This window comes from Lepisosteus oculatus, chromosome 16 (genome assembly GCF_040954835.1).
Source record: "Lepisosteus oculatus isolate fLepOcu1 chromosome 16, fLepOcu1.hap2, whole genome shotgun sequence".
Lineage (NCBI taxonomy): Eukaryota > Metazoa > Chordata > Actinopteri > Semionotiformes > Lepisosteidae > Lepisosteus > Lepisosteus oculatus.
This window is the reverse complement of record NC_090711.1, coordinates 18,013,936-18,155,003: the sequence shown is the minus strand read 5'-3', so window position 1 is coordinate 18,155,003 and position 141,068 is coordinate 18,013,936. Positions and strand designations below refer to the sequence as shown.

The 141,068-nt window shown below is 52.9% G+C and overlaps 21 non-coding genes and 2 pseudogenes across 21 annotated transcripts; all 23 read right to left on the bottom strand.

Annotated features, from left to right (window-relative positions):
- Window positions 1-11,180: 11,180 nt before the first annotated feature.
- LOC138223409 (U2 spliceosomal RNA) lies at window positions 11,181-11,362 on the bottom strand. The gene has a single exon (XR_011181850.1). It is a non-coding gene; the product is annotated as a U2 spliceosomal RNA (small nuclear RNA).
- Window positions 11,363-17,257: 5,895 nt separating this feature from the next.
- Window positions 17,258-17,450, bottom strand: LOC138223389 (U2 spliceosomal RNA). The gene has a single exon (XR_011181834.1). It is a non-coding gene; the product is annotated as a U2 spliceosomal RNA (small nuclear RNA).
- Window positions 17,451-20,802: 3,352 nt separating this feature from the next.
- LOC138223395 (U2 spliceosomal RNA) lies at window positions 20,803-20,997 on the bottom strand. The gene has a single exon (XR_011181839.1). It is a non-coding gene; the product is annotated as a U2 spliceosomal RNA (small nuclear RNA).
- Window positions 20,998-27,502: 6,505 nt separating this feature from the next.
- Window positions 27,503-27,704, bottom strand: LOC138223437 (U2 spliceosomal RNA; annotated as a pseudogene).
- A 3,217-nt stretch (window positions 27,705-30,921) lies between these two features.
- LOC138223419 (U2 spliceosomal RNA) lies at window positions 30,922-31,111 on the bottom strand. The gene has a single exon (XR_011181857.1). It is a non-coding gene; the product is annotated as a U2 spliceosomal RNA (small nuclear RNA).
- A 5,929-nt stretch (window positions 31,112-37,040) lies between these two features.
- On the bottom strand, window positions 37,041-37,230 carry LOC138223392 (U2 spliceosomal RNA). The gene has a single exon (XR_011181837.1). It is a non-coding gene; the product is annotated as a U2 spliceosomal RNA (small nuclear RNA).
- Window positions 37,231-43,524: 6,294 nt separating this feature from the next.
- Window positions 43,525-43,718, bottom strand: LOC138223396 (U2 spliceosomal RNA). The gene has a single exon (XR_011181840.1). It is a non-coding gene; the product is annotated as a U2 spliceosomal RNA (small nuclear RNA).
- Window positions 43,719-47,184: 3,466 nt separating this feature from the next.
- On the bottom strand, window positions 47,185-47,372 carry LOC138223439 (U2 spliceosomal RNA). Its single transcript, XR_011181869.1, has one exon. It is a non-coding gene; the product is annotated as a U2 spliceosomal RNA (small nuclear RNA).
- A 6,634-nt stretch (window positions 47,373-54,006) lies between these two features.
- Window positions 54,007-54,205, bottom strand: LOC138223458 (U2 spliceosomal RNA). The gene has a single exon (XR_011181887.1). It is a non-coding gene; the product is annotated as a U2 spliceosomal RNA (small nuclear RNA).
- Window positions 54,206-60,838: 6,633 nt separating this feature from the next.
- On the bottom strand, window positions 60,839-61,038 carry LOC138223442 (U2 spliceosomal RNA). The gene has a single exon (XR_011181871.1). It is a non-coding gene; the product is annotated as a U2 spliceosomal RNA (small nuclear RNA).
- Window positions 61,039-66,908: 5,870 nt separating this feature from the next.
- On the bottom strand, window positions 66,909-67,104 carry LOC138223405 (U2 spliceosomal RNA). Its single transcript, XR_011181846.1, has one exon. It is a non-coding gene; the product is annotated as a U2 spliceosomal RNA (small nuclear RNA).
- Window positions 67,105-70,582: 3,478 nt separating this feature from the next.
- LOC138223453 (U2 spliceosomal RNA) lies at window positions 70,583-70,772 on the bottom strand. Its single transcript, XR_011181882.1, has one exon. It is a non-coding gene; the product is annotated as a U2 spliceosomal RNA (small nuclear RNA).
- Window positions 70,773-77,423: 6,651 nt separating this feature from the next.
- Window positions 77,424-77,626, bottom strand: LOC138223413 (U2 spliceosomal RNA; annotated as a pseudogene).
- A 3,234-nt stretch (window positions 77,627-80,860) lies between these two features.
- On the bottom strand, window positions 80,861-81,051 carry LOC138223455 (U2 spliceosomal RNA). Its single transcript, XR_011181884.1, has one exon. It is a non-coding gene; the product is annotated as a U2 spliceosomal RNA (small nuclear RNA).
- Window positions 81,052-87,690: 6,639 nt separating this feature from the next.
- LOC138223390 (U2 spliceosomal RNA) lies at window positions 87,691-87,883 on the bottom strand. The gene has a single exon (XR_011181835.1). It is a non-coding gene; the product is annotated as a U2 spliceosomal RNA (small nuclear RNA).
- Window positions 87,884-91,339: 3,456 nt separating this feature from the next.
- On the bottom strand, window positions 91,340-91,532 carry LOC138223402 (U2 spliceosomal RNA). Its single transcript, XR_011181843.1, has one exon. It is a non-coding gene; the product is annotated as a U2 spliceosomal RNA (small nuclear RNA).
- A 6,624-nt stretch (window positions 91,533-98,156) lies between these two features.
- Window positions 98,157-98,340, bottom strand: LOC138223388 (U2 spliceosomal RNA). The gene has a single exon (XR_011181833.1). It is a non-coding gene; the product is annotated as a U2 spliceosomal RNA (small nuclear RNA).
- A 6,096-nt stretch (window positions 98,341-104,436) lies between these two features.
- LOC138223435 (U2 spliceosomal RNA) lies at window positions 104,437-104,631 on the bottom strand. Its single transcript, XR_011181867.1, has one exon. It is a non-coding gene; the product is annotated as a U2 spliceosomal RNA (small nuclear RNA).
- A 5,937-nt stretch (window positions 104,632-110,568) lies between these two features.
- LOC138223451 (U2 spliceosomal RNA) lies at window positions 110,569-110,764 on the bottom strand. Its single transcript, XR_011181880.1, has one exon. It is a non-coding gene; the product is annotated as a U2 spliceosomal RNA (small nuclear RNA).
- Window positions 110,765-117,384: 6,620 nt separating this feature from the next.
- Window positions 117,385-117,572, bottom strand: LOC138223433 (U2 spliceosomal RNA). Its single transcript, XR_011181865.1, has one exon. It is a non-coding gene; the product is annotated as a U2 spliceosomal RNA (small nuclear RNA).
- A 6,037-nt stretch (window positions 117,573-123,609) lies between these two features.
- On the bottom strand, window positions 123,610-123,797 carry LOC138223416 (U2 spliceosomal RNA). The gene has a single exon (XR_011181854.1). It is a non-coding gene; the product is annotated as a U2 spliceosomal RNA (small nuclear RNA).
- Window positions 123,798-130,268: 6,471 nt separating this feature from the next.
- LOC138223448 (U2 spliceosomal RNA) lies at window positions 130,269-130,457 on the bottom strand. The gene has a single exon (XR_011181877.1). It is a non-coding gene; the product is annotated as a U2 spliceosomal RNA (small nuclear RNA).
- Window positions 130,458-137,097: 6,640 nt separating this feature from the next.
- On the bottom strand, window positions 137,098-137,287 carry LOC138223454 (U2 spliceosomal RNA). Its single transcript, XR_011181883.1, has one exon. It is a non-coding gene; the product is annotated as a U2 spliceosomal RNA (small nuclear RNA).
- Window positions 137,288-141,068: the final 3,781 nt, after the last annotated feature.

The following is a 141,068-nucleotide window of genomic DNA, read 5'->3' as shown; positions in this document are numbered from 1 at the left end:
TCCTCCTCCTGAGGTCCGCCAGGATCCTCTCCTCCAGCTCCCTCGCTCCCCACTCGATGTTGTGCCGGATGAGATTGTTCCTCGCGTCCCACAGGCCTTTCTTTGTGAGGGACAGCAGCAGCCACATCAGGAACTGCGTCCCCCTGTCCAGTCCGGTAGGTGCCAGCCCCAGAAGAATATACTGGTAGCTGAGCACCGCATTCGTTTCCAGGAGTTGCATTATGTTGTCCATTCTGCCCCACACCGCCTTGGCGAAGGGGCAGCTCCAGAAAACGTGCTCCTGAGTCTCCTCGACGAAACACGTGTCCCGGGGGCAATGCGGATTCCTGGAAATCGAGTGTCTGTAGAGGACCTCTCTGGTAGCCAGTCTCTTGTGAACGGCCATCCAGTTGAGGTCCTTCAGTTCGTTGTCCAGTTCTTTCGGCTGCGTTCTTTCCCAGACTTGTCTGGGAACTCGCAGCCTTTCGTTGGCGACCAGGTGCCCCCTCACCTCTTTGTACAGAGCTCTGTGGTTGGTGCAGAGCTCTGGCTGTCTCGTGGCCTCGTACCTCCTGCTCCACTTGACAGCGTGGGTGTAGAACTCCGGTCGCCTCTCTGCCTTGGGCCCAGTGTTTGACCACTGGACCAAGTGCCTCATCGGGATGGAGAGCCACAGCCTGACAAAGTACTGGTACTTGTGGCCGATGGGCTCCCGCAGCGCCCGACAGAGGTTGCAGAAGAAGATGCAGTCGAGTTTCAGGGGGAAATGTGGGACATCTCGACCCCCTTCCTCGACCGGCTGACACATCCGGTTTCTGGTGATGGACTCGTACCTGCCGCCCCAGACGAAGCCGAAGATCATCCCTTGCAGCGCTCGTCTGAGTCTGGCCGGCAGCGGGTACACCACCGCCAGGTAAACCAAAGCCGGCAGGACGTCTGCTTTCAACACCGTCACTTTCCCTGTGTAGGACAGCGACCGCGTTTTCCACAGACCCAGCTTCGCGTTCACCTTGGCGATCCTCTCAGTCCAGTTGTTGGTCTCGTTGTCCTGGCTCTGGAAGGAAACCCCCAGTATTCTGAGGGGCTCCGTGCAGAGCTCGAGACCCTCCGGCGCCGTCGTCCTGTGCTTCCAGGGCCCGAAGAACTTCAGTTTGCTCTTTCGGCGGTTGAGCTTCGACCCCGAGGCTCTGGAGTATTGCTCCATGACCTGCAGGGCCCTCCTCAACCCCCTGTCCGACCTCAGGAACAGCGTCGTGTCGTCGGCGTACTGGGAGATCTTCAGGGTTTCCCCCGCGCCTCCCGGTATCTCCAGGCCGTCGATGACGGGGTCCCGTCTCACCGCCTCTGCTAGGGGCTCTGTGAAGAGAACATAGAGAAGGGGTGAAAGGGGGCAGCCCTGTCGTACTCCGGATTCCTGGGGAATGAAATCCCCCAGGTTTCCGTTCACGTTCACTCTGCTGCCCACGTCAGAGTACAGAATCTGAATCCAGCGGCTGAAACTCTCTCCGAAACCGAAGCGTTCCAGCACCCTGAACAGATAGCTATGGTTCACTCTGTCGAAGGCTTTCTCCTGGTCCAGGCTGACCACCATCATGGGCACGTTCCGGTCCTCGGCCCAGGCGATGGCGTCTCTGGTCAGCTGGAGGTTCCAGCTGACGGATCGCCCCTCCACCCCACACGTCTGGTCGCTGTGGATGATGTGGGGGAGGGCGGTTCTCAGTCTGCCGGTCAGGAGCTTGGACAGGATCTTTACGTCCATGCAGAGCATCGTGATCGGCCTCCAGTTTTTGAGGTCGGCGGCGTCTCCTCCCTTGAAGAGCAGGGAGATGACGCCCTCCCTCATGGTGTCTCCGAGTTTCCCCCGGCGGAAGATCTCCTGCGCCACTTCCACCAGATCTGCCGCCAGGGTGTCCCAGAAGCAGGTGTAGAATTCCTTGGGGAGTCCGTCCGGCCCCGGCACCTTGCCATTCTCCATGGACAAGAGCGCCGCCTTCAGCTCCTCGGCCGTGATCGGACCCTCCAAGTCCTCCCTCACCTCCTCCGGTACTCGTGCCGTCAGCCCCTCCAGAAAAGCATCGCCTGCCTCCACCTCCGTCTGCTTCTCTGAAAAAAGCTCCGTGTAGAAAGCGGTGGCCGCCTCTACTTTGTCGCTCTCGTCCAGCACTTCCTCTCCATCTCCCCGTCTCAGGCTGTGGATCACCCTCTTTTTCTGGGCTCCCCGGACCTGGTTGAAGAAATAGGAGGAACAGGTTTCATTATTTTCGTAATGCTCCCTCTGTGCTTTGACGAGGAAAGCCTTGGCTTTCTCCGTGTGCAGTCTGCGGAGCCTCTCCTTCAGGTCCCGTGCCCGGGCTGAATTGAAGGCTCCTCCCCCGTTAGCCGAGCTGTACTCCTCCTCGAGTTGCCTCTGGAGTCGTGCAGCTTCCTTCCTCTCCCTGGCCGCCTTCCGTCTGCAGTACGTCTGTGCCAGGGTTCGGGTCCTGTCCTTCACCGACTCCCACCATTCCACCACGGAGCTGTAGCCGTCTCTCAGGTCTCCCCAGCTCGCGTAGTCTTTCCGGAACAGTGCCCTGAAGTCGTCTTCCTCCAGTATCTCCCGGTTCAGCTTCCAGTACCCACGACCGAATGCCGGCAGGCTGGTGTTAGCCACCACCGTCAAGCGCTCGTGGTCGGAATACCACGCCGGGGACACCGTCGCCGACTCCAGGGAGCAGGTCGTGTGCACGAAGATGTAGTCCAGGCGGCTGCACACTCCCCGGGAGTTCTTCCAGGTCGGTCCGGCGTCGTTCGGGCGGCACCGTCTGAAGCCGTCTACTAGGGAGAACTGCTTGAGTAGCGACTCCAGCTCTGCCGAGCTAGCGTCGCTCCCCTTCTCCCGGTCGACGTTGAAGTCCCCGCCGAGCACCACCTGTCTGTTAGTGGTGCAGCAGCTGGCCAGGTCAGCAAACACTTCCTTCCGGATAGAGGGTTCCGTCGGAGCATAGACGTTAATCGCTCTCAACTTCTGCCCCCTCCAGTCGATGTCTGCGACCAGGATCCGGCCCTGCACCACCGAGAAGGAGGAAACCAGCGTCATCTCTGGGTTCCCGAGGAGGATTCCCACTCCGGAAGAGTGGACCCCTCCTACGCTCCAGCATGATTCTCCCTTCGTCCATTCCCTGGTGAATGTCAGCTTGTCGCTTTCATCCTTCAGGTGGACCTCCTGTAAGAAACAAACTGAGAAAGACTTTGAGGCCAGATCATGAAAGACTCCCCGTCTTTTCACTGGGTCTCTCAGCCCTCTCACGTTAGTTGTCAAGAAGGTTAGTTTCACAGTCATGGTTAAACTAGTGAAAAGTAAACCTCCTCTCTGTACTTACAGTAGGAACTTGGGAGTCTACATCTGGGCACTGTTTAGCCTAGATGTAACTCCTCTCGTTCGGGTCCTGGGGGGAATATACTGGGCTCCCTCCAGGTTTCGCTGGGGACTGAAAGGAAAACATGCTGGACAGGTCCAGCCCTACCATCAGTCCGGGCTCCAGGGCGGCTTCAAAATAATCCTCGTCGTCCTCGAGGATACTCTCAGCCACCGCTTCGGGGAGGCTCCTTTCTTCCCTCTCTCGGGGGGTTTCGGGGGCCTCCAGTTTCTCCTGGGCCTCGGGGGAAGGGGGCTCCAGTTCCTGGGCTGCCTCTTCCTTTTGTCCCTGGGCCTCGGGGGAGGGGGTTACCTCTTCCTGGGCTGCCTCCTCCTTTTGTCCCTGGGCCTCGGGGGAGGGGGTTGCCTCTTCCAGGGCTGCCTCCTCCTTTTGTCCGTGGGACTCGGGGGAGGGGGGTTCCGTTTCCTGGGCCTCGGGGGGGAGGGTTTCCATTTCCTGGAGCGCCTCCTCCGGTTGTTCCTGGGCCTGGAGGGAAGAAAGTTCCGTTTCCTCTAGGACGAGGAAACGGTTTTCCCTTACCACTCTCTTCTTCTGTCCTTCCGAAGGTGGGTCCGTCCTGGGTCTCTTCTCCCGCTTGCGCTTTCCCTTTTTGCTGGGAGTTATCCAGGTCCCTTCCTCCGGTCGGCCATCTTGTCCCTCTTCCTGGCGGCCATCTTGTGGCACCGATGCGGCTGGGGGTGTGGCCTCGGCAGTTTCGGGTCTCAGCGGGGGAGGTGCGGGTTCTTTGTTCTCAGCCCTCTCCCTTTGTCTGGAGACCGGTTTCTGCCTGCCGGATAAGAACTGATAAGAACAGATTTTTTTTTTTTTCTTATAAAATATACTTTATTCTGAAAAAAAAAACACATCTCAAAAGGAAAACATCTCATACAATAACACTCCACAAGTTAGAACAACGGCGGAACGGCGGTGATTGTCCGTTTTCAATCCTTGCAAGGGTGGGCGGATTTGCGCTATTATGAGTGTCCCTCCAAACCCTACCACTTGCTGTAACCCATTAATCCCTGTACAGGGTCCATAGGCCTTTCCAGCGCTCCTTTGCCGTGGGGAAACCCCATTTAGCAACGTCGCGCTTCATCCTCCTCCTGAGGTCCGCCAGGATCCTCTCCTCCAGCTCCCTCGCTCCCCACTTGTTGTTGTGCCGGATAAGATTGTTCCTCGCGTCCCACAGGCCTTTCTTTGTGAGGGACAGCAGCAGCCACATCAGGAACTGCGTCCCCCTGTCCAGTCCGGTAGGTGCCAGCCCCAGCAGGATGTACTGGTAGCTGAGCACCGCATTCGTTTCCAGGAGTTGCATTATGTTGTCCATTCTGCCCCACACCGCCTTGGCGAAGGGGCAGCTCCAGAACACGTGCTCCTGAGTCTCCTCGACGAAACACGTGTCCCGGGGGCAATGCGGATTCCTGGAAATCGAGTGTCTGTAGAGGACCTCTCTGGTAGCCAGTCTCTTGTGAACGGCCATCCAGTTGAGGTCCTTCAGTTCGTTGTCCAGTTCTTTCGGCTGCGTTCTTTCCCAGACTTGTCTGGGAACTCGCAGCCTTTCGTTGGCGACCAGGTGCCCCCTCACCTCTTTGTACAGAGCTCTGTGGTTGGTGCAGAGCTCTGGCTGTCTCGTGGCCTCGTACCTCCTGCTCCACTTGACAGCGTGGGTGTAGAACTCCGGTCGCCTCTCTGCCTTGGGCCCAGTGTTTGACCACTGGACCAAGTGCCTCATCGGGATGGAGAGCCACAGCCTGACAAAGTACTGGTACTTGTGGCCGATGGGCTCCCGCAGCGCCCGACAGAGGTTGCAGAAGAAGATGCAGTCGAGTTTCAGGGGGAAATGTGGGACATCTCGACCCCCTTCCTCGACCGGTTGACACATCCGGTTTCTGGTGATGGACTCGTACCTGCCGCCCCAGACGAAGCCGAAGATCATCCCTTGCAGCGCTCGTCTGAGTCTGGCCGGCAGCGGGTACACCACCGCCAGGTAAACCAAAGCCGGCAGGACGTCTGCTTTCAACACCGTCACTTTCCCTGTGTAGGACAGCGACCGCGTTTTCCACAGACCCAGCTTCGCGTTCACCTTGGCGATCCTCTCAGTCCAGTTGTTGGTCTCGTTGTCCTGGCTCTGGAAGGAAACCCCCAGTATTCTGAGGGGCTCCGGGCAGAGCTCGAGACCCTCCGGCGCCGTCGTCCTGTGCTTCCAGGGCCCGAAGAACTTCAGTTTGCTCTTTCGGCGGTTGAGCTTCGACCCCGAGGCTCTGGAGTATTGCTCCATGACCTGCAGGGCCCTCCTCAACCCCCTGTCCGACCTCAGGAACAGCGTCGTGTCGTCGGCGTACTGGGAGATCTTCAGGGTTTCCCCCGCGCCTCCCGGTATCTCCAGGCCGTCGATGACGGGGTCCCGTCTCACCGCCTCTGCTAAGGGCTCTGTGAAGAGAACATAGAGAAGGGGTGAAAGGGGGCAGCCCTGTCGTACTCCGGATTCCTGGGGAATGAAATCCCCCAGGTTTCCGTTCACGTTCACTCTGCTGCCCACGTCAGAGTACAGAATCTGAATCCAGCGGCTGAAACTCTCTCCGAAACCGAAGCGTTCCAGCACCCTGAACAGATAGCTGTGGTTCACTCTGTCGAAGGCTTTCTCCTGGTCCAGGCTGACCACCATCATGGGCACGTTCCGGTCCTCGGCCCAGGCGATGGCGTCTCTGGTCAGCTGGAGGTTCCAGCTGACGGATCGCCCCTCCACCCCACACGTCTGGTCGCTGTGGATGATGTGGGGGAGGGCGGTTCTCAGTCTGCCGGTCAGGAGCTTGGACAGGATCTTTACGTCCACGCAGAGCATCGTGATCGGCCTCCAGTTTTTGAGGTCGGCGGCGTCTCCGCCCTTGAAGAGCAGGGAGATGACGCCCTCCCTCATGGTGTCTCCGAGTTTCCCCCGGCGGAAGATCTCCTGCGCCACTTCCACCAGATCTGCCGCCAGGGTGTCCCAGAAGCAGGTGTAGAATTCCTTGGGGAGTCCGTCCGGCCCCGGCACCTTGCCATTCTCCATGGACAAGAGTGCCGCCTTCAGCTCCTCGGCCGTGATTGGACCCTCCAAGTCCTCCCTCACCTCCTCCGGTACTCGTGCCGTCAGCCCCTCCAGAAAAGCATCGCCTGCCTCCACCTCCGTCTGCTTCTCTGAAAAGAGCTCCGTGTAGAAAGCGGTGGCCGCCTCTACTTTGTCGCTCTCGTCCAGCACTTCCTCTCCATCTCCCCGTCTCAGGCTGTGGATCACCCTCTTTTTCTGGGCTCCCCGGACCTGGTTGAAGAAATAGGAGGAACAGGTTTCATTATTTTCGTAATGCTCCCTCTGTGCTTTGACGAGGAAAGCCTTGGCTTTCTCCGTGTGCAGTCTGCGGAGCCTCTCCTTCAGGTCCCGTGCCCGGGCTGAATTGAAGGCTCCTCCCCCGTTAGCCGAGCTGTACTCCTCCTCGAGTTGCCTCTGGAGTCGTGCAGCTTCCTTCCTCTCCCTGGCCGCCTTCCGTCTGCAGTACGTCTGCGCCAGGGTTCGGGTCCTGTCCTTCACCGACTCCCACCATTCCACCACGGAGCTGTAGCCGTCTCTCAGGTCTCCCCAGCTCGCGTAGTCTTTCCGGAACAGTGCCCTGAAGTCGTCTTCCTCCAGTATCTCCCGGTTCAGCTTCCAGTACCCACGACCGAATGCCGGCAGGCTGGTGTTAGCCACCACCGTCAAGCGCTCGTGGTCGGAATACCACGCCGGGGACACCGTCGCCGACTCCAGGGAGCAGGTCGTGTGCACGAAGATGTAGTCCAGGCGGCTGCACACTCCCCGGGAGTTCTTCCAGGTCGGTCCGGCGTCGTTCGGGCGGCACCGTCTGAAGCCGTCTACTAGGGAGAACTGCTTGAGTAGCGACTCCAGCTCTGCCGAGCTAGCGTCGCTCCCCTTCTCCCGGTCGACGTTGAAGTCCCCGCCGAGCACCACCTGTCTGTTAGTGGTGCAGCAGCTGGCCAGGTCAGCAAACACTTCCTTCCGGATAGAGGGTTCCGTCGGAGCATAGACGTTAATCGCTCTCAACTTCTGCCCCCTCCAGTCGATGTCTGCGACCAGGATCCGGCCCTGCACCACCGAGAAGGAGGAAACCAGCGTCATCTCTGGGTTCCCGAGGAGGATTCCCACTCCGGAAGAGTGGACCCCTCCTACGCTCCAGCATGATTCTCCCTTCGTCCATTCCCTGGTGAATGTCAGCTTGTCGCTTTCATCCTTCAGGTGGACCTCCTGTAAGAAACAAACTGAGAAAGACTTTGAGGCCAGATCATGAAAGACTCCCCGTCTTTTCACTGGGTCTCTCAGCCCTCTCACGTTAGTTGTCAAGAAGGTTAGTTTCACAGTCATGGTTAAACTAGTGAAAAGTAAACCTCCTCTCTGTACTTACAGTATAAACTTGGGAGTCTACATCTGGGCACTGTTTAGCCTAGATGTAACTCCTCTCGTTCGGGTCCTGGGGGGAATATACTGGGCTCCCTCCGGGTTTCGCTGGGGACTGAAGAGAAAACATGCTGGACAGGTCCAGCCCTACCATCAGTCCGGGCTCCAGGGCGGCTTCAAAATAATCCTCGTCGTCCTCGAGGATACTCTCAGCCACCGCTTCGGGGAGGCTCCTTTCTTCCCTCTCTCGGGGGGTTTCGGGGGCCTCCAGTTTCTCCTGGGCCTCGGGGGAAGGGGGCTCCAGTTCCTGGGCTGCCTCTTCCTTTTGTCCCTGGGCCTCGGGGGAGGGGGTTACCTCTTCCTGGGCTGCCTCCTCCTTTTGTCCCTGGGCCTCGGGGGAGGGGGTTGCCTCTTCCAGGGCTGCCTCCTCCTTTTGTCCGTGGGACTCGGGGGAGGGGGGTTCCGTTTCCTGGGCCTCGGGGGGGAGGGTTTCCATTTCCTGGAGCGCCTCCTCCGGTTGTTCCTGGGCCTGGAGGGAAGAAAGTTCCGTTTCCTCTAGGACGAGGAAACGGTTTTCCCTTACCACTCTCTTCTTCTGTCCTTCCGAAGGTGGGTCCGTCCTGGGTCTCTTCTCCCGCTTGCGCTTTCCCTTTTTGCTGGGAGTTATCCAGGTCCCTTCCTCCGGTCGGCCATCTTGTCCCTCTTCCTGGCGGCCATCTTGTGGCACCGATGCGGCTGGGGGTGTGGCCTCGGCAGTTTCGGGTCTCAGCGGGGGAGGTGCGGGTTCTTTGTTCTCAGCCCTCTCCCTTTGTCTGGAGACCGGTTTCTGCCTGCCGGCTTCCACCACCTGCGCAAACGAAGGTTTGCTTACCTTGCATTGGCGAAGGAGGTGTCCCTCGGCGCCGCATCCGTCACACTTTTTGGCTGCCCGGCAGGTTTTTGCCAGGTGCCCGTCCTCATTGCAGTTGTGACATCTGACGATGTCACATGTATTTGTCTTGTGGCCGGACCGTCTGCATTTGCTGCAGAAATCCGGCATCCTGGGGTAGTAGAGGTACCCCCTGTCGGCTCCGATGTTGAAGCGAGCCGGGGGGTGCTGGAAACCGTCAACGCCCTCTGGGTCCTCCTTCAGGAGGACTCGGTACTGGCGTTTGCCGTACCAGACGCCTTCGTCCCTGACCTCTGTCGGTTTCCCCACTACGGTTACATACCTCCCTAGGTACGCTGTTACCCGCTCCGCAGGCACGTAGGGATTGTACGTGCAAACCGTAATGGTCCTCTGGTTCGTCTTCCTCATAGGCTCCGGCCTGAAATCAGAGAAACCAGGGTGCTTACCTTTCTCCCTGACCAGTCTCGTTGCCTTTTCATACGCCGCGTCCGTGGCCATGTAGGCCTCCATGTATCTCTCTGCCTTGTTGTCCTGGAGGCAGTAGAGATCGCCGGCAACCAACTGCAAGATCCCTCGCAGGAAGGTCACGAAAAAGGCCTTAGCAGTCGGCATCGGCTCCGTCTTCTTTGTCCAGTGGAACCGGATCAAAGTTCTCTTGTCCGCCATCTCTGAGGGAGAAAAAAGGGAACAAAAGGGAAAAAAAAAAGGAGGGAAAGAGAGAGAGCAAAAGGAGCAGCGAGGGAGCCCTGGCCTTTGTCCTTGTGGGCAAAGCCCAGCGAGGTGCAGGCGCAGGAGGAGAGAGAGAGAGGAGAGCGGAAAGTGCTTCCGGGTCTCAAGGAAGAAAGCAAGCACCGCGGGCAGGCCACGTGTACCTGCTCCCAGCCAAGAGGCCAAGGAGGCAGAGAGAGAGAGGGAGAGCGAGAGAGAGAGGGAGCGGATAGCGCTTCCGAGTCTCGAGGTGGAAAGCAAGCACCGCGGGCAGGCCACGTGTACCTACTCCCAGCCAAGAGGCCAAGGAGGCAGAGAGAGAGAGGGAGAGCGAGAGAGAGAGGGAGCGGATAGCGCTTCCGAGTCTCGAGGTGGAAAGCAAGCACCGCGGGCAGGCCACGTGTACCTACTCCCAGCCAAGAGGCCAAGGAGGCAGAGAGAGAGGGAGAGAGAGAGATAGAGGGAGCGGATAGCGCTTCCGAGTCTCGAGATGGAAAGCAAGCACCGCGGGCAGGCCACGTGTACCTACTCCCAGCCAAGAGGCCAAGGAGGCAGAGAGAGAGGGAGAGAGAGAGAGAGAGAGCGAGAGAGAGAGGGAGCGGATAGCGCTTCCGAGTCTCGAGGAAGAAAGCAAGCACCGCGGGCAGGCCACGTGTACCCACTTCCAGCCAAGAGGCCAAGGAGGCGGAGCAAGAGAAAGGGGGAGGGGAGAGGAGAGGAGAGAGCAGAGAGAGAGAACGTTGATGCCGGATTCCACCCGGCTCAGCTGCTGCTTGGCCTTAACCCCCTAGGCTCAACCTAGAGCGATACCAGCTCAAGCACTCTTCAGAATCTTCGATCGCCTTCTAGACCTCTGGCAAGACAAGAACTGCGGGCATGCCACTTGAACTTGATCTTAGCCAAAAGGCCGAGAAGCGATGCCCACAAAGGCGCGGAGCGACGCGCGGGCGTTCCGCTGGCGCACAGTGGCGCAGGCCGACTCCTCTGGAGCCCGGGACCCGCGCAGCTGCCGGCCTCCCTGCAGCCCGAGGCCTCAAAGCGGGACTCTGCTCCCCCTCTCTCTTGCCTGCCTGGCTGCCTTCCTGCCAGTCCCGGGCGGGGGCCCTGCTCTTTGATCTTCTGTCAACGGCCCGACAACGACCGCAGCCGCAGGGGGCGCCAGCCGCCCGGCCTCCTTAGCTTAGGCCCCTCCCACCGGCAGCAGCTGTGCCCAACCGGCTGCAAGCGAAAGCCGAGCGCCAGCACCTGCGGGCAGAGGCAAGGGGCAGCTCTCTCTCCGGAGGGAGGGACTGGGACGCGAGCGCACGCACGCACGCACGCGCCTGCCTGCCTGCCTGCCTGCCGAAAAAAAAGAGAGAAAAGGTGGATATACTAAGTTTTTTGGAGGGAAAACGCCCAGCTGTCGAAAGGGGCCCGCCTGCAGGGACGGGGACGGACACACACACGCAAGCAAGCAAGCAAGCAAGCAAGCAAGCAAGCAAGCCACGCCTGCCTCCCTGGGAAAAGGCTGAAAAACCTAAGTTTTTTGGAGGGAAAACGCACGGCAGCCGAAAAGGGGGCCGGCCTGCTTGCCCAGAGAGTCGAGACGCGGGAAAGCGCACAGAGGGAGCACGGGAACGGAGAGGGCGAGAGAGAGGCGGACACAGAGACACACAGATGGACGAGGGACGAGAGACGAGAGACGAGAGACGAGAGACGAGACCCAAGAAGAAGGAGCTCCAGTCCGCTTCGCTCGCTCGCTCGCTCGCTAGCTAGCTACGTCTGTCTTTTCACCGCTGAGAGAAGGTGGTGCACCGCTCCCGGAGGCGCTGCAATACCGGGCCGATGCGTGGAGAGGACGGAGCAAGCTCCTGATCCAGCTCCCTGTTCCAAAAATCCGTTTAATATGTGGTCCCCCGATGGGGGACGTATCAGATATTAAACTGATAAGAACAGATTTTTTTTTTTTTTTATTATAAAAGAGTACAAAAAACACTGTCACTTTATACTACCCGCCAATGTCCTCACACCCATGTGATTAAACCCTTCCACCTTTCTTTCGATGCTGCGAACCCCCATCTGATGATGTCCCATCTGATCCTTCGGATTATATCCGTCTTCACCCGTCTGTGGATGCCGGCGACCGACACCTCCACCCCGTGCCTGATCAGTTCAGTACGGGCATTCCACACGAAGATTTTCGTGATGCTGATCAGGAGCCACAGGAGGAAGCTCGAATTCCAGTTGCGGGAACCGGGTACGCCCTTCATCACTGTGCGCAGTGACAGCGAGCCATCCAGACCAACCTGTGCGAAAAGCCGTTTGCTCGAACTCCAGACTCTCTGCACAAACCCGCACTCCCAAAAGACGTGACTCACGGTCTCTTCCCCTGTACAGCCATGTCTTGGGCACTGACTCTGTTTCGCCAGGCCATGAGCATGCATCACTGCCCTCACCGCCATACGACCCCACACTCCAAGCCAGTTTAGATCCTTGAGCTTATTGTCCAGGCCCTTGGGTTGGGCCTGCTGCCAGATCTCTCTTGACACACCCGGAATCGCTGGCCGCTCTGACGTCAGGATGATTTTATACATTAGTCGGGGATTCAGCGTTGTCGTGCCTTCTTTGACCTCCGGGTGCGCCCGCAGCCACCGCACTGCGTGACGGTAGTGCGGTGGGAGTCGCTCTGCCTTTGGGGTCCTGTTGTTCCAAACGGTCAAATGACGCATGCTCGCCGTGAGCCATAGGCTCACGAATCGACTGCACAGGTGGGGCGGGTTTTCGTGCAGGATCACGCACAGGCTGGCCGTAAACGCACAGTCCAGTTTTACTGGAAAATCCACGATCCCCCTACCACCATCTTCTATAGGCCTGCACATATCTGGTCTTTTTATGCGCTCATAGGTTTGACCCCACACGAACCCGAAAATAAGTCTGGTCAGCTCCTTCCGTTTTCCGACAGGTAGGGGGTACACTACCGCCAGATGAAGCAGAAGGGGCAGGATCTCAACCTTCAGCACCAGCGCCTTCCCGATCCATGTCAAGGACCGCTTCTGCCAAAGGCCCAGTTTCTGACTCACTTTCCGGAACCTGGCCTCCCAGTTCAGGGTGGGGTGGTCCGAGTTGTGAAAAAGGACCCCCAGGATTTTCATCGGCCCTGTCGTCCTCGTTAAGCCACCCAAGGTCTTTGGTTCACACAACCAGGTCCCGAACAGCTTCACCAGGCTTTTGGCACGGTTCAAACGGGCGCCGGTGCCTCTAGAAAAATCCTCCACAATGGCCAGAGCTCTTCCCAAGCTATTTTCAGAGCTCAGGAAGAGCGTGACGTCATCCGCGTAGGCGGCGATCTTGACCGCCTGCCCCCCGCCACCTGGCACTTGAATGCCTTGTACTCCGGGGTCTTTCCGTAGCTCGTCCAGCAACAGTTCCAGGAAAATGACGTACAACAGGGGAGAAAGCGGACAGCCTTGTCGCACACCACAGCTTACAGGGATGCTCCTTCCTACTACGCCGTTGACACATACCCGGGATTTGGCACCATTATATAGCGCCTTGACCCACTTGACGAATGTCTCCGGTAGGCCTTTCTTGCGCAAGAGTGCCCACAAGATCTCATGATGGACCCGGTCGAAAGCCTTGGTCTGATCCAGACTCACCAGCATGAGTGGCAGGCCTCTGTCCTCCACCCAAGCGATGACATCTCGGGTCAGCTGGAGGTTCCAGCTGATCTTGCGTCCTGCCACGCTGCATGTCTGGTCGGCCCGAACCATCACTGGCATTACCGTTCTCAGGCGGCCTCCCAACACCCTGGCCAAGATCTTGTAGTCAGTGCACAGGAGCTGGATAGGCCGCCAATTTCCCAGGTCCGCCCTGTCTCCTCCTTTGTAGAGCAAGGAGACGATGCCGGTCTGCATACTAGAACCCAGGCTGCCCTTATCCAGGGCCTCGTTGAAAACCGGCACCAGGAAAGGCTCCAGCTGTTCCCAAAAGGTGTGGTAAAAGTCAGTCGGCAGGCCATCAGCGCCAGGGACAGTGCCCTTCTTCAGGCCGAGCATTGCGGTCTTGATTTCTGCCCCTGACACCGGCCCGACCAGTGTAGAGGGGTCCTCTACCACCTTCTCCACACCTTCCAGAAGCCTATCCCTAATGCTGGGGTCCGTCTCCTTCTCCGCGAACAGGGTTGAGTAAAATCTTGTGGCACACTCCAGCATCCCGGGTATGTCCGTGGTTACAGTCCCGTCTTCCTTCCGAATAGCTTCAAAGAGCTTCCGCTCTTGTTTTTGCCGCACCGCCCCAAAGAATTGGGGCGAGCAGCGTTCGTCTCCTTCCCGCCAGACTCCCTGAAGCCTAAAAAGGAAGTCTCTGGCTCTCTGTAACCACTTATCTCTAAGCAGGCCTCTGACTTGTGCGATTCTCTCGCCGTTGAAGGCGCCCCCCTGGTTCAGCTGCTCGTACAGTGCCTCCAGCTCGTCTTGCAGTCTGGTACACTGGCGGTCCTCCAGGCTCCGCCGGATACAACAGTACCTCCTGGTGACCGAAGCGATGGTGTCTTTGCAGGCCTCCCACCAGTGTACCGCCGAACTAAAGAGTTCCCTCCTCTTCTCAAAGTCCTTCAGCACTGTCACCATCTTCTCTCGGTATCTCGCCTCTTGTAGAACCTGTTGGTTCAGTTTCCAGTAGCCAGCCCGGAAACCGGGGTCCTCAATACCGAAAGAGACTGAGAGCAGCTGGTGGTCCGAGAACCAAGTAGGGGTCACCTGCCTGCTTAGAATCCTCCACTTTGCAGTAGAAAGGACATAGTCCAGGCGTCTGAAAATTCCCTTTCCATCATCCCAGGTGTGGTGTGCAGTGTTGGCAAACCCGTCCCGCAGGCTGAAGTCCGCAATTAAGGACCTCAACAGGTGAACTCCCTCGCCATGCGAATCCCCCAGGTCGATGTTGAAATCACCGCCCACGATCAGCTCTCTGTTGGTATACAGCAGGGGCTCCAAATCTCTCAAGAAGGAGCCCTGCTGACGTCTGTCTGCTGGGACGTACACACTGATAAGTCTAATCTTGATGTTTTTCCAGTTCCCGTCCACTACCAGCAGACGTCCTGGGATCACCGAGCTGACCGTGTGAGCGGTGAACCCTGGCGAACCACACAGGATGCCGACGCCAGAGGAGTTCACCCCTCCGACGCTCCACCAAGAAGGACCCTTCCTCCACTCCTTCGAGAAAGTCCTGACGTCGTCAAGGCCCTTTAGGTGGACTTCCTGGACAAAACACAGATCCAAGTTCCTGCGGGACAGGTACTTAAAGACTGCCGCTCTCTTCTCCCGTGCCCTCAAACCCCTCACGTTAGCAGTTGCTACCGTGAAGGTCATGGTGGATCTGGGGGGGCGTCACTCTCCATACCTATTTCGGGGCCGGGCTCGGATGAGCTCTCCGCCCCTGATGTACTGCCGCTGTCAGATGTTTCCAAGAACTGTCGGGGCGTCCAAGGGCTCGCGTCCGACTCCTGCACAGGAGTGGGCGTGTTGGGCACACCGCCAGTGTACGGGCTGACGTCTGCCAGTGCAGCCAACGGCACTGAGAAGGCAGCCCGGCCAGGTCCATCCCCTTGTCCTGGGGGAAGAGATTCTACGATGCTCTCGGGCTCCGAGTCGCTTGTCTCCGACTGAGGCTCCTCCTCCTCCATCCTCTCGGGTTCTGACGTCTCTTCCTGCAGCTCTTCCAGCTCTGCTCTTTCCGCCGTCTTTTTCTTCTTCTCCTGAGTCGCCTTCTTCGCCTTCCCGTCCCGCTGCCGCTTCTGCTTCTTCATCCCCGAGGGCGCAAGGACCGTCATCCTCTCCTCCTCTGGTGGCACCATCACCACCAAAGTTTCGGCCGCCCTCGGGCTCTTCACCACGTCCGCCCAACTTGGGCCGGCACCTCCTGCCTCCCTTGATGTTCCCGGCCGTACGTCTGTCTCCGTCTCCAGTCCTCCTGTCTTCCCCTGTCCGGCCTCCAACTGTTGCCTTCCTCCTTTCCTCGCTTTCCTCCCGGAAAGCTCCCCCTCTTCTCTTGGGTCATCCTCCACCTGTTCTTCCCCCGCCAGAGCTGCCCCCTCATACAAGGCTCTGTTATAGTCGGCATCTCTACGGTTGCACTGGCGGTACAGATGCCCCGTAGCACCACACAGCGAGCACTCCTTCATTGGGCACCGCTGCGTTGTGTGGTCCCGGCTGTGACACTTCATACACTCCGTGGTCTTGCAAGCCTCTTCACGATGCCCATACTCCCGACATTTGCGGCAAAAATCTGGCTGGTTCCAGTAAAATAGGTACCCCCTACCTGAACCGATTGCGAAGGTGGCCGGTGGGTGGGCGAAGCCATCCACGGACCTGGGCTCCTTTCGCAATTCGACTTCGTATTTTCGTCTCCCCGCCCATACGGTCTTCCGATCCCGAATCGTCACAGGCCTGCTCACCACGTCCACATACCGCCGCAAAAAGGTGGTAACATCGGCGTCGGGGATGAACGGGTTAAACATGTGGACTATCACCCACCTCTTGTTGTTTCCTTGCAGTCCGGTGCACTCATACTCACGGAGCTTCCCCTCTTGTTGGGCTTGCAGTACCTTTCTCACCGTGTTCTGGTGAATCCTGGCGTCCATGAAGGTGGTGTCCATGTACCGCTGTACCCGGTTCCCCTGCAAACATAGGATCTCCTCCACTGAAACTCCCAGATCCCTGAAAAGGACATCCTCTTCAAAGGCCTCTCTCCCAGGCATCTCCGTCTCCGCTCTCCAGTAAAAGCGGATGGTCCACTTCAGGTTGGGATCCCCGCCAGCCCTCCTCGCCATCCCGGGGTCCGCAGCCATCGTGAGCGCAGCCTTTCGGCTGCCGAAGCAGCCTACTCACCCCAAGTGAAACAAACAAACGTAGAAAAGGCAGTCCACAATCCAAAAGGTAGTCCAAAATCCGGTCCGGGGTCCAAAATCCAAGTAGTCCTTCCGCACTCCAAATGTGGTGTTCTTTGTCCCTCCTCTTTCCTCGACCTTAGGCAAAAGGCCGAGAAGCGATGCCCACAAAGGCGCGCAGCGACGCGCGGGCGTTCCGCTGGCGCACAGTGGCGCAGGCCGACTCCTCTGGAGCCCGGGACCCGCGCAGCTGCCGGCCTCCCTGCAGCCCGAGGCCTCAAAGCGGGACTCTGCTCCCCCTCTCTCTTGCCTGCCTGGCTGCCTTCCTGCCAGTCCCGGGCGGGGGCCCTGCTCTTTGATCTTCTGTCAACGGCCCGACAACGACCGCAGCCGCAGGGGGCACCAGCCGCCCGGCCTCCTTAGCTTAGGCCCCTCCCACCGGCAGCAGCTGTGCCCAACCGGCTGCAAGCGAAAGCCGAGCGCCAGCACCTGCGGGCAGAGGCAAGGGGCAGCTCTCTCTCCGGAGGGAGGGACTGGGACGCGAGCGCACGCACGCGCCTGCCTGCCTGCCTGCCTGCCGAAAAAAAAGAAAGAAAAGGTGGATATACTAAGTTTTTGGGAGGGAAAACGCCCAGCTGTCGAAAGGGGCCCGCCTGCAGGGACGGGGACGGACACACACACGCAAGCAAGCAAGCAAGCAAGCAAGCAAGCAAGCCACGCCTGCCTCCCTGGGAAAAGGCTGAAAAACCTAAGTTTTTTGGAGGGAAAACGCACGGCAGCCGAAAAGGGGGCCGGCCTGCTTGCCCAGAGAGTCGAGACGCGGGAAAGCGCACAGAGGGAGCACGGGAACGGAGAGGGCGAGAGAGAGGCGGACACAGAGACACACAGATGGACGAGGGACGAGAGACGAGACCCGAGAAGAAGGAGCTCCAGTCCGCTTCGCTCGCTTGCTCGCTCGCTCGCTAGCTAGCTACGTCTGTCTTTTCACCGCTGAGAGGAGGTGGTGCACCGCTCCCGGAGGCGCTGCAATACCGGGCCGATGCGTGGAGAGGACGGAGCAAGCTCCTGATCCAGCTCCCTGTTCCAAAAATCCGTTTAATATGTGGTCCCCCGATGGGGGACGTATCAGATATTAAACTGATAAGAACAGATTTTTTTTTTTTTTTTTTATTGCAAAATTACAAAAGAAATTCCAAAAAACTCCAAATATACACAAAAACACATCATAAACTCAAATACACATTAGTCATAGTAACAACTTAAGTCATATCAACCCACAATTCTGTTAAACACAAAAAATTCCATTCAACAGTCAACTAACAAAAACTTCTGAATACTAACAACATTTCTCATACAATTTTCAACAAATTATTACACAGCAAAATCCCTACAACACAAATCTATTTAACTCTATTACACAATCTCAAACCCCACTAATCTCCATACTCCCGCCCCTTATGCAAATTAAACCAAACCCCCATCCCCACACTTGCAATACATCCATTCCCTTAACCCCATTATATACAGTCTGCATCCCATCACAATTTACAAAAACATAATGAAACAGTTCCCCACCAACATCTCATTTACGTTCCCACCCCTTATATTAATTCTCTACACAAAACCAGCTCTCCTCTCAATATCACACACCTCCCATCACACCCACTTAAAAACAGAACATATTCCATTAAACCAAAAACATACATAGAACCGACCCACCCTAAATACAACTAAGCACAGTCATCATCTGAAACACTACTCTCACTTTCCCTTTTACGCAACATTTTAGCAAATGTAACAGAAGCATCTTTACACTCCGCTTTAACTTTCCCCGACACCCGTAGCCCTTTAAACATTCTTTTTTCCCGAAACGCGTATTCAAAAAGAAGCTGTGGAAACTCCTTTTCCATATACCGTGACACAGCCATCACCCGTTTCCTATCCAAAGCCTCAAAAAGGCTTTCCCACATATCCCTATCCACTACCCCTCGAAACCCCTTTCTATTTTTCCTCAAAGGCCATTTAAGATGAATACAACCTTTCCTTTCTTCCCTCCACTGCTTCCACTCAATATCTTCATCCCAATAATCCGTCCTACGCCCCAAACCCTCTACTAACTCTCCCTCTCCCATCAGCACCTCCCCCTTTGGGACATCGTCCTCCTCCTTCTCAGAATCAATATCAACAGTTAGAACAGCGAAGGGGTTTGCGCTCTCCACTGCCTGCCCACCCACTTCCTCCTTTTGCCTAACAACACCCTTCCCTTTACCCTTCCCCCTCTGAACCACTGACCAATCGATACCCTCACCCCCCTCCGACACTTGACCAGCCCCACTTGGATCGTCGTCCTCCACCTCCTCAGGATCACCAGCCGCCACTTTCTTCCTACGAGAGACTCCCCTCTCCGCCACTTGGCCTGTCCCGCTTGAGTCGTCGTCACCCTTCACCTCCTCAGGATCCCGATCCGCCACCCTCTTCCGACTAGGAATTCCTGGAACAGACATCCCCTGTCTCCCCGAAGGCCCCTCATCACCCATTTCAATGTCAGGCACACTCTCCGCCCACGACACCCTTCCTGATTCCTCGACCAACTCCTCCACCATCTCGGCGACCTCCTCCGGACCCTCTCCCTGCTTAGGGGCCACCGAAACTCCATCCTTCTCCGCCACACCTCCAGCCTCCACCATAGACTCCTTCTCCGCAGACCTCTGTTCTCCTGGAGCCGCTCCCGTCCTCCTTGCAAAAGACTCTCCAGCAGTCGACCGAGCCCGGGCTGCACCTGCATAGCTCCTTGACCTTTGGAAACAGTTCTTATACACATGGCTGGCTTCACCACACAAATTACAAGATAAGGGCTTAGTACACTTCTCTGCCTTGTGCCCTATTTCCCCACACCTTCTGCAACAAATAACAGTGCATTCCGCTGCCACGTGACCCTCCGCTGCACAGTTCCGACATACAAAAGGCTGCCCAGGGTAATTCAGGTGACCTCCATTCGAACCGATCATAAAAAAAGCGGGTGGGTGAACATACCCACCTTTCTCAGACGCAATAGTCCTTAAGCGCACCATGTACCTTCTTTTCCCCGTCCAGAAGTTCCTAGAGTCCATAACCTTTACACCATTCCCTTGAATGTCCACAAATCTTCTCAAAAAACATACCAGCTCAGACTCTGGCACATATGGATTATGCATATGCACAGTCAAAGGCCTTAGTTCTCTGGCAAACAATGGCTCTATAACAAAATTAACAAAGGCCAAGTTCTCCTTCTGAGCTTGAAGAACATTCCATTTCTCCATACAAACTTTCTCAGAAATAAAAGAAACATCAAAAATACCTTTCCCAGGAAAATCTTGATAGCAAAAAACATCCGGAACCTCCACGCCCAAAGCTTGGAACAGCACAATGTCCGAAAACTCCTCTCTCTTCATCCTTTCGGTTCCCGGTCTCTCCTTCCATACGAAACGAACGGAATTCCGCATCCGTCCCTCTCTGCCCAGCCACTCTCCGCCTGCCGAAGCCGCAACTCCGCCAATCGCCTCCATCGCTCCGTCCTCTCCCCTCCGGTTGACTCTGCCTCCAACAGCTGCCTCCACCGTCGCCTCCTCCGCCGCCTTCCCGACCCTCTGACTAAGACCTCGGAACTGCGGTCAAGCCACTTGAACCTTGATCTTAGCCAAAAGGCCGAGAAGCGATGCCCACAAAGGCGCGCAGCGACGCGCGGGCGTTCCGCTGGCGCACAGTGGCGCAGGCCGACTCCTCTGGAGCCCGGGACCCGCGCAGCTGCCGGCCTCCCTGCAGCCCGAGGCCTCAAAGCGGGACTCTGCTCCCCCTCTCTCTTGCCTGCCTGGCTGCCTTCCTGCCAGTCCCGGGCGGGGGCCCTGCTCTTTGATCTTCTGTCAACGGCCCGACAACGACCGCAGCCGCAGGGGGCGCCAGCCGCCCGGCCTCCTTAGCTTAGGCCCCTCCCACCGGCAGCAGCTGTGCCCAACCGGCTGCAAGCGAAAGCCGAGCGCCAGCACCTGCAGGCAGAGGCAAGGGCCAGCTCTCTCTCCGGAGGGAGGGACTGGGACGCGAGCGCACGCACGCGCCTGCCTGCCTGCCTGCCGAAAAAAAAGAAAGAAAAGGTGGATATACTAAGTTTTTGGGAGGGAAAACGCCCAGCTGTCGAAAGGGGCCCGCCTGCAGGGACGGGGACGGACACACACACGCAAGCAAGCAAGCAAGCAAGCAAGCAAGCAAGCAAGCAAGCAAGCAAGCCACGCCTGCCTCCCTGGGAAAAGGCTGAAAAACCTAAGTTTTTTGGAGGGAAAACGCACGGCAGCCGAAAAGGGGGCCGGCCTGCTTGCCCAGAGAGTCGAGACGCGGGAAAGCGCACAGAGGGAGCACGGGAACGGAGAGGGCGAGAGAGAGGCGGACACAGAGACACACAGATGGACGAGGGACGAGAGACGAGACCCGAGAAGAAGGAGCTCCAGTCCGCTTCGCTCGCTTGCTCGCTCGCTCGCTAGCTAGCTACGTCTGTCTTTTCACCGCTGAGAGGAGGTGGTGCACCGCTCCCGGAGGCGCTGCAATACCGGGCCGATGCGTGGAGAGGACGGAGCAAGCTCCTGATCCAGCTCCCTGTTCCAAAAATCCGTTTAATATGTGGTCCCCCGATGGGGGACGTATCAGATATTAAACTGATAAGAACAGATTTTTTTTTTTGTTTTTAAATATATTTTATTACAAAGGACATCACAAACAACCATAATCAAACCATAATCACAACGACAACACTGTACATAACAGAAAAACAAAACCCTGAAACAGAACAAAAAGCAAAAACCCTAAACACTCCTCATTACCATAACCCCACCCCTTATTCTAATGAACACACACCCTCTAAGAAACAAAAACTCTCTCAAAAAACTCGGAATCATCCTTTCTACTCTAAATATCTACTAGAGATTTCCACTTTTCCTTAACCGCATGATAGCTCCAATTTCTCAAGTCGGCTGCTATCATGCATTTGACGTCCCACATTACTTTGTCCCAAACTCCCCTCACACTCCGCAACACACCTTTTTTAACTAGGACATTTCTGGCAGCCCATAATTCTAACTTAACGCAACTGATCAGAAACCATAAAACAAAAACAGTCTTCTTTGTCCTCCCCCTCCCCCCGACGCCATACATTAAGGTCGCTAGATTGATTTTAAAACTAGACTCTAGCGTTCCTAAAAAAGGCGCACACTTCCCCCACACGCTCTGTGCAAAAGGACAAAACCAAAACACAATGTCGATCGTCTCAACAGCTTTGCAGCCCGCTCGCGGGCATCCGGCCTGCCTGGTGAGCTTGTGCTTGTACAAGACATCCCGCACCGGGAGCCTTTTCCACGCCGCCAGCCAGTTCAGGTCCAGCATGTCAAGTCGTAGGCCTTTGGGCTGTACTCTCTTCCAGATCTTTGTGGCGACACCCCCGACGATAGTGGCTTCCCCCTGCTCCATTACTGCGCGGTACAACGCCCTGTGGTCCGCCAGAGGAGGATCTCCCCCGGCCAGATGATTTCTCACCCAGGCTACCGCGTGCCTGTAATGCCACGGTAAGTCCTCCCCGTGCGGGACGTCGTTCCTCCAGCCTGTAAGGTGCCGCATACTGCTGGCAAGCCAGAACCCTGCAAAAAACTGAGAGCAGTGCGCCACTGGTTGACCCAAAGTAGCGCATAACCCCGACACATACAGGCAATTCAGTTTGACGGGGATGTTTGGAACCCCCCTACCTCCCTTCTCGATTGGACGGTACATATCGATGCGCTTGATGTACTCATATTTCTTGTTCCATAAGAAATCAAAGGTGACTTTAACAAGATATCTATTGTATCTTGCAGGCATTGGGAAGACATAGGCGAGATGAATCAGTGAAGGTAAGACTTCTGTTTTCAATATTACGACCTTCTCCATGAAAGTTAAATGACTATCGCTCCATCGCTGCAGTCTCACCCTTGTGACTTCTAAAGTCTGCAGCCAGTTGTGATGCACCATCCCCTGGTCTTGAAAAGAGATGCCCAACACTTTCAAGGGGCCCTCACAAAAGTCCAGCCCACATATCCCTCCCTCCCTCTCTCTCCATGACCCGAAAAACTTGACCTTACTCTTCTGCTTGTTCAGTCTGGCCCCTGACACCTTAGCAAATTCCTCAAAAAGGACCAGAGCTTTATGCAGGCCATGGTCAGAGGTCAGTATCAGCGTAACGTCGTCCGCATACGCAGACAACTTGACACGCTCTCCGCCACTCCCAGGCACTAACAGCCCGTCCACCTCTGGGGACATGTTCACCATCCTCACAAACGGTTCCATGTAGAGGATGAACAGCAACGGGGACAAGGGGCAACCTTGCCTCACTCCTGAGTTTTGCTTCACGATCTTCCCAGTGAAGCCATTGACCACGACTCTGCTGCCCACCTGTGTATACAAAGTCCTCAGCCAGCCAATAAAAGTGTGTCCGAAGCCCATTCGTTCCATCACCTGCCACAGAAACGCATGCGATACCTTGTCAAACGCCTTCTCCAGGTCTAGGTTGGCTAAAACTAGTGGCAGGTTTCTTTGTTCAGACCATGCAACTGCATCCCTAATGAGCTGCAGAGACCAACTGATCCTTCTCCCTTTCACGCCACAAGTTTGATCTTTGCCTACCACAGACCCTATTACCTCCTTCAACCGATTGACCAGTACCTTGGCGATAAGCTTATAATCGGCACACAACATAGTGAGTGGCCTCCAATTCCCCAAGTCTGTTGTCTGTCCTTTCTTAAATAATAAGGTCAGGACCCCCTCACACATTGAGTCCCCTAATCTCCTCTTAGTGACGACCTCTATTGTTATTTGGAGCATTATAGGCCCTAGTATGTCCCAAAAAGCCTTATAGAATTCTGCAGGCAAGCCGTCTAAGCCTGGTGCCTTCCTGTTTTTCAACCCTGCCAACGCTCCTTTAAGTTCTTCTATACTGATAGGCCTTTCCAAAAAAAGCCTGCCACTCTCCGGCACCCGTGCAGTGATGCACTCCAACACAGCGGACCCCGATGCTTCTCCTACAAGTTCTCCCGAGAAGAGTTCTTTATAGTATGCATGGACCGCCTTCAGCATGCCATCAGTGTCTTCCACTATCTTATCGGCACTAACGCGGACCCCACTCATACTTCTCCTGTTCTGAAGTTTTCTCACCTGCCGGAACAGAGAAGAGGCGCATGTCCGTTGCTGCAACAAGGAATCGATCCGGGCCTTAAACAGAAAGCTTCTAGCTCTTTGCTGGTGATAAGTTTTCAACCTGGCCCTGACAGCTGCTATTCCCTCCATGTCAACTTCCACCCCCTCATTAAGCTGAGAATAGAGGTTATGCAATTCCTGTTGCAGGATCCTCCCCTCCTTTACTTCACTCCTCCGGCAATTTAGACTATACTCCTTAGTGAACTTTCTGATCCGTTTCTTCACTACCTCCCACCAGTCCAGAGCCGAAATATGGCTCCTCTTTGCGCCCCACCACTCATTCAGCTTGGATGCCATACATTTAAGGTACGGCTCCTCACTCAATACCCCCACATTCATTCGCCAAAAGCCCCTGCCATACAATCTGTGCTGAAGACGCAATTCAACCTCGACGATGGTGTGGTCGGAGCACCACGTTGGCTGGACAGCAGCTCTCTCCACTGTCACTTCCCTTGAGGCGAAAAAGTAATCTAGGCGTCTTGCAACTCCTGCTGAGTTCCTCCAAGTCATCGCCACTGCTCCGGGTGCAACTCGGGAAAAGCAATCCACCAAGTTAAAACGCGTCAAAAGCCCTCGCAGCTGTCTCCCCCCCGCATCCTCCCGGCTGCTGAGGTCCACATTGAAATCTCCACCTATGACGAGGGTTTTGTTTGTGGCACAAAGCGGGTAGAGCTCTTTAAAGAAATCTGCCCTCAAGGAGCCTACTGCAGGGGCATACACTGAAACAAACCTAAAATTATCATTACCAAAACTCACATCCACACACAAGGCCCTCCCAGGCACTATTACGTTGCACTCTTCCACACTCATTTCACGATTACCAAATAAAATCCCCACACCCGACGAGTGGACCCCTCCCACACTCCACCGAGACCCCCCCTTGTCCCAGTCCCTCGTAAAAGCCACAACGTCCTCGCCGTTCTTCAGGTGCACTTCCTGCAAAAAGCACACATCAAAACTTAGGCTTTTCAAGGAAAGAAACACTGCTGTTCTCTTCACCCTGTCTCTCAGCCCCCTCACATTGAGAGTAGCTAGCTTCATCTCAGATGCTGGTTAGGACCTTCCTTCCCATTTCCTGATGATCTTCATGGCCGCGATGTACACATCCCTAACCTCCGACTCCTTCTGCCCATACACGTACAATCCAGTGACCTTCCTAGTTTTCCCGTCACTTTCGATCTTAACCCCCGGGAAGGACCTCAAAACATTTTTAAGCCCCCCGGCTCGATTAGGAAACTTTATGCTCCCCTCCATCCATTCACACCGTTTCAGGAAACTGGAAGATGCGTCGAGATATTTCACTATTCCGCCATCTCTTTTGAATGCACCGGCCGCAAAGGCCGCCTTTGCCAAGCCGTCCTTGTTTCGCCACTTCCTCTCAATGTCCTGCAAAAGAATCTTTTTAGGGACGATTTCCGAGTGTGTCTCCCCATACAGCTCAAAACGCCGGATCTCACTCCCTTCGCGCACGCAGCCGAAACGAATGTCCCTCTGCGATATCTGCTGTTCCTCGAAATCGGCGGGCCATATAACCTTATCGCTCCTCTCGTCCCATTTGCAGAGTTCTACAAAGTCTCGGGGAAGTTCGGAGTCCAGCCAGAGGCCTCCCCCCTCTCCTCGTCTTTGGACTGCACCGGCCTGTGCGTCTTGGGTGAGTACATTACCGCTTCCGTCAACAGTGCATTCAGTTTCGGGGACAAAAGGTGTTCCAGTGGATTCTGAGGAGCCGCTGCCACCAAGCTCCTCATGCTCCACGTCCTGGATCTCTCCTTCCTCTTCCTCCACCCGGCACAGGAAGGGGGCTGAAGCCTCAGGCACCTGTCTGCCACCCGGGGCCAGTTCCTCTGGATCCCTGCCCGCTTTTTTTGCAAAAAGCTCATCGGATCCGGCAGCCTTCCTCTTGACTGACTTTTTGGAGGAAGAAACCCCATCTTCCTCCTCCTCCTCCACTCTATCCCCCCAGTTCCTTGGTGGGGCTATGCCCTCCATCTCACTCACCGCGTCCTTTAAGAAAGGTAGCCCGGGTGTATCATAGCTGATGGCATCTCCGGAGTGGCCCGTTTCCATCTCCTCATTTGCCATCTGCTCCTCACTGTCTCCTGGGACACCTTCCTCAGCTGCCTCCTGTTCCGCTGGTGGATCTTCTGCCGAGCTTCCCAGCACGCCCGTGTCAACTGCCTCGCTCCCGGAGTCCCTCTGGCCTGCAGACACAGCTTCCTCATCCTTCCGTGGCCTGCTTATGGCTGCGGAATAGCTCCTAGCCTTTATAGGGCACTCCCTATAGGCATGCCCCGGCTTTCCACATAAATTGCACTTAATGTCCTCTGTGCAAGCGGACCCAACATGCCCGATACCTCCGCACCTTCTGCATATCTGCACTCTACAGTTCAGAGCTATATGGCCCTCTTGTCCACAGCGCCTGCACGTGAGGGGCTGGCCCGGATAGAACAAGTACCCATTGCTCGAACCGATTGTAAAGGAAGCTGGCGGGTGGAGTAAACCGTCGCTTGCCTGCGTACTAAACCGGAATCGGACTCGGTACCGTCTTTTCCCACTCCAGTATTTCTTTCTGTCCAGCAATTTGACTCCCTCATCCTGCACATCCACAAAGCGCTTGAGGAAGCTCACAATGTCCTCCTCCGCCATGTAAGGGTTGAATACATGCACTGTTAAAGGCCTCAGTTCTCGTGCAAATAAAGGTTCAATGTAAAACCGTTTAAGTGGCTCTTCATTTCTGTGCTCACTAGCAAGTGACCAAACCTCATTGCATTTAGTGTCAGTGATTAAAGTGAGGTCAAATACCTTCTTCCCGGGAAAGTCTTGTAGGCAGTAAGTGTCCTCCGGGTGCACTCCCAAGGTCTTCTCCATCACCACTTCCTCAAAAGTATCTCTGTAGATCAACTCCTGGGCTTCTTCCTCCTCCCTCAAAACGAACCGGATCGTGTTCCTCAGCCTCGCCTCTCTGGTGCTCGATCTTCTCTCCATCCTTCCGAAATGGCCGGATCCTCCTCCGCCACGTAGAAAAAAAGAAAAATGCTCCCGCCTAGCCTGTAGACAGGTCCGGGGAAAAAAGCCCCCTCACCTTCTCTCCTTCTGACTGTTCCTACAGCCGCGGTCAAGCCACGTACTGTGATCGCAGCCAAAAGGCCGAGAAGCGATGCCCACAAAGGCGCGCAGCGACGCGCGGGCGTTCCGCTGGCGCACAGTGGCGCAGGCCGACTCCTCTGGAGCCCGGGACCCGCGCAGCTGCCGGCCTCCCTGCAGCCCGAGGCCTCAAAGCGGGACTCTGCTCCCCCTCTCTCTTGCCTGCCTGGCTGCCTTCCTGCCAGTCCCGGGCGGGGGCCCTGCTCTTTGATCTTCTGTCAACGGCCCGACAACGACCGCAGCCGCAGGGGGCGCCAGCCGCCCGGCCTCCTTAGCTTAGGCCCCTCCCACCGGCAGCAGCTGTGCCCAACCGGCTGCAAGCGAAAGCCGAGCGCCAGCACCTGCGGGCAGAGGCAAGGGGCAGCTCTCTCTCCGGAGGGAGGGACTGGGACGCGAGCGCACGCACGCGCCTGCCTGCCTGCCTGCCTGCCGAAAAAAAAGAAAGAAAAGGTGGATATACTAAGTTTTTGGGAGGGAAAACGCCCAGCTGTCGAAAGGGGCCCGCCTGCAGGGACGGGGACGGACACACACACGCAAGCAAGCAAGCAAGCAAGCAAGCAAGCAAGCAAGCCACGCCTGCCTCCCTGGGAAAAGGCTGAAAAACCTAAGTTTTTTGGAGGGAAAACGCACGGCAGCCGAAAAGGGGGCCGGCCTGCTTGCCCAGAGAGTCGAGACGCGGGAAAGCGCACAGAGGGAGCACGGGAACGGAGAGGGCGAGAGAGAGGCGGACACAGAGACACACAGATGGACGAGGGACGAGAGACGAGACCCGAGAAGAAGGAGCTCCAGTCCGCTTCGCTCGCTTGCTCGCTCGCTCGCTAGCTAGCTACGTCTGTCTTTTCACCGCTGAGAGGAGGTGGTGCACCGCTCCCGGAGGCGCTGCAATACCGGGCCGATGCGTGGAGAGGACGGAGCAAGCTCCTGATCCAGCTCCCTGTTCCAAAAATCCGTTTAATATGTGGTCCCCCGATGGGGGACGTATCAGATATTAAACTGATAAGAACAGATTTTTTTTTTTTTTTTTTTTTTTTTTTATTATCAAAATGCAAAAAAAATTCCAAAATCACAGAAATTCAAAGATCCAAAATCCAAAAAAAAACATTACACATCAAAATCAACCATCACTCTTCTCAAACCCCACATTAACCTATCCCCTCCCCTTATGCAAATCGCTAATACATCCCCAAACTCAATTCCGCTAGTCCCATAAACTCAAAAATCCAAAATCCCCCCAAAAAAAACTATTACACAACAAAATCAACCATCACTCTTCTCAAAACCCCACATTAACTTATCCCCTCCCCTTATACAAATCGATACTACATCCCCAGACTCAATTCACCTCCTCAAAATCATTCATTTCTGAATCTTCCGATATGTCACTCAGACTTTCATCTTCAAACATCGTATCACAGAATTCACGGAAAGGACCATTGCAATCCGTTTTCGGTTTCCCCAGCACACGAAACCCAATAAATTCCTTGTCCTGAATTGCATACTCAAATCGGAATTGCTTATATTTTGTCTCCACATGACGAGTCACAGCCATCATTCGCTTTTTGTACATACTCTGCCCAAAATCTCCTGACAGCTTAACATTTGTACATTTCTCCACTTTAAACCCCTTCCTCTTCCCTTCCTGTGGCCAAGTAGAGTAGATACGCCTCTCTCTTTCCTTCCACCACTGATTCCACTCCTTCTCAAGTTCTGCATCCTGAATACTTATTTCACAATCAGTTTCCCCCTTCTTTTCGTCAACCTTCAAACTCTCTACCACTTCCTCCCCTCCCGTCTGCTCCCCTTCCCTACTCTCCCCAAAATTCCCATCCTCTAACGATTCCCCAACCACCTCTAATACACTTCCCTCTGCTGGCTCCTCTACCGGTAAACCTGCAAAGGAGTTCGTACACTCCACTGCTTGCTGGCCCAACCCAGTCTTTCTCTTTGCACGCCCTTTCCCTTTACCCACGCCCCGATTCCCCCTTTGTATTGCTAACCAATCACTACCCTCATCCCCTTCAAACATTTGACCAGTCCAAACTTTCCGGCTTGCATCTTCATCCTCCGTCTCCTCTGGGTCACTGGCCGCCATCCTTTTCTGTTGAGGGACATTGGGAACCGAAAACTTCCGGCTCCCTGAAGGCCCCTCGTCGCCATCCCCCTCAATCTCAGGTGTTCTCTCCGCCCAAGACCGGCCTCCTGGACCCTCTGCCAGTCCCTTCACCATCTCAATAACCTTTTTTAATCCCTCTTCCCCTGGCATATCAGAAGTGCCTGTGGCCTTCGAAGCATGCACTGTCACCTCCATTTCTTCAGTCACTCGAGCTCCTGGTGCCACCCCATTAGGCGCTGATCCAACGTCCGGCCGAGAAATTCCAAAAACTCCTTCCTTCTCCGCCACACCTCCAGCCGCCACCATAAACTCCTTCTCCGCAGACCTCTGTTCTCCTGGAGCCGCTCCCGTCCTCCTTGCAAAAGACTCTCCAGCAGTCGATCGAGCCCGGGCTGCACCTGCATAGCTCCTAGACCTTTGAAAACAGTTCTTATACACATGGCTGGCTTCACCACACAAATTACAAGATAAGGGCTTGGCACACTTCTCTGCCCTGTGCCCTATTTCCCCACACCTTCTGCAACAAATAACAGTGCATTCAGCTGCCACGTGACCCTCCACTGCACAGTTCCGACATACAAAAGGCTGCCCAGGGTAATTCAGGTGACCTCCATTCGAACCAATCATAAAGAAAGCTGGTGGGTGAACATACCCACCTTTCTCAGATGCAATAGTCCTTAAGCGCACCATGTACCTCCTTTTCCCCGTCCAGAAATTCCTAGAGTCCATAACCTTTACACCATTCCCTTGAATGTCCACAAATCTTCTCAAAAAACATACCAGCTCAGACTCTGGCATATACGGATTATGCATATGCACAGTCAAAGGCCTTAGTTCTCTGGCAAACAATGGCTCTATAACAAAATTAACAAAGGGCAAGTTCTCCTTCTGAGCTTGAAGAACATTCCATTTCTCCATACAAACTTTCTCCGAAATAAAAGAAACATCAAAAATACCTTTCCCAGGAAAATCTTGATAGCAAAAAACATCCGGAACCTCCACGCCCAAAGCTTGGATCAGCACAATGTCCGAAAACTCCTCTCTCTTCATCCTTTCGGTTCCCGGTCTCTCCTTCCATACGAAACGAACGGAATTCCGCATCCGTCCCTCTCTGCCCAGCCACTCTACGCCTGCCGAAGCCGCAACTCCGCCAATCGCCTCCATCGCTCCGTCCTCTCCCCTCCGGTTGACTCTGCCTCCAACAGCTGCCTCCACCGTCGCCTCCTCCGCCGCCTTCCCGACCCCCTGGACTAAGACCTTGGAACTGCGGGCTTGCCGGCTTGAACCTTGATCTTAGCCAAAAGGCCGAGAAGCGATGCCCACAAAGGCGCGCAGCGACGCGCGGGCGTTCCGCTGGCGCACAGTGGCGCAGGCCGACTCCTCTGGAGCCCGGGACCCGCGCAGCTGCCGGCCTCCCTGCAGCCCGAGGCCTCAAAGCGGGACTCTGCTCCCCCTCTCTCTTGCCTGCCTGGCTGCCTTCCTGCCAGTCCCGGGCGGGGGCCCTGCTCTTTGATCTTCTGTCAACGGCCCGACAACGACCGCAGCCGCAGGGGGCGCCAGCCGCCCGGCCTCCTTAGCTTAGGCCCCTCCCACCGGCAGCAGCTGTGCCCAACCGGCTGCAAGCGAAAGCCGAGCGCCAGCACCTGCGGGCAGAGGCAAGGGGCAGCTCTCTCTCCGGAGGGAGGGACTGGGACGCGAGCGCACGCACGCGCCTGCCTGCCTGCCTGCCTGCCGAAAAAAAAGAAAGAAAAGGTGGATATACTAAGTTTTTGGGAGGGAAAACGCCCAGCTGTCGAAAGGGGCCCGCCTGCAGGGACGGGGACGGACACACACACGCAAGCAAGCAAGCAAGCAAGCAAGCAAGCAAGCAAGCAAGCCACGCCTGCCTCCCTGGGAAAAGGCTGAAAAACCTAAGTTTTTTGGAGGGAAAACGCACGGCAGCCGAAAAGGGGGCCGGCCTGCTTGCCCAGAGAGTCGAGACGCGGGAAAGCGCACAGAGGGAGCACGGGAACGGAGAGGGCGAGAGAGAGGCGGACACAGAGACACACAGATGGACGAGGGACGAGAGACGAGACCCGAGAAGAAGGAGCTCCAGTCCGCTTCGCTCGCTTGCTCGCTCGCTCGCTAGCTAGCTACGTCTGTCTTTTCACCGCTGAGAGGAGGTGGTGCACCGCTCCCGGAGGCGCTGCAATACCGGGCCGATGCGTGGAGAGGACGGAGCAAGCTCCTGATCCAGCTCCCTGTTCCAAAAATCCGTTTAATATGTGGTCCCCCGATGGGGGACGTATCAGATATTAAACTGATAAGAACAGATTTTTTTTTTTTTTTTTTTTTTTATTAGAAAAACAGTACAAAAAATTAGACTCACGGTTCCCTACCCACCACCTTTAACACCACGTGATTAAGTCCTTCCAACGCTCTTTTGCGGCTGCGAATCCCCAGCGCATTACGTCCCATCGGATTCTTCGGACCACATCCGCTTTCACTTTCTTCACGATGCCTGCGATGGTCACCTCCATGCCACTCCTGATCAGCTCAGTCCGTGCTTCCCACACGTAGATCTTCGTGAGGCTGATCAGGAGCCACAGCAGGAAGCTGGCATTCCAATTCCGGGAACCGGGCACTCCACGCATCACCATCCGCAGAGACAATGGGGCATCCAGACTTACCTGTGCGTATAGGTGTCTGCTGGTCCTCCACACCCTCTGCACGAACCCGCACTCCCAAAACACATGGTTCACGGTCTCTTCACCCGTGCAGCCTTGTCTCGGGCACTGGCTCTGCCGAGACAGTCCATGCGCATGCATGACAGACCTGACCGCCATCCGACCCCACACGCCGAGCCAATTCAAGTCTTTCATCCTGTTATCCAGGCCCTTGGGTTGGGCCTGCTGCCAGATTTCTCTGGGCACACCCAGGATCGCTGGCCTTTCTGTTGTCAAGATTGTCTTGTACATGAGCCTGTGGCTCAGCGCAGTTGTTCCTTCTTTAACCTCTGGGTGTGCCCGCAGCCACCGCACTGCGTGGTGGTAGTGCGGTGGGAGTCGCTCCGCCTTCGGGGTCGTGTTGCTCCAGACGGTCAGGTGTCGCATGCTCGTCGAGAGCCAGAGGCTCACAAACCGGCCACACAGGTGGGGCGGGTTGTCGTGCAGGATAACGCACAGGCCGGCGACGAAGACACAGTCCAGCTTCACCGGGAAGTCTGGAATCCCTCTGCCACCGTCCGTAATGGGTCTGCACATGTCCACTCTTCGAATACGCTCGTACGAGTGCCCCCAAACGAAACCAAAAACTGTCCTCACCAGGTCCTTTCTTCTTCCTGCTGGTAGGGGGTATACCACTGCCAGGTGGAGCAATAGGGGCAGGATCTCTACCTTCAGCACCAGCGCCTTCCCTATCCAGGTCAAAGACCGCTTCTGCCAAAGGCCCAGCTTTTGGTTGATCCTTCGGAACCTGGCCTCCCAGTTCAAGCCCGCAGGGTCCACGTTGTGGAAAAGGACCCCCAAGACTTTCACCGGGCCCGTCGTCCTCGTCAGTCCTCCAAACGTCCTTGGTTCACATGGCCAGGTCCCGAACAGTTTAACCAGGCTTTTGGCATGGTTCAGTCGGGCGCCAGTGCCTCTGGAAAAGACCTCCACGATGTCCAATGCCCTCCCCAGGCTTCTTTCAGAGCCTAGGAAGAGCGTGATGTCATCCGCATACGCGGCAATCTTGGCTTCCTGCCCTCCTCCACCTGGCACTCGAATCCCTTCCACTCCAGGGTCCTTCCTCAACTGGTCAAGCAGGAGCTCGATGTAAATGACGTACAGCAGGGGGGAGAGAGGACAGCCCTGTCGCACACCACACCTAACGGGGATGCTCCTCCCCACTGCTCCATTAATGCATACCCGGGATATTGCGCCGTTATACAGAGTCCTGATCCACCTGACAAAACTGTCAGGCAGACCCTTCTTCCGTAAAAGTGCCCACAGGATCCCATGGTGGACCCGGTCAAAAGCCTTCGCCTGGTCTAAGCTCACCAGCATGAGCGGCAGGCCCCTGTCCTCCACCCAGGAGATGACGTCTCGGATCAGCTGCAGCGTCCAGCTGATCTTTCTTCCTGCCACGCCACATGTCTGGTCAGCCTTGACCAGCTCCGGCATTACGGTTCTCAGGCGGCCGCCCAGCACCCTGGCCAAGATCTTGTAATCCGTGCACAGGATCTGGATCGGCCTCCAGTTGCCCAGGTCCGCCTTGTCTCCTCCCTTGAAGATCAAAGAGACGACTCCGGTCTTCATAGAGAGGCCCAAACCACCGTCGTTCAGGACCTCATTAAAGACCTGCACCAGGAAAGGCTCCAGTTGTCTCCAGAAGGTGCGGTAAAACTCGGTCGGTAGGCCATCCACGCCAGGGACAGTGCCTTTCTTCAAGCCCAGCATTGCCGCTCGGACCTCTGCCCCCGACACTGGCCCGACCAGTGCGGATGGGTCTTCAACCGCCTTCTCCACACCCTCCAAGAGCCTATCCTTAGTGCTCGAGTCGATCTCCTTCTCAGAAAACAAGGCTTCGTAGAATCCTGTGGCGCACCTCAACATCCCGGGTATATCCGTGGCTGCAGTCCCGTCTTCACGCCGGATGTTTTCGAAAAGACTGCGCTCTTGCTGTCTTCTCACGGCGCTGAAGAACTGGGCCGAGCATCGTTCTTCTCCTTCCCTCCAGACTCCCTGCAACCTGAAAAGGAAGTCCTTTGCTCGCTGCAGCCACTTATCCTTAAGCAGGCCTCTGACGTATGCAATTCTTTCGCCGTCGAAGGCGCCCCCCTGGTTCAGCTGGCTGTACAGTGCCTCAAGCTCCTCCTGGAGTTGGGTACACTGGCGTTCCTCCAATCTTCGCCGGATCCAACAATACCTTTTGGTGACCGTTGCGATGATAAGCTTACAGGATTCCCACCAGTGTACCGCAGAACTGAAGAGTTCTCTCTTCTTCTCGAGGTCTTTAAGCACTGCCTCCATCTTCCTTTGATATCTCGCCTCAAGTAGGACTTGCTTGTTTAGCTTCCAGTACCCAGCCTGGAAGCCTGGGTCCTCAACACCAAAGGAAACTGCCAGCAACTGATGGTCTGAAAACCAGGTGGGGGTCACCTGCCTGCTTAGGATTTTCCATTTCACAGTGGAGAGGATATAATCAAGACGTCTGAAAATCCCTCTTCCGTTGTCCCAGGTGTGGTGTGCAACGTTATCAAACCCGTCTCGCAATCTGAAATCCGTGATCAAGGACCTCAGTAGGTGAACTCCCTCGCCGTGCGAGTCTCCTAAATCAACATTGAAGTCGCCGCCCATGATCAGCTCCCTGTTGGTGTATAGCAAGGGCTCCAGATCTCTCAAAAAGGAGCCCTGCTGGCGTCTGTCTGCTGGGGCGTACACTCCGATTAATCTGACCCTTGTCCCCTTCCAGGTGCCATCCACCACCAGCAGACGTCCGGGGATCACTGAGCTGACCGTCTGGGCGGCGAAGCTCGGTGAACCACATAGGATGCCCACACCGGCAGAGTTCACCCCTCCGACGCTCCACCACGAAGGACCCTTCCTCCACGCCTTCTGGAGGGTCCTCACGTCGTCGAGGTCCTTGAGGTGGACTTCTTGAAGAAAACACAGATCCAGATTCTTTTGAGACAGGTATGAAAAAACCGCCGTCCGCTTGTCCGTCTTCCGCAAACCCCTCACATTGGCCGTTGCCACCACGAGGGTCATGGTGGGTCCAAGAGGGGTTTGTCACTCTCCATCTCCTCTCCCTGACTGGACTCAGGTGAGCTTGCTGCCCCTGCTGTACTTCCGGAGGTTTCACTATCCGTGGTGTCCATAAGGGGGAGCGACCCCAGGGGGCTGAACGGGAACGCCTGTTCGGGGGTAAGCACGCCGGGCTGGCAGTCGACTATCGGACTGCCGTCGTCCGTCACGTCCTGAGCCACCGAATAGGCGTGGCAGGGTACTGGTCCGGCTCCCTGCCCAGGAGGCAGAGAGCCCTCGGTGTCTTCGGGCTCTGAGTCGCTCGAAGTCGACCGGAGTGTCTCTTCCTCCATCTTCTCCATGTCTACCATCTCCTCCTGATTTTCTCCCTCATCTCCTCCTTCATCCGTCTTCTTCTTCTTTTCCTGGGTCCCCTTCTTCCTTCTCCCAGCCCGTAAGCGCTTCTGCTTATTCGGCCCTAGGGTGGTGAGAGTTGTTGCCCCCACCTCCTCTCCCACCAGTCCCGACACTGCAGGTGTTACTTCCTCCACTGTGGGTCGTGTCCCCTTCACCACATCTGCCCAGGAGGTGCGGCCCACCTCCCGTGAAGTTCCCGGTCGTGCCTCTTCTTCTCCCGTTTGTCCTCCATCTTGCCTCCCTTCCTCCTCCTGTCTCTTCTCCCGTTGCTTCCCCCCTTTCTCGTTGGCCTTGTCGCCCTCCGGTTGATCCTCCTCCTCCCCACCCTCCTCTGGGCGCTGTACCCAGGTTTGGAGTTCCCTCTCCAGGTCCCTGCCCCTCTGATTACACTGCCGGAAAAGGTGTCCTGTGTTCCCACACAGGGAGCACTCCTTCACCGGGCAGGCCCGTGTGCAGTGGCCCGTGCGGTGACACTTCCCACACTCTCCGACAGTGCACGTCGCCTCGCGGTGACCAAAACCTCGGCACTTCCTGCAAAAGTCTGGTTGATCCCAGTAAAAAAGGTATCCCCTAAATGCTCCAATGGCGAAAGTGCCCGGGGGGTGGGCGAAACCGTCCCGTGACCTGTCATCTCTCCGTAATTCGACCTCATATTTAAGTTTCCCGGTCCAAACCGTACGAGTGTCACTAACGACATCTGGGCCTTTCAGCACCTCCACATAACGACGCAGGAAGGTCGTCACATCCCGGTACGACACGAAAGGGTCGAACATGTGGATGACCACCCGTCTTCTACTATCTCCCTGCAAGCCCCCGCACTCGTACTCACGCATTTTTCCCTCCGCCTTTGCTTGTGCATACCTCTCCGCTGCCCTCCTATGAAGCTCGGCGGTCCTGAAGGTGACATCCATAAATTTCTGTGCCCGGTTCCCCTGTAAGCATAAGATCTCACTTGCCTTGAATCCGAGAATGCCAAACAGTACCTCATCTTCAAAGGGCTCTCTTCCCTGAGGCTCCGTCTCCGCCCTCCAGTGAAAGCGGACGGTCCAACGAACGCTGGGGTTCATCCCGGCCTTCCTCGCCTCCCCGGGATCCGCAGCCATGATGAAAAAGCAGCCTTTCGGCTGCCAAGCAGCCCTCGCTCCAAAAAAAAACCCAAGTGAAAAGCACAATCCGAAGTCCAAAATCCAAAGGCAATCCAAAAAGCAGTCCGGGGTCCAAAACGCAGAAATCCAACCGTGTCCTTGTAGAAATTGATGTCCACTCGATCTCCTCTCTCCCTCGACCTCTGACCTTAGCCAAAAGGCCGAGAAGCGATGCCCACAAAGGCGCGCAGCGACGCGCGGGCGTTCCGCTGGCGCACAGTGGCGCAGGCCGACTCCTCTGGAGCCCGGGACCCGCGCAGCTGCCGGCCTCCCTGCAGCCCGAGGCCTCAAAGCGGGACTCTGCTCCCCCTCTCTCTTGCCTGCCTGGCTGCCTTCCTGCCAGTCCCGGGCGGGGGCCCTGCTCTTTGATCTTCTGTCAACGGCCCGACAACGACCGCAGCCGCAGGGGGCGCCAGCCGCCCGGCCTCCTTAGCTTAGGCCCCTCCCACCGGCAGCAGCTGTGCCCAACCGGCTGCAAGCGAAAGCCGAGCGCCAGCACCTGCGGGCAGAGGCAAGGGGCAGCTCTCTCTCCGGAGGGAGGGACTGGGACGCGAGCGCACGCACGCGCCTGCCTGCCTGCCTGCCTGCCGAAAAAAAAGAAAGAAAAGGTGGATATACTAAGTTTTTGGGAGGGAAAACGCCCAGCTGTCGAAAGGGGCCCGCCTGCAGGGACGGGGACGGACACACACACGCAAGCAAGCAAGCAAGCAAGCAAGCAAGCAAGCAAGCCACGCCTGCCTCCCTGGGAAAAGGCTGAAAAACCTAAGTTTTTTGGAGGGAAAACGCACGGCAGCCGAAAAGGGGGCCGGCCTGCTTGCCCAGAGAGTCGAGACGCGGGAAAGCGCACAGAGGGAGCACGGGAACGGAGAGGGCGAGAGAGAGGCGGACACAGAGACACACAGATGGACGAGGGACGAGAGACGAGACCCGAGAAGAAGGAGCTCCAGTCCGCTTCGCTCGCTTGCTCGCTCGCTCGCTAGCTAGCTACGTCTGTCTTTTCACCGCTGAGAGGAGGTGGTGCACCGCTCCCGGAGGCGCTGCAATACCGGGCCGATGCGTGGAGAGGACGGAGCAAGCTCCTGATCCAGCTCCCTGTTCCAAAAATCCGTTTAATATGTGGTCCCCCGATGGGGGACGTATCAGATATTAAACTGATAAGAACAGATTTTTTTTTTTTTTTTATTACAAAAATAACAAAATCTCAAACTATCTACAGAAAGGAAGAACTAATGGCAACAATGCAACACAAAGCAAAACCAACGGTACCAAAGAAACAAAACAAAATCACAGTTAACCAAATCAAGACATACAATGTACCAGTAACCCCTTCCACCTTTCTTTTGCGGCGTGGAGTCCTCTTTTACGGATGTCTAAGATGATTTCACATTTCACTCGGTACAACAGTCGATTATACAACCCCGTCACACTTAGTTGAACCCCATTTTTGACCAGGCCATTCCGCGCCTTCCACAGTTCCAGTTTCACATGACTCATGAGCACCCACAATACCCAAATCGTCTCCCGGGGATACACGTCTGTCTTTAAACCGTATAAAACCACATTCAAAGTAAGTGCAAAATTCAGAGCAATCATACCAAACAATAAGCTGCATTTTGCCCACACTCTCCCCGCATACACACAGTCCCAAAAAACATGGCGAATGGACTCCAAATGGTTACACGTCGCCCTCGGACAGTGCATCTGCAAAGTCAGTTTGTGGCGATGCAAGACCTCTCGCACAGGGAGCCGCCGCCATGCGATGAACCAGTTCAGATCCATCAGGTCGTGCTGTAAGCCTCTGGGCTGAATCCTGCTCCACACGTCCTTGGGCAGCCCCCCGACCAGGTCCACTGTGCTGCTGGCCATCACCGTCCCGTACAAGGCCCTGTGGTCGGACAACACCCTGCCTTCCAGCCCCTGCGCATACTTGCCGATCCACCGGTAGGCCTGACGATAATGCCAGGGCATGTCATCTCCATGGGGCGCCTTGTTGTCCCACTCAAAAACCCCCCTCAACCTTCCCGCCAACCAAAACCGAACAAAATAAACCCCCACATGTTCCACAGGCTTCTTCGAGGCTGCACACAATGAGGAAACAAAAAAACAGGACAATTTAGTGGGCAAAGATGGAACCCCCCTTCCTCCCTCCTCAATAGGTCGACACATATCCACACGCCCGATGTATTCGTATTTTTTGCCCCACATAAACCAGAAAACCTCCCTCGTCAAATATCGGTTGAGCCTCAAAGGCATGGGGTAAACTGAGGCCAAGTACCCTAAGAGCGCCAGCACCTCGATCTTAATGATAAGGGCCTTCCCCACGTAAGTCAGACCCTTATTCTTCCAGCTCCCCAAACGTAACCGTGCCTTCTCCAGCTTCTCGAGCCAGTTGTAATTGGCCGCGTCTCCCTCTTTAAAATGCACACCCAAGATTTTCAAGGGGCCCCTGCACACTTGTAGTCCCCCCACTCCATCCTGTCGATCTCTCCATCTGCCAAAGAATTTAATGTGGCTCTTCCCTCTGTTCAATTTGGCCCCGGAGGCCTTGGCAAAAACCACCAGATGGTTTAGCGCCCCCTGCAGGTCCACATCGGAAGCCATGAATAGAGTGACATCATCAGCATATAGGGCAATTCTAGCCCTCTCCCCACCACTCCCAGGCACCAAGACACCCTCTATTTTTGGGTCAGCACACACCAACCGGGCATAGGCCTCGATATACAACACAAAAAGCAGTGGAGAGAGAGGGCACCCCTGTCTCACTCCCGCATCCTGCCACACCATACCTCCGACGTGCCCGTTGAGCAAAATTTTGCTCCCCACCTCCCTATACAAAAGCCGGACCCAACCAATAAAACGAGGACCGAACCCCATACGGTCCATTACCCGCCATAAAAAACCGCGAGACACCCTGTCAAAGGCCTTTTCCAAATCGAGGCTGACTAGCATAAAAGGGACATCTCTCTGCCCCGACCAGGCAATAACATCCCTCACCAGTTGCAAGGGCCAGCTAATCCTCCGCCCTCGGACCCCACAGGTCTGTTCTTTTCCCACAACTGCTGGGAGCACCTGTTTCAGCCTGTTCACCAAAGCCTTCGCCAGAATCTTATAATCGGCGCACAGCAATGTCAAGGGTCTCCAATTTCTCAAGTCCGTAGCCTCTCCCTTTTTATACAGAAGTATTAATAGGCCCGTCCTCATAGAGGTTCCCAGGTAACCTACTTCCAGGGCCTCATTTAAGACTAAAAGCAAGATGTCCTTCAACTCTTCCCAGAAGACAGAATAAAATTCTACAGGCAAGCCGTCCATACCAGGCACCTTACCCTTTTTCAGGCCACGCATTGCTACTGCCAGTTCTCTTACTGTAAAGGCCCCTTCCAAGCCTGCCCGTTCCTCATCCGTGAGCGCAGACACCACCGACCTTAAAACATGCTCCACGGCTGCGACTTCCGTTTCCTGCTTTGAAAACAGCTCCTGATAAAAGTCCGTTGCGACACGCAACATACCATCCCTATCAGTCACTATTTTGCCCTGTCCATCCCGCAACCCTTCCACCACTCTCTTACACTGCCTTTCCTTCATACTCCGGAATTGAAAGGAGGAGCATGTTTCTTTAAACTGCAGATTGTCTATGTGAGCTTTAAAAAGATATCTCCGAGCCCTGGTTTCATAAAAGCTCCTCAACTGCTCCTTTTGCCTATTGATGTCCTCAAAGTCCACGGCCCTACCTTTATTACAGTTCTCATATAATAAAGTCAGGCGCTCCTGTAGCAATCGCCCCTCCTTCTTTTCCTGCACCTGCCTCTCCGTGCAATAGGCCCTAGTGACCCGTTGGATCCGTCTTTTGACCATATCCCACCATCTTAACAGAGAAGACTGCTCACTCCTTTCCACCCACAACTTCTCCAATTCCCGTTTTATCAAGGTTCTATAAGCTGCCTCTTCTAAAACCTCGGTGTTCAACCTCCAACACCCCTTTCCAAACTTGGAGCCTGAGCCAGCTATTTCGACCCTTACCAGGTCATGGTCAGAATGCCAAAAGGGTGAGATAGATGCACTCTCTACCACCAGCCCCCGGGAGGAAAAGACATAGTCCAACCTCCTGGACTGCCCCCTCGAATTTCTCCAAGTGGGGCCCGCCTTCCCTTTTGTGGCTCTAGCGACACAGTCCACCAAACCATACTGCCCCAACATTCTGTGTATGAACCTAACGTCAGGGTGATCCTTATCTGCCAAGTCGAGATTAAAATCGCCACCTATGATCACCTTCCTGTTAGTCAGACAAAAAGGGGCCAAGTTTGCAAGAAAAGTAGTTCTTTGTGAGGCGACAGCAGGAGCGTACACACCTAAAAACCGAAAACTACACTCACCCATACATACATCCACGCTCATTAGCCTACCGGCCACGCCCACCTCACACCCTTCCACCACCAACTCATGAGTCCCAAACAAGACCCCAACCCCCGAAGAGTGGACTCCGCCCACACTCCATCTAGAAGGGCCTTTGACCCATTCGTTTGCAAAGGATGCCACGTCTCTACTGTCCTTTAGATGCACTTCCTGCAAAAAGCACACCGTGAAATCCTGAGACTTCAAGAAACTAAAAACTGACGTCCTCTTTGCCCTATCTCGCAACCCCCTTACATTGATTGAAAGAACTTTCGCCATAGAGATTTCAGCAAAAACCTTTCTGAGCCCACTTTCGCACTAGACAAGAGAACCGCAAATACACTTCTCTAATATCTCTCTCATCCGCACCACACACCAGTAAGCCACTCAATCTCTCCCTCGACTTTTCTGGTTCCACTCTCACATTCTTATACCTTCGCAACATCTCAGCAATTCCCCCCATCTCAGAAGGAAACACGACGGTCCCATGCACTAATTTACATAAATTCAAAAACTCCCTCGGCACCACCAACTTTGCCCGCAACATGTCCCGTTTCTTAACCCTTTTCTGTTCGAAATTGAATTCGTCCTTCTCAATGGCTTCTTTCCACTCCCTCAGCAAATCTTCCAGTTGATACCTCTTCCTTCGCACTTCCGCATTGTCTTCAGCGTAGACGTGGAATGTTGACAGTTCACCCCAAACACCCACCGGCTTCAATCTTATTCCGGTCTTCTCGAAGACAGACCCATCGAAAAATTCGGGCCATGTTACCGAGTCCGTTTCCATGTCCCACCTACAAAGTCTCACAAACTTGGAAGGTATTCCTGCCTCAACCCAAACTTCCTCAGGCGTTTTACCCACCAAGCTGCAGTCTCCCTCTTGCACACTTACAGGCGCTTCGTCCACGCTCAGCACCGGCCCTGGAGAACAGGAAGACGCCGCCAGCACATCCTGGAAATTAGGCATGGCGATCACAAGCTCTTTGCGTATAACCGCACCAACGGGCACTAAACTATCCGGCTCCGATTCCAGTTCCATCTCTTCTGTACTCCGCCCTGCCTTCCTGCTAGAGACCTCTTCCGGCTCCAAATTCTTCCTTTTCGCCTTGTGCTTTGTCAAAACCTGCTCTGTCTCCGCTTCGTCCACCTTCTCAGCCCAGCTGATTCCCCCAACCGCCGCCTTCATCACTTCCAGCCCAACCGGGCCTCCTGCCTCTACGTCTTGCACTCCACTTAAGGTAAGTTCAGACTCTAGCGATGTTTCAGCAACCACCTCTGTCTGAGCCTCCCCCTTTCCAGCCCCTGCACAAGCCTCCGTCTCCATGCTGCCCACCTCCTCCAAAACTCCTTGACGACTAGCTTCAGGAGCACGTGAAGCTGAACCTGCGTCCCGCACTACTGCTGCGAAACTCTTCTTCCTCTGGGCGCAATCCCTGAACATGTGCCCCACACCCCCACACAGATTACATTTAACGCCTGCAGTGCATTGCGCAGCCAAGTGCCCCACACCCTCGCAGTTCCGGCACACCACCTCACGGCAGTCGACCACATTATGTCCCGGCTGTCCACAACGCCGACACACAGCGGGCTGTCCGTAGTAATAACAATACCCTCTGTTAGAGCCTAACAGAAAGGATGCTGGGGGGTGCAAAAGGCCATCGGGAGCCTTAACATCAGACCGAAACCTCACCCTGTAGCGCCATTTCCCTGTCCAGTACTTCTTCCTGTCAATTATCCTCTCTCCCACGCCTTGTATGTCCACAAAACGCTTCAGATAACAAACGATATCCTCCTCTGGCATATATGGGTTAAACATGGCTACAGTTAAGGTCTTCAACTCCCGGGCAAACAGAGGTTCGATAATGTAGTCAGAAAAAGGCTCCACATTCTGTTTTCTATTAGCCGTGCTCCAAACCCTCCGAACTAAATCCTCAGAAATAAGCGATAAGTCAAAGGTCTTCTTACCCGGGAAGTCCTGCAAACAATAGACGTCCTCGGGTCGCAACTGTAGAGCAGTCTGCATAACCTCTTCCTCGAAGACATCCCGGGAGTCCAAATCCCTCTTCGCTCCTCCGTCCCGCAGCACGAACCGCACAGCATACCGAAATCTTCCCTCACGCAGTCTTGCAGCTCCTTCCATTGCAGCAAAAAAAAACCTGGCCGGAAAGCTCCGCCAAAAAAGGAAATCCGGGAAAAAACCCCTGGCGCCGATCCCTCCTCTCTCTTGACTGTTCCTCCAGCCGCGGGCCTGCCACGTACTGGAATCGCAGCCAAAAGGCCGAGAAGCGATGCCCACAAAGGCGCGGAGCGACGCGCGGGCGTTCCGCTGGCGCACAGTGGCGCAGGCCGACTCCTCTGGAGCCCGGGACCCGCGCAGCTGCCGGCCTCCCTGCAGCCAGAGGCCTCAAAGCGGGACTCTGCTCCCCCTCTCTCTTGCCTGCCTGGCTGCCTTCCTGCCAGTCCCGGGCGGGGGCCCTGCTCTTTGATCTTCTGTCAACGGCCCGACAACGACCGCAGCCGCAGGGGGCGCCAGCCGCCCGGCCTCCTTAGCTTAGGCCCCTCCCACCGGCAGCAGCTGTGCCCAACCGGCTGCAAGCGAAAGCCGAGCGCCAGCACCTGCGGGCAGAGGCAAGGGGCAGCTCTCTCTCCGGAGGGAGGGACGGGGACGGGGACGCGCGCCTGCCTGCCTGCCTGAAAAAAAGAAAGAAAAGGTGGATATACTAAGTTTTTTGGAGGAAAAACGCCCAGCTGTCGAAAGGGGCCCGCCTGCGGGGACGGGGACGGACACAAGCAAGCAAGCAAGCAAGCAAGCAAGCAAGCAAGCAAGCAAGCAAGCAAGCAAGCCACGCCTGCCTCCCTGGGAAAAGGCTGAAAAACCTAAGTTTTTTGGAGGGAAAACGCACGGGAGCCGAAAAGGGGGCCGGCCTGCTTGCCCAGAGAGTCGAGACGCGGGAAAGCGCACAGAGGGAGCACGGGAACCGAGAGGGCGAGAGAGAGACGGACACAGAGACACACAGATGGACGAGGGACGAGGGACGAGACCCGAGAAGAAGGAGCTCCAGTCCACTTCGCTCGCTAGCTACGTCTGTCTTTTCACCGCTGAGAGAAGGTGGTGCACCGCTCCCGGAGGCGCTGCAATACCGGGCCGATGCGTGGAGAGGACGGAGCAAGCTCCTGATCCAGCTCCCTGTTCCAAAAATCCGTTTAATATGTGGTCCCCCGATGGGGGACGTATCAGATATTAAACTGATAAGAACAGATTTTTTTTTTTTTTTTTTTATTGCAAAATTACAAAAGAAATTCCAAAAACTCCAAAGAACAAAACACAATCCCCAAATACACAATAATCACAATAACAACCAAAGTCATCTCAACCCATAATCCTGTTAAACACAAAATTCCATTCAATAGTTGACTAACAAAACCTTCTAAATGCTAACAACCCTTCCCACTCAATTCTCAACAATTAATTACACAGCAAAATCAATACACAACAAAATCTGTACATCCCCATATCATAGCTCAGAACCCCAATTATTACCATAATCCCACCCATTATGCAAATTAAACCAAAACCCCCTTCCCAAATTTACAATTCATACATTTCCACAATCCTTGAATTAACTCCCAGCACCACCCGTCACAAACTAGTCCCCTCCCAAACCACCCATTACATAAACCCACGTTTCAAACAAGTCAAACACATACAAAAAATCAAACAATCCAAAACTCATATAAAAAACAAAACAATTTCTTGTTATACTAATACAAATCCCATTCTTTCCCCTTTTTTCGACTAACAAAAACTTCTGAATACTAACAACACTTCCCATTCAATTTTCAACAAATCACTACACAGCAAAATCTCTACAAAACACAAATCTACTTAAATCTATTACACAATCTCAAACCCCACTAATCTCCCTACTCCCGCCCCTTATGCAAATCAATCAAACCCTCATCCCCAAACTTACAATACATTCATTTCCTTACCTCCATTAAATACAATCTGTATCCCATCACAATTAAACACATTCATCATCTGAAACACTACTCTCACTATTCCCTTTACACAACATTTTAATAAATGAAACAGCAGCATCATTACACATCGCTTTACCTTTTCCCGACACACGTAGCCCTCTAACCATTCTTTTTCCCGGAACCGAGTATTCAAAAAGAAGCTGTGGAAACTTCTTTTCCATATACCGTGACACAGCCATCACCCGTTTCCTATCCAAAGGCAACAAAAGATCTTCAAACATATTCCTATCCACCGCTTTTCTATTTTTCCCCAAAGGCCATTCAAAATGAATACGTCTCTTCCTCTCCTCCCTCCACTGCTTCCACTCAATGTCTCCATCCCAAAAATCCATCTCTCCCCCCCCCATCCGCACCTCCCCCTTTAATACATCACCCTCCACCTTCTCAGAATCAATATCAACAGTTAGAACAGCGAAGGGGTTTGCACTCTCCACTGCCTGCCCACCCACTTCCACCTCTTGCCTAACAACACCCTTCCCTTTCCCTTTCCCCTTCTGAACCACTGACCAATCAATACCCTCGCCCCCCTCCGACACTTGACCAGGTCCACTTGGATCGTCGTCCTCCACCTCCTCAGGATCACCAGCCGCCACTTTCTTCCTGCGAGAGACTCCCCTCTCCGCCACTTGGCCTGTCCCGCTTGAGTCATCGTCACCCTTCACCTCCTCAGGATCCCGATCCGCCACCCTCTTCCGACTAGGAATTCCTGAAACAGACATCCCCCGGCTCCCCGAAGGCCCCTCATCACCATCCATTTCAATGTCAGGCACACTCTCCGCCCACGACACCCTTCCTGATTCCTCGACCAACTCCTCCACCATCTCGGCGACCTCCTCCGGACCCTCTCCCTGCTTAGGGGCCACCGAAACTCCATCCTTCTCCGCCACACCTCCAGCCTCCACCATAGACTCCTTCTCCGCAGACCTCTGTTCTCCTGGAGCCGCTCCCGTCCTCCTTGCAAAAGACTCTCCAGCAGTCGACCGAGCCCGGGCTGCACCTGCATAGCTCCTTGACCTTTGGAAACAGTTCTTATACACATGGCTGGCTTCACCACACAAATTACAAGATAAGGGCTTGGTACACTTCTCTGCCTTGTGCCCTCTTTCCCCACACCTTCTGCAACATATAACAGTGCATTCAGCTGCCACGTGACCCTCCGCTGCACAGTTCCGACATACAAAAGGCTGCCCAGGGTAATTCAGGTGACCTCCATTCGAACCGATCATAAAGAAAGCTGGTGGGTGAACATACCCACCTTTCTCAGACGCAATAGTCCTTAAGCGCACCATGTACCTTCTTTTCCCCGTCCAGAAGTTCCTAGAGTCCATAACCTTTACACCATTCCCTTGAATGTCCACAAATCTTCTCAAAAAACATACCAGCTCAGACTCTGGCACATATGGATTATGCATATGCACAGTCAAAGGCCTTAGTTCTCTGACAAACAATGGCTCTATAACAAAATTAACAAAGGGCAAGTTCTCCTTCTGAGCTTGAAGAACATTCCATTTCTCCATACAAACTTTCTCAGAAATAAAAGAAACATCAAAAATACCTTTCCCAGGAAAATCTTGATAGCAAAAAACATCCGGAACCTCCACGCCCAAAGCTTGGATCAGCACAATGTCTGAAAACTCCTCTCTCTTCATCCTTTCGGTTCCCGGTCTCTCCTTCCATACGAAACGAACGGAATTCCGCATCCGTCCCTCTCTGCCCAGCCACTCTCCGCCTGCCGAAGCCGCAACTCCGCCAATCGCCTCCATCACTCCGTCCTCTCCCCTCCGGTTGACTCTGCCTCCAACAGCTGCCTCCACCGTCGCCTCCTCCGCCGCCTTCCCGACCCTCTGACTAAGACCTCGGAACTGCGGTCAAGCCACTTGAACCTTGATCTTAGCCAAAAGGCCGAGAAGCGATGCCCACAAAGGCGCGGAGCGACGCGCGGGCGTTCCGCTGGCGCACAGTGGCGCAGGCCGACTCCTCTGGAGCCCGGGACCCGCGCAGCTGCCGGCCTCCCTGCAGCCAGAGGCCTCAAAGCGGGACTCTGCTCCCCCTCTCTCTTGCCTGCCTGGCTGCCTTCCTGCCAGTCCCGGGCGGGGGCCCTGCTCTTTGATCTTCTGTCAACGGCCCGACAACGACCGCAGCCGCAGGGGGCGCCAGCCGCCCGGCCTCCTTAGCTTAGGCCCCTCCCACCGGCAGCAGCTGTGCCCAACCGGCTGCAAGCGAAAGCCGAGCGCCAGCACCTGCGGGCAGAGGCAAGGGGCAGCTCTCTCTCCGGAGGGAGGGACGGGGACGGGGACGCGCGCCTGCCTGCCTGCCTGAAAAAAAGAAAGAAAAGGTGGATATACTAAGTTTTTTGGAGGAAAAACGCCCAGCTGTCGAAAGGGGCCCGCCTGCGGGGACGGGGACGGACACAAGCAAGCAAGCAAGCAAGCAAGCAAGCAAGCAAGCAAGCAAGCAAGCCACGCCTGCCTCCCTGGGAAAAGGCTGAAAAACCTAAGTTTTTTGGAGGGAAAACGCACGGGAGCCGAAAAGGGGGCCGGCCTGCTTGCCCAGAGAGTCGAGACGCGGGAAAGCGCACAGAGGGAGCACGGGAACCGAGAGGGCGAGAGAGAGACGGACACAGAGACACACAGATGGACGAGGGACGAGGGACGAGACCCGAGAAGAAGGAGCTCCAGTCCACTTCGCTCGCTAGCTACGTCTGTCTTTTCACCGCTGAGAGAAGGTGGTGCACCGCTCCCGGAGGCGCTGCAATACCGGGCCGATGCGTGGAGAGGACGGAGCAAGCTCCTGATCCAGCTCCCTGTTCCAAAAATCCGTTTAATATGTGGTCCCCCGATGGGGGACGTATCAGATATTAAACTGATAAGAACAGATTTTTTTTTTTTTTTTTTATTATACAAAATACAAAATAAAACACCAGAACTACAAATACATAAGTCCAAAAACACAATCAAAAACAAAAAACAATTACACAGCTAAATCAAAGGTATCATAATCTCATCCCTTATATAGACACAACCCACCCCAATACAATTCCCTTGCTCAAAAACAAACCCATAATTAACATGAAGCAGATATGCGTACATAAAATAAACAACTTACTTGAAAAACACAGTACATGATTTCCAACCCCAACCCTATTTACCATAATCCCGCCCCTTATGCAAATTACCTTCCACCCCCAAATTCACCCAACAGTCTTATTTACAAATTACAGGAACATTAAAGGACCTAGACTATTTCCAATCCCAGATATCCACTATGGATTTCCATTTCTCCTTTGCGGCATGAAAACCCCATCTTTTTATGTCCCCTTCTACCAACCCTCTCAAATTCCATAAAAGCCTTCTATATAACCCATCTACTGTACAAACAATTCCCCTCTTGACTAACAAATTCCTGGAATTCCATAACTCAAACTTAATTAAACTAACTAGCAACCATAACACAAAGCTCTTAGCGTTTGCCCCACCTCCCACCTTCAACCCATATAACACAACTGCAGGAAGTACACAGAAAGTGGAGGACAGGCTACTAAACAAAGTTTCACATTTGTTCCAGGTCCGCTGAGCAAAATTACAGTCCCAAAACACGTGGCTGATCGACTCCACCGCATGACACCCGGCTCTAGGACACTCCTGCTGCTTTGTCAGCTTATGTTTGAACAAAACCTCACGAACTGCCAAACGACCCCAAGCGGATAGCCAGTTCAAATCCATTAGATGGTGCTGTAGCCCTCTGGGCTGGACTCGCCGCCAGACCACGTTGGGGACGCCACCTACGAGGCTGGCCTCTTCAGCTTGAGTTACTGCAGAATAGAGCCGTCTGTGGTTAAGCAGGACCTGGTGATCTTTAAGCTCAGGGTGCTGTTGCAGCCAGTGTGTCGCATGCCGATAGTGCCATGGCAGATCGTTCCCATGAGGCAAACTGTTGGACCACTGAGCCAGGGCGCGCACGTGGCTAGATAGCCAGAACCTGACAAAATACTGAAAGGGATGTGAGACTGGGGAATGCAGAGCTATACACAGGCCAGACACATATATACAGTTTAGCTTTACAGGGAAGTTGGGAACTCCCCGTCCGCCTTCTTCCACTGGGCGATACATATCGACTCTGCGCACATACTCATATTTTCCCCCCCACATGAACATAAAAACCTCCCTTACCAGATATCTGTTGAAGCGCGCAGGCATGGGATACACCGATGCTAGATAAACCAGCACAGGCAGAAACACCACTTTCAGGATCAGGACTTTACCTACAAAGGACAGCTGCTTGTTCTTCCAGTGCGTCAGCTGCAGCCTAGCCTTCTCCAGCCTCTGGGACCAATTGCACCAAGCAGCATCCTGTGCCGTGAATAACACCCCTAGAATCTTAAGGGGCCCTTGACAGATGTCCAATCCATGCGCTGGTCCCAGCTGTTCTTTCCAAGGCCCGAAGAACTTGATCTGACTTTTCCCCCTGTTTAGCTTTGCACCTGACGCGAGGGAGAAGTTCTCGAAGACGTCCAAGGCCGCCTGTAGGCTAAGGTAAGAGCTGAGAAATAAGGTAACATCGTCAGCATATAATGCCACCTTAACTCTTTTTCCTCCACTCCCAGGTACGAGGATCCCGTCAATGGATGGCTCCTTCTGGACTGCCCGCGCATAAGGTTCCATATATAGTGCAAAAAGTAATGGGGACAGGGGGCAGCCCTGACGCACACCAGACTCTTGGAGAACCAGTCCTCCCAGGTGCCCGTTCACCAGAACTCTACTGCCAACCTGTGAGTACAGTATTTTTAACCAGCCCAGCATGACAGGGCCGAATCCCATCTTCTCCATCACTTGCCAGACAAAGGTGTGTGAGACATTGTCAAAAGCTTTTTCTAGGTCCAAGCTGGCGATCAGCAACGGGACGTTCCTGTTCTCGGACCACGCTATCACATCCCGTACTAGTTGGAGGGTCCAGCTGGCACGCCGACCTCGAACCCCGCAGGTTTGGTCCCAACCGATCACATGAGCTAGGACCCCCTTCAAGCGGTTTACCAGCACTTTAGCGATCAGCTTATAGTCCACGCACAACATCTGCAGCGGCCTCCAGTTCTTAAGGTCCTTTGCAGGTCCTTTTTTATACAACAGTGTGAGGATTCCCTCCCTCATAGACTCACACATAGCCTTCCTACGAAAGATTTCCTCCGTCACCTGAAGTAAGATTGGCCCTAAGATATCCCAGAACGTCCGATAAAATTCGGCTGGTAGTCCGTCTTTACCTGGTACCTTACCAGCCTTCATGCCGAGCAGAGCGTCGCCAAGTTCCTGCAAGCTTATAGGAGCCTCCAACTGTTCTTGGGCTTTGACAGGAACCTGCGCTGTAATACCGCTCAGCAGCTTTGCACCCATGGCCTCGTCCACCGTCTTTAGGGAAAAAAGACATTGGTAAAAGTGCCTCACCACTTCCAGCATCTCCTCACTACTAGTAACTATTTTCCCCTCCGAGGTCTGAATGCCAGTCATCACACTGCGCTTCTGTCTCTGACGAATTTGCCGGAAGAAAAAACTGGAACATGTTTCGTGAGATTGTATGAACTGCACGTGGGCTCTGAACAGGTAACTCCTTGCCTTTTGCTCGTGATAAGTGCGCAGTTCAGCTTTAGCTGCTGCAATATCTTCAGGGCACACTGACATATCCTTATTACACTGGGAAAACAAGGTGTTTAATCTTTCCTGCAGCGCCCTGCCCTTCTGCCGCTCACGCTTGAGCCTTGCTCTGCCATAAATTCTGGTCTCCTTTCTAATTTTCTTTTTTAAGCGTTCCCACCAATCAATCAGGGGAGTCCCCAGATTCCTCTCCTTCCACCATGTTTGCAATTTGTACCTCATTACCTTGACATATTCGTCTTCTCTTAGGTTCTCCGTATTTAACTTCCACACCCCACGCCCAAACTGGTTCCTTAAATGTGGAAAATGGGCCTCTACTAGGGCATGGTCAGAAAAACCTACCGGCAGCACCACCACCTTCTCCACAGGTACGTCCAGTGAGGCGAATACATAATCAAGGCGCTTCACAGTACCTTGAGCGTTCCTCCACGTGGCCTCTGCTTTCTCCTTTCGGATCCGGTAGGCGCAGTCGTAAAGTCCAAACTGTGCTAGAAGAAGATTGAGCTGCTTTGCCCCTGGATCCCTCTTATCTTGGAGGTCCACGTTAAAGTCTCCTCCCATGATGATCCATTTGTTGGTAAGGCAAACAGGATAAAGTTCCTTAAAGAAATCTGCCCGTAAAGCCATCATTGCCGGGGCATACACACACACACACCGAAAGCAATTCTCACCCGAACAAATATCCAAATATAAGGCTCTCCCAGGCACTACATTCACACATTTCTCCACTATAAAATTGCGATTGCCAAATAAAACTCCAACTCCCGAGGAGTGGACACCTCCGATATTCCATCTAGAGTCTCCTCTGTCCCACTCACGAGTGAACTGTATGACGTCTCTTTCATCTTTTAGATGGACTTCCTGCACCAAACAAATGTCAAAAACCATGGTTTTCAGGTAAGAAAAAAAGGCCGTCCTCTTTACTAAGTTCCTTAAACCCCGAATATTTAAAGTTAATATTTTCAACATTAGGGGGCAGTAAAAAGGCTCATCAGCTCTATGTAGGCTTGACGCACTGACGCCTCCCTTTGTCCCTGCAAATATAGTTTATCTATTTTACCTCCTGATCGCGTACAGCCAACTGTCACTCCTTCCTGCAACCTCAGCACACGTCGGAAGTTTGACGGCCGGGGCGGGTACTGCACGTTTCCGTTCTTCCAGGCACAGGCCTCCAAAAACTGCAGCGGGGCCTCCAGAGTCTTCAGCACTTTGTCAGGGCGCCTTTCCACCCCCACCTCGTACATCTCCTTCAGTTCTCCCTTGTCCCTTATCCATTTCTTTACAAAGTCACCCAACAACATCTTCTTGTTGGTCGCATCTATCTGGTTGCGGCCCTTTACTTCGAGGGTTGAAATCTCCTCACCAGAGTGCTCACAACGCACGACAATCCCTGCCGGAGATAGCCCTTGCTCATTGAAGGTCCTAGGCCAGACTATTTTGCTGGCCTTTTCGTCCCATTTACAGAACTTCTTGAACCTCATAGGTACCTCAGCGAATATAAAGACATCTCGTTCTTCTCTCTGCAGGGCGACGCGTGGCTGCATGTGTTCTTCTGAGGCTTCTGCCGAGGTCGGGGTCATCTCCGTTTCTGGAATGACAAAGCCTGAGGACATACCCGACTCTGCCGTAAGGGGGGGGTCACCCACACCACTTACCTCGCCCTCCGACCCTAGTGGAGTAGATTCGGCCTGGGCCACCGAATCTGTGGCCATCGACTCAAGGTATTCCATGGGATCTACACCCGATTTCTTCACCAAGGGCGGCACATCATTTTCCGCCTTTCTTTTCACAACTTTCCTGGCCTGGACGGTGTCCATGGCCTCCTCTTCATCCACTCTGTCCCCCCAGTCTGACCCTACTTCCTCCGCAGAGGGCAGGCTTGATTCCTCAGCCAACGCTCTTATATGCTCTAGCGCGGCGAGCGAGACCCCACCTTCCTCCTCTGCGCTCCCCAGGACCTCCTCAGCACTCACCGGAGCCTCCGTCTCTTCTTCGCCGCTGCGATCTTCTGCTGAGGTAAGTGCTGTTGCCGTCTGCCTGTGGTCCGTTACCTCCTGCCCTTGATCCACACCCTCAGGTTCCATCACCTCCTCGCCAGCGTCAGGGACCAGCGACGCCGGTGCCGGGCCCTCTGCTGCATCTTCTGCCTGGTGAACTGAGGTAACACTTGCTGCCGATGTGCCACCCGCCACGGCTGCGAAACTCATACCTTTCTTTGGGCACGCCCTGTAAATGTGCCCAGAGACCCCGCACAGATTACATTTCGGCTCAGCCCTGCACATGAAGGTGCTGTGCCCCACAGTATCACACCTTCGACAGACCTCCACATCACAGTCAGCAGCATAATGGCCCTTCTGCCTGCATCGTCTACACGCCAAGGGTTGATCAGGGTAGTACAGATAACCTGTATAAGTTCCAATTGAGAAGTTAGCAGGAGGGTGCAAGAGCCCATCTTCAGCACTAGGGTCCGCTCTGAAACGCACCAGAAATTTCCTTTTCCCGTTCCAGACTCTCTTCCTATCCATCTCCTTGATACCCGTGCCCTGAACGTCAACAAATCTTTTAAGAAAATTAACAATGTCTGCGTCTGGGGTAAAAGGGTTGTTCATATGGACCCATATGGGTCTCGCCTCCCGTGCAAACAAAGGTTCAAGGAAAAAATGAACAAAAGGTTCCTCCAGTCTGCGAGCAGTCAAAACAGACCAAACTTTCGTGCACTGTTCAGCAGAGTAAAGTGACAAATCAAAAATCTTTTTACCTGGAAAGTCCTGGAGGCAATAGATCTCTTCAGGCTGTAAGGACAAATGCTTGAAAAGGACTTCATCCTCGAAAGCATCCCTCTTGGCAAAATCCTTGTCAGAAGCCTCCACTCGCAGCACAAAACGCACAGTATGCCTTGGTCTTGCATTCTTGCTTGAAGTCCTCTCCATCTTGTGTAGAGTGGCCGGAATCCTATCCGCCACAAAGAAAAAATCGCCGTCGCCTGGAAAAAGCCGCGCCGTCCACCCCTTCCCGCCTTTGACTCAGAGCCCAAGCCGCGGTCAGGCCACGCACTCAGGATCTTCGCCAAAAGGCCGAGAAGCGATGCCCACAAAGGCGCGGAGCGACGCGCGGGCGTTCCGCTGGCGCACAGTGGCGCAGGCCGACTCCTCTGGAGCCCGGGACCCGCGCAGCTGCCGGCCTCCCTGCAGCCAGAGGCCTCAAAGCGGGACTCTGCTCCCCCTCTCTCTTGCCTGCCTGGCTGCCTTCCTGCCAGTCCCGGGCGGGGGCCCTGCTCTTTGATCTTCTGTCAACGGCCCGACAACGACCGCAGCCGCAGGGGGCGCCAGCCGCCCGGCCTCCTTAGCTTAGGCCCCTCCCACCGGCAGCAGCTGTGCCCAACCGGCTGCAAGCGAAAGCCGAGCGCCAGCACCTGCGGGCAGAGGCAAGGGGCAGCTCTCTCTCCGGAGGGAGGGACGGGGACGGGGACGCGCGCCTGCCTGCCTGCCTGAAAAAAAGAAAGAAAAGGTGGATATACTAAGTTTTTTGGAGGGAAAACGCCCAGCTGTCGAAAGGGGCCCGCCTGCGGGGACGGGGACGGACACAAGCAAGCAAGCAAGCAAGCAAGCAAGCAAGCAAGCAAGCAAGCAAGCAAGCAAGCCACGCCTGCCTCCCTGGGAAAAGGCTGAAAAACCTAAGTTTTTTGGAGGGAAAACGCACGGGAGCCGAAAAGGGGGCCGGCCTGCTTGCCCAGAGAGTCGAGACGCGGGAAAGCGCACAGAGGGAGCACGGGAACCGAGAGGGCGAGAGAGAGACGGACACAGAGACACACAGATGGACGAGGGACGAGGGACGAGACCCGAGAAGAAGGAGCTCCAGTCCACTTCGCTCGCTAGCTACGTCTGTCTTTTCACCGCTGAGAGAAGGTGGTGCACCGCTCCCGGAGGCGCTGCAATACCGGGCCGATGCGTGGAGAGGACGGAGCAAGCTCCTGATCCAGCTCCCTGTTCCAAAAATCCGTTTAATATGTGGTCCCCCGATGGGGGACGTATCAGATATTAAACTGATAAGAACAGATTTTTTTTTTTTTTTTTTTTTTTATTATACAAAATACAAAATAAAACACCAAAAACTACAAATACATAAGTCCAAAAACACAATCAAAAACAAAAAACAATTACACAGCTAAATCAAAGATATCATAATCTCATCCCTTATATAGACACAACCCACCCCAATACAATTCCCCTGCTCAAAAACAAACCCACAATTAACATGAAGCAGATATGCGTACATAAAATAAACAACTTACTTGAAAAACACAGTACATGATTTCCAACCCCAACCCTATTTACCATAATCCCGCCCCTTATGCAAATTACCTTCCACCCCCAAATTCACCCAACAGTCTTATTTACAAATTACAGGAACATTAAAGGACCTAGACTATTTCCAATCCCAGATATCCACTATGGATTTCCATTTCTCCTTTGCGGCATGAAAACCCCATCTTTTTATGTCCCCTTCTACCAACCCTCTCAAATTCCATAAAAGCCTTCTATATAACCCATCTACTGTACAAACAATTCCCCTCTTGACTAACAAATTCCTGGAATTCCATAACTCAAACTTAATTAAACTAACTAGCAACCATAACACAAAGCTCTTAGCGTTTGCCCCACCTCCCACCTTCAACCCATATAACACAACTGCAGGAAGTACACAGAAAGTGGAGGACAGGCTACTAAACAAAGTTTCACATTTGTTCCAGGTCCGCTGAGCAAAATTACAGTCCCAAAACACGTGGCTGATCGACTCCACCGCATGACACCCGGCTCTAGGACACTCCTGCTGCTTTGTCAGCTTATGTTTGAACAAAACCTCACGAACTGCCAAACGACCCCAAGCGGATAGCCAGTTCAAATCCATTAGATGGTGCTGTAGCCCTCTGGGCTGGACTCGCCGCCAGACCACGTTGGGGACGCCACCTACGAGGCTGGCCTCTTCAGCTTGAGTTACTGCAGAATAGAGCCGTCTGTGGTTAAGCAGGACCTGGTGATCTTTAAGCTCAGGGTGCTGTTTCAGCCAGTGTGTCGCATGCCGATAGTGCCATGGCAGATCGTTCCCATGAGGCAAACTGTTGGACCACTGAGCCAGGGCGCGCACGTGGCTAGATAGCCAGAACCTGACAAAATACTGAAAGGGATGTGAGACTGGGGAATGCAGAGCTATACACAGGCCAGACACATATATACAGTTTAGCTTTACAGGGAAGTTGGGAACTCCCCGTCCGCCTTCTTCCACTGGGCGATACATATCGACTCTGCGCACATACTCATATTTTCCCCCCCACATGAACATAAAAACCTCCCTTACCAGATATCTGTTGAAGCGCGCAGGCATGGGATACACCGATGCTAGATAAACCAGCACAGGCAGAAACACCACTTTCAGGATCAGGACTTTACCTACAAAGGACAGCTGCTTGTTCTTCCAGTGCGTCAGCTGCAGCCTAGCCTTCTCCAGCCTCTGGGACCAATTGCACCAAGCAGCATCCTGTGCCGTGAATAACACCCCTAGAATCTTAAGGGGCCCTTGACAGATGTCCAATCCATGCGCTGGTCCCAGCTGTTCTTTCCAAGGCCCGAAGAACTTGATCTGACTTTTCCCCCTGTTTAGCTTTGCACCTGACGCGAGGGAGAAGTTCTCGAAGACGTCCAAGGCCGCCTGTAGGCTAAGGTAAGAGCTGAGAAATAAGGTAACATCGTCAGCATATAATGCCACCTTAACTCTTTTTCCTCCACTCCCAGGTACGAGGATCCCGTCAATGGATGGCTCCTTCTGGACTGCCCGCGCATAAGGTTCCATATATAGTGCAAAAAGTAATGGGGACAGGGGGCAGCCCTGACGCACACCAGACTCTTGGAGAACCAGTCCTCCCAGGTGCCCGTTCACCAGAACTCTACTGCCAACCTGTGAGTACAGTATTTTTAACCAGCCCAGCATGACAGGGCCGAATCCCATCTTCTCCATCACTTGCCAGACAAAGGTGTGTGAGACATTGTCAAAAGCTTTTTCTAGGTCCAAGCTGGCGATCAGCAACGGGACGTTCCTGTTCTCGGACCACGCTATCACATCCCGTACTAGTTGGAGGGTCCAGCTGGCACGCCGACCTCGAACCCCGCAGGTTTGGTCCCAACCGATCACATGAGCTAGGACCCCCTTCAAGCGGTTTACCAGCACTTTAGCGATCAGCTTATAGTCCACGCACAACATCTGCAGCGGCCTCCAGTTCTTAAGGTCCTTTGCAGGTCCTTTTTTATACAACAGTGTGAGGATTCCCTCCCTCATAGACTCACACATAGCCTTCCTACGAAAGATTTCCTCCGTCACCTGAAGTAAGATTGGCCCTAAGATATCCCAGAACGTCCGATAAAATTCGGCTGGTAGTCCGTCTTTACCTGGTACCTTACCAGCCTTCATGCCGAGCAGAGCGTCGCCAAGTTCCTGCAAGCTTATAGGAGCCTCCAACTGTTCTTGGGCTTTGACAGGAACCTGCGCTGTAATACCGCTCAGCAGCTTTGCACCCATGGCCTCGTCCACCGTCTTTAGGGAAAAAAGACATTGGTAAAAGTGCCTCACCACTTCCAGCATCTCCTCACTACTAGTAACTATTTTCCCCTCCGAAGTCTGAATGCCAGTCATCACACTGCGCTTCTGTCTCTGACGAATTTGCCGGAAGAAAAAACTGGAACATGTTTCGTGAGATTGTATGAACTGCACGTGGGCTCTGAACAGGTAACTCCTTGCCTTTTGCTCGTGATAAGTGCGCAGTTCAGCTTTAGCTGCTGCAATATCTTCAGGGCACACTGACATATCCTTATTACACTGGGAAAACAAGGTGTTTAATCTTTGCTGCAGCGCCCTGCCCTTCTGCCGCTCACGCTTGAGCCTTGCTCTGCCATAAATTCTGGTCTCCTTTCTAATTTTCTTTTTTAAGTGTTCCCACCAATCAATCAGGGGAGTCCCCAGATTCCTCTCCTTCCACCATGTTTGCAATTTGTACCTCATTACCTTGACATATTCGTCTTCTCTTAGGTTCTCCGTATTTAACTTCCACACCCCACGCCCAAACTGGTTCCTTAAATGTGGAAAATGGGCCTCTACTAGGGCATGGTCAGAAAAACCTACCGGCAGCACCACCACCTTCTCCACAGGTACGTCCAGTGAGGCGAATACATAATCAAGGCGCTTCACAGTACCTTGAGCGTTCCTCCACGTGGCCTCTGCTTTCTCCTTTCGGATCCGGTAGGCGCAGTCGTAAAGTCCAAACTGTGCTAGAAGAAGATTGAGCTGCTTTGCCCCTGGATCCCTCTTATCTTGGAGGTCCACGTTAAAGTCTCCTCCCATGATGATCCATTTGTTGGTAAGGCAAACAGGATAAAGTTCCTTAAAGAAATCTGCCCGTAAAGCCATCATTGCCGGGGCATACACACACACACACCGAAAGCAATTCTCACCCGAACAAATATCCAAATATAAGGCTCTCCCAGGCACTACATTCACACATTTCTCCACTATAAAATTGCGATTGCCAAATAAAACTCCAACTCCCGAGGAGTGGACACCTCCGATATTCCATCTAGAATCTCCTCTGTCCCACTCACGAGTGAACTGTATGACGTCTCTTTCATCTTTTAGATGGACTTCCTGCACCAAACAAATATCAAAAACCATGGTTTTCAGGTAAGAAAAAAAGGCCGTCCTCTTTACTAAGTTCCTTAAACCCCGAATATTTAAAGTTAATATTTTCAACATTAGGGGGCAGTAAAAAGGCTCATCAGCTCCATGTAGGCTTGACGCACTGACGCCTCCCTTTGTCCCTGCAAATATAGTTTATCTATTTTACCTCCTGATCGCGTACAGCCAACTGACACTCCTTCATGCAACCTCAGCACACGTCGGAAGTTTGACGGCCGGGGCGGGTACTGCACGTTTCCGTTCTTCCAGGCACAGGCCTCCAAAAACTGCAGCGGGACCTCCAGAATCTTCAGCACTTTGTCAGGGCGCCTTTCCACCCCCACCTCGTACATCTCCTTCAGTTCTCCCTTGTCCCTTATCCATTTCTTTACAAAGTCACCCAACAACATCTTCTTATTGGTCGCATCTATCTGGTTGCGGCCCTTTACTTCGAGGGTTGAAATCTCCTCACCAGAGTGCTCACAACGCACGACAATCCCTGCCGGAGATAGCCCTTGCTCATTGAAGGTCCTAGGCCAGACTATTTTGCTGGCCTTTTCGTCCCATTTACAGAACTTCTTGAACCTCATAGGTACCTCAGCGAATATAAAGACATCTCGTTCTTCTCTCTGCAGGGCGACGCGTGGCTGCATGTGTTCTTCTGAGGCTTCTGCCGAGGTCGGGGTCATCTCCGTTTCTGGAATGACAAAGCCTGAGGACATACCCGACTCTGCCGTAAGGGGGGGGTCACCCACACCACTTACCTCGCCCTCCGACCCTAGTGGAGTAGATTCGGCCTGGGCCAACGAATCTGTGGCCATCGACTCAAGGTATTCCATGGGATCTACACCCGATTTCTTCACCAAGGGCGGCACATCATTTTCCGCCTTTCTTTTCACAACTTTCCTGGCCTGGACGGTGTCCATGGCCTCCTCTTCATCCACTCTGTCCCCCCAGTCTGACCCTACTTCCTCCGCAGAGGGCAGGCTTGATTCCTCAGCCAACGCTCTTATATGCTCTAGCGCGGCGAGCGAGACCCCACCTTCCTCCTCTGCGCTCCCCAGGACCTCCTCAGCACTCACCGGAGCCTCCGTCTCTTCTTCGCCGCTGCGATCTTCTGCTGAGGTAAGTGCTGTTGCCGTCTGCCTGTGGTCCGTTACCTCCTGCCCTTGATCCACACCCTCAGGTTCCATCACCTCCTCGCCAGCGTCAGGGACCAGCGACGCCGGTGCCGGGCCCTCTGCTGCATCTTCTGCCTGGTGAACTGAGGTAACACTTGCTGCCGATGTGCCACCCGCCACGGCTGCGAAACTCATACCTTTCTTTGGGCACGCCCTGTAAATGTGCCCAGAGACCCCGCACAAATTACATTTCGGCTCAGCCCTGCACATGAAGGTGCTGTGCCCCACAGTATCACACCTTCGACAGACCTCCACATCACAGTCAGCAGCATAATGGCCCTTCTGCCTGCATCGTCTACACGCCAAGGGTTGATCAGGGTAGTACAGATAACCTGTATAAGTTCCAATTGAGAAGTTAGCAGGAGGGTGCAAGAGCCCATCTTCAGCACTAGGGTCCGCTCTGAAACGCACCAGAAATTTCCTTTTCCCGTTCCAGACTCTCTTCCTATCCATCTCCTTGATACCCGTGCCCTGAACGTCAACAAATCTTTTAAGAAAATTAACAATGTCTGCGTCTGGGGTAAAAGGGTTGTTCATATGGACCCATATGGGTCTCGCCTCCCGTGCAAACAAAGGTTCAAGGAAAAAATGAACAAAAGGTTCCTCCAGTCTGCGAGCAGTCAAAACAGACCAAACTTTCGTGCACTGTTCAGCAGAGTAAAGTGACAAATCAAAAATCTTTTTACCTGGAAAGTCCTGGAGGCAATAGATCTCTTCAGGCTGTAAGGACAAATGCTTGAAAAGGACTTCATCCTCGAAAGCATCCCTCTTGGCAAAATCCTTGTCAGAAGCCTCCACTCGCAGCACAAAACGCACAGTATGCCTTGGTCTTGCATTCTTGCTTGAAGTCCTCTCCATCTTGTGTAGAGTGGCCGGAATCCTATCCGCCACAAAGAAAAAATCGCCGTCGCCTGGAAAAAGCCGCGCCGTCCACCCCTTCCCGCCTTTGACTCAGAGCCCAAGCCGCGGTCAGGCCACGCACTCAGGATCTTCGCCAAAAGGCCGAGAAGCGATGCCCACAAAGGCGCGGAGCGACGCGCGGGCGTTCCGCTGGCGCACAGTGGCGCAGGCCGACTCCTCTGGAGCCCGGGACCCGCGCAGCTGCCGGCCTCCCTGCAGCCAGAGGCCTCAAAGCGGGACTCTGCTCCCCCTCTCTCTTGCCTGCCTGGCTGCCTTCCTGCCAGTCCCGGGCGGGGGCCCTGCTCTTTGATCTTCTGTCAACGGCCCGACAACGACCGCAGCCGCAGGGGGCGCCAGCCGCCCGGCCTCCTTAGCTTAGGCCCCTCCCACCGGCAGCAGCTGTGCCCAACCGGCTGCAAGCGAAAGCCGAGCGCCAGCACCTGCGGGCAGAGGCAAGGGGCAGCTCTCTCTCCGGAGGGAGGGACGGGGACGGGGACGCGCGCCTGCCTGCCTGCCTGAAAAAAAGAAAGAAAAGGTGGATATACTAAGTTTTTTGGAGGGAAAACGCCCAGCTGTCGAAAGGGGCCCGCCTGCGGGGACGGGGACGGACACAAGCAAGCAAGCAAGCAAGCAAGCAAGCAAGCAAGCAAGCAAGCAAGCAAGCAAGCAAGCCACGCCTGCCTCCCTGGGAAAAGGCTGAAAAACCTAAGTTTTTTGGAGGGAAAACGCACGGGAGCCGAAAAGGGGGCCGGCCTGCTTGCCCAGAGAGTCGAGACGCGGGAAAGCGCACAGAGGGAGCACGGGAACCGAGAGGGCGAGAGAGAGACGGACACAGAGACACACAGATGGACGAGGGACGAGGGACGAGACCCGAGAAGAAGGAGCTCCAGTCCACTTCGCTCGCTAGCTACGTCTGTCTTTTCACCGCTGAGAGAAGGTGGTGCACCGCTCCCGGAGGCGCTGCAATACCGGGCCGATGCGTGGAGAGGACGGAGCAAGCTCCTGATCCAGCTCCCTGTTCCAAAAATCCGTTTAATATGTGGTCCCCCGATGGGGGACGTATCAGATATTAAACTGATAAGAACAGATTTTTTTTTTTTTTTTTTTTTTATTAGAAAACAGTACAAAAAGTGCTTAAATTTTCAAACTACCCACCACCTTTAACACCACGTGATCAAGTCCTTCCAGCGCTCCTTCGCAGCCGCAAAACCCCAGCGCTTGACATCCCATTGGATTCTTCTTGCCACATCTCTTCTTACTTTCTGGAGGATGCCTGGGACTGGTATCTCCACGTTGTGCCTAACCAGCTCTGTCCGTGCGTCCCACACGCAGAGCTTGGTTAGGCTGATCAGTAGCCAGAGGAGGAAGCGCGCATTCCACCTTCTGGAACCGGGCACTCCTTTCATCACCAATGCTAGGGACAAGGGGAAAACCAAGCCCACCTGCTTGAAAAGGGGTTGACTGGACCTCCACACCTTCTGTGCAAACCCGCACTCCCAGAAAACATGATGGACTGTTTCTTCTGCTGTGCAGCCTTGTCTCGGGCACTGGCTCTGCCTGGATAGGCCATGCGAGTGCATGACCGCCCTGACCGTCATCCGACCCCATATGCCGAGCCAGTTTAGATCCTTTAACTTGTTGTCCAGGCCCTTCGGTTGGGCCTGCTGCCAGGTGTCCCTGGGCACACCCAGAATCGCTGGCCTGTCCTCCTCCATAACGGTACTGTACAGTTCTCGGTGGCTCAGCGCAGTTGTACCGTCCCTTACCTCCGGGTGTGCCCGCAGCCACTGCACTGCGTGGCGGTAGTGCAGCGGGAGCCGCTCGGCTTTCGGGGTCGTGTTGCTCCAGACGGTCAGGTGTCGCATGTGTGCTGAGAGCCAGAGGCTCACGAAACGGCTGCACAGGTGAGGCGGGTTGCTATGCAGGACCACGCACAGTCCTGCCACGAAGGCGCAGTCCAACTTCGTTGGGAGGTCCAGTATCCCCCTGCCCCCATCTTCAACAGGCCTGCTCATGTCCTTTCTCCTGATGCGCTCGTACGTGTGCCCCCACACAAAGGTGAAGACGGCTCGTGCAAGTTCTTTTCTTTTCATTGCAGGTAGGGGGTATACCACTGCCAGGTGGAGCAGAAGGGGCAGGATTTCCACCTTCAGCACCAGCGCCTTTCCGATCCACGTTAGGTGTCGTCGCTGCCAAAGGCCCAGCTTCTGGTTAACTTTCCGGAACCTGGCCTCCCAGTTCAAGCCCGAGGGGTCCGTGGTGTGAAAGAGGACCCCCAAGACTTTCACCGGGTCCGTCGTCCTTGTCAGTCCCCCGACAATCCGTGGTTCGTATGACCAGGCTCCGAACAGTTTCACTAGGCTCTTGGCGTGGTTCAGTTGGGCGCCGGTGCCTCTGGAATACGCCTCCACGATCTCCAATACTCTCCCCAAGCTTCTTTCGGAGCTCAGGAAGAGTGTGATGTCGTCCGCGTAGGCGGCGATCTTCGCCTCCTGCCCGCCTCCACCTGGCACCTGTATTCCTTTCACTGCAGGATCCCTCCGCAGCTGGTCCAGCAGGAGTTCGAGGTAAGTGACGTACAGCAGGGGTGACAGCGGACAGCCCTGTCGCACACCACATCTTACTGGGATACTCCTCCCTACTGCTCCGTTCACACATACCCGGGATTTCGCGCCGGTGTATAGCGCCTTGATCCACCTGACAAAGCTGTCAGGCAGACCCTTCCTCCGCAGGAGTGCCCACAGGATTCCGTGGTGGACCCGGTCGAACGCCTTTGCTTGGTCCAGGCTCACCAGCATGAGCGGCAGGCCTCTATCCTCAACCCAGGCGATGGTGTCCCGGATCAGCTGAAGGTTCCAGCTGATCTTCCGGCCTGCCACGCCACATGTCTGGTCCGCCCCAACCAGCTCCGGCATCACCGTCCTCAGGCGGCCGACCAGCACCCTGGCCAAGATCTTGTAGTCTGTGCACAGAAGCTGGATCGGCCTCCAGTTGCCCAGGTCCGCCTTGTCTCCGCCTTTATGGATCAGTGAGATGACCCCGGTCTTCATGGAGAGGCCCAGATCATCGCTGTTCAGGGCCTCATTGAAGACCTGCACCAAGAAGGGCTCCAGGTGGCTCCAGAAAGTGGAGTAGAACTCTGTCGGTAGCCCGTCAATGCCAGGGACAGTGCCCTTCTTCAGTCCGAGCATTGCTTTTTCCAGTTCTGCCCCTGACACTGGCCCGACCAGGGTGGAGGTATCGTCCACCACCCTCTCCACACCTTCCAGGAGCTTCTCCCTGATGCTGGAGTCGGTCTCCTTCTCCTGAAACAGAGACGTGTAGAAACCTGTGGCGCACTCTAACATCCCGGGTATGTCCGTGGCTGCAGTCCCGTCTTCGCGCTGGATGCTTTCGAAGAGACATCGTTCCTGACGTCTCCTCACAGCGCCGAAGAACTGGGGCGAGCATCGTTCTTCCCCTTCTCTCCACACTCCCCGCAGTCTGAAAAGAAAGTCCTTTGCTCTCTGCAGCCACTGGTCTCTGAGCAGGCTTCTAACAATAGCAATCCTTTTGCCGTCGAAAGCGCCCCCCTGGTTCAGCTGCTCGTACAGTGCCTCGAGCTCTTCTTGAAGATGGGCACACTGGCGTTCCTCCAAACTCCGCCGGATCCAGCAGTAACGCTTGGTGACCGTCGCGAGAGTCTCTTTACATGATTCCCACCAGTGCACCGAGGAGCTGTAAAGCTCCCTCCTCTTCTCGAAGTCCCTCAGCACTGCTTCGATCTTCTTCCGATATCTCGCCTCCTGCAGAACTTGCCTGTTCAGCTTCCAGTATCCAGCCTGGAAGCCGGGGTCCTCAACACCAAAAGAGACCGATAGCAGCCGATGGTCCGAAAACCAGGTGGGGGTCACTTGCCTGCTCAGGACTTTCCACTTTACAGTAGAGAGGATGTAGTCCAAACGCCGGAAGATCCCTCTCCCGTTGTCCCACGTGTGGTGTGCGACGTTCCGAAACCCGTCTCTAAGGCCGAAGTCTTCGATCAAGGACCTCAAAAGATGAACTCCCTGGCCGTGTGCGTCTCCCAGGTCGATATTGAAATCGCCGCCCACGATCAGCTCCCTGTTGGTATACAGCAGGGGCTCCAGGTCTTTCAGGAAAGCGCCCTGCTGCCGTCTGTCTGCTGGGGCGTACGCGCTGATTAACCTGATCCTGGTTCTCCTCCAGATCCCGTCTACCACCAGCAGACGTCCGGGGATTGCCGAGCTGACCGACTGAACGACGAAACCTGGTGAGCCGCACAAGATGCCGACGCCAGTGGAGTTCACCCCTCCGACGCTCCACCACGAAGGACCCTTCCTCCACTCCCTCCGAAAGGTCCTCACGTCGTTGAGGTCCTTGAGGTGGACTTCCTGCAGGAAGACCACGTCCAGGTGCCTCTGAGACAGGTATTGGAAGACTGCCGCTCTCTTGTCCTGCTTCCTCAAACCCCTCACATTGACCGTTGCTGCCGCAAGGGTCATGGCGGGTCATGGGGGTTTACGTCACTCTCCATCTCTTCCCCCGGGCTTTGCTCGGGGGAGCTTGCTGTCCCTGCTGTACTCACTGATGAGTCCCCAGTGGACATGTATCCGATTTCATAGGGGCTGTCCTGGATTCCTTGTTCGGGGGTGGGCGTGTCCGGCTGGCAGGTCACGAACGGGCTGCCGTCCGACGTCGCTTCCTGCGCAACCGAGTATACGGACATCGACATTGGCCCTGGTCCCGATCCTTGTCCTGCAGGAAGGGATTCTTCGTCCGTGTCGTCCTCCGAGTCGGTCGAGGTAGTCAGGCACCCTGCTTCCTCCTCCATCCTCTCAGGGCCCCCTACCTCGACTTGGTCTTCCTCCTCGTCTTCCCCCTCGACGGTCTTCTTCTTCTTCTCCTGGGTCTCCTGTCGTAGCTGTTTCTCTCCCACTCTCTTCTTCATTTTCCTCGCTCTCTTGCCCTGCAGGGCCGTCACCTTCTCCTCCACTACTGGTGTTGGTGCCGCCGGCGCTCCCCTCCCCTTCAGGCGGCGCCCCGACTTCACCACCGTTGCCCAGCTGCCCTCGTTGTCCTCAACCTCCCGCGATGTTCCCGGCTGTTCCTCCTCCTGCCGCTCTTCTTCCACCGACTTCTGTTGTCCGCCCTTTTCCTTCTCTCCTCCACCGGGGGCACTGCCGCTCACCGGCCGCTCCTCACCCTCGCTGTCCTCTCCTGCCAGCCTTACACCCTCGTACTCCGCCCTGATGAAATCGGCGCTCCTTTTGACACACTGCCGGAACAAGTGGCCTGTGTTGCCACACAGGGAACACTCTTTGACCTTGCAGTTCCGTGTCGTGTGGTCCCGGGACCGGCACCGTCCACACTCCGTTTCCTGGCACGTCCCCTCTCGGTGTCCAAAACCCCGACACTTCCTGCAGAACTCCGGCTGGTTATAATAATACAGGTACCCCCTACCTGAGCCGATGGCGAAGGTGCCTGGTGGGTGGGAGAAACCGTCAAGCGAATGCTGATCCTGGCGAAGTTCAACCTCGTACCTTCTCTTGCCGGTCCAGACCTTCCTGGTGTCCTGAATAACAGTGGGCCCATTCCGCACATCGACATACCGGCGCAGAAACGTTGTAATGTCGGCATCGGTAAGAAAAGGCTCGAACATGTGCACCACCACCCACCGTTTGTTATCACCTTTCAAGCCGCCACACTCGTACTCACGCATCTTCTCTTCCTTTATGGCCTGCAGACATTTCCTTACCGCATCCCTGTAGATAGTCGCACTCATAAAGGTGACATCCAGGAACTTCTGTGCCCGGTTCCCTTGCACGCACTTCAACTCCGCAACGCTGATCCCCAATAGGTCAAACAAGATCTTGTCCTCAAACTCTTCTCTCCCAGGCATCTCCGTTTCCAACCTCCAGCTGAACCGGATGGTCCATTTTACACTCGGCTCCTTCCCGGCCCTCCTCGGTTCCCCGGGATCCGTAGCCATAGTGGGGACGCAGCCTGCGGCTGCAGAGCAGCCCACTCACCCTTCCGTGCAAACGAGTCCAAAGTCCGTGATCCAAGGCAAATCCAAAAAACAATCCGGGTTCCGTCCACTTGTAGTCCAAAGGGGTTGTCCTCTTCTTAGGAGTCCTCCGCTCTCTCTCCCTCGACCTCTGACCTTAGCCAAAAGGCCGAGAAGCGATGCCCACAAAGGCGCGGAGCGACGCGCGGGCGTTCCGCTGGCGCACAGTGGCGCAGGCCGACTCCTCTGGAGCCCGGGACCCGCGCAGCTGCCGGCCTCCCTGCAGCCAGAGGCCTCAAAGCGGGACTCTGCTCCCCCTCTCTCTTGCCTGCCTGGCTGCCTTCCTGCCAGTCCCGGGCGGGGGCCCTGCTCTTTGATCTTCTGTCAACGGCCCGACAACGACCGCAGCCGCAGGGGGCGCCAGCCGCCCGGCCTCCTTAGCTTAGGCCCCTCCCACCGGCAGCAGCTGTGCCCAACCGGCTGCAAGCGAAAGCCGAGCGCCAGCACCTGCGGGCAGAGGCAAGGGGCAGCTCTCTCTCCGGAGGGAGGGACGGGGACGGGGACGCGCGCCTGCCTGCCTGCCTGAAAAAAAGAAAGAAAAGGTGGATATACTAAGTTTTTTGGAGGGAAAACGCCCAGCTGTCGAAAGGGGCCCGCCTGCGGGGACGGGGACGGACACAAGCAAGCAAGCAAGCAAGCAAGCAAGCAAGCAAGCAAGCAAGCAAGCAAGCAAGCCACGCCTGCCTCCCTGGGAAAAGGCTGAAAAACCTAAGTTTTTTGGAGGGAAAACGCACGGGAGCCGAAAAGGGGGCCGGCCTGCTTGCCCAGAGAGTCGAGACGCGGGAAAGCGCACAGAGGGAGCACGGGAACCGAGAGGGCGAGAGAGAGACGGACACAGAGACACACAGATGGACGAGGGACGAGGGACGAGACCCGAGAAGAAGGAGCTCCAGTCCACTTCGCTCGCTAGCTACGTCTGTCTTTTCACCGCTGAGAGAAGGTGGTGCACCGCTCCCGGAGGCGCTGCAATACCGGGCCGATGCGTGGAGAGGACGGAGCAAGCTCCTGATCCAGCTCCCTGTTCCAAAAATCCGTTTAATATGTGGTCCCCCGATGGGGGACGTATCAGATATTAAACTGATAAGAACAGATTTTTTTTTTTTTTTTTTTTTATTGCAAAATTACAAAAGAAATTCCACAAACTCCAAAGAACAAAACACAATCCCCAAATACACAATAATCACAATAACAACCAAAGTCATCTCAACCCATAATCCTGTTAAACACAAAATTCCATTCAATAGTTGACTAACAAAAACTTCTAAATACTAACAACCCTTCCCACTCAATTCTCAACAATTAATTACACAGCAAAATCAATACACAACAAAATCTGTACATCCCCATATCATAGCTCAGAACCCCAATTATTACCATAATCCCACCCATTATGCAAATTGAACCAAAACCCCCTTCCCAAATTTACAATTCATACATTTCCACAATCCTTGAATTAACTCCCAGCACCACCCGTCACAAACAAGTCCCCTCCCAAACCACCCATTACATAAACCCACGTTTCAAACAAGTCAAACACATACAAAAAAACAAAGAATCCAAAATTCATATAAAAAACAAAACAATTTCTTGTTATACTAATACAAATCCCATTCTTTCCCCTTTTTTCGACTAACAAAAACTTCTGAGTACTAACAACACTTCCCATTCAATTTTCAACAAATCATTACACAGCAAAATCTCTACAAAACACAAATCTGCTTAAATCTATTACACAATCTCAAACCCCACTAATCTCCCTACTCCCGCCCCTTATGCAAATCAATCAAACCCTCATCCCCAAACTTACAATACATTCATTTCCTTACCTCCATTAAATACAATCTGTATCCCATCACAATTAAACACATTCATCATCTGAAACACTACTCTCACTATTCCCTTTACACAACATTTTAATAAATGAAACAGCAGCATCATTACACATCGCTTTACCTTTTCCCGACACACGTAGCCCTCTAACCATTCTTTTTCCCGGAACCGAGTATTCAAAAAGAAGCTGTGGAAACTTCTTTTCCATATACCGTGACACAGCCATCACCCGTTTCCTATCCAAAGGCACCAAAAGATCTTCAAACATATTCCTATCCACCGCTTTTCTATTTTTCCCCAAAGGCCATTCAAAATGAATACGTCTCTTCCTCTCCTCCCTCCACTGCTTCCACTCAATGTCTCCATCCCAAAAATCCATCTCTCCCCCCCCCATCCGCACCTCCCCCTTTAATACATCACCCTCCACCTTCTCAGAATCAATATCAACAGTTAGAACAGCGAAGGGGTTTGCACTCTCCACTGCCTGCCCACCCACTTCCACCTCTTGCCTAACAACACCCTTCCCTTTCCCTTTCCCCTTCTGAACCACTGACCAATCAATACCCTCGCCCCCCTCCGACACTTGACCAGGTCCACTTGGATCGTCGTCCTCCACCTCCTCAGGATCACCAGCCGCCACTTTCTTCCTGCGAGAGACTCCCCTCTCCGCCACTTGGCCTGTCCCGCTTGAGTCGTCGTCACCCTTCACCTCCTCAGGATCCCGATCCGCCACCCTCTTCCGACTAGGAATTCCTGAAACAGACATCCCCCGGCTCCCCGAAGGCCCCTCATCACCATCCATTTCAATGTCAGGCACACTCTCCGCCCACGACACCCTTCCTGATTCCTCGACCAACTCCTCCACCATCTCGGCGACCTCCTCCGGACCCTCTCCCTGCTTAGGGGCCACCGAAACTCCATCCTTCTCCGCCACACCTCCAGCCTCCACCATAGACTCCTTCTCCGCAGACCTCTGTTCTCCTGGAGCCGCTCCCGTCCTCCTTGCAAAAGACTCTCCAGCAGTCGACCGAGCCCGGGCTGCACCTGCATAGCTCCTTGACCTTTGGAAACAGTTCTTATACACATGGCTGGCTTCACCACACAAATTACAAGATAAGGGCTTGGTACACTTCTCTGCCTTGTGCCCTCTTTCCCCACACCTTCTGCAACATATAACAGTGCATTCAGCTGCCACGTGACCCTCCGCTGCACAGTTCCGACATACAAAAGGCTGCCCAGGGTAATTCAGGTGACCTCCATTCGAACCGATCATAAAGAAAGCTGGTGGGTGAACATACCCACCTTTCTCAGACGCAATAGTCCTTAAGCGCACCATGTACCTTCTTTTCCCCGTCCAGAAGTTCCTAGAGTCCATAACCTTTACACCATTCCCTTGAATGTCCACAAATCTTCTCAAAAAACATACCAGCTCAGACTCTGGCACATATGGATTATGCATATGCACAGTCAAAGGCCTTAGTTCTCTGACAAACAATGGCTCTATAACAAAATTAACAAAGGGCAAGTTCTCCTTCTGAGCTTGAAGAACATTCCATTTCTCCATACAAACTTTCTCAGAAATAAAAGAAACATCAAAAATACCTTTCCCAGGAAAATCTTGATAGCAAAAAACATCCGGAACCTCCACGCCCAAAGCTTGGATCAGCACAATGTCCGAAAACTCCTCTCTCTTCATCCTTTCGGTTCCCGGTCTCTCCTTCCATACGAAACGAACGGAATTCCGCATCCGTCCCTCTCTGCCCAGCCACTCTCCGCCTGCCGAAGCCGCAACTCCGCCAATCGCCTCCATCGCTCCGTCCTCTCCCCTCCGGTTGACTCTGCCTCCAACAGCTGCCTCCACCGTCGCCTCCTCCGCCGCCTTCCCGACCCTCTGACTAAGACCTCGGAACTGCGGTCAAGCCACTTGAACCTTGATCTTAGCCAAAAGGCCGAGAAGCGATGCCCACAAAGGCGCGGAGCGACGCGCGGGCGTTCCGCTGGCGCACAGTGGCGCAGGCCGACTCCTCTGGAGCCCGGGACCCGCGCAGCTGCCGGCCTCCCTGCAGCCAGAGGCCTCAAAGCGGGACTCTGCTCCCCCTCTCTCTTGCCTGCCTGGCTGCCTTCCTGCCAGTCCCGGGCGGGGGCCCTGCTCTTTGATCTTCTGTCAACGGCCCGACAACGACCGCAGCCGCAGGGGGCGCCAGCCGCCCGGCCTCCTTAGCTTAGGCCCCTCCCACCGGCAGCAGCTGTGCCCAACCGGCTGCAAGCGAAAGCCGAGCGCCAGCACCTGCGGGCAGAGGCAAGGGGCAGCTCTCTCTCCGGAGGGAGGGACGGGGACGGGGACGCGCGCCTGCCTGCCTGCCTGAAAAAAAGAAAGAAAAGGTGGATATACTAAGTTTTTTGGAGGGAAAACGCCCAGCTGTCGAAAGGGGCCCGCCTGCGGGGACGGGGACGGACACAAGCAAGCAAGCAAGCAAGCAAGCAAGCAAGCAAGCAAGCAAGCAAGCAAGCAAGCAAGCCACGCCTGCCTCCCTGGGAAAAGGCTGAAAAACCTAAGTTTTTTGGAGGGAAAACGCACGGGAGCCGAAAAGGGGGCCGGCCTGCTTGCCCAGAGAGTCGAGACGCGGGAAAGCGCACAGAGGGAGCACGGGAACCGAGAGGGCGAGAGAGAGACGGACACAGAGACACACAGATGGACGAGGGACGAGGGACGAGACCCGAGAAGAAGGAGCTCCAGTCCACTTCGCTCGCTAGCTACGTCTGTCTTTTCACCGCTGAGAGAAGGTGGTGCACCGCTCCCGGAGGCGCTGCAATACCGGGCCGATGCGTGGAGAGGACGGAGCAAGCTCCTGATCCAGCTCCCTGTTCCAAAAATCCGTTTAATATGTGGTCCCCCGATGGGGGACGTATCAGATATTAAACTGATAAGAACAGATTTTTTTTTTTTTTTTTTTTATTATACAAAATACAAAATAAAACACCAAAAACTACAAATACATAAGTCCAAAAACACAATCAAAAACAAAAAACAATTACACAGCTAAATCAAAGATATCATAATCTCATCCCTTATATAGACACAACCCACCCCAATACAATTCCCCTGCTCAAAAACAAACCCACAATTAACATGAAGCAGATATGCGTACATAAAATAAACAACTTACTTGAAAAACACAGTACATGATTTCCAACCCCAACCCTATTTACCATAATCCCGCCCCTTATGCAAATTACCTTCCACCCCCAAATTCACCCAACAGTCTTATTTACAAATTACAGGAACATTAAAGGACCTAGACTATTTCCAATCCCAGATATCCACTATGGATTTCCATTTCTCCTTTGCGGCATGAAAACCCCATCTTTTTATGTCCCCTTCTACCAACCCTCTCAAATTCCATAAAAGCCTTCTATATAACCCATCTACTGTACAAACAATTCCCCTCTTGACTAACAAATTCCTGGAATTCCATAACTCAAACTTAATTAAACTAACTAGCAACCATAACACAAAGCTCTTAGCGTTTGCCCCACCTCCCACCTTCAACCCATATAACACAACTGCAGGAAGTACACAGAAAGTGGAGGACAGGCTACTAAACAAAGTTTCACATTTGTTCCAGGTCCGCTGAGCAAAATTACAGTCCCAAAACACGTGGCTGATCGACTCCACCGCATGACACCCGGCTCTAGGACACTCCTGCTGCTTTGTCAGCTTATGTTTGAACAAAACCTCACGAACTGCCAAACGACCCCAAGCGGATAGCCAGTTCAAATCCATTAGATGGTGCTGTAGCCCTCTGGGCTGGACTCGCCGCCAGACCACGTTGGGGACGCCACCTACGAGGCTGGCCTCTTCAGCTTGAGTTACTGCAGAATAGAGCCGTCTGTGGTTAAGCAGGACCTGGTGATCTTTAAGCTCAGGGTGCTGTTTCAGCCAGTGTGTCGCATGCCGATAGTGCCATGGCAGATCGTTCCCATGAGGCAAACTGTTGGACCACTGAGCCAGGGCGCGCACGTGGCTAGATAGCCAGAACCTGACAAAATACTGAAAGGGATGTGAGACTGGGGAATGCAGAGCTATACACAGGCCAGACACATATATACAGTTTAGCTTTACAGGGAAGTTGGGAACTCCCCGTCCGCCTTCTTCCACTGGGCGATACATATCGACTCTGCGCACATACTCATATTTTCCCCCCCACATGAACATAAAAACCTCCCTTACCAGATATCTGTTGAAGCGCGCAGGCATGGGATACACCGATGCTAGATAAACCAGCACAGGCAGAAACACCACTTTCAGGATCAGGACTTTACCTACAAAGGACAGCTGCTTGTTCTTCCAGTGCGTCAGCTGCAGCCTAGCCTTCTCCAGCCTCTGGGACCAATTGCACCAAGCAGCATCCTGTGCCGTGAATAACACCCCTAGAATCTTAAGGGGCCCTTGACAGATGTCCAATCCATGCGCTGGTCCCAGCTGTTCTTTCCAAGGCCCGAAGAACTTGATCTGACTTTTCCCCCTGTTTAGCTTTGCACCTGACGCGAGGGAGAAGTTCTCGAAGACGTCCAAGGCCGCCTGTAGGCTAAGGTAAGAGCTGAGAAATAAGGTAACATCGTCAGCATATAATGCCACCTTAACTCTTTTTCCTCCACTCCCAGGTACGAGGATCCCGTCAATGGATGGCTCCTTCTGGACTGCCCGCGCATAAGGTTCCATATATAGTGCAAAAAGTAATGGGGACAGGGGGCAGCCCTGACGCACACCAGACTCTTGGAGAACCAGTCCTCCCAGGTGCCCGTTCACCAGAACTCTACTGCCAACCTGTGAGTACAGTATTTTTAACCAGCCCAGCATGACAGGGCCGAATCCCATCTTCTCCATCACTTGCCAGACAAAGGTGTGTGAGACATTGTCAAAAGCTTTTTCTAGGTCCAAGCTGGCGATCAGCAACGGGACGTTCCTGTTCTCGGACCACGCTATCACATCCCGTACTAGTTGGAGGGTCCAGCTGGCACGCCGACCTCGAACCCCGCAGGTTTGGTCCCAACCGATCACATGAGCTAGGACCCCCTTCAAGCGGTTTACCAGCACTTTAGCGATCAGCTTATAGTCCACGCACAACATCTGCAGCGGCCTCCAGTTCTTAAGGTCCTTTGCAGGTCCTTTTTTATACAACAGTGTGAGGATTCCCTCCCTCATAGACTCACACATAGCCTTCCTACGAAAGATTTCCTCCGTCACCTGAAGTAAGATTGGCCCTAAGATATCCCAGAACGTCCGATAAAATTCGGCTGGTAGTCCGTCTTTACCTGGTACCTTACCAGCCTTCATGCCGAGCAGAGCGTCGCCAAGTTCCTGCAAGCTTATAGGAGCCTCCAACTGTTCTTGGGCTTTGACAGGAACCTGCGCTGTAATACCGCTCAGCAGCTTTGCACCCATGGCCTCGTCCACCGTCTTTAGGGAAAAAAGACATTGGTAAAAGTGCCTCACCACTTCCAGCATCTCCTCACTACTAGTAACTATTTTCCCCTCCGAAGTCTGAATGCCAGTCATCACACTGCGCTTCTGTCTCTGACGAATTTGCCGGAAGAAAAAACTGGAACATGTTTCGTGAGATTGTATGAACTGCACGTGGGCTCTGAACAGGTAACTCCTTGCCTTTTGCTCGTGATAAGTGCGCAGTTCAGCTTTAGCTGCTGCAATATCTTCAGGGCACACTGACATATCCTTATTACACTGGGAAAACAAGGTGTTTAATCTTTCCTGCAGCGCCCTGCCCTTCTGCCGCTCACGCTTGAGCCTTGCTCTGCCATAAATTCTGGTCTCCTTTCTAATTTTCTTTTTTAAGTGTTCCCACCAATCAATCAGGGGAGTCCCCAGATTCCTCTCCTTCCACCATGTTTGCAATTTGTACCTCATTACCTTGACATATTCGTCTTCTCTTAGGTTCTCCGTATTTAACTTCCACACCCCACGCCCAAACTGGTTCCTTAAATGTGGAAAATGGGCCTCTACTAGGGCATGGTCAGAAAAACCTACCGGCAGCACCACCACCTTCTCCACAGGTACGTCCAGTGAGGCGAATACATAATCAAGGCGCTTCACAGTACCTTGAGCGTTCCTCCACGTGGCCTCTGCTTTCTCCTTTCGGATCCGGTAGGCGCAGTCGTAAAGTCCAAACTGTGCTAGAAGAAGATTGAGCTGCTTTGCCCCTGGATCCCTCTTATCTTGGAGGTCCACGTTAAAGTCTCCTCCCATGATGATCCATTTGTTGGTAAGGCAAACAGGATAAAGTTCCTTAAAGAAATCTGCCCGTAAAGCCATCATTGCCGGGGCATACACACACACACACCGAAAGCAATTCTCACCCGAACAAATATCCAAATATAAGGCTCTCCCAGGCACTACATTCACACATTTCTCCACTATAAAATTGCGATTGCCAAATAAAACTCCAACTCCCGAGGAGTGGACACCTCCGATATTCCATCTAGAATCTCCTCTGTCCCACTCACGAGTGAACTGTATGACGTCTCTTTCATCTTTTAGATGGACTTCCTGCACCAAACAAATATCAAAAACCATGGTTTTCAGGTAAGAAAAAAAGGCCGTCCTCTTTACTAAGTTCCTTAAACCCCGAATATTTAAAGTTAATATTTTCAACATTAGGGGGCAGTAAAAAGGCTCATCAGCTCCATGTAGGCTTGACGCACTGACGCCTCCCTTTGTCCCTGCAAATATAGTTTATCTATTTTACCTCCTGATCGCGTACAGCCAACTGACACTCCTTCATGCAACCTCAGCACACGTCGGAAGTTTGACGGCCGGGGCGGGTACTGCACGTTTCCGTTCTTCCAGGCACAGGCCTCCAAAAACTGCAGCGGGACCTCCAGAATCTTCAGCACTTTGTCAGGGCGCCTTTCCACCCCCACCTCGTACATCTCCTTCAGTTCTCCCTTGTCCCTTATCCATTTCTTTACAAAGTCACCCAACAACATCTTCTTATTGGTCGCATCTATCTGGTTGCGGCCCTTTACTTCGAGGGTTGAAATCTCCTCACCAGAGTGCTCACAACGCACGACAATCCCTGCCGGAGATAGCCCTTGCTCATTGAAGGTCCTAGGCCAGACTATTTTGCTGGCCTTTTCGTCCCATTTACAGAACTTCTTGAACCTCATAGGTACCTCAGCGAATATAAAGACATCTCGTTCTTCTCTCTGCAGGGCGACGCGTGGCTGCATGTGTTCTTCTGAGGCTTCTGCCGAGGTCGGGGTCATCTCCGTTTCTGGAATGACAAAGCCTGAGGACATACCCGACTCTGCCGTAAGGGGGGGGTCACCCACACCACTTACCTCGCCCTCCGACCCTAGTGGAGTAGATTCGGCCTGGGCCAACGAATCTGTGGCCATCGACTCAAGGTATTCCATGGGATCTACACCCGATTTCTTCACCAAGGGCGGCACATCATTTTCCGCCTTTCTTTTCACAACTTTCCTGGCCTGGACGGTGTCCATGGCCTCCTCTTCATCCACTCTGTCCCCCCAGTCTGACCCTACTTCCTCCGCAGAGGGCAGGCTTGATTCCTCAGCCAACGCTCTTATATGCTCTAGCGCGGCGAGCGAGACCCCACCTTCCTCCTCTGCGCTCCCCAGGACCTCCTCAGCACTCACCGGAGCCTCCGTCTCTTCTTCGCCGCTGCGATCTTCTGCTGAGGTAAGTGCTGTTGCCGTCTGCCTGTGGTCCGTTACCTCCTGCCCTTGATCCACACCCTCAGGTTCCATCACCTCCTCGCCAGCGTCAGGGACCAGCGACGCCGGTGCCGGGCCCTCTGCTGCATCTTCTGCCTGGTGAACTGAGGTAACACTTGCTGCCGATGTGCCACCCGCCACGGCTGCGAAACTCATACCTTTCTTTGGGCACGCCCTGTAAATGTGCCCAGAGACCCCGCACAAATTACATTTCGGCTCAGCCCTGCACATGAAGGTGCTGTGCCCCACAGTATCACACCTTCGACAGACCTCCACATCACAGTCAGCAGCATAATGGCCCTTCTGCCTGCATCGTCTACACGCCAAGGGTTGATCAGGGTAGTACAGATAACCTGTATAAGTTCCAATTGAGAAGTTAGCAGGAGGGTGCAAGAGCCCATCTTCAGCACTAGGGTCCGCTCTGAAACGCACCAGAAATTTCCTTTTCCCGTTCCAGACTCTCTTCCTATCCATCTCCTTGATACCCGTGCCCTGAACGTCAACAAATCTTTTAAGAAAATTAACAATGTCTGCGTCTGGGGTAAAAGGGTTGTTCATATGGACCCATATGGGTCTCGCCTCCCGTGCAAACAAAGGTTCAAGGAAAAAATGAACAAAAGGTTCCTCCAGTCTGCGAGCAGTCAAAACAGACCAAACTTTCGTGCACTGTTCAGCAGAGTAAAGTGACAAATCAAAAATCTTTTTACCTGGAAAGTCCTGGAGGCAATAGATCTCTTCAGGCTGTAAGGACAAATGCTTGAAAAGGACTTCATCCTCGAAAGCATCCCTCTTGGCAAAATCCTTGTCAGAAGCCTCCACTCGCAGCACAAAACGCACAGTATGCCTTGGTCTTGCATTCTTGCTTGAAGTCCTCTCCATCTTGTGTAGAGTGGCCGGAATCCTATCCGCCACAAAGAAAAAATCGCCGTCGCCTGGAAAAAGCCGCGCCGTCCACCCCTTCCCGCCTTTGACTCAGAGCCCAAGCCGCGGTCAGGCCACGCACTCAGGATCTTCGCCAAAAGGCCGAGAAGCGATGCCCACAAAGGCGCGGAGCGACGCGCGGGCGTTCCGCTGGCGCACAGTGGCGCAGGCCGACTCCTCTGGAGCCCGGGACCCGCGCAGCTGCCGGCCTCCCTGCAGCCCGAGGCCTCAAAGCGGGACTCTGCTCCCCCTCTCTCTTGCCTGCCTGGCTGCCTTCCTGCCAGTCCCGGGCGGGGGCCCTGCTCTTTGATCTTCTGTCAACGGCCCGACAACGACCGCAGCCGCAGGGGGCGCCAGCCGCCCGGCCTCCTTAGCTTAGGCCCCTCCCACCGGCAGCAGCTGTGCCCAACCGGCTGCGAGCGAAAGCCGAGCGCCAGCACCTGCGGGCAGAGGCAAGGGGCAGCTCTCTCTCCGGAGGGAGGGACTGGGACGCGCGCACACACACGCCTGCCTGCCTGCCTGCCTGCCTGCCTGCCTGCCTGCCTGCCTGCCGAAAAAAAAGAAAGAAAAGGTGGATATACTAAGTTTTTTGGAGGGAAAACGCCCAGCTGTCGAAAGGGGCCCGCCTGCAGGGACGGGGACGGACACACACACGCAAGCAAGCAAGCAAGCAAGCAAGCAAGCCACGCCTGCCTCCCTGGGAAAAGGCTGAAAAACCTAAGTTTTTTGGAGGGAAAACGCACGGGAGCCGAAAAGGGGGCCGGCCTGCTTGCCCAGAGAGTCGAGACGCGGGAAAGCGCACAGAGGGAGCACGGGAACCGAGAGGGCGAGAGAGAGACGGACACAGAGACACACAGATGGACGAGGGACGAGGGACGAGACCCGAGAAGAAGGAGCTCCAGTCCACTTCGCTCGCTAGCTACGTCTGTCTTTTCACCGCTGAGAGAAGGTGGTGCACCGCTCCCGGAGGCGCTGCAATACCGGGCCGATGCGTGGAGAGGACGGAGCAAGCTCCTGATCCAGCTCCCTGTTCCAAAAATCCGTTTAATATGTGGTCCCCCGATGGGGGACGTATCAGATATTAAACTGATAAGAACAGATTTTTTTTTTTTTTTTTTTTTTTTTTTATTATACAAAATACAAAAGAAATTCCAAAAACTCCAAAGAACAAAACACAATCCCAAACACACAATAGTCACAATAACAACCAAAATCATTCTCAACCCAAAATTCAGTTAAACACAAAATTCCATTCAGTAGTCAACTAACAAAAACTCCTAAATACTAACAACACTTCCCATTCAATTCCCAACAAATTATTACACAACAAAATCCATACAAAACACAAATCTATCTAAATCTATTACATAATCTCAAACCCCACTAATCTCCATAGCCCCGCCCCTTATGCAAATTAAACAAAACCCCATCCCCAAACTTACAATACATTCATTCCCTTAACCCCATTATACAGTCTGCATCCTATCACATAGTTTACAAACACTTCCCCACCAACATCATCTACACTATCTAGTTCCCCCACAAACACACCCCCATCACTCCCACTTAAAACAAAACACATCTACTTAGTCAAAAACAAACATAGCACAAAAGCATCCTAAACACAACTAAACACAGTCATCATCACTCATACTTTCTTCTTCACACAACAGGTTAACAAATTTCTCAGCAGCAGCTTTACACTCCCCTTTAGTTTTCCCCAACACACGAAACCCTTCAAACATTCTTTTTCCCTGAAACGAATACTCCAAAAGAAGCTGCGGATATTTCTTTTCCACATACCGTGACACAAACATTACCCATTTCCTATCAACCCTCTCCATAATAACACTCCCCACTTCTGTATCCACCCTCCCTCGAAACCCCCTTTTACTTCTTTTCAAAGGCCAGACAGAGAAAATACGACCCACTCTTTCCTCCCTCCACTGCTTCCACTCAATGTCTTTATCCCAAAACTCCGTCCCACTCCCAGAACCCTCTACTTCCACCTCCAACCCCCTTGAATCCTCTTCCTCCTCAGAAACAAACTCTTCAGTTAGAACAGCAAAGGGGTTTGTACTCTCCACTGCCTGCCCACCCACTTCCACCTTTTGTCTAACAACACCCTTCCCTTTCCCTTTCCCCTTCTGAACCACTGACCAATCAATACCCTCGCCCCCCTCCGACACTTGACCAGGCCCACTTGGATCGTCGTCCTCCACCTCCTCAGGGTCACCAACCGCCGCTTTCTTCTGACGAGGGACTCCCCTCTCCGCCACTTGACCTGTTCCACTTGAGTCGCTGACGCCCATCACCTCCTCAGGATCACGATCCGCCACCCTCTTCCGACAAGGAACTCCTGAAACAAACATCCCCTGGCTCCCCGAAGGCCCCTCATCACCGTCCATTTCGATGTCAGGCACACTCTCTGCCCATAACACCCTTCCTGAATCTTCAGCCAACGCCTTCACCATCTCGGTGACCTCCTCCAGACCCTCTCCCTGCTTAGGGAACACCAAACCTCCATCTTTCTCCGCCACACCTCCAGCCGCCACCAAAGACTCCTTCTCCGCAGACCTCTGTTCTCCTGGAGCCGCTCCCGCCCTCCTTGCAAAAGACTCTCCAGCAGTCGACCGAGCCCGGGCTGCACCTGCATAGCTCCTTGACCTTTGAAAACAGTTCTTATACACATGGCTTGCTTCACCACACAAATTACAAGATAAAGGCTTGGCACACTTCTCTGCCCTGTGCCCTATTTCCCCACACCTTCTGCAACAAATAACAGTGCATTCCGCTGCCACGTGACCCTCCGTTGCACAGTTCCGACATACAAATGGCTGCCCAGGGTAATTCAGGTGACCCCCATTCGAACCAATAGTAAAGAAAGCTGGTGGGTGAACATACCCACCTTTCTCAGACGCAATAGTCCTTAAGCGCACCATGTACCTTCTTTTCCCCGTCCAGAAATTCCTAGAGTCCATAACCTTTACACCATTCCCTTGAATGTCCACAAATCTTCTCAAAAAACATACCAGCTCAGACTCTGGCACATACGGATTATGCATATGCACAGTCAAAGGCCTTAGTTCTCTGGCAAACAATGGCTCTATAACAAAATTAACAAAGGGCAAGTTCTCCTTCTGAGCTTGAAGAACATTCCATTTCTCCATACAAACTTTCTCCGAAATAAAAGAAACATCAAAAATACCTTTCCCAGGAAAATCTTGATAGCAAAAAACATCCGGAACCTCCACGCCCAAAGCTTGGAACAGCACAATGTCCGAAAACTCCTCTCTCTTCATCCTTTCGGTTCCCGGTCTCTCCTTCCATACGAAACGAACGGAATTCCGCATCCGTCCCTCTCTGCCCAGCCACTCTCCGCCTGCCGAAGCCGCAACTCCGCCAATCGCCTCCATCGCTCCGTCCTCTCCCCTCCGGTTGACTCTGCCTCCAACAGCTGCCTCCACCGTCGCCTCCTCCGCCGCCTTCCCGACCCTCTGACTAAGACCTCGGAACTGCGGTCAAGCCACTTGAACCTTGATCTTAGCCAAAAGGCCGAGAAGCGATGCCCACAAAGGCGCGGAGCGACGCGCGGGCGTTCCGCTGGCGCACAGTGGCGCAGGCCGACTCCTCTGGAGCCCGGGACCCGCGCAGCTGCCGGCCTCCCTGCAGCCAGAGGCCTCAAAGCGGGACTCTGCTCCCCCTCTCTCTTGCCTGCCTGGCTGCCTTCCTGCCAGTCCCGGGCGGGGGCCCTGCTCTTTGATCTTCTGTCAACGGCCCGACAACGACCGCAGCCGCAGGGGGCGCCAGCCGCCCGGCCTCCTTAGCTTAGGCCCCTCCCACCGGCAGCAGCTGTGCCCAACCGGCTGCAAGCGAAAGCCGAGCGCCAGCACCTGCGGGCAGAGGCAAGGGGCAGCTCTCTCTCCGGAGGGAGGGACGGGGACGGGGACGCGCGCCTGCCTGCCTGCCTGAAAAAAAGAAAGAAAAGGTGGATATACTAAGTTTTTTGGAGGGAAAACGCCCAGCTGTCGAAAGGGGCCCGCCTGCGGGGACGGGGACGGACACAAGCAAGCAAGCAAGCAAGCAAGCAAGCAAGCAAGCAAGCAAGCAAGCAAGCAAGCCACGCCTGCCTCCCTGGGAAAAGGCTGAAAAACCTAAGTTTTTTGGAGGGAAAACGCACGGGAGCCGAAAAGGGGGCCGGCCTGCTTGCCCAGAGAGTCGAGACGCGGGAAAGCGCACAGAGGGAGCACGGGAACCGAGAGGGCGAGAGAGAGACGGACACAGAGACACACAGATGGACGAGGGACGAGGGACGAGACCCGAGAAGAAGGAGCTCCAGTCCACTTCGCTCGCTAGCTACGTCTGTCTTTTCACCGCTGAGAGAAGGTGGTGCACCGCTCCCGGAGGCGCTGCAATACCGGGCCGATGCGTGGAGAGGACGGAGCAAGCTCCTGATCCAGCTCCCTGTTCCAAAAATCCGTTTAATATGTGGTCCCCCGATGGGGGACGTATCAGATATTAAACTGATAAGAACAGATTTTTTTTTTTTTTTTTTTTTATTATACAAAATACAAAATAAAACACCAAAAACTACAAATACATAAGTCCAAAAACACAATCAAAAACAAAAAACAATTACACAGCTAAATCAAAGATATCATAATCTCATCCCTTATATAGACACAACCCACCCCAATACAATTCCCCTGCTCAAAAACAAACCCACAATTAACATGAAGCAGATATGCGTACATAAAATAAACAACTTACTTGAAAAACACAGTACATGATTTCCAACCCCAACCCTATTTACCATAATCCCGCCCCTTATGCAAATTACCTTCCACCCCCAAATTCACCCAACAGTCTTATTTACAAATTACAGGAACATTAAAGGACCTAGACTATTTCCAATCCCAGATATCCACTATGGATTTCCATTTCTCCTTTGCGGCATGAAAACCCCATCTTTTTATGTCCCCTTCTACCAACCCTCTCAAATTCCATAAAAGCCTTCTATATAACCCATCTACTGTACAAACAATTCCCCTCTTGACTAACAAATTCCTGGAATTCCATAACTCAAACTTAATTAAACTAACTAGCAACCATAACACAAAGCTCTTAGCGTTTGCCCCACCTCCCACCTTCAACCCATATAACACAACTGCAGGAAGTACACAGAAAGTGGAGGACAGGCTACTAAACAAAGTTTCACATTTGTTCCAGGTCCGCTGAGCAAAATTACAGTCCCAAAACACGTGGCTGATCGACTCCACCGCATGACACCCGGCTCTAGGACACTCCTGCTGCTTTGTCAGCTTATGTTTGAACAAAACCTCACGAACTGCCAAACGACCCCAAGCGGATAGCCAGTTCAAATCCATTAGATGGTGCTGTAGCCCTCTGGGCTGGACTCGCCGCCAGACCACGTTGGGGACGCCACCTACGAGGCTGGCCTCTTCAGCTTGAGTTACTGCAGAATAGAGCCGTCTGTGGTTAAGCAGGACCTGGTGATCTTTAAGCTCAGGGTGCTGTTTCAGCCAGTGTGTCGCATGCCGATAGTGCCATGGCAGATCGTTCCCATGAGGCAAACTGTTGGACCACTGAGCCAGGGCGCGCACGTGGCTAGATAGCCAGAACCTGACAAAATACTGAAAGGGATGTGAGACTGGGGAATGCAGAGCTATACACAGGCCAGACACATATATACAGTTTAGCTTTACAGGGAAGTTGGGAACTCCCCGTCCGCCTTCTTCCACTGGGCGATACATATCGACTCTGCGCACATACTCATATTTTCCCCCCCACATGAACATAAAAACCTCCCTTACCAGATATCTGTTGAAGCGCGCAGGCATGGGATACACCGATGCTAGATAAACCAGCACAGGCAGAAACACCACTTTCAGGATCAGGACTTTACCTACAAAGGACAGCTGCTTGTTCTTCCAGTGCGTCAGCTGCAGCCTAGCCTTCTCCAGCCTCTGGGACCAATTGCACCAAGCAGCATCCTGTGCCGTGAATAACACCCCTAGAATCTTAAGGGGCCCTTGACAGATGTCCAATCCATGCGCTGGTCCCAGCTGCTCTTTCCAAGGCCCGAAGAACTTGATCTGACTTTTCCCCCTGTTTAGCTTTGCACCTGACGCGAGGGAGAAGTTCTCGAAGACGTCCAAGGCCGCCTGTAGGCTAAGGTAAGAGCTGAGAAATAAGGTAACATCGTCAGCATATAATGCCACCTTAACTCTTTTTCCTCCACTCCCAGGTACGAGGATCCCGTCAATGGATGGCTCCTTCTGGACTGCCCGCGCATAAGGTTCCATATATAGTGCAAAAAGTAATGGGGACAGGGGGCAGCCCTGACGCACACCAGACTCTTGGAGAACCAGTCCTCCCAGGTGCCCGTTCACCAGAACTCTACTGCCAACCTGTGAGTACAGTATTTTTAACCAGCCCAGCATGACAGGGCCGAATCCCATCTTCTCCATCACTTGCCAGACAAAGGTGTGTGAGACATTGTCAAAAGCTTTTTCTAGGTCCAAGCTGGCGATCAGCAACGGGACGTTCCTGTTCTCGGACCACGCTATCACATCCCGTACTAGTTGGAGGGTCCAGCTGGCACGCCGACCTCGAACCCCGCAGGTTTGGTCCCAACCGATCACATGAGCTAGGACCCCCTTCAAGCGGTTTACCAGCACTTTAGCGATCAGCTTATAGTCCACGCACAACATCTGCAGCGGCCTCCAGTTCTTAAGGTCCTTTGCAGGTCCTTTTTTATACAACAGTGTGAGGATTCCCTCCCTCATAGACTCACACATAGCCTTCCTACGAAAGATTTCCTCCGTCACCTGAAGTAAGATTGGCCCTAAGATATCCCAGAACGTCCGATAAAATTCGGCTGGTAGTCCGTCTTTACCTGGTACCTTACCAGCCTTCATGCCGAGCAGAGCGTCGCCAAGTTCCTGCAAGCTTATAGGAGCCTCCAACTGTTCTTGGGCTTTGACAGGAACCTGCGCTGTAATACCGCTCAGCAGCTTTGCACCCATGGCCTCGTCCACCGTCTTTAGGGAAAAAAGACATTGGTAAAAGTGCCTCACCACTTCCAGCATCTCCTCACTACTAGTAACTATTTTCCCCTCCGAAGTCTGAATGCCAGTCATCACACTGCGCTTCTGTCTCTGACGAATTTGCCGGAAGAAAAAACTGGAACATGTTTCGTGAGATTGTATGAACTGCACGTGGGCTCTGAACAGGTAACTCCTTGCCTTTTGCTCGTGATAAGTGCGCAGTTCAGCTTTAGCTGCTGCAATATCTTCAGGGCACACTGACATATCCTTATTACACTGGGAAAACAAGGTGTTTAATCTTTCCTGCAGCGCCCTGCCCTTCTGCCGCTCACGCTTGAGCCTTGCTCTGCCATAAATTCTGGTCTCCTTTCTAATTTTCTTTTTTAAGTGTTCCCACCAATCAATCAGGGGAGTCCCCAGATTCCTCTCCTTCCACCATGTTTGCAATTTGTACCTCATTACCTTGACATATTCGTCTTCTCTTAGGTTCTCCGTATTTAACTTCCACACCCCACGCCCAAACTGGTTCCTTAAATGTGGAAAATGGGCCTCTACTAGGGCATGGTCAGAAAAACCTACCGGCAGCACCACCACCTTCTCCACAGGTACGTCCAGTGAGGCGAATACATAATCAAGGCGCTTCACAGTACCTTGAGCGTTCCTCCACGTGGCCTCTGCTTTCTCCTTTCGGATCCGGTAGGCGCAGTCGTAAAGTCCAAACTGTGCTAGAAGAAGATTGAGCTGCTTTGCCCCTGGATCCCTCTTATCTTGGAGGTCCACGTTAAAGTCTCCTCCCATGATGATCCATTTGTTGGTAAGGCAAACAGGATAAAGTTCCTTAAAGAAATCTGCCCGTAAAGCCATCATTGCCGGGGCATACACACACACACACCGAAAGCAATTCTCACCCGAACAAATATCCAAATATAAGGCTCTCCCAGGCACTACATTCACACATTTCTCCACTATAAAATTGCGATTGCCAAATAAAACTCCAACTCCCGAGGAGTGGACACCTCCGATATTCCATCTAGAATCTCCTCTGTCCCACTCACGAGTGAACTGTATGACGTCTCTTTCATCTTTTAGATGGACTTCCTGCACCAAACAAATATCAAAAACCATGGTTTTCAGGTAAGAAAAAAAGGCCGTCCTCTTTACTAAGTTCCTTAAACCCCGAATATTTAAAGTTAATATTTTCAACATTAGGGGGCAGTAAAAAGGCTCATCAGCTCCATGTAGGCTTGACGCACTGACGCCTCCCTTTGTCCCTGCAAATATAGTTTATCTATTTTACCTCCTGATCGCGTACAGCCAACTGACACTCCTTCATGCAACCTCAGCACACGTCGGAAGTTTGACGGCCGGGGCGGGTACTGCACGTTTCCGTTCTTCCAGGCACAGGCCTCCAAAAACTGCAGCGGGACCTCCAGAATCTTCAGCACTTTGTCAGGGCGCCTTTCCACCCCCACCTCGTACATCTCCTTCAGTTCTCCCTTGTCCCTTATCCATTTCTTTACAAAGTCACCCAACAACATCTTCTTATTGGTCGCATCTATCTGGTTGCGGCCCTTTACTTCGAGGGTTGAAATCTCCTCACCAGAGTGCTCACAACGCACGACAATCCCTGCCGGAGATAGCCCTTGCTCATTGAAGGTCCTAGGCCAGACTATTTTGCTGGCCTTTTCGTCCCATTTACAGAACTTCTTGAACCTCATAGGTACCTCAGCGAATATAAAGACATCTCGTTCTTCTCTCTGCAGGGCGACGCGTGGCTGCATGTGTTCTTCTGAGGCTTCTGCCGAGGTCGGGGTCATCTCCGTTTCTGGAATGACAAAGCCTGAGGACATACCCGACTCTGCCGTAAGGGGGGGGTCACCCACACCACTTACCTCGCCCTCCGACCCTAGTGGAGTAGATTCGGCCTGGGCCAACGAATCTGTGGCCATCGACTCAAGGTATTCCATGGGATCTACACCCGATTTCTTCACCAAGGGCGGCACATCATTTTCCGCCTTTCTTTTCACAACTTTCCTGGCCTGGACGGTGTCCATGGCCTCCTCTTCATCCACTCTGTCCCCCCAGTCTGACCCTACTTCCTCCGCAGAGGGCAGGCTTGATTCCTCAGCCAACGCTCTTATATGCTCTAGCGCGGCGAGCGAGACCCCACCTTCCTCCTCTGCGCTCCCCAGGACCTCCTCAGCACTCACCGGAGCCTCCGTCTCTTCTTCGCCGCTGCGATCTTCTGCTGAGGTAAGTGCTGTTGCCGTCTGCCTGTGGTCCGTTACCTCCTGCCCTTGATCCACACCCTCAGGTTCCATCACCTCCTCGCCAGCGTCAGGGACCAGCGACGCCGGTGCCGGGCCCTCTGCTGCATCTTCTGCCTGGTGAACTGAGGTAACACTTGCTGCCGATGTGCCACCCGCCACGGCTGCGAAACTCATACCTTTCTTTGGGCACGCCCTGTAAATGTGCCCAGAGACCCCGCACAAATTACATTTCGGCTCAGCCCTGCACATGAAGGTGCTGTGCCCCACAGTATCACACCTTCGACAGACCTCCACATCACAGTCAGCAGCATAATGGCCCTTCTGCCTGCATCGTCTACACGCCAAGGGTTGATCAGGGTAGTACAGATAACCTGTATAAGTTCCAATTGAGAAGTTAGCAGGAGGGTGCAAGAGCCCATCTTCAGCACTAGGGTCCGCTCTGAAACGCACCAGAAATTTCCTTTTCCCGTTCCAGACTCTCTTCCTATCCATCTCCTTGATACCCGTGCCCTGAACGTCAACAAATCTTTTAAGAAAATTAACAATGTCTGCGTCTGGGGTAAAAGGGTTGTTCATATGGACCCATATGGGTCTCGCCTCCCGTGCAAACAAAGGTTCAAGGAAAAAATGAACAAAAGGTTCCTCCAGTCTGCGAGCAGTCAAAACAGACCAAACTTTCGTGCACTGTTCAGCAGAGTAAAGTGACAAATCAAAAATCTTTTTACCTGGAAAGTCCTGGAGGCAATAGATCTCTTCAGGCTGTAAGGACAAATGCTTGAAAAGGACTTCATCCTCGAAAGCATCCCTCTTGGCAAAATCCTTGTCAGAAGCCTCCACTCGCAGCACAAAACGCACAGTATGCCTTGGTCTTGCATTCTTGCTTGAAGTCCTCTCCATCTTGTGTAGAGTGGCCGGAATCCTATCCGCCACAAAGAAAAAATCGCCGTCGCCTGGAAAAAGCCGCGCCGTCCACCCCTTCCCGCCTTTGACTCAGAGCCCAAGCCGCGGTCAGGCCACGCACTCAGGATCTTCGCCAAAAGGCCGAGAAGCGATGCCCACAAAGGCGCGGAGCGACGCGCGGGCGTTCCGCTGGCGCACAGTGGCGCAGGCCGACTCCTCTGGAGCCCGGGACCCGCGCAGCTGCCGGCCTCCCTGCAGCCAGAGGCCTCAAAGCGGGACTCTGCTCCCCCTCTCTCTTGCCTGCCTGGCTGCCTTCCTGCCAGTCCCGGGCGGGGGCCCTGCTCTTTGATCTTCTGTCAACGGCCCGACAACGACCGCAGCCGCAGGGGGCGCCAGCCGCCCGGCCTCCTTAGCTTAGGCCCCTCCCACCGGCAGCAGCTGTGCCCAACCGGCTGCAAGCGAAAGCCGAGCGCCAGCACCTGCGGGCAGAGGCAAGGGGCAGCTCTCTCTCCGGAGGGAGGGACGGGGACGGGGACGCGCGCCTGCCTGCCTGCCTGAAAAAAAGAAAGAAAAGGTGGATATACTAAGTTTTTTGGAGGGAAAACGCCCAGCTGTCGAAAGGGGCCCGCCTGCGGGGACGGGGACGGACACAAGCAAGCAAGCAAGCAAGCAAGCAAGCAAGCAAGCAAGCAAGCAAGCAAGCAAGCAAGCCACGCCTGCCTCCCTGGGAAAAGGCTGAAAAACCTAAGTTTTTTGGAGGGAAAACGCACGGGAGCCGAAAAGGGGGCCGGCCTGCTTGCCCAGAGAGTCGAGACGCGGGAAAGCGCACAGAGGGAGCACGGGAACCGAGAGGGCGAGAGAGAGACGGACACAGAGACACACAGATGGACGAGGGACGAGGGACGAGACCCGAGAAGAAGGAGCTCCAGTCCACTTCGCTCGCTAGCTACGTCTGTCTTTTCACCGCTGAGAGAAGGTGGTGCACCGCTCCCGGAGGCGCTGCAATACCGGGCCGATGCGTGGAGAGGACGGAGCAAGCTCCTGATCCAGCTCCCTGTTCCAAAAATCCGTTTAATATGTGGTCCCCCGATGGGGGACGTATCAGATATTAAACTGATAAGAACAGATTTTTTTTTTTTTTTTTTATTGCAAAATTACAAAAGAAATTCCAAAAACTCCAAAGAACAAAACACAATCCCAAATACACAATAGTCACAATAACAACCAAAGTCATCTCAACCCATAATTCACAAAATTCCATTCAATAGTTGACTAACAAAAACTTCTAAATACTAACAACCCTTCCCACTCAATTCTCAACAAATAATTACACAGTAAAATCAATACACAACAAAATCTGTACATCCCCATAACATAGCTCAGAACCCCAATTATTACCATAATCCCACCCATTATGTAAATTAAACCAAAAACCCCTTCCCCAAATTTACAATTCATTCATTTCCACAATCCTTTAATTAACTCCCAGCACCACCCGTCACAAACTAGTCCCCTCCCAAACCTCCCATTACATAAACCCACGTTTCAAACAAGTCAAACACATACAAAAATCAAACAATCCAAAATTCATATAAGAAACAAACAATTTCTTGTTATACTAATACAAAACCCATTCTTTCCCTTTTTTTCGATTAACAAAAAAAAAACTTCTGAATACTAACAACACTTCCCATTCAATTTTCAACAAATTATTACACAGCAAAATCTCTACAAAACACAAATCTGCTTAAATCTATTACACAATCTCAAACCCCACTAATCTCCATACTCCCGCCCCTTATGCAAATTAAACCAAACCCTCATCCCCAAACTTACAATACATTCATTTCCTTACCTCCATTAAATACAATCTGTATCCCATCAGAATTAAACACATTCATCATCTGAAACATTACACAACATTTTGATAAATGAAACAGCAGCTTCATTACACATCACTTTACCTTTCCCCGACACACGTAGCCCTCTAACCATTCTTTTTTCCAGAACCGAGTATTCAAAAAGAAGCTGCGGAAACTCCTTTTCTATATACCGTGACACAACCATCACCCGTTTCCTATCCAAAGCCACCGAAAGATCTTCAAACATATTCCTATCCACCGCTTTTCTATTTTTCCCCAAAGGCCATTTAAAATGAATACGACTCTTCCTCTCCTCCCTCCACTGCTTCCACTCAATGTCTCCATCCCAAAAATCCATCTCTCCCCCCCCCGTCAGCACCTCCCCCTTTAATACATCGCCCTCCACCTTCTCAGAATCAATATCAACAGCTAGAACAGCGAAGGGGTTTGCACTCTCCACTGCCTGCCCACCCACTTCCTCCTTTTGCCTAACAACACCCTTCCCTTTACTCTTCCCGCTCTGAGCCACTAACCAATCCCTACCCTCACCCCCCTCCGACACTTGACCAGCCCCACTTGGATCGTCGTCCTCCACCTCCTCAGGATCACCAGCCGCCACTTTCTTCTTGCGAGAGACTCCACTCTCCGCCACTTGGCCTATTCCACTTGAGTCGTCGTCACCCTTCACCTCCTCAGGATCCCGATCCGCCACCCTCTTCCGACTAGGAATTCCTGAAACAGACATCCCCCGGCTCCCCGAAGGCCCCTCATCACCATCCATTTCAATGTCAGGCACACTCTCCGCCCACGACACCCTTCCTGATTCCTCGACCAACTCCTCCACCATCTCGGCGACCTCCTCCAGACCCTCTCCCTGCTTAGGGGACACCGAACCTCCATCCTTCTCCGCCACACCTCCGGCCGCCACCATAGACTCCTTCTCTGCAGACCCCTGTTCTCCTGGAGCCGCTCCCGTCCTCCTTGCAAAAGACTCTCCAGCAGTCGACCGAGCCCGGGCTGCACCTGCATAGCTCCTTGACCTTTGGAAACAGTTCTTATACACATGACTGGCTTCACCACACAAATTACAAGATAAGGGCTTGGCACACTTCTCTGCCCTGTGCCCTATTTCCCCACACCTTCTGCAACATATAACAGTGCATTCAGCTGCCACGTGACCCTCCATTGCACAGTTCCGACATACAAATGGCTGCCCAGGGTAATTCAGGTGACCTCCATTCGAACCGATCATAAAGAAAGCTGGTGGGTGAACATACCCACCTTTCTCAGATGCAATAGTCCTTAAGCGCACCATGTACCTCCTTTTCCCCGTCCAGAAATTCTTAGAGTCCATAACCTTTACACCATTCCCTTGAATGTCCACAAATCTTCTCAAAAAACATACCAGTTCAGACTCTGGCACATACGGATTATGCATATGCACAGTCAAAGGCCTTAGTTCTCTGGCAAACAATGGCTCTATAACAAAATTAACAAAGGGCAAGTTCTCCTTCTGAGCTTGAAGAACATTCCATTTCTCCATACAAACTTTCTCCGAAATAAAAGAAACATCAAAAATACCTTTCCCAGGAAAATCTTGATAACAAAAAACATCCGGTACCTCCACGCCCAAAGCTTGGATCAGCACAATGTCCGAAAACTCCTCTCTCTTCATCCTTTCGGTTCCCGGTCTCTCCTTCCATACGAAACGAACGGAATTCCGCATCCGTCCCTCTCTGCCCAACCACTCTCCGCCTGCCGAAGCCGCAACTCCGCCAATCGCCTCCATCGCTCCGTCCTCTCCCCTCTGGTTGACTCTGCCTCCAACAGCTGCCTCCACCGTCGCCTCCTCCGCCGCCTTCCCGACCCTCTGACTAAGACCTCGGAACTGCGGTCAAGCCACTTGAACCTTGATCTTAGCCAAAAGGCCGAGAAGCGATGCCCACAAAGGCGCGGAGCGACGCGCGGGCGTTCCGCTGGCGCACAGTGGCGCAGGCCGACTCCTCTGGAGCCCGGGACCCGCGCAGCTGCCGGCCTCCCTGCAGCCAGAGGCCTCAAAGCGGGACTCTGCTCCCCCTCTCTCTTGCCTGCCTGGCTGCCTTCCTGCCAGTCCCGGGCGGGGGCCCTGCTCTTTGATCTTCTGTCAACGGCCCGACAACGACCGCAGCCGCAGGGGGCGCCAGCCGCCCGGCCTCCTTAGCTTAGGCCCCTCCCACCGGCAGCAGCTGTGCCCAACCGGCTGCAAGCGAAAGCCGAGCGCCAGCACCTGCGGGCAGAGGCAAGGGGCAGCTCTCTCTCCGGAGGGAGGGACGGGGACGGGGACGCGCGCCTGCCTGCCTGCCTGAAAAAAAGAAAGAAAAGGTGGATATACTAAGTTTTTTGGAGGGAAAACGCCCAGCTGTCGAAAGGGGCCCGCCTGCGGGGACGGGGACGGACACAAGCAAGCAAGCAAGCAAGCAAGCAAGCAAGCAAGCAAGCAAGCAAGCAAGCAAGCAAGCCACGCCTGCCTCCCTGGGAAAAGGCTGAAAAACCTAAGTTTTTTGGAGGGAAAACGCACGGGAGCCGAAAAGGGGGCCGGCCTGCTTGCCCAGAGAGTCGAGACGCGGGAAAGCGCACAGAGGGAGCACGGGAACCGAGAGGGCGAGAGAGAGACGGACACAGAGACACACAGATGGACGAGGGACGAGGGACGAGACCCGAGAAGAAGGAGCTCCAGTCCACTTCGCTCGCTAGCTACGTCTGTCTTTTCACCGCTGAGAGAAGGTGGTGCACCGCTCCCGGAGGCGCTGCAATACCGGGCCGATGCGTGGAGAGGACGGAGCAAGCTCCTGATCCAGCTCCCTGTTCCAAAAATCCGTTTAATATGTGGTCCCCCGATGGGGGACGTATCAGATATTAAACTGATAAGAACAGATTTTTTTTTTTTTTTTTATTATACAAAATACAAAATGAAACACCAAAACTACAAATACATAAGTCCAAAAACACAATCAAAAACAAAAACAATTACACAGCTAAATCAAAGGTATCATAATCTCATCCCTTATATAGACACAACCCACCCCAATACAATTCCCTTGCTCAAAAACAAACCCACAATTAACATGAAGCAGATATGCGTACATAAAATAAACAACTTACTTGAAAAACACAGTACATGCTTTCCAACCCCAACCCTATTTACATAATCCCGCCCCTTATGCAAATTACCTACCACCCCCAAATTCACCCAACAGTCTTATTTACAAATTACAGGAACATTAAAGGACCTAGACTATTTCCAATCCCAGATATCCACTATGGATTTCCATTTCTCCTTTGCGGCATGAAAACCCCATCTTTTTATGTCCCCTTCTACCAACCCTCTCAAATTCCATAAAAGCCTTCTATATAACCCATCTACTGTACAAACAATTCCCCTCTTGACTAACAAATTCCTGGAATTCCATAACTCAAACTTAATTAAACTAACTAGCAACCATAACACAAAGCTCTTAGCGTTTGCCCCACCTCCCACCTTCAACCCATATAACACAACTGCAGGAAGTACACAGAAAGTGGAGGACAGGCTACTAAACAAAGTTTCACATTTGTTCCAGGTCCGCTGAGCAAAATTACAGTCCCAAAACACGTGGCTGATCGACTCCACCGCATGACACCCGGCTCTAGGACACTCCTGCTGCTTTGTCAGCTTATGTTTGAACAAAACCTCACGAACTGCCAAACGACCCCAAGCGGATAGCCAGTTCAAATCCATTAGATGGTGCTGTAGCCCTCTGGGCTGGACTCGCCGCCAGACCACGTTGGGGACGCCACCTACGAGGCTGGCCTCTTCAGCTTGAGTTACTGCAGAATAGAGCCGTCTGTGGTTAAGCAGGACCTGGTGATCTTTAAGCTCAGGGTGCTGTTTCAGCCAGTGTGTCGCATGCCGATAGTGCCATGGCAGATCGTTCCCATGAGGCAAACTGTTGGACCACTGAGCCAGGGCGCGCACGTGGCTAGATAGCCAGAACCTGACAAAATACTGAAAGGGATGTGAGACTGGGGAATGCAGAGCTATACACAGGCCAGACACATATATACAGTTTAGCTTTACAGGGAAGTTGGGAACTCCCCGTCCGCCTTCTTCCACTGGGCGATACATATCGACTCTGCGCACATACTCATATTTTCCCCCCCACATGAACATAAAAACCTCCCTTACCAGATATCTGTTGAAGCGCGCAGGCATGGGATACACCGATGCTAGATAAACCAGCACAGGCAGAAACACCACTTTCAGGATCAGGACTTTACCTACAAAGGACAGCTGCTTGTTCTTCCAGTGCGTCAGCTGCAGCCTAGCCTTCTCCAGCCTCTGGGACCAATTGCACCAAGCAGCATCCTGTGCCGTGAATAACACCCCTAGAATCTTAAGGGGCCCTTGACAGATGTCCAATCCATGCGCTGGTCCCAGCTGTTCTTTCCAAGGCCCGAAGAACTTGATCTGACTTTTCCCCCTGTTTAGCTTTGCACCTGACGCGAGGGAGAAGTTCTCGAAGACGTCCAAGGCCGCCTGTAGGCTAAGGTAAGAGCTGAGAAATAAGGTAACATCGTCAGCATATAATGCCACCTTAACTCTTTTTCCTCCACTCCCAGGTACGAGGATCCCGTCAATGGATGGCTCCTTCTGGACTGCCCGCGCATAAGGTTCCATATATAGTGCAAAAAGTAATGGGGACAGGGGGCAGCCCTGACGCACACCAGACTCTTGGAGAACCAGTCCTCCCAGGTGCCCGTTCACCAGAACTCTACTGCCAACCTGTGAGTACAGTATTTTTAACCAGCCCAGCATGACAGGGCCGAATCCCATCTTCTCCATCACTTGCCAGACAAAGGTGTGTGAGACATTGTCAAAAGCTTTTTCTAGGTCCAAGCTGGCGATCAGCAACGGGACGTTCCTGTTCTCGGACCACGCTATCACATCCCGTACTAGTTGGAGGGTCCAGCTGGCACGCCGACCTCGAACCCCGCAGGTTTGGTCCCAACCGATCACATGAGCTAGGACCCCCTTCAAGCGGTTTACCAGCACTTTAGCGATCAGCTTATAGTCCACGCACAACATCTGCAGCGGCCTCCAGTTCTTAAGGTCCTTTGCAGGTCCTTTTTTATACAACAGTGTGAGGATTCCCTCCCTCATAGACTCACACATAGCCTTCCTACGAAAGATTTCCTCCGTCACCTGAAGTAAGATTGGCCCTAAGATATCCCAGAACGTCCGATAAAATTCGGCTGGTAGTCCGTCTTTACCTGGTACCTTACCAGCCTTCATGCCGAGCAGAGCGTCGCCAAGTTCCTGCAAGCTTATAGGAGCCTCCAACTGTTCTTGGGCTTTGACAGGAACCTGCGCTGTAATACCGCTCAGCAGCTTTGCACCCATGGCCTCGTCCACCGTCTTTAGGGAAAAAAGACATTGGTAAAAGTGCCTCACCACTTCCAGCATCTCCTCACTACTAGTAACTATTTTCCCCTCCGAAGTCTGAATGCCAGTCATCACACTGCGCTTCTGTCTCTGACGAATTTGCCGGAAGAAAAAACTGGAACATGTTTCGTGAGATTGTATGAACTGCACGTGGGCTCTGAACAGGTAACTCCTTGCCTTTTGCTCGTGATAAGTGCGCAGTTCAGCTTTAGCTGCTGCAATATCTTCAGGGCACACTGACATATCCTTATTACACTGGGAAAACAAGGTGTTTAATCTTTCCTGCAGCGCCCTGCCCTTCTGCCGCTCACGCTTGAGCCTTGCTCTGCCATAAATTCTGGTCTCCTTTCTAATTTTCTTTTTTAAGTGTTCCCACCAATCAATCAGGGGAGTCCCCAGATTCCTCTCCTTCCACCATGTTTGCAATTTGTACCTCATTACCTTGACATATTCGTCTTCTCTTAGGTTCTCCGTATTTAACTTCCACACCCCACGCCCAAACTGGTTCCTTAAATGTGGAAAATGGGCCTCTACTAGGGCATGGTCAGAAAAACCTACCGGCAGCACCACCACCTTCTCCACAGGTACGTCCAGTGAGGCGAATACATAATCAAGGCGCTTCACAGTACCTTGAGCGTTCCTCCACGTGGCCTCTGCTTTCTCCTTTCGGATCCGGTAGGCGCAGTCGTAAAGTCCAAACTGTGCTAGAAGAAGATTGAGCTGCTTTGCCCCTGGATCCCTCTTATCTTGGAGGTCCACGTTAAAGTCTCCTCCCATGATGATCCATTTGTTGGTAAGGCAAACAGGATAAAGTTCCTTAAAGAAATCTGCCCGTAAAGCCATCATTGCCGGGGCATACACACACACACACCGAAAGCAATTCTCACCCGAACAAATATCCAAATATAAGGCTCTCCCAGGCACTACATTCACACATTTCTCCACTATAAAATTGCGATTGCCAAATAAAACTCCAACTCCCGAGGAGTGGACACCTCCGATATTCCATCTAGAATCTCCTCTGTCCCACTCACGAGTGAACTGTATGACGTCTCTTTCATCTTTTAGATGGACTTCCTGCACCAAACAAATATCAAAAACCATGGTTTTCAGGTAAGAAAAAAAGGCCGTCCTCTTTACTAAGTTCCTTAAACCCCGAATATTTAAAGTTAATATTTTCAACATTAGGGGGCAGTAAAAAGGCTCATCAGCTCCATGTAGGCTTGACGCACTGACGCCTCCCTTTGTCCCTGCAAATATAGTTTATCTATTTTACCTCCTGATCGCGTACAGCCAACTGACACTCCTTCATGCAACCTCAGCACACGTCGGAAGTTTGACGGCCGGGGCGGGTACTGCACGTTTCCGTTCTTCCAGGCACAGGCCTCCAAAAACTGCAGCGGGACCTCCAGAATCTTCAGCACTTTGTCAGGGCGCCTTTCCACCCCCACCTCGTACATCTCCTTCAGTTCTCCCTTGTCCCTTATCCATTTCTTTACAAAGTCACCCAACAACATCTTCTTATTGGTCGCATCTATCTGGTTGCGGCCCTTTACTTCGAGGGTTGAAATCTCCTCACCAGAGTGCTCACAACGCACGACAATCCCTGCCGGAGATAGCCCTTGCTCATTGAAGGTCCTAGGCCAGACTATTTTGCTGGCCTTTTCGTCCCATTTACAGAACTTCTTGAACCTCATAGGTACCTCAGCGAATATAAAGACATCTCGTTCTTCTCTCTGCAGGGCGACGCGTGGCTGCATGTGTTCTTCTGAGGCTTCTGCCGAGGTCGGGGTCATCTCCGTTTCTGGAATGACAAAGCCTGAGGACATACCCGACTCTGCCGTAAGGGGGGGGTCACCCACACCACTTACCTCGCCCTCCGACCCTAGTGGAGTAGATTCGGCCTGGGCCAACGAATCTGTGGCCATCGACTCAAGGTATTCCATGGGATCTACACCCGATTTCTTCACCAAGGGCGGCACATCATTTTCCGCCTTTCTTTTCACAACTTTCCTGGCCTGGACGGTGTCCATGGCCTCCTCTTCATCCACTCTGTCCCCCCAGTCTGACCCTACTTCCTCCGCAGAGGGCAGGCTTGATTCCTCAGCCAACGCTCTTATATGCTCTAGCGCGGCGAGCGAGACCCCACCTTCCTCCTCTGCGCTCCCCAGGACCTCCTCAGCACTCACCGGAGCCTCCGTCTCTTCTTCGCCGCTGCGATCCTCTGCTGAGGTAAGTGCTGTTGCCGTCTGCCTGTGGTCCGTTACCTCCTGCCCTTGATCCACACCCTCAGGTTCCATCACCTCCTCGCCAGCGTCAGGGACCAGCGACGCCGGTGCCGGGCCCTCTGCTGCATCTTCTGCCTGGTGAACTGAGGTAACACTTGCTGCCGATGTGCCACCCGCCACGGCTGCGAAACTCATACCTTTCTTTGGGCACGCCCTGTAAATGTGCCCAGAGACCCCGCACAAATTACATTTCGGCTCAGCCCTGCACATGAAGGTGCTGTGCCCCACAGTATCACACCTTCGACAGACCTCCACATCACAGTCAGCAGCATAATGGCCCTTCTGCCTGCATCGTCTACACGCCAAGGGTTGATCAGGGTAGTACAGATAACCTGTATAAGTTCCAATTGAGAAGTTAGCAGGAGGGTGCAAGAGCCCATCTTCAGCACTAGGGTCCGCTCTGAAACGCACCAGAAATTTCCTTTTCCCGTTCCAGACTCTCTTCCTATCCATCTCCTTGATACCCGTGCCCTGAACGTCAACAAATCTTTTAAGAAAATTAACAATGTCTGCGTCTGGGGTAAAAGGGTTGTTCATATGGACCCATATGGGTCTCGCCTCCCGTGCAAACAAAGGTTCAAGGAAAAAATGAACAAAAGGTTCCTCCAGTCTGCGAGCAGTCAAAACAGACCAAACTTTCGTGCACTGTTCAGCAGAGTAAAGTGACAAATCAAAAATCTTTTTACCTGGAAAGTCCTGGAGGCAATAGATCTCTTCAGGCTGTAAGGACAAATGCTTGAAAAGGACTTCATCCTCGAAAGCATCCCTCTTGGCAAAATCCTTGTCAGAAGCCTCCACTCGCAGCACAAAACGCACAGTATGCCTTGGTCTTGCATTCTTGCTTGAAGTCCTCTCCATCTTGTGTAGAGTGGCCGGAATCCTATCCGCCACAAAGAAAAAATCGCCGTCGCCTGGAAAAAGCCGCGCCGTCCACCCCTTCCCGCCTTTGACTCAGAGCCCAAGCCGCGGTCAGGCCACGCACTCAGGATCTTCGCCAAAAGGCCGAGAAGCGATGCCCGACGCCGGCCTTGGGCGGGCGCGCGGGCGTCCGGCTGGCGCGCAGCGGCGCAGGCCGACGCCTCGGGAGCCCGGTCCGCACGCGGCTGCCGGCCGCCCGGACTCCGCTCTCCCCCTCTCTTGCCTGCCTGCTTGCTCGCCTGCCTGCCCGCCAGTCCCGGGCGGGGGCCCTGCTCTTGGATCTCCTGTCAACGGCCCGACAACGACCGCAGCCGCAGGGGGGCGCCAGCCGGCCGGCCTCCTTAGCTTAGGCCCCTCCCACCAGCAGCAGCTGTGCCGAGCGAGCTGCAAGCGAAAGCGGACCGTCGGCACCTGCGGGCAGAGGCAAGGGGCAGCGCTCTCTCGGGAGGGACGGGGACACACACACACACAGACGCGCGCGCCTGCCCGCCTGCCGGAAAAAAAGGAAGAAAAGGTGTATATACTAAGTTTTTTGGAGGGAAACCGCCCGGCTGTCGAAAGGGGCCCGCCTGCGAGGACGGGGACACACACACACACACACAAAAGCCACGCCTGCCTCCCTGGGAAAAGGCTGAAAAAACTAAGTTTTTTGGAGGGAAAACGCACGGGAGCCGAAAAGGGGGCCGGCCTGCTTGCCCAGAGAGTCGAGACGCGGGAAAGTGCACAGAGGGAGCACGGGAACGGAGACGGGGAGGGGGAGGGGGAGAGAGAGACACACAGATGGACGAGAGACGAGACCCGAGAAGAAGGAGCTCCAGTCCACCTCGCTTGCTTGCTTGCTTGCTTGCTTGCTTGCTTGCTTGCTTGCTTGCTTGCTTGCTTGCTACGTCTGTCTTTTCACCGCTGAGAGAAGGTGGTGCACCGCTCCCGGAGGCGCTGCAATACCGGGCCGATGCGTGGAGAGGACGGAGCAAGCTCCTGATCCAGCTCCCTGTTCCAAAAATCCGTTTAATATGTGGTCCCCCGATGGGGGACGTATCAGATATTAAACTGATAAGAACAGATTTTTTTTATTAGAAAAATACAAAATACAAAAAATTTACACATATTTACTTCCCCTTATGTAACCATACCCTCCCAGAGTTATCTTAAAGAAATTAACCCCTTCCAACGGTCTTTTGCCGCCTCAAAACCCCACCGTGCGATGTCCCATTTTACCCGCCTCGTGATATCACTCCGGACCTTCCATACCAAACTTTCACACGAATCACCTCTCCCATGTTCCACCCATTCTCTCCGTGAAACCCACACATACCATTTTACCAAGCTAATCACTAACCATAAGAGGAACCCACGATTCCACTTCCGCGGTCTCGGGATTCCCCTCACTACTGCTCGCCTGGTTAAAATGAAATCCTCAGACACTCGTGCCAACAACCATTCACACTGACTCCACACCGCTTGCGTGAAAGTGCACTCCCAGAACACATGTACGACTGTCTCGACCTCAGAGCAGTTTGGGCGGGGACACCGGTTCTGTCTCGACAGGCTGTGCCTATGCAGTACCTCCCGAACAGGCAACCGATTCCAGACGGTCAGCCAATTGAGGTCTTTAAGCCTGTTGTCAAGACCAGCAGGCTGTATTTGCCGCCAGCCCTCCTCCGAGACCCCTACCACGGCCGGAGCCGTTTTTGCCACTACTGCCCGATATAAGGCCCTGTGGTCTAAGGACGCCCGCCCCTCCTTAGCTACTGGATGCTTTCTTAACCATTTCACTGCAAACCCATAATGCCGGGGCAGCCTTTCGGCCTTAGGTGTCCTATTCGACCAGACCACTAGGTGCCTCATCGTAGCAGCAAGCCACAGCTTGACAAAGCCGACGCATAGGTGGTCAGGGTCTTCAGCCAGAATCTTACACAGGCCAGACACAAAAATGGTGTCCAGTTTGGCCGGCAAATCTGTAACGGCTCTTCCCCCTTCCTCTACTGGTCTGTACATGTGCGCCCGAGCGATGTACTCATACCCCGCACCCCAGATGAACCGGAAGATAGCTCGTACCAGGTCTCTCCTCAAGCAGGCGGGCAAAGGGAACACCCTGGCCAAATGCAAGAGCAGAGGCAGGATGTCCACCTTGATTACTAGGACCTTCCCGGAGTGAGAAAGTGCCCTGTCCTGCCACATGCCCAACCTCTGCTTTACCTTCCGCAGCTTCTCTTCCCAATTCAATCTAGCGGGATCGCCCGAGTGAAAACGGATGCCCAAGACCTTTATTGGGCCCAGCTCCAGGGGAAGTCCCGCGACCTCATCTCTCCTGTCCTTCCATTTACCAAAATACTTGATGGCACACTTGGCCCTGTTTAAACAGGACCCAGTGCCAGCTGAGAGATCCTCCATCAGCTCAAGTACCTGGTGCATACTCCTTTCGGAAGTGAGGAACAGGGAGATATCGTCAGCATAGGCCGCGATTTTAACCTGCTCACCTCCACTGCCCGGGACTACCACGCCCTCAATCAGGGGGTCTTTACGAATTGCATGGAGGAGGGGCTCGGAGTACAGGACGTAGAGGAGCGGTGACAGGGGGCAACCCTGCCTCACCCCTCGACCGACCGGCACTCCTACCCCCAACCTCCCATTAATGCAGACTCGCGACACTGCCCCATTGTACAGAATTTTAACCCACCTGATGAAAGCGTGGCTCACACCCAGCCGTGCCAGCACCTCCCAGAGGAAGGCATGGTGGACCCTGTCAAATGCCTTGCTCTGGTCGAGGCTGACCAGCATGAGTTCTAGTCCTCGTTCTTCCACCCAAGCTACCGTGTCCCTGATAAGGTGGAGATTCCACTCTATTTTCCGGCCCTCCACACTACAGGTCTGATCTCTACAGACCAGATCTGGCATAACCTTCCTCAGCCGTCTACTCAGTACTCTTGCCAGGATCTTATAATCTGTACAGAGCAACTGAATCGGCCTCCAGTTCTCCAGATCTGTCTTATCGCCCTTTTTGAAGATTAGGGACATCACCCCCACCCTCATTGATGTCCCCATCTCCCCGACCTGTAGTATCTCACCAAAAACCTCCATGAGCATTGGTTGCAAAATGTTCCAAAAGGCGACATAAAAGTCTATGGGCAGGCCGTCGACCCCGGGGGCAGTTCCCCTACGCAATCCGGCCATTGCCTCCTTTAGTTCAGTGGCCGTTAGATCCCCATCTAAACCTAGGGCGCTATGTATTCTCCCCTCTAGTCCCGTCAACCACCTCTCCCACCGGTCCGTGTCCACTGGTCTTTCCTCAAACAAGGACCTATAGAACTCCGAGGCGCAATCCTCCATCTCCATTCCATCCTTCGTCACCGAGCCATCAGCTCGGCGTAGCGCCTCGAAGCAGGTCCTTGCCTGGCGTGCACGGACCGCACTGAAGAGGTGGGACGAGCACTTCTCCTCCTTCTCGATGACTTCACCCCTAAGCCTAAACAAGAAATCTTTTGCTCGCGAAGACCAGATCTCCTTTAACTCGAGTCTGATCTCCGCGGCTCTTGCAGCGTTAAAGGACCCGCCCCCATTAAAGGCCGCGTACAAGGCTTCCAGCTCTTTTTGCAAACCAACTAGAGCCTCCCTGCCCACAGACCTCCTGTCCCGGCAATAGCTCACAGAGGCCCTGGCGATTGCCTTCTTACAGGCCTCCCACCAGAGGACCGCCGATGGGAACCTCCACCTTTTTCTCTGGAAGCTGCTCAGCAGGTCCACTATCCGGGCTAAGTATTCCGCCTCGGACAGGACCTGGATATTCAGCTTCCAGTACTGAGTTTTAGGCCTAAAGCCTTCAGGGATCACAGTAGCAGACAGCAGGAGGTGATCAGAAAACCAGACTGGAATTACCTGTTTTGACTGCGTTGTTCCTTTTAGGGTAGTAAAGATATAGTCCAACCTGCGAAAAGTGTCCCGCCCATTGCTCCAGGTGTAGACCTTTGGTGTTTGGCCGGATCCTGCGAGACAGTCCTGCAATTTAAAGAGTTGCACTATCCTCCGCAAACCACTCACACCTGTCCCACTCATATCACCAATGTCGATGTTAAAATCCCCACCCATCAACACAACTCTATTAGTATAAAGGAGGGGCTCTAGGTCCTTCAGGAAGGCTGCCTGAAGGCGTCTATCAGCTGGCCCATAGACCCCGATCACCCGCACTCGCACACACTCCCACACGCCATCCACTACCAACAACCTCCCAGGAACCACAGACACCACCTCGCTGGGGAAAAACCCGGATGTCCCGCAGAGGATCCCCACACCTGAGGAATGAACACCCCCCACACTCCACCAGGACTCCCCAGCACTCCAATCACTTTTAAAGAGAGCAATATCCTTCTCTGACCCTAAGTGAACCTCCTGTAAGAAACAGAAGGAAAAAGTCCTCACTGCCAAAAATTTAAAAACACTGAGTCTCTTCACTCTGTCTTTCAGTCCTCTCGCATTAATAGAACAGAGAGTACACTCCATCATCAGAGAAAGAGGGAACGCTACTTCTCTTACTCAGAGGGACCCTCTTTCAAAATTCCAAGATGTTCTGGAGATCCCCGCCTGGGCTTACCCCTCCCATAGAAATGGGGGAAAATCCCGGGGTGGAATCTTCTCCTGAGGCAGTTACCCCACTACAGGGCAACGACTCCTCCGTGTCAGATACTGCTGGCCTCCCTGGCCCCAAGTTAATGTTACTACCAATCGCCACATCCCCAGGCACCGTGTCCCGGGGACATGCGACAGATTCGGCGGAGACCTCTGTCCCCCCTTCATCCCCACGAGGCTGGGGGGGGTCACTCGTCTCCTCTTCTTCTCCTTCAGCCGGACTTTGTTCTTCCGCGGAGCCCCCTTCCATCTCGTCTGACGTGTTCACCGCCATTTCTTCCTCAGAGCCTTGGTCTTCCTCCTCACCCTGGTTTACGCCCGACCCTGGATCTTCCTCCTGCTGGTACCGATCTTCGAGGTCCGAGGCGTCGTCTCCCACTCGACCTGCCTCATCCTCCACGGTGAGCCCGATTTCTTTGACCTTTTTCTCGGCCACTTCAGGGTTATCTTCATCAGATCCACTCCTCTCCTTCCTCTTCTTCTTCCTTTTTCTTCTCTGTGTCTCCCAAACACTAACCATAGGTTCCTCCCTCCTGGATTTTTCGGGTGCCCTGATATTCTGCAGCTCTTCGAAGAGGAACTGAATAGCCTCTTCGGGCTCCGAATCCGTACCTTGCAGCTGTGTACTGGTTCCAGCCTCCTGAGGACCAGGGCCATTGTCCGGGTGAGTATCCTCATCGTCTCGCCTCTTTGTTTTCGTCGATACTCCAGCCTGCTCCTCTCCTCCCTCTGCAACGACGGACGCAAAGGTCTTAATCTTCTTTGGACATGCCCTGTAAACGTGACCTTGTCCACCACACAGGTTACACACCATGTCCTCTCGACAGGACACTGCCGAGTGTCCGATCTGGCCACAGCGTCTACAGAGCTGCTCGACACAGTCTACCACTAGATGGCCCTCCTGTCCACATTTCCTACAGGTTTTCGGCTGCCCCGAGTAAACAAGGTAACCCCTGTTTGGCCCTATGTAAAAAGTGGCAGGAGGGTGCAGTACGCCCCCCAGTGAGGTCTTGCTGGGTCGGAACCTAGCCATATACCTTCTTTTAAAGTTCCATATTCCTTCTTCATCAAGGACCTTTTTCCCCTCACCTTGAATGTCGAGAAATCTTTTTAGAAAAATGGCAATGTCCGCTTCCGGCACATGGGGATTAAACATATGGACAGTCACGGGTCTCAATTCCCGGGCGAATAAAGGTTCAATAATAAACTTAGCCAGGGGGTCGGTCTCCTTCAAATCATTTGCCATATTCCATACTCTTTGACATTCATAATCCGTAATCAAAGTCACATCGTAGATGTTCTTTACTTGAAAATCTTGCACTCCAAGTATGTTAATTTTCTTAATACCCAGTACATCGAACAGAATCTTCCTTTCAAAATTCCTCCTTACCATCCACTCACCAGCGTCTTCCTTGTTCTTTAGCACGAAGCGCACCGTGCACCTCATCTGACCCTCACGGGACAGAGGATGCACGGCCGCTGAAAACGGAGCCCACTCACCCACCGATGCCATCTGGGAGCCCCACCTTCACCCCCTGGGCTCAACCCAGGGCGATTCCAGTGGTGGCTCTTAAACCCGGTCGCCGCAGTCCTGCTCCGATCTCCTCGTTCTGTCCGGTGGTGCCTCCTTTGGAAATCCTGCTGTAAGGTATCCCGCCTCCTCTCCTCCGCCGCTCTTCTCGTCTCCTTCCGGTAAGTCTTCCAGCCGCGGACACGCCACGCGCCTTCTGATCTTGGCCAAAAGGCCGAGAAGCGATGCCCGACGCCGGCCTTGGGCGGGCGCGCGGGCGTCCGGCTGGCGCGCAGCGGCGCAGGCCGACGCCTCGGGAGCCCGGTCCGCACGCGGCTGCCGGCCGCCCGGACTCCGCTCTCCCCCTCTCTTGCCTGCCTGCTTGCTCGCCTGCCTGCCCGCCAGTCCCGGGCGGGGGCCCTGCTCTTGGATCTCCTGTCAACGGCCCGACAACGACCGCAGCCGCAGGGGGGCGCCAGCCGGCCGGCCTCCTTAGCTTAGGCCCCTCCCACCAGCAGCAGCTGTGCCGAGCGAGCTGCAAGCGAAAGCGGACCGTCGGCACCTGCGGGCAGAGGCAAGGGGCAGCGCTCTCTCGGGAGGGACGGGGACACACACACACACAGACGCGCGCGCCTGCCCGCCTGCCGGAAAAAAAGGAAGAAAAGGTGTATATACTAAGTTTTTTGGAGGGAAACCGCCCGGCTGTCGAAAGGGGCCCGCCTGCGAGGACGGGGACACACACACACACACACAAAAGCCACGCCTGCCTCCCTGGGAAAAGGCTGAAAAAACTAAGTTTTTTGGAGGGAAAACGCACGGGAGCCGAAAAGGGGGCCGGCCTGCTTGCCCAGAGAGTCGAGACGCGGGAAAGTGCACAGAGGGAGCACGGGAACGGAGACGGGGAGGGGGAGGGGGAGAGAGAGACACACAGATGGACGAGAGACGAGACCCGAGAAGAAGGAGCTCCAGTCCACCTCGCTTGCTTGCTTGCTTGCTTGCTTGCTTGCTTGCTTGCTTGCTTGCTTGCTTGCTACGTCTGTCTTTTCACCGCTGAGAGAAGGTGGTGCACCGCTCCCGGAGGCGCTGCAATACCGGGCCGATGCGTGGAGAGGACGGAGCAAGCTCCTGATCCAGCTCCCTGTTCCAAAAATCCGTTTAATATGTGGTCCCCCGATGGGGGACGTATCAGATATTAAACTGATAAGAACAGATTTTTTTTTTTTTTTTTTTTTTTTTTTTATTATAAAAACGAACCCCAAAAATCACACACTCACTCCACCATCCAATCTACACCACTAACACCACAAAACTAAATCCTTCCACCTCTCTTTAGCTGCCGCAAAGCCCCACCTAATCACATCCCACCTGACCCGTCTCCCTATGTCTGCTTTCACCTTGGCAACCACACTAAAAGCTGAGACCTCCACTCCGTGTTTAATCAGATCATCACGAGCCTCCCACACATACAGTTTCACCAGACTTACTATTAGCCAGGCAAGGAACTTATCATCCCACTTCCCCACCTTTGGTATGCCCCTCATAAGCAACTTATAAGACAGCACAACCCCCAGGCCAACCCGTGCCATTGCACTCCCACATTGTTCCCACACTGCCTGAACAAACCCACACTCCCAAAATACGTGCCGGACTGTTTCTTCCTGAGGGCATCCCGTTCTCGGGCATTGACTCTTCTTCGCCAGCCCTCTAGCGTACATGACTGATCTAACCGAGAGCCTCTCCCACACACACAGCCAGTTAAGATCTTTTAGCTTATTGTCCAACCCCCCGGGTTGTGTCTGCAGCCATACTTCATTGGACACCCCCAAAATTGCTGCGGTCTCCTTCTTCGTCACCATGTCATACAATGACCTGTGGTTCAGGGACATCGTACCTTGACGGGCCTCCGGGTGAGCCTTCAGCCATTGAGCCGCATGTCGATAGTGCAGAGGTAAGGATTCTGCCTTTGGAGTAGTATTCCTCCATCTCGCCAAATGTCGCATTGTTGACAGAAACCACAATTGAACGAAATAGCAGCAGAGGTGCGGTGGATCATTAGCCAAGAGTACACACAAGTTTGACACAAACACACAGTCCAACTTCACCACGAAATTTGGAACTCCTCTGCCCCCTTCGGCGACTGGCCTACACATATCCGCTCTTTTTATTCTTTCGTATCCTTTCCCCCACATGAATCGAAAGATCATTCTTGTTACTTCCTTCCTTTTCCTCATTGGCAATGGAAATACTACCGCCAAATACAAGAGCAACGGCAAGATGTCCACTTTCAGGACCAGGACCTTACCTGTGTAGGTAAGCGCTCGATGTTGCCACAAACCAATCTTGCGATTCACCTCCCGCAATCTTTCCTCCCAGTTCAGCTTAGCAGAATCTGCGTTGTGAAAAAGGATTCCCAAAGTCTTCACTGGCCCAGACACCACAGTAAGACCCCCCGTCCGTTCCGGTCTGTACTTCCATACCCCAAAAAATTTGATAGTACTCTTTGCTTTATTCAATTGGGCTCCGGTCCCTGCTGAGAATTCGCCGATAATACTCAGAGCTCTTTCCAACCCTTCTTCCGAATCAAGGAACAAAGTGACGTCGTCGGCATAAGCTGCCACTTTAGCCACTTTCCCGCCACTTCCAGGAACTGTTATCCCCCTCACCGTCGTGTCTTCTCTCACTTGGTCCAGCAGGAGCTCTAGATATACAACATACAGGAGTGGGGACAAAGGACACCCCTGCCGCACTCCGCACTGCACAGGAATCCCCTCTCCCATCCACCCATTCACACACACTCTTGTCTCCACCCTTCTGTACAAGGTATGAATCCATCCCACAAATGTTCTACTCAGACCCTTTGCTTCCAGGACTCGCCATAAGACATTATGATTCACCCGGTCGAAAGCTTTGCACTGATCTAAACTCACCAACATAAGTGGTAGGTTCCGTTCTTCGACCCAGGATATAATGTCCCTGGTCAACTGCAGATTCCAACCAATATTTCGGCCTGCCACCCCACATGTCTGGTCATCCTTTACTAGAAGTGGCATCACTTCCCTTAGTCGCCTACCCAGCACTCTGGCCAAGATCTTATAATCTACACACAAGAGCTGGATAGGCCTCCAATTACTCAAATCGGCCTTATCACCCTTCTTAAAAATTAAGGTTGTGACACCAATCTTCATACTAGGTCCGAGCTCACCTTGATCCAATACCTCAGCAAAAACCTGTAACAGGACTGGCTCCAATTGCCTCCAAAATGTTCGGTAAAATTCAGCCGGCAGGCCGTCAATGCCCGGTGCTGCTCCCTTCCTTAACCCGAGCATTGCAGATCTAATTTCCGCCGCCGTCACTGTTCCCTCCAATTCTGTACTGCTCACAGATGCTTTTTGTACTCTAGACAACATTCTGTCCTGGATGTCGAGATCCGCCGCTTTTTCTGAAAAAAGAGATGAAAAAAAATCCGAAGCCCTTCTCACCATCCTTGGAGGGTCGATGGCCATGCTCCCATCTTCCATTCTGATGCTTGTAAAGGAGCTTCTTTCCTGTCGGTTCCTCACGGCCTTAAAAAACTGAGGCGTACACCGCTCATCACTCTCCAAGAAGGCTCCCTTAAGTTTAAAGAGATAGTTCCTCCCCCATCTTAACCATTTCTCCTTAAGGGTTGCTTTAATCTGAGCTGCCCTGTCCCAGTTGAAAGGGTCCCCTTGATTGGACACTATATACAAGGTTTCCAGTTCTTCCTGCAGTCTCACACAATCCTTATGTTCCAACCGACGCTTGACCCTGCAGTAGTTCCTAGAAACCACCGCAATCGTTCGCTTGCACGATTCCCACCAACAAACCGCCGACGTGAACCATCTCCTCCTCTCTTTATAATCCCTTAAGACGCTTTCAATTCGCCTCTGATATTTCTTCTCCCCTAAGATCACACAATTCAATTTCCAATAATTCACTGCAAAACAGGGGTCTCCCTCACCAAAGGCCACGGAAAGCAGTAAGTGATCCGAAAACCACATCGGGACAACTTCCCGGGCAACAACTTTCGCTCTAATTGAAACCAAGATGTAATCCAATCTCCGACAACTTCCTCTCCCATTACTCCAAGTGTAGTGCTGAAACTGGAGAAACCCATCCAACAACTTAAAGTTGGCAATCAAATTCTTGAGTGTATGCACCCCCTCACCCAAAGTGTCACCCAGATCAATATTAAAATCACCCCCAATGATTAACTCCCTATTTGTGTATAGTAAGGGCTCCAGATCCCTTAAGAAAACCCCCTGCATCCGCCTATCCGCTGGAGCATAAACACCAATGATTCTTAATTTCAATCCCTTCCGTATTCCGTCTATCATTAACAACCGCCCCGGAACCACAGAATTTACCTCCTGACAAACGAAATCAAACCCATGACACAAAATGCCCACCCCCGAAGAGTTGACTCCTCCCACACTCCACCACGAGTGTCCATGAGTCCACTCTTTTTTGAAGATTCCCACATCAGCGGGATCTTTCAAATGAACCTCCTGAAGGAAGCCTATGTCAAACCGTCTACGTGCCAAGTCTTCAAACACCGCAGCTCTTTTCTCCGGATTTCGTAGCCCTCTCACGTTAATAGTGACGACCAAGAGGTTCATGGTGGGTCCGGGGGGTTGACACCCATCTCCTCTTCCGAATTGGAGTCTGAGGAACTCAGTGCCCCAATAAGGCTGTCCGCACTTCCATCACCATAAAGACTCCGACCTTCCTCCATTTCTGTTGGGCTCTGTGCCCTTTCCTCCTCTTGGATTGGCGTCTGCACTAGGCAATTTGCATAAGGACTTCCCTCCTCTGATACGGGTAACACCGATATCTGGCCATGCAGGTCTGTTAGTCTCTCTCCCTGTCCGGGAGGCAACGTACTTGCAGAATCCTCCACTTCTTCCTGATCACTTGTATCCGAACCAGTGTTCACCATCAACTCCGTAATCTCCTCTTCTGATACCTCGCCCTGTTGTTTTCTCCCCTCCTTCTTTTTCTTCTTCCCTTCACTGGAGGTCCTTTTCCCCTCACCTGTCAGAGGCCGTTTATGTTTTTTCTTCCTTTTAACCACCGTAAACCCCTCTCTGTCTTGCACCTCCATCGCCTCTGGTCTTGTAGACGGCCCTTCTCCGGCAGCATCCAGTCCCTCTCCAACACGCTCAGCCCATCTATTCCCGCTCTCCTCACCTGCTCCCGTAATCTCACCCTCCTGCCCGTTATCCTCCCGGCCTTCCTCCTCCGCTTGCGGCTCCTCTTCATCCTTCCTCTTTCTACCCTTCCCTTCTTCCGCAGGGGTCGCTGTCTCCTCTTCGCTGTCCTCCCCAAACAGCCTGATTTCCCCCCGGAGTGCTCTGCTGTAGTCCATATTCCTGCGGTTACATTGACGATACAGATGTCCCTCTGCCCCACATAGAGAACACTCTTTGATATTACAGTTCCGGGTAGAATGATCACGGCTATGGCATTTCGAGCATTCCGTTACCTCACAATCCGCGTCCCGATGCCCAAACCCACGACATTTGCGGCAAAAAGGGGGTTGGTCTCGATAATAAAGATAACCTCGACTTGATCCAATTGCAAAGGTTGCTGGGGGGTGCTTAAAGCCATCCGGGCTTCTACCATCCGCTTGCAGTTTAACCCGGTACTGCCTGTTCCCAGCCCAGACATTGCGTCGATCCATTATTCTCCGCGGTTCTTCACACACCTCTACATATCTACTTAGGAAAGTTGTAACGTCCACATCAGACATAAAAGGATCATGCATATGTAAAATTATCCACCGTTCATCATCATTAACCAGTCCCGTACATGTATAATCCCTCAAGCCCTCTGCGTTCTCTGCGGCACGACACCTTTCCGTAACTTTCCTATGCAGGTTAGTATCCTTCAGGGACAAATCAAAATATCCATGTGTTCTATTCCCTTGTAGACATAGGATCTCGAATGCACTAAGTTTCAAAGTTTGAAACAACACCATTTCCTCAAACTGATCCCTTCCCTGCATTTCCGTTCCCGGCTTCCAGTGGAACCGTATTGTCTGTCTTAAACTAGGGGGACCCCCTTTCCTCCACTCTCCTCCAGGATCCGCCGCCATAGTGAAAAAGGTGTTTCGGCTGCCGAAGCAGCCTACTCACCGGGAGACGTCCTCTGGCAGCCAAATAATCCGCAATCCAAATCCAAATCCGGGCCCAATCCGCTTCGCAATCCAGAAATCCAGTAAACAGTCCTCCAGCCGCAATCCTCCAGTCGCAATCCTTTGGTTGTCTTCTCCCTCGGTCTCCTGGTGTATCCCCCAGCCGCGGTCAGGCCACGTACCGGGATCGCAGCCAAAAGGCCGAGAAGCGATGCCCGACGCCGGCCTTGGGCGGGCGCGCGGGCGTCCGGCTGGCGCGCAGCGGCGCAGGCCGACGCCTCGGGAGCCCGGTCCGCACGCGGCTGCCGGCCGCCCGGACTCCGCTCTCCCCCTCTCTTGCCTGCCTGCTTGCTCGCCTGCCTGCCCGCCAGTCCCGGGCGGGGGCCCTGCTCTTGGATCTCCTGTCAACGGCCCGACAACGACCGCAGCCGCAGGGGGGCGCCAGCCGGCCGGCCTCCTTAGCTTAGGCCCCTCCCACCAGCAGCAGCTGTGCCGAGCGAGCTGCAAGCGAAAGCGGACCGTCGGCACCTGCGGGCAGAGGCAAGGGGCAGCGCTCTCTCGGGAGGGACGGGGACACACACACACACAGACGCGCGCGCCTGCCCGCCTGCCGGAAAAAAAGGAAGAAAAGGTGTATATACTAAGTTTTTTGGAGGGAAACCGCCCGGCTGTCGAAAGGGGCCCGCCTGCGAGGACGGGGACACACACACACACACACAAAAGCCACGCCTGCCTCCCTGGGAAAAGGCTGAAAAAACTAAGTTTTTTGGAGGGAAAACGCACGGGAGCCGAAAAGGGGGCCGGCCTGCTTGCCCAGAGAGTCGAGACGCGGGAAAGTGCACAGAGGGAGCACGGGAACGGAGACGGGGAGGGGGAGGGGGAGAGAGAGACACACAGATGGACGAGAGACGAGACCCGAGAAGAAGGAGCTCCAGTCCACCTCGCTTGCTTGCTTGCTTGCTTGCTTGCTTGCTTGCTTGCTTGCTTGCTTGCTTGCTTGCTTGCTTGCTACGTCTGTCTTTTCACCGCTGAGAGAAGGTGGTGCACCGCTCCCGGAGGCGCTGCAATACCGGGCCGATGCGTGGAGAGGACGGAGCAAGCTCCTGATCCAGCTCCCTGTTCCAAAAATCCGTTTAATATGTGGTCCCCCGATGGGGGACGTATCAGATATTAAACTGATAAGAACAGATTTTTTTTTTTTTTTTTTTTATTATACAAAATACAAAATGAAACACCAAAACTACAAATACATAAGTCCAAAAACACAATCAAAAACAAAAACAATTACACAGCTAAATCAAAGGTATCATAATCTCATCCCTTATATAGACACAACCCACCCCAATACAATTCCCTTGCTCAAAAACAAACCCACAATTAACATGAAGCAGATATGCGTACATAAAATAAACAACTTACTTGAAAAACACAGTACATGCTTTCCAACCCCAACCCTATTTACATAATCCCGCCCCTTATGCAAATTACCTACCACCCCCAAATTCACCCAACAGTCTTATTTACAAATTACAGGAACATTAAAGGACCTAGACTATTTCCAATCCCAGATATCCACTATGGATTTCCATTTCTCCTTTGCGGCATGAAAACCCCATCTTTTTATGTCCCCTTCTACCAACCCTCTCAAATTCCATAAAAGCCTTCTATATAACCCATCTACTGTACAAACAATTCCCCTCTTGACTAACAAATTCCTGGAATTCCATAACTCAAACTTAATTAAACTAACTAGCAACCATAACACAAAGCTCTTAGCGTTTGCCCCACCTCCCACCTTCAACCCATATAACACAACTGCAGGAAGTACACAGAAAGTGGAGGACAGGCTACTAAACAAAGTTTCACATTTGTTCCAGGTCCGCTGAGCAAAATTACAGTCCCAAAACACGTGGCTGATCGACTCCACCGCATGACACCCGGCTCTAGGACACTCCTGCTGCTTTGTCAGCTTATGTTTGAACAAAACCTCACGAACTGCCAAACGACCCCAAGCGGATAGCCAGTTCAAATCCATTAGATGGTGCTGTAGCCCTCTGGGCTGGACTCGCCGCCAGACCACGTTGGGGACGCCACCTACGAGGCTGGCCTCTTCAGCTTGAGTTACTGCAGAATAGAGCCGTCTGTGGTTAAGCAGGACCTGGTGATCTTTAAGCTCAGGGTGCTGTTTCAGCCAGTGTGTCGCATGCCGATAGTGCCATGGCAGATCGTTCCCATGAGGCAAACTGTTGGACCACTGAGCCAGGGCGCGCACGTGGCTAGATAGCCAGAACCTGACAAAATACTGAAAGGGATGTGAGACTGGGGAATGCAGAGCTATACACAGGCCAGACACATATATACAGTTTAGCTTTACAGGGAAGTTGGGAACTCCCCGTCCGCCTTCTTCCACTGGGCGATACATATCGACTCTGCGCACATACTCATATTTTCCCCCCCACATGAACATAAAAACCTCCCTTACCAGATATCTGTTGAAGCGCGCAGGCATGGGATACACCGATGCTAGATAAACCAGCACAGGCAGAAACACCACTTTCAGGATCAGGACTTTACCTACAAAGGACAGCTGCTTGTTCTTCCAGTGCGTCAGCTGCAGCCTAGCCTTCTCCAGCCTCTGGGACCAATTGCACCAAGCAGCATCCTGTGCCGTGAATAACACCCCTAGAATCTTAAGGGGCCCTTGACAGATGTCCAATCCATGCGCTGGTCCCAGCTGTTCTTTCCAAGGCCCGAAGAACTTGATCTGACTTTTCCCCCTGTTTAGCTTTGCACCTGACGCGAGGGAGAAGTTCTCGAAGACGTCCAAGGCCGCCTGTAGGCTAAGGTAAGAGCTGAGAAATAAGGTAACATCGTCAGCATATAATGCCACCTTAACTCTTTTTCCTCCACTCCCAGGTACGAGGATCCCGTCAATGGATGGCTCCTTCTGGACTGCCCGCGCATAAGGTTCCATATATAGTGCAAAAAGTAATGGGGACAGGGGGCAGCCCTGACGCACACCAGACTCTTGGAGAACCAGTCCTCCCAGGTGCCCGTTCACCAGAACTCTACTGCCAACCTGTGAGTACAGTATTTTTAACCAGCCCAGCATGACAGGGCCGAATCCCATCTTCTCCATCACTTGCCAGACAAAGGTGTGTGAGACATTGTCAAAAGCTTTTTCTAGGTCCAAGCTGGCGATCAGCAACGGGACGTTCCTGTTCTCGGACCACGCTATCACATCCCGTACTAGTTGGAGGGTCCAGCTGGCACGCCGACCTCGAACCCCGCAGGTTTGGTCCCAACCGATCACATGAGCTAGGACCCCCTTCAAGCGGTTTACCAGCACTTTAGCGATCAGCTTATAGTCCACGCACAACATCTGCAGCGGCCTCCAGTTCTTAAGGTCCTTTGCAGGTCCTTTTTTATACAACAGTGTGAGGATTCCCTCCCTCATAGACTCACACATAGCCTTCCTACGAAAGATTTCCTCCGTCACCTGAAGTAAGATTGGCCCTAAGATATCCCAGAACGTCCGATAAAATTCGGCTGGTAGTCCGTCTTTACCTGGTACCTTACCAGCCTTCATGCCGAGCAGAGCGTCGCCAAGTTCCTGCAAGCTTATAGGAGCCTCCAACTGTTCTTGGGCTTTGACAGGAACCTGCGCTGTAATACCGCTCAGCAGCTTTGCACCCATGGCCTCGTCCACCGTCTTTAGGGAAAAAAGACATTGGTAAAAGTGCCTCACCACTTCCAGCATCTCCTCACTACTAGTAACTATTTTCCCCTCCGAAGTCTGAATGCCAGTCATCACACTGCGCTTCTGTCTCTGACGAATTTGCCGGAAGAAAAAACTGGAACATGTTTCGTGAGATTGTATGAACTGCACGTGGGCTCTGAACAGGTAACTCCTTGCCTTTTGCTCGTGATAAGTGCGCAGTTCAGCTTTAGCTGCTGCAATATCTTCAGGGCACACTGACATATCCTTATTACACTGGGAAAACAAGGTGTTTAATCTTTCCTGCAGCGCCCTGCCCTTCTGCCGCTCACGCTTGAGCCTTGCTCTGCCATAAATTCTGGTCTCCTTTCTAATTTTCTTTTTTAAGTGTTCCCACCAATCAATCAGGGGAGTCCCCAGATTCCTCTCCTTCCACCATGTTTGCAATTTGTACCTCATTACCTTGACATATTCGTCTTCTCTTAGGTTCTCCGTATTTAACTTCCACACCCCACGCCCAAACTGGTTCCTTAAATGTGGAAAATGGGCCTCTACTAGGGCATGGTCAGAAAAACCTACCGGCAGCACCACCACCTTCTCCACAGGTACGTCCAGTGAGGCGAATACATAATCAAGGCGCTTCACAGTACCTTGAGCGTTCCTCCACGTGGCCTCTGCTTTCTCCTTTCGGATCCGGTAGGCGCAGTCGTAAAGTCCAAACTGTGCTAGAAGAAGATTGAGCTGCTTTGCCCCTGGATCCCTCTTATCTTGGAGGTCCACGTTAAAGTCTCCTCCCATGATGATCCATTTGTTGGTAAGGCAAACAGGATAAAGTTCCTTAAAGAAATCTGCCCGTAAAGCCATCATTGCCGGGGCATACACACACACACACCGAAAGCAATTCTCACCCGAACAAATATCCAAATATAAGGCTCTCCCAGGCACTACATTCACACATTTCTCCACTATAAAATTGCGATTGCCAAATAAAACTCCAACTCCCGAGGAGTGGACACCTCCGATATTCCATCTAGAATCTCCTCTGTCCCACTCACGAGTGAACTGTATGACGTCTCTTTCATCTTTTAGATGGACTTCCTGCACCAAACAAATATCAAAAACCATGGTTTTCAGGTAAGAAAAAAAGGCCGTCCTCTTTACTAAGTTCCTTAAACCCCGAATATTTAAAGTTAATATTTTCAACATTAGGGGGCAGTAAAAAGGCTCATCAGCTCCATGTAGGCTTGACGCACTGACGCCTCCCTTTGTCCCTGCAAATATAGTTTATCTATTTTACCTCCTGATCGCGTACAGCCAACTGACACTCCTTCATGCAACCTCAGCACACGTCGGAAGTTTGACGGCCGGGGCGGGTACTGCACGTTTCCGTTCTTCCAGGCACAGGCCTCCAAAAACTGCAGCGGGACCTCCAGAATCTTCAGCACTTTGTCAGGGCGCCTTTCCACCCCCACCTCGTACATCTCCTTCAGTTCTCCCTTGTCCCTTATCCATTTCTTTACAAAGTCACCCAACAACATCTTCTTATTGGTCGCATCTATCTGGTTGCGGCCCTTTACTTCGAGGGTTGAAATCTCCTCACCAGAGTGCTCACAACGCACGACAATCCCTGCCGGAGATAGCCCTTGCTCATTGAAGGTCCTAGGCCAGACTATTTTGCTGGCCTTTTCGTCCCATTTACAGAACTTCTTGAACCTCATAGGTACCTCAGCGAATATAAAGACATCTCGTTCTTCTCTCTGCAGGGCGACGCGTGGCTGCATGTGTTCTTCTGAGGCTTCTGCCGAGGTCGGGGTCATCTCCGTTTCTGGAATGACAAAGCCTGAGGACATACCCGACTCTGCCGTAAGGGGGGGGTCACCCACACCACTTACCTCGCCCTCCGACCCTAGTGGAGTAGATTCGGCCTGGGCCAACGAATCTGTGGCCATCGACTCAAGGTATTCCATGGGATCTACACCCGATTTCTTCACCAAGGGCGGCACATCATTTTCCGCCTTTCTTTTCACAACTTTCCTGGCCTGGACGGTGTCCATGGCCTCCTCTTCATCCACTCTGTCCCCCCAGTCTGACCCTACTTCCTCCGCAGAGGGCAGGCTTGATTCCTCAGCCAACGCTCTTATATGCTCTAGCGCGGCGAGCGAGACCCCACCTTCCTCCTCTGCGCTCCCCAGGACCTCCTCAGCACTCACCGGAGCCTCCGTCTCTTCTTCGCCGCTGCGATCCTCTGCTGAGGTAAGTGCTGTTGCCGTCTGCCTGTGGTCCGTTACCTCCTGCCCTTGATCCACACCCTCAGGTTCCATCACCTCCTCGCCAGCGTCAGGGACCAGCGACGCCGGTGCCGGGCCCTCTGCTGCATCTTCTGCCTGGTGAACTGAGGTAACACTTGCTGCCGATGTGCCACCCGCCACGGCTGCGAAACTCATACCTTTCTTTGGGCACGCCCTGTAAATGTGCCCAGAGACCCCGCACAAATTACATTTCGGCTCAGCCCTGCACATGAAGGTGCTGTGCCCCACAGTATCACACCTTCGACAGACCTCCACATCACAGTCAGCAGCATAATGGCCCTTCTGCCTGCATCGTCTACACGCCAAGGGTTGATCAGGGTAGTACAGATAACCTGTATAAGTTCCAATTGAGAAGTTAGCAGGAGGGTGCAAGAGCCCATCTTCAGCACTAGGGTCCGCTCTGAAACGCACCAGAAATTTCCTTTTCCCGTTCCAGACTCTCTTCCTATCCATCTCCTTGATACCCGTGCCCTGAACGTCAACAAATCTTTTAAGAAAATTAACAATGTCTGCGTCTGGGGTAAAAGGGTTGTTCATATGGACCCATATGGGTCTCGCCTCCCGTGCAAACAAAGGTTCAAGGAAAAAATGAACAAAAGGTTCCTCCAGTCTGCGAGCAGTCAAAACAGACCAAACTTTCGTGCACTGTTCAGCAGAGTAAAGTGACAAATCAAAAATCTTTTTACCTGGAAAGTCCTGGAGGCAATAGATCTCTTCAGGCTGTAAGGACAAATGCTTGAAAAGGACTTCATCCTCGAAAGCATCCCTCTTGGCAAAATCCTTGTCAGAAGCCTCCACTCGCAGCACAAAACGCACAGTATGCCTTGGTCTTGCATTCTTGCTTGAAGTCCTCTCCATCTTGTGTAGAGTGGCCGGAATCCTATCCGCCACAAAGAAAAAATCGCCGTCGCCTGGAAAAAGCCGCGCCGTCCACCCCTTCCCGCCTTTGACTCAGAGCCCAAGCCGCGGTCAGGCCACGCACTCAGGATCTTCGCCAAAAGGCCGAGAAGCGATGCCCGACGCCGGCCTTGGGCGGGCGCGCGGGCGTCCGGCTGGCGCGCAGCGGCGCAGGCCGACGCCTCGGGAGCCCGGTCCGCACGCGGCTGCCGGCCGCCCGGACTCCGCTCTCCCCCTCTCTTGCCTGCCTGCTTGCTCGCCTGCCTGCCCGCCAGTCCCGGGCGGGGGCCCTGCTCTTGGATCTCCTGTCAACGGCCCGACAACGACCGCAGCCGCAGGGGGGCGCCAGCCGGCCGGCCTCCTTAGCTTAGGCCCCTCCCACCAGCAGCAGCTGTGCCGAGCGAGCTGCAAGCGAAAGCGGACCGTCGGCACCTGCGGGCAGAGGCAAGGGGCAGCGCTCTCTCGGGAGGGACGGGGACACACACACACACAGACGCGCGCGCCTGCCCGCCTGCCGGAAAAAAAGGAAGAAAAGGTGTATATACTAAGTTTTTTGGAGGGAAACCGCCCGGCTGTCGAAAGGGGCCCGCCTGCGAGGACGGGGACACACACACACACACACAAAAGCCACGCCTGCCTCCCTGGGAAAAGGCTGAAAAAACTAAGTTTTTTGGAGGGAAAACGCACGGGAGCCGAAAAGGGGGCCGGCCTGCTTGCCCAGAGAGTCGAGACGCGGGAAAGTGCACAGAGGGAGCACGGGAACGGAGACGGGGAGGGGGAGGGGGAGAGAGAGACACACAGATGGACGAGAGACGAGACCCGAGAAGAAGGAGCTCCAGTCCACCTCGCTTGCTTGCTTGCTTGCTTGCTTGCTTGCTTGCTTGCTTGCTTGCTTGCTTGCTACGTCTGTCTTTTCACCGCTGAGAGAAGGTGGTGCACCGCTCCCGGAGGCGCTGCAATACCGGGCCGATGCGTGGAGAGGACGGAGCAAGCTCCTGATCCAGCTCCCTGTTCCAAAAATCCGTTTAATATGTGGTCCCCCGATGGGGGACGTATCAGATATTAAACTGATAAGAACAGATTTTTTTTTTTTTTTTTTTTTATTACAAAATATAAAACAATACAAGACAAAAATCAAACATTTTCCAAATACATTGAAAAAAACACAATCAATAACCAGAAATTCACAATACACCACATTAGCATAACTCCTCCCCTTATTCAAAATAAGACCTTCCCACCCTTACCAAAGTTTCAACCAAACACTCTCTTTTCTTTTAACATATCGCAGCCCATACAACAAAAACACCTGAAAGTCAAACAAAAGTTAAAGATCAACAAGACCTTTCCATTTCTCTCTCGCGGCGTGGAAACCCCATCTACGTGTCTCACTCGACATCTTTTGACGTAATGAGGCAATTAGTCTGCCATAAACACTCTTAGCAGTAGGCTGCACACCAGTCTTACACAGGCCTTGCCTCGTTTCCCATAGACAGAACTTACACATACTGATAATATACCATAATAGGAACAGATTACCAGTCTTAAGATTTTTACGCTTAAAACCCAGGAGCACTGTATTACAATCCAAAACAAAACCAGAGGTAACTTTATCAAATAAACATGAACACAAAACCCATACAGACTTAGCAAGATTACAGTCCCAAAAGGTGTGTCGAATGGTTTCTTCTTTCCCACAGTTCGCCACAGGACACTCCGCAGATCGAGCCAGCCGATGACTGTGGAGCACAGACCGGACAGGAAGTCTTCCCCAGACGCACAGCCAGTTCAGGTCAGCCAGCCGGTTCTCCAGGCCCTTGGGCTGGATGCCCAGCCAGACGTCCGCACTAACCCCGCACACCGCAGGACTAGTGAACCCTTTTTCAATGACAGTGCTATACAGCTGCTTGTGACTGATTGCAACAGCCCCATCCTTACCTTCAGGATGCAGCTTAACCCAGTGGGCTGCGTGCCTGTAATGCCAAGGCAGGTTTTCACCTCGTGGTACAGAATTATCCCAGGTCACCAAATGCCTCAATGTAAAAGAAAACCAAAACCGCACAAAATACTGACTGTCATGCACTACGGGACCTGAAATAGCTGAGACAAGTTGAGACACAAATAGGCAATCGAGCTTGAGGGGAATATGAGGAACCCCTCTCCCCCCCGCATCAACGCCCCGATACATGTCAAGTCGCTTTATATATTCATATCTTCCTCCCCACATGAAAGAAAAAACCTCCCTAACAAAATCTCTTCTCAATCTTGCAGGTAATGGATAAACATAAGCAAGGTACAGTAAACGAGGCAGAATGTCTATTTTTAACACCAAGACTTTCCCTAGGAAGGAAAGTCGCCTCAGTTTCCATAAGCCCAGCTGTTGACGTACCGAACTCAGCGTTTTAACCCAGTTCGTGCTGGCAGGCATCCCGGCTTCAAACAGGACGCCAAGGATCTTCAAAGGTCCATCACATACCACCAAGCCACAGGAATTTTTATCCTGTACCCTCCATGCCCCGAAAAATTTAACAGAGGACTTCTCTTTATTTACCTTAGACCCAGAAACCTGGGAGAAAGAATCAACAACCTCCAAAACGGCAGCTAGGCTGTAAGAGCTACTAAGAAAAAGGGTGATATCATCAGCATATAACAGCACTTTCAGATATCTGCCACCGCTCCCGGGGATGAGAATCCCATCTATCCTTGGGTCACCTCTGAATGCGGCTGCAAGGGGCTCAATGTAAAGGACATACAGTAAAGGAGATAGGGGGCAGCCTTGCCGCACCCCTGCTTCCTGCTTCACACCCTTCCCTAAGTACCCATTCACACAAGCTCTGCTCTGCACCTTGAAATATAACAAACGAATAAGGGAGATGAGCATTGGGTCGAAACCAAAACTGGATAACACAGAAAATAAAAAGTGGTGGTCAACCCGGTCGAACGCTTTTTCCTGGTCTAACCCTACGACCAGCAGGGGAATTCCCCTATCTTCTGACCACGCTATAACATCCCTCACTAACTGCAAATTTTTCATACAACTGCGGCCAGGGATGCTACAGGCCTGCTCCCGACCTACTATGTCGGCTAGAACCTTCTGAACTCTATTAGCTAGGCATTTAGCCAGTATCTTATAGTCGACCGTAAGCATTGTGAGGGGTCTCCAATTTGCTAAATTGGCCGAATCCCCTTTCTTGTACAGGAGCACTAACACTCCTGTCCTCATTGACTCACTCAGCTCACCTGAACTAAAAGCCTCATTATAAACTTCCAACAAGGCTGGACCTAAAAGGTCCCAAAAAGTAACATAAAATTCCTTAGACAAGCCATCAATACCTGGCACTTTCCCACTCTTCATACCTTTGAGGGCTATCTCCATCTCTGATAAAGAGACTGGACCAGAAAAGTCTCCAGCCTCTGGCACCGTGGGAAGGCCACTACAGAAGTCTGAAGGTGCCGACCTCGTCTCACGCTTCTGAAACAGCAGAGTATAAAAAGACTCAACCGTGTCGATTAAACCTTGGGGTGATCTCACCAGCTTCCCATCAGCCGCATATAACTCGGAGATTGCCCTCTTTTTCTGCTGCTGCTTCACCTGGCTAAAGAAATAAGCAGAACATGTCTCCGTCTCTTCTCTGTACCTATCTTGGAGACGAATCAGGTACCTCCTCGCCTCTTCAATATAAAAATCTTTCAACTTGGCTCTTGCTTGAGCCGCCCCTGCTAAATCAAAATCCTTCCCTTTATTAAACTGAACATAATATTCTTCTAAATTACGTTGCAGTCTGCGATGCTCTCTCTTCCTCAGACTACATTTATGTTTACAATAAGCTATGGTGAATGTTTTGATCTTTACCTTGAGGTCATCCCACCATGCTCTCAGACTCGGATAGAGTGGTTTCAGATCAAACCAACTTTGGATCAGGGCTCTTACCGCAGAGCAAAACGTAGCCTCTGCCAGTATGGACACATTTAGTTTCCAGTACCCAGGCCCGAAGGAGGGATTACCATCGTTTACCTTTACCCAAAGCATGTCATGATCCGTAAGAAACGAGGGGACAATACCTGCATCAACCACGGCTAGAGAGCTCTCCAAAAACACATAATCCAGCCGTCTCGCACACCCTCGGCTGTTCCTCCATGTTGCCCCAGAAGCCCTGGGAAAACGGGATCTGAAGCCATCTGCTAAACCAAAGTGCTTCACCAAATTCCGCAAAGCCGTGGCGCCGAAATCAGTGTCAGCATCCAAATCAACATTACAATCACCACAAAGAAAAACAAAACGGTTAGTAATACACAAAGGTTCAAGAGAGGCAAAGAAATCTTTCCTCTCTAATCTCTGCGAGGGAGCATAAACACATATAAACCTATATTTCTTGTCATACCTATCAGCATCTAGCACCAACACCCTCCCCGGTACCCCAACAAAACTATTCACCACACACAGACTGTTGTCATTAAGTAAGATACCCACCCCTGCCGAATGCGCACTCCCAATTCCCCATACTGACTGACCACAATGCCAGTCAGTGGAAAAAGTTCTAGAGTCCACACTGTCCCGCACATGAGTTTCCTGTAGGAAAAAAACAGAACACCGAAGGCTGCGTAAAGATTGAAAGATTGCCAATCTCTTAACGCGGTTTCTCAAGCCCCTGACATTCACCGTGCAGACGGTGAGAGTCATGTGTCCATGTTAGTGTTGTCAGCACCCGGGGATCCTGCAAAAGGCACCTCATTCTGCAGCTTGTCCATCAAGAAATCCGAGCCGTAGTAGTCAGGACTCTGCAACGGTGAGAAGAGGGAGTCCGGCAGCAGTCCTGGAGACAGCACCGGGCCTCCACTGCACTCTGACCACTGGTAACTGGTGCCAGGAGGAGTGTCAGCATCAGACCCATCAGGCCCACCCTGCCCAGTATCCATCTCCTGAGCAGTACCAGCTCTCTTAGGTTCCTCATCATCCGTCGAAAGATTACCTCCTGCTCCTGACTCTTCTTGCTGCCCTCTTCCCTTTCTCCTCCTTCTCTCCTTCTCCTTCTCCTTCTTCTTTCTCTTTCTAGACTCCAGCTGCTCGCCCCCACCGCCCTCAGCGGGGGCCTGGTCTGCAGCAGAGTCTGTGGGAACCGGCCTCTTACCTTGCACATGGCCCCGAGGTCCATCAGCCACAGGCCCGGAAGCAACCGGGAGTTCCTCTCCCACGCCTCCAGATGGCGCCGGACTGACGTCCTCAGAACCTCCAGGCTCCTGCACTGAAGCCCCTTCATCTGCCGTGCCGGTCGCCTCTTTGACAACCTCCTCCACGGCCTCAGAAGTGCCCTCCTCCTCCCCATCAACAATTATGTTTGCATAGTTCGTCTTCATTGCCTGGACCCTGTCAAAGGTCCGGGTGTAACAGTTCTTCCACACGTGGCCCTCTTCGCCACAAAGGGTGCACATAACCCCTTTTTTGCAGTCTTTCATTAAATGTCCAAGTTCATCACAGTTACGGCATCTTACCTGTGAACATGAGTATGCCGTATGGCCAGGCTCATGACACCTTCTGCAGGTTTTGGGCTGGCCCGCGTAAAAAAGGTAGCCCCGATCAGACCCAAGGGCAAACGACGCAGGAGGGTGCTTGAAGCCATCCAGAGAGGAGGGATCAGGCCGAAGAATCACGGCAAACTGCCTTCGACCTGTCCACACTCCCAACCTGTCCACAACCTTGTTGCATTCAGAAACAACGTCCACATAGCGGCTCAGAAACAAAAAAATGTCATCATCCCGAACAAAAGGGTTATAAACGTGCACCGTGATCACCCGACGTGCTTTGGCCCAGATCCCTTCAATGTCATAATGTATGAGGGGAACAACTTTCTCCCTCTCTCTGCAGCGCCGCAAAACCGAAAAATAAAAGGCTTCATTCCCAAAAGTAACATCCACAGACTTAGAAGCAGTATATCCCTGAACACAAAGTAAGTCCTTAACTGAAAGATCAAGTCCCTTGCACAAAACTGACTCGATGAAAGTAACCCTATCCGGAAACTCCAAATTCAACTCCTCCCTAAGCTTAAACCTAATCGTATTCGGCAGCCCGGTCAAATTGGCCGGCTGAGTAGATCTCCAAAAATAGTCCATCCTGACGCCGAAAAAATAAGGAAAACCCCCGAAAGAGGCTCCTCACCGCCCGACGTCTTCCTTCTCGGCAGCCCTGGCTTCACCCCCCAGGCTTCACCTGGAGCGATTCCACCAGTGGCTGTTTCTTTGTCTTCGGCTCTTCCTCCTCTTCTTGGTCGTCGTCTTCGTCACTAGCCCGACCCCCTGGACTAAGATCTTGGAACTGCGGTCATGCCACTTGAACCTTGATCTTAGCCAAAAGGCCGAGAAGCGATGCCCGACGCCGGCCTTGGGCGGGCGCGCGGGCGTCCGGCTGGCGCGCAGCGGCGCAGGCCGACGCCTCGGGAGCCCGGTCCGCACGCGGCTGCCGGCCGCCCGGACTCCGCTCTCCCCCTCTCTTGCCTGCCTGCTTGCTCGCCTGCCTGCCCGCCAGTCCCGGGCGGGGGCCCTGCTCTTGGATCTCCTGTCAACGGCCCGACAACGACCGCAGCCGCAGGGGGGCGCCAGCCGGCCGGCCTCCTTAGCTTAGGCCCCTCCCACCAGCAGCAGCTGTGCCGAGCGAGCTGCAAGCGAAAGCGGACCGTCGGCACCTGCGGGCAGAGGCAAGGGGCAGCGCTCTCTCGGGAGGGACGGGGACACACACACACACAGACGCGCGCGCCTGCCCGCCTGCCGGAAAAAAAGGAAGAAAAGGTGTATATACTAAGTTTTTTGGAGGGAAACCGCCCGGCTGTCGAAAGGGGCCCGCCTGCGAGGACGGGGACACACACACACACACACAAAAGCCACGCCTGCCTCCCTGGGAAAAGGCTGAAAAAACTAAGTTTTTTGGAGGGAAAACGCACGGGAGCCGAAAAGGGGGCCGGCCTGCTTGCCCAGAGAGTCGAGACGCGGGAAAGTGCACAGAGGGAGCACGGGAACGGAGACGGGGAGGGGGAGGGGGAGAGAGAGACACACAGATGGACGAGAGACGAGACCCGAGAAGAAGGAGCTCCAGTCCACCTCGCTTGCTTGCTTGCTTGCTTGCTTGCTTGCTTGCTACGTCTGTCTTTTCACCGCTGAGAGAAGGTGGTGCACCGCTCCCGGAGGCGCTGCAATACCGGGCCGATGCGTGGAGAGGACGGAGCAAGCTCCTGATCCAGCTCCCTGTTCCAAAAATCCGTTTAATATGTGGTCCCCCGATGGGGGACGTATCAGATATTAAACTGATAAGAACAGATTTTTTTTTTTTTTTTTTTATTATACAAAAAATGTCACAAACAACCATAATCAACACATAATCACAACAACAATATTCTCCATAACAAAAAAACAAACTCCTGTAAAGGAACAAAAAAACAGGCTTCAATACACACCTCATTATCATAACTCCGCCCCTTATTCAAATGAACACACACCCTTCAATAACAAAAACTCCCCTTGTTTTAAACTCAGGGTCAACCTTTCTTTTCTAAATATCCATTAGGGATTTCCATTTTTCCTTTACTGCATGGTAGCTCCAAATACGCAAATCAGCTGTTATCATACATTTAACATCCCACACAACTTTATTCCAAACACCCCTCACGCTCCGCAACACCCCTTTCTTAACCAACACATTTCTGGCGGCCCACAATTCTAATTTAACACAACTAATCAAAAACCATAAAACAAACGCAGCCTTTTTTGTTCTCCCCCTCCCCCCAACACCATACATTATGGTTGCCAGATTGATTTTGAAACCTGTCTCCAACATCCCCAACCAAGATGAACACTTCCCCCACACACTCTGTGCAAAATTACAAAACCAAAAAACATGTTCAACCGACTCGACTGCCTGGCAATCCGCTCGTGGGCATCCGGCCTGCCTGGTAAGCTTGTGTTTATACAAAACGTCCCGCACTGGAAGCCTCTTCCAAGCCACCAGCCAGTTCAGATCCAGCATATCCAGCCGCAGGCCTTTGGGCTGGACTCTCCTCCAGGTTTCGGCGGCAACACTCCCAACGATCGCGGCTTCACCCTGCTCCATCACAGCTCGGTACAGCTCCCTGTGATTCGACAGAGGAGGATCTTCCTCTGTCAGATGACTCCTCACCCAGGACACTGCATGCCTGTAATGCCACGGTAAGTCCTCCCCATGCGGGACGTCATTCCTCCAGCCAGTAAGACGTCGCATGCTGCTGGAGAGCCAAAACCTTGCAAAAAACTGAGAGCTGTGCGTTACTGGTTGACTTAAAGCAACACATAACCCCGACACATACAGACAATTAAGCTTGACAGGGATATTTGGGACGCCCCTGCCTCCCTTCTCAATCGGGCGGTACATGTCAATACGCTTAATGTACTCATACTTCTTGTTCCATAAAAACTCAAAAGTTACTTTAACAAGGTATCTGTTGTATCTTGCAGGCATCGGGAAGACATTGGCAAGATGTATCAGAGCAGGTAGGACTTCTGTCTTTAATATTACAACCTTCTCCACAAAGGTTAAAAGCCTATCACCCCATCGCTGCAGCCTTAACCTTGTGCCTTCTAAAGCTTGCAACCAATTTTGATGTACCATCTCCTGGTCTTGAAAAGAGACGCCCAATACCTTCAAGGGACCATTACAAAAGTCTAACCCTTGTATCCCTCCTTCCCTATCCCTCCATAACCCAAAAAACTTAATCTTGCTCTTTTGTTTGTTCAGTCTGGCCCCTGAGACTTTAGCAAACTCCTCAAAAAGAACCAAAGCCTTGTGCAGGCCGTGATCAGAAGTCAATATCAGCGTGATATCATCCGCATATGCAGACAATTTGACACGCTCCCCGCCACTCCCAGGCACTAACAGCCCGTCCACATCTGGGGTCACGTTAATCATCCTCGCAAAAGGTTCTATATAGAGGATGAACAACAACGGGGACAAAGGACAACCTTGCCTTACTCCTGAGTTTTGCTTTACAAACTTCCCAATGAAGCCGTTAACCACAACTCTGCTGCCCACCTGTGCATACAAGGTTCTCAACCAGCCAATAAATGTGTGTCCGAAACCCATTCGCTCCATCACTTGCCACAAGAAAGAGTGCGATACTTTATCAAACGCTTTCTCCAAATCTAGGTTGGCTAAAATCAATGGCAGATTCCTTTGCTCTGACCATGCAATTACATCTCTAATGAGTTGCAAAGACCAGCTAATCCTTCTCCCCTTTACACCACAAGTTTGATCTTTACCTACCACAGACCCTATTACCTCCCTCAAGCGATTAACCAGTACCTTGGCAATGAGCTTATAATCGGTACACAACATAGTAAGCGGCCTCCAATTCCCCAAGTCCGTTGACTGCCCCTTCTTGAATAACAAGGTCAAGACCCCCTCACGCATTGAATCCCCTAACCTTCCCTTAGTGACGACCTCTGCTGTTATTTTGAGCATAATAGGTCCTAATATGTCCCAAAATGTTTTGTAAAATTCTGCAGGTAAGCCGTCTAATCCTGGTGCCTTCCTATTTTTCATCCCGGCTAGTGCTTCTTTAAGTTCTTCCAAACTAATAGGCTTTTCCAAGAAACACCTACCACTCTCCGACACCCGTGCAGAAATACACTCTAACACCGCAGACTCCGAAGCTTCTCCTAATACTTCCCCCGAAAAGAGCTCCTGATAGTACACATGGACCGCTTCCAACATGCCATCAGTGTCCTCCACAATCTTATCAGTACCAACACGGACCCCATTCATACTTCTTCTATTTTGAAGCTTCCTCACCTGTCTGAACAAAAAAGAGGCACATGTCTGTTGCTGCAGCAGGGAATCAATACGGGCCTTGAACAAAAAGCTTCTAGCTCTTTGCCTATGATAAGCTTTCAATCTGGCCCTAACAACTGCTATGTCCTCCATATCTACCTCCACCCCCTCATTAAGCTGCGTGTAGAGGTTATTCAGTTCCTGCTGCAAAAACCTCCCTTCCTTCACTTCACTCCTCCGGCGATTTAGATTGTACTCCCTTGTGAACTTTCTAATTCTTTTCTTAACTACCTCCCACCAATCCAGGGCTGATATATAGCTCTTCTTCGCTCCCCACCACTCATTCAACTTGGATTTCATACCCTTAATATAAGCTTCCTCACTCAATACCTCCACATTCATTCGCCAAAAGCCCCTGCCATACAACCTGTGCTTAAGACGCAAATCAACCTCAACGATGTCATGGTCGGAGCACCACACCGGCTGGACAGCAGCTTTCTCCACTGTCACTTCCCTTGAGGCAAAGATATAATCCAGGCGTCTTGCAATACCTGCTGCGTTCCTCCAAGTCGCTGCCCCTGCCCCAGCTGCAACTCGGGAAAAACAATCCACCAAGTTAAAACGTGTCAAAAGCACTCGCAGCTGCTTCCCCCCCGCATCCTCCCGGCTGCCAAGATCAACATTGAAATCCCCGCCAATGACAAGTGTTTTGTTCGTAGCACACAGCGGATATAACTCTTTAAAAAAATCTGCCCTCAAAGAGCTTATAGCAGGGGCATACACCGAAATGAGCCTAAACTTATTATTACCAAAACACACATCCACACTCAAGGCTCTCCCAGGCACTATTACATTGCATTCTTCTACAATCATATCATGATTACCAAATAAAACCCCCACACCCGACGAATGTACCCCACCCACACTCCACCGAGACCCACCCTTGTCCCATTCCCTCGTAAAAGCTCTAACATCCTTGTCGTTCTTCAGGTGCACTTCCTGCAAGAAACACACATCAAAGTTTAGGCTTTTCAAGGAAAAAAACACAGCAGTTCTCTTCACTCTATCCCTCAACCCCCTCACATTTAAAGTAACCAGTTTCATCTCAGATACAAATTAGGTCTTCTCTTCCCATCTCCTAATAATCTTCATAGCCGCGATATACGCATCCCTGACTTCCAACTCCTTTTGCCCATACACATACAAACGGGTGATATTTCTAGTGTTCCCATCACCTTCGATCTTAACCCCCGGATAAGACCTTAAAATACTTTTAAGCACTCCGGCCCGAGTAGGAAACTTTACGCCCCCGTCCCTCCATTCACAATTTTTCAGAAAACTCGGAGATGCCTCTAGGTACTTCAGTATTCCATCTTTTTTCCTGACTGCCCCTGCCGCAAAGGCCACCTTTGCCATACCATGATCGTCTCGCCACTGTTTCTCAATGTCCCTCAAAAGAAGCTTTTTTGACCCAATTTCGGCGTGCGTCTTCCCGTACAGCCGGAAGCGCTGGATCTCACTCCCATTGCGCACACAGTCATATCGGATGTCCTTCCTTGATATCTCCTGTTCCTCAAAATCAACGGGCCATAGGACCTTTCCACCCCCCTCGTCCCATTTACAGAGCTCCACAAAGTCACGGGGAAGTTCTGAGTCTAGCCAGAGGCCTTCCTCTTCTTCATGCCTTGGGACTGCACCTGCCTCTAAGACTTGGGTAAAAGTATTGCCGCTTCCATCATTCGAACCTCCGGTTTCGGGGACAAATGGTGTACTAGTGGATTCTGAAGAGCCACTGCCACCAAGTTCACCTTGCCCCTCTAGCCAGATCTCTCTTTCCTCTTCCTCCTCCTCCGAGCACGGAAAGGGGGCTGGGGCCTCAGAAACCTGCCTACCACCCGAAGGTGGCTCCTCTGGATCTCTTCCCGCTTTTTTCACAGTAAGTTCTTCAGACTCAGCTGCCTTCCTTTTAACTGTCTTTTTAGAGGTCGAAGCACCATCCTCCTCCTCTTCATCCATTCTATCTCCCCAGCCTCCCTGCGAGGCCATGCCCCCCATCTCATCCACCACATCCTTCAAAAAAACCAGTCCAGGCGTATCAAAACTGATGTCCTCTCCAGATTGACTGATTTCCATCTCTTCATTTCCCATCCGCCTGCCATTGCCTCCTGATACACCTTCCTCTGCTGCCTTCTGTTCCACAGGTGGATCTACAGCCGTGCTTCTCAACACACCCGTATCAGTTGCCTCACTCCCAGAGTCCCCTCGGCCCGCAGAAGCAGCTTCCCCATCCTTCCGAAGCCCGCTTATGGCTGCAGAATAGCTCCCAGCCCTTCTCGGGCACTCCCTATAAGCATGGCCCTGCTTTCCACACAAATTGCATTTAATGTCCTCTGTGCAAGCAGACGCCACATGCCCAATACCTTCACATCTCTTGCATACCTGCACTACACAGTTCAGAGCTATATGGCCCTCTTGCCCACAGCGCCTGCACGTAATGGGCTGGCCCGGGTAAAACAAGTACCCATTGCTCGATCCAATCGTGAAGGAAGCTGGCGGATGAAGCAAACCATCACTTGCCTGTGCGTTGAACCTGAACCGCACTTGGTACTTTCGTCTCCCGTTCCAGTATTTCTTCCTATCGAGCACTTTGACCCCTTCGCCCTGCACATCCACAAAGCGCTTGAGAAAGCTCACAATGTCCTCCTCCGCCATATAACAATTAAACATGTGCAACGTTAATGTCCGCAGTTCCCTTGCAAATAAAGGCTCAACGAAAAAATGCTTAAGCGGCTCCTCATTCCGATGCTCATTAGCAATAAACCAAACTTCACTGCATTTAATATCAGAATTCAAAGAAAGGTCAAATACCTTTTTCCCAGGAAAATCCTGAAGACAATAAGTATCCTCCGGGTGCACTCCCAAAGCCTTCTCCATAACCACGTCCTCAAAAGTATCCCTGTGAACAAACTCCTGGATCCCATCATCCTTCAAAACAAAACGGATAGTATTCCTCAGCCTCGCCTCCCTGCCGCTCGTTCTTCTCTCCATCTCTTCAAAATGGCCGGATCCTCCTCCGCCACGTAGAAAAAAGCCAAAAAAAGTCCTGCCTAGCCTATAGGCAGGCCTGGGGAAAAAAACCCCTCACCTTCCCTCCTTTCAACTGTTCCCACAGCCGCGGTCAAGCCACGTACTGAGATCGCAGCCAAAAGGCCGAGAAGCGATGCCCGACGCCGGCCTTGGGCGGGCGCGCGGGCGTCCGGCTGGCGCGCAGCGGCGCAGGCCGACGCCTCGGGAGCCCGGTCCGCACGCGGCTGCCGGCCGCCCGGACTCCGCTCTCCCCCTCTCTTGCCTGCCTGCTTGCTCGCCTGCCTGCCCGCCAGTCCCGGGCGGGGGCCCTGCTCTTGGATCTCCTGTCAACGGCCCGACAACGACCGCAGCCGCAGGGGGGCGCCAGCCGGCCGGCCTCCTTAGCTTAGGCCCCTCCCACCAGCAGCAGCTGTGCCGAGCGAGCTGCAAGCGAAAGCGGACCGTCGGCACCTGCGGGCAGAGGCAAGGGGCAGCGCTCTCTCGGGAGGGACGGGGACACACACACACACAGACGCGCGCGCCTGCCCGCCTGCCGGAAAAAAAGGAAGAAAAGGTGTATATACTAAGTTTTTTGGAGGGAAACCGCCCGGCTGTCGAAAGGGGCCCGCCTGCGAGGACGGGGACACACACACACACACACAAAAGCCACGCCTGCCTCCCTGGGAAAAGGCTGAAAAAACTAAGTTTTTTGGAGGGAAAACGCACGGGAGCCGAAAAGGGGGCCGGCCTGCTTGCCCAGAGAGTCGAGACGCGGGAAAGTGCACAGAGGGAGCACGGGAACGGAGACGGGGAGGGGGAGGGGGAGAGAGAGACACACAGATGGACGAGAGACGAGACCCGAGAAGAAGGAGCTCCAGTCCACCTCGCTTGCTTGCTTGCTTGCTTGCTTGCTTGCTTGCTTGCTTGCTTGCTACGTCTGTCTTTTCACCGCTGAGAGAAGGTGGTGCACCGCTCCCGGAGGCGCTGCAATACCGGGCCGATGCGTGGAGAGGACGGAGCAAGCTCCTGATCCAGCTCCCTGTTCCAAAAATCCGTTTAATATGTGGTCCCCCGATGGGGGACGTATCAGATATTAAACTGATAAGAACAGATTTTTTTTTTTTTTTTTTTATTATACAAAATACAAAATAAAACACCAGAACTACAAATACATAAGTCCAAAAACACAATCAAAAACAAAAAACAATTACACAGCTAAATCAAAGGTATCATAATCTCATCCCTTATATAGACACAACCCACCCCAATACAATTCCCTTGCTCAAAAACAAACCCATAATTAACATGAAGCAGATATGCGTACATAAAATAAACAACTTACTTGAAAAACACAGTACATGATTTCCAACCCCAACCCTATTTACCATAATCCCGCCCCTTATGCAAATTACCTTCCACCCCCAAATTCACCCAACAGTCTTATTTACAAATTACAGGAACATTAAAGGACCTAGACTATTTCCAATCCCAGATATCCACTATGGATTTCCATTTCTCCTTTGCGGCATGAAAACCCCATCTTTTTATGTCCCCTTCTACCAACCCTCTCAAATTCCATAAAAGCCTTCTATATAACCCATCTACTGTACAAACAATTCCCCTCTTGACTAACAAATTCCTGGAATTCCATAACTCAAACTTAATTAAACTAACTAGCAACCATAACACAAAGCTCTTAGCGTTTGCCCCACCTCCCACCTTCAACCCATATAACACAACTGCAGGAAGTACACAGAAAGTGGAGGACAGGCTACTAAACAAAGTTTCACATTTGTTCCAGGTCCGCTGAGCAAAATTACAGTCCCAAAACACGTGGCTGATCGACTCCACCGCATGACACCCGGCTCTAGGACACTCCTGCTGCTTTGTCAGCTTATGTTTGAACAAAACCTCACGAACTGCCAAACGACCCCAAGCGGATAGCCAGTTCAAATCCATTAGATGGTGCTGTAGCCCTCTGGGCTGGACTCGCCGCCAGACCACGTTGGGGACGCCACCTACGAGGCTGGCCTCTTCAGCTTGAGTTACTGCAGAATAGAGCCGTCTGTGGTTAAGCAGGACCTGGTGATCTTTAAGCTCAGGGTGCTGTTGCAGCCAGTGTGTCGCATGCCGATAGTGCCATGGCAGATCGTTCCCATGAGGCAAACTGTTGGACCACTGAGCCAGGGCGCGCACGTGGCTAGATAGCCAGAACCTGACAAAATACTGAAAGGGATGTGAGACTGGGGAATGCAGAGCTATACACAGGCCAGACACATATATACAGTTTAGCTTTACAGGGAAGTTGGGAACTCCCCGTCCGCCTTCTTCCACTGGGCGATACATATCGACTCTGCGCACATACTCATATTTTCCCCCCCACATGAACATAAAAACCTCCCTTACCAGATATCTGTTGAAGCGCGCAGGCATGGGATACACCGATGCTAGATAAACCAGCACAGGCAGAAACACCACTTTCAGGATCAGGACTTTACCTACAAAGGACAGCTGCTTGTTCTTCCAGTGCGTCAGCTGCAGCCTAGCCTTCTCCAGCCTCTGGGACCAATTGCACCAAGCAGCATCCTGTGCCGTGAATAACACCCCTAGAATCTTAAGGGGCCCTTGACAGATGTCCAATCCATGCGCTGGTCCCAGCTGTTCTTTCCAAGGCCCGAAGAACTTGATCTGACTTTTCCCCCTGTTTAGCTTTGCACCTGACGCGAGGGAGAAGTTCTCGAAGACGTCCAAGGCCGCCTGTAGGCTAAGGTAAGAGCTGAGAAATAAGGTAACATCGTCAGCATATAATGCCACCTTAACTCTTTTTCCTCCACTCCCAGGTACGAGGATCCCGTCAATGGATGGCTCCTTCTGGACTGCCCGCGCATAAGGTTCCATATATAGTGCAAAAAGTAATGGGGACAGGGGGCAGCCCTGACGCACACCAGACTCTTGGAGAACCAGTCCTCCCAGGTGCCCGTTCACCAGAACTCTACTGCCAACCTGTGAGTACAGTATTTTTAACCAGCCCAGCATGACAGGGCCGAATCCCATCTTCTCCATCACTTGCCAGACAAAGGTGTGTGAGACATTGTCAAAAGCTTTTTCTAGGTCCAAGCTGGCGATCAGCAACGGGACGTTCCTGTTCTCGGACCACGCTATCACATCCCGTACTAGTTGGAGGGTCCAGCTGGCACGCCGACCTCGAACCCCGCAGGTTTGGTCCCAACCGATCACATGAGCTAGGACCCCCTTCAAGCGGTTTACCAGCACTTTAGCGATCAGCTTATAGTCCACGCACAACATCTGCAGCGGCCTCCAGTTCTTAAGGTCCTTTGCAGGTCCTTTTTTATACAACAGTGTGAGGATTCCCTCCCTCATAGACTCACACATAGCCTTCCTACGAAAGATTTCCTCCGTCACCTGAAGTAAGATTGGCCCTAAGATATCCCAGAACGTCCGATAAAATTCGGCTGGTAGTCCGTCTTTACCTGGTACCTTACCAGCCTTCATGCCGAGCAGAGCGTCGCCAAGTTCCTGCAAGCTTATAGGAGCCTCCAACTGTTCTTGGGCTTTGACAGGAACCTGCGCTGTAATACCGCTCAGCAGCTTTGCACCCATGGCCTCGTCCACCGTCTTTAGGGAAAAAAGACATTGGTAAAAGTGCCTCACCACTTCCAGCATCTCCTCACTACTAGTAACTATTTTCCCCTCCGAGGTCTGAATGCCAGTCATCACACTGCGCTTCTGTCTCTGACGAATTTGCCGGAAGAAAAAACTGGAACATGTTTCGTGAGATTGTATGAACTGCACGTGGGCTCTGAACAGGTAACTCCTTGCCTTTTGCTCGTGATAAGTGCGCAGTTCAGCTTTAGCTGCTGCAATATCTTCAGGGCACACTGACATATCCTTATTACACTGGGAAAACAAGGTGTTTAATCTTTCCTGCAGCGCCCTGCCCTTCTGCCGCTCACGCTTGAGCCTTGCTCTGCCATAAATTCTGGTCTCCTTTCTAATTTTCTTTTTTAAGCGTTCCCACCAATCAATCAGGGGAGTCCCCAGATTCCTCTCCTTCCACCATGTTTGCAATTTGTACCTCATTACCTTGACATATTCGTCTTCTCTTAGGTTCTCCGTATTTAACTTCCACACCCCACGCCCAAACTGGTTCCTTAAATGTGGAAAATGGGCCTCTACTAGGGCATGGTCAGAAAAACCTACCGGCAGCACCACCACCTTCTCCACAGGTACGTCCAGTGAGGCGAATACATAATCAAGGCGCTTCACAGTACCTTGAGCGTTCCTCCACGTGGCCTCTGCTTTCTCCTTTCGGATCCGGTAGGCGCAGTCGTAAAGTCCAAACTGTGCTAGAAGAAGATTGAGCTGCTTTGCCCCTGGATCCCTCTTATCTTGGAGGTCCACGTTAAAGTCTCCTCCCATGATGATCCATTTGTTGGTAAGGCAAACAGGATAAAGTTCCTTAAAGAAATCTGCCCGTAAAGCCATCATTGCCGGGGCATACACACACACACACCGAAAGCAATTCTCACCCGAACAAATATCCAAATATAAGGCTCTCCCAGGCACTACATTCACACATTTCTCCACTATAAAATTGCGATTGCCAAATAAAACTCCAACTCCCGAGGAGTGGACACCTCCGATATTCCATCTAGAGTCTCCTCTGTCCCACTCACGAGTGAACTGTATGACGTCTCTTTCATCTTTTAGATGGACTTCCTGCACCAAACAAATGTCAAAAACCATGGTTTTCAGGTAAGAAAAAAAGGCCGTCCTCTTTACTAAGTTCCTTAAACCCCGAATATTTAAAGTTAATATTTTCAACATTAGGGGGCAGTAAAAAGGCTCATCAGCTCTATGTAGGCTTGACGCACTGACGCCTCCCTTTGTCCCTGCAAATATAGTTTATCTATTTTACCTCCTGATCGCGTACAGCCAACTGTCACTCCTTCCTGCAACCTCAGCACACGTCGGAAGTTTGACGGCCGGGGCGGGTACTGCACGTTTCCGTTCTTCCAGGCACAGGCCTCCAAAAACTGCAGCGGGGCCTCCAGAGTCTTCAGCACTTTGTCAGGGCGCCTTTCCACCCCCACCTCGTACATCTCCTTCAGTTCTCCCTTGTCCCTTATCCATTTCTTTACAAAGTCACCCAACAACATCTTCTTGTTGGTCGCATCTATCTGGTTGCGGCCCTTTACTTCGAGGGTTGAAATCTCCTCACCAGAGTGCTCACAACGCACGACAATCCCTGCCGGAGATAGCCCTTGCTCATTGAAGGTCCTAGGCCAGACTATTTTGCTGGCCTTTTCGTCCCATTTACAGAACTTCTTGAACCTCATAGGTACCTCAGCGAATATAAAGACATCTCGTTCTTCTCTCTGCAGGGCGACGCGTGGCTGCATGTGTTCTTCTGAGGCTTCTGCCGAGGTCGGGGTCATCTCCGTTTCTGGAATGACAAAGCCTGAGGACATACCCGACTCTGCCGTAAGGGGGGGGTCACCCACACCACTTACCTCGCCCTCCGACCCTAGTGGAGTAGATTCGGCCTGGGCCACCGAATCTGTGGCCATCGACTCAAGGTATTCCATGGGATCTACACCCGATTTCTTCACCAAGGGCGGCACATCATTTTCCGCCTTTCTTTTCACAACTTTCCTGGCCTGGACGGTGTCCATGGCCTCCTCTTCATCCACTCTGTCCCCCCAGTCTGACCCTACTTCCTCCGCAGAGGGCAGGCTTGATTCCTCAGCCAACGCTCTTATATGCTCTAGCGCGGCGAGCGAGACCCCACCTTCCTCCTCTGCGCTCCCCAGGACCTCCTCAGCACTCACCGGAGCCTCCGTCTCTTCTTCGCCGCTGCGATCTTCTGCTGAGGTAAGTGCTGTTGCCGTCTGCCTGTGGTCCGTTACCTCCTGCCCTTGATCCACACCCTCAGGTTCCATCACCTCCTCGCCAGCGTCAGGGACCAGCGACGCCGGTGCCGGGCCCTCTGCTGCATCTTCTGCCTGGTGAACTGAGGTAACACTTGCTGCCGATGTGCCACCCGCCACGGCTGCGAAACTCATACCTTTCTTTGGGCACGCCCTGTAAATGTGCCCAGAGACCCCGCACAGATTACATTTCGGCTCAGCCCTGCACATGAAGGTGCTGTGCCCCACAGTATCACACCTTCGACAGACCTCCACATCACAGTCAGCAGCATAATGGCCCTTCTGCCTGCATCGTCTACACGCCAAGGGTTGATCAGGGTAGTACAGATAACCTGTATAAGTTCCAATTGAGAAGTTAGCAGGAGGGTGCAAGAGCCCATCTTCAGCACTAGGGTCCGCTCTGAAACGCACCAGAAATTTCCTTTTCCCGTTCCAGACTCTCTTCCTATCCATCTCCTTGATACCCGTGCCCTGAACGTCAACAAATCTTTTAAGAAAATTAACAATGTCTGCGTCTGGGGTAAAAGGGTTGTTCATATGGACCCATATGGGTCTCGCCTCCCGTGCAAACAAAGGTTCAAGGAAAAAATGAACAAAAGGTTCCTCCAGTCTGCGAGCAGTCAAAACAGACCAAACTTTCGTGCACTGTTCAGCAGAGTAAAGTGACAAATCAAAAATCTTTTTACCTGGAAAGTCCTGGAGGCAATAGATCTCTTCAGGCTGTAAGGACAAATGCTTGAAAAGGACTTCATCCTCGAAAGCATCCCTCTTGGCAAAATCCTTGTCAGAAGCCTCCACTCGCAGCACAAAACGCACAGTATGCCTTGGTCTTGCATTCTTGCTTGAAGTCCTCTCCATCTTGTGTAGAGTGGCCGGAATCCTATCCGCCACAAAGAAAAAATCGCCGTCGCCTGGAAAAAGCCGCGCCGTCCACCCCTTCCCGCCTTTGACTCAGAGCCCAAGCCGCGGTCAGGCCACGCACTCAGGATCTTCGCCAAAAGGCCGAGAAGCGATGCCCACAAAGGCGCGGAGCGACGCGCGGGCGTTCCGCTGGCGCACAGTGGCGCAGGCCGACTCCTCTGGAGCCCGGGACCCGCGCAGCTGCCGGCCTCCCTGCAGCCAGAGGCCTCAAAGCGGGACTCTGCTCCCCCTCTCTCTTGCCTGCCTGGCTGCCTTCCTGCCAGTCCCGGGCGGGGGCCCTGCTCTTTGATCTTCTGTCAACGGCCCGACAACGACCGCAGCCGCAGGGGGGCGCCAGCCGGCCGGCCTCCTTAGCTTAGGCCCCTCCCACCAGCAGCAGCTGTGCCGAGCGAGCTGCAAGCGAAAGCGGACCGTCGGCACCTGCGGGCAGAGGCAAGGGGCAGCGCTCTCTCGGGAGGGACGGGGACACACACACACACAGACGCGCGCGCCTGCCCGCCTGCCGGAAAAAAAGGAAGAAAAGGTGTATATACTAAGTTTTTTGGAGGGAAACCGCCCGGCTGTCGAAAGGGGCCCGCCTGCGAGGACGGGGACACACACACACACACACAAAAGCCACGCCTGCCTCCCTGGGAAAAGGCTGAAAAAACTAAGTTTTTTGGAGGGAAAACGCACGGGAGCCGAAAAGGGGGCCGGCCTGCTTGCCCAGAGAGTCGAGACGCGGGAAAGTGCACAGAGGGAGCACGGGAACGGAGACGGGGAGGGGGAGGGGGAGAGAGAGACACACAGATGGACGAGAGACGAGACCCGAGAAGAAGGAGCTCCAGTCCACCTCGCTTGCTTGCTTGCTTGCTTGCTTGCTTGCTTGCTTGCTTGCTTGCTTGCTTGCTACGTCTGTCTTTTCACCGCTGAGAGAAGGTGGTGCACCGCTCCCGGAGGCGCTGCAATACCGGGCCGATGCGTGGAGAGGACGGAGCAAGCTCCTGATCCAGCTCCCTGTTCCAAAAATCCGTTTAATATGTGGTCCCCCGATGGGGGACGTATCAGATATTAAACTGATAAGAACAGATTTTTTTTTTTTTTTTTTTTATTATACAAAATACAAAATAAAACACCAGAACTACAAATACATAAGTCCAAAAACACAATCAAAAACAAAAAACAATTACACAGCTAAATCAAAGGTATCATAATCTCATCCCTTATATAGACACAACCCACCCCAATACAATTCCCTTGCTCAAAAACAAACCCATAATTAACATGAAGCAGATATGCGTACATAAAATAAACAACTTACTTGAAAAACACAGTACATGATTTCCAACCCCAACCCTATTTACCATAATCCCGCCCCTTATGCAAATTACCTTCCACCCCCAAATTCACCCAACAGTCTTATTTACAAATTACAGGAACATTAAAGGACCTAGACTATTTCCAATCCCAGATATCCACTATGGATTTCCATTTCTCCTTTGCGGCATGAAAACCCCATCTTTTTATGTCCCCTTCTACCAACCCTCTCAAATTCCATAAAAGCCTTCTATATAACCCATCTACTGTACAAACAATTCCCCTCTTGACTAACAAATTCCTGGAATTCCATAACTCAAACTTAATTAAACTAACTAGCAACCATAACACAAAGCTCTTAGCGTTTGCCCCACCTCCCACCTTCAACCCATATAACACAACTGCAGGAAGTACACAGAAAGTGGAGGACAGGCTACTAAACAAAGTTTCACATTTGTTCCAGGTCCGCTGAGCAAAATTACAGTCCCAAAACACGTGGCTGATCGACTCCACCGCATGACACCCGGCTCTAGGACACTCCTGCTGCTTTGTCAGCTTATGTTTGAACAAAACCTCACGAACTGCCAAACGACCCCAAGCGGATAGCCAGTTCAAATCCATTAGATGGTGCTGTAGCCCTCTGGGCTGGACTCGCCGCCAGACCACGTTGGGGACGCCACCTACGAGGCTGGCCTCTTCAGCTTGAGTTACTGCAGAATAGAGCCGTCTGTGGTTAAGCAGGACCTGGTGATCTTTAAGCTCAGGGTGCTGTTGCAGCCAGTGTGTCGCATGCCGATAGTGCCATGGCAGATCGTTCCCATGAGGCAAACTGTTGGACCACTGAGCCAGGGCGCGCACGTGGCTAGATAGCCAGAACCTGACAAAATACTGAAAGGGATGTGAGACTGGGGAATGCAGAGCTATACACAGGCCAGACACATATATACAGTTTAGCTTTACAGGGAAGTTGGGAACTCCCCGTCCGCCTTCTTCCACTGGGCGATACATATCGACTCTGCGCACATACTCATATTTTCCCCCCCACATGAACATAAAAACCTCCCTTACCAGATATCTGTTGAAGCGCGCAGGCATGGGATACACCGATGCTAGATAAACCAGCACAGGCAGAAACACCACTTTCAGGATCAGGACTTTACCTACAAAGGACAGCTGCTTGTTCTTCCAGTGCGTCAGCTGCAGCCTAGCCTTCTCCAGCCTCTGGGACCAATTGCACCAAGCAGCATCCTGTGCCGTGAATAACACCCCTAGAATCTTAAGGGGCCCTTGACAGATGTCCAATCCATGCGCTGGTCCCAGCTGCTCTTTCCAAGGCCCGAAGAACTTGATCTGACTTTTCCCCCTGTTTAGCTTTGCACCTGACGCGAGGGAGAAGTTCTCGAAGACGTCCAAGGCCGCCTGTAGGCTAAGGTAAGAGCTGAGAAATAAGGTAACATCGTCAGCATATAATGCCACCTTAACTCTTTTTCCTCCACTCCCAGGTACGAGGATCCCGTCAATGGATGGCTCCTTCTGGACTGCCCGCGCATAAGGTTCCATATATAGTGCAAAAAGTAATGGGGACAGGGGGCAGCCCTGACGCACACCAGACTCTTGGAGAACCAGTCCTCCCAGGTGCCCGTTCACCAGAACTCTACTGCCAACCTGTGAGTACAGTATTTTTAACCAGCCCAGCATGACAGGGCCGAATCCCATCTTCTCCATCACTTGCCAGACAAAGGTGTGTGAGACATTGTCAAAAGCTTTTTCTAGGTCCAAGCTGGCGATCAGCAACGGGACGTTCCTGTTCTCGGACCACGCTATCACATCCCGTACTAGTTGGAGGGTCCAGCTGGCACGCCGACCTCGAACCCCGCAGGTTTGGTCCCAACCGATCACATGAGCTAGGACCCCCTTCAAGCGGTTTACCAGCACTTTAGCGATCAGCTTATAGTCCACGCACAACATCTGCAGCGGCCTCCAGTTCTTAAGGTCCTTTGCAGGTCCTTTTTTATACAACAGTGTGAGGATTCCCTCCCTCATAGACTCACACATAGCCTTCCTACGAAAGATTTCCTCCGTCACCTGAAGTAAGATTGGCCCTAAGATATCCCAGAACGTCCGATAAAATTCGGCTGGTAGTCCGTCTTTACCTGGTACCTTACCAGCCTTCATGCCGAGCAGAGCGTCGCCAAGTTCCTGCAAGCTTATAGGAGCCTCCAACTGTTCTTGGGCTTTGACAGGAACCTGCGCTGTAATACCGCTCAGCAGCTTTGCACCCATGGCCTCGTCCACCGTCTTTAGGGAAAAAAGACATTGGTAAAAGTGCCTCACCACTTCCAGCATCTCCTCACTACTAGTAACTATTTTCCCCTCCGAGGTCTGAATGCCAGTCATCACACTGCGCTTCTGTCTCTGACGAATTTGCCGGAAGAAAAAACTGGAACATGTTTCGTGAGATTGTATGAACTGCACGTGGGCTCTGAACAGGTAACTCCTTGCCTTTTGCTCGTGATAAGTGCGCAGTTCAGCTTTAGCTGCTGCAATATCTTCAGGGCACACTGACATATCCTTATTACACTGGGAAAACAAGGTGTTTAATCTTTCCTGCAGCGCCCTGCCCTTCTGCCGCTCACGCTTGAGCCTTGCTCTGCCATAAATTCTGGTCTCCTTTCTAATTTTCTTTTTTAAGCGTTCCCACCAATCAATCAGGGGAGTCCCCAGATTCCTCTCCTTCCACCATGTTTGCAATTTGTACCTCATTACCTTGACATATTCGTCTTCTCTTAGGTTCTCCGTATTTAACTTCCACACCCCACGCCCAAACTGGTTCCTTAAATGTGGAAAATGGGCCTCTACTAGGGCATGGTCAGAAAAACCTACCGGCAGCACCACCACCTTCTCCACAGGTACGTCCAGTGAGGCGAATACATAATCAAGGCGCTTCACAGTACCTTGAGCGTTCCTCCACGTGGCCTCTGCTTTCTCCTTTCGGATCCGGTAGGCGCAGTCGTAAAGTCCAAACTGTGCTAGAAGAAGATTGAGCTGCTTTGCCCCTGGATCCCTCTTATCTTGGAGGTCCACGTTAAAGTCTCCTCCCATGATGATCCATTTGTTGGTAAGGCAAACAGGATAAAGTTCCTTAAAGAAATCTGCCCGTAAAGCCATCATTGCCGGGGCATACACACACACACACCGAAAGCAATTCTCACCCGAACAAATATCCAAATATAAGGCTCTCCCAGGCACTACATTCACACATTTCTCCACTATAAAATTGCGATTGCCAAATAAAACTCCAACTCCCGAGGAGTGGACACCTCCGATATTCCATCTAGAGTCTCCTCTGTCCCACTCACGAGTGAACTGTATGACGTCTCTTTCATCTTTTAGATGGACTTCCTGCACCAAACAAATGTCAAAAACCATGGTTTTCAGGTAAGAAAAAAAGGCCGTCCTCTTTACTAAGTTCCTTAAACCCCGAATATTTAAAGTTAATATTTTCAACATTAGGGGGCAGTAAAAAGGCTCATCAGCTCTATGTAGGCTTGACGCACTGACGCCTCCCTTTGTCCCTGCAAATATAGTTTA